Consider the following 144,179-nt stretch of genomic DNA (forward strand, 5'->3'; position numbering starts at 1 on the left):
ACACTGATTTGTCTAAGAGCTATAACACGGTCTATCCAAGACCTGAGAGCTGTGACTCACCGAGGGGACTTTAAATGTCCGTCACTCCAAATCTTTGTTGTGACGAGACAAAGAATCGAGGAACATACACTCGCGTGACAGTTAGTGTCACACTTTTTTCTCCTTTCTTCCTATGTTGAATGCAGACATGATGCCTGGAGCTGCAGCAGCCATCCTGTAACCATAAGAAAGAGGCCAAGAGAAGTGAGGAGATACCAGTCGAAACCCTGATGCTGTCAAACAACAGAACCCAAGTCAGCAGCTGCCTACCCAGAGCCCTGTGAGGTCAGGAAAATAAGCACCTATGTATTCAAGTCATTCTTTACTCAATTGTTCTGCTACATTCTTACATAATATGAGAAGAAATTAAGAAATTATAGAAGAAAAATTCCCTGTGAAGAAAAACTTGTTTTCAAACTGAAAGGGCTCACTGAGTATCATATTTAAAACCAATACCCTTATACACCTGATATAAATTTGTCAATTTATACCTGAATTCTACAGAAAAAGAGAAAAAACTACAGTCTTACAGCAGAGAGAGCAGCTTCCTTAAAAGAGAAACATCAAACAAACATTAGAGTTTTCATTTTTAGCTCTTGAATCTGGACACCAGAGGAGCAATGTCAACAGATAATCGACAGGAAATAATAAATCAGTTTTAAATATAGGGTGTTTTCCCCAGTCTCGAGTTCCCTGGGTAATTATTAGCCACCACTTGGGAATTTCAAATAGAAAACAGATAAAAACTGGCTTGAAGAGTTCAAAGAACAGACATCTTTACATCTATGTGCCATTTCCTCCTCCAGGATATCTTCCCGACCCAGGGATCAAACCTGTGTCTCTTACATCTCCTGCACGGGCAGGTGGATTCTTTACCTCTGTGCCACCTAGGAAGCCCCCTTTGTATCTATATCCACATTTAAAGAGAAAATGCTTTTCTTCATGCTTCAAACACTGTAAACAGATAAATGGCAAAAATTAAAATCTGGGCAACATTCAAAATCATAAGGTTAATAAAACTTGCCTCTTGTTGTGAAGATTAGTTGCATGCACGTATCCACTCAGTGGGGAAGGAGGTGGTGGTAAGTGGGGGAAGGTAGGGGAAAGACAGACATTTGAAAAAGCAATAACAACACAATGTGGTAAGTGTCAACATTGGGAAGGAGCAGTTGCTTAGATCTGTGTGTTCAGGGAGGCTTCCAGGAGGCAGCAATGTTAAAAAGAAGCCTGCCAGATTAAGTGGACATTGCCCCAGTGAAAGGATGTGTAAGAGGGTCTCAGAACAAGGGGAGAGTGGTTCCCAAACTTGACTGCAAACTGGAACCACCTAGGGATCTCTAAAGAGTACTGATGCCTGGCTCCCACCCCCATGCCCTCCATGCCATGCTGTCTCTCAGTCGTGTCTGACTCTTTGCGACCCCATGGACTGTAGCCCACCAGGCTCCTCTGTCCATGGGGATTCTCCAGGCAAGAATACTGGAGTATTTATTCTGGGTTGCCAGGCCCTCCTCCAGGGGATCTTCCCAACCCAGGAATCGAACCCAGGTCTCCCGCATTGCGGGCAGATTCTTTACTGTCTGAACCACCAGGGAAACCCAGGAATGCTGGAGTGGGTAGCCCAGCCCTTCTCCAGGGGATCCTCCTGACCCAGGAATTGAACTGGGGTCTCCTGCATTGTAGGCAGATTCTTTACCAGCTGAGCTACCAGGGAGGCACCCATGCCCTCCACCTCCTGCCTTAACTCATCTGAGCTGTAATGTGGCAGCAAGCATTTTCAAAGCTCCCCAGGTGGTTCTAATGAGCAGCAAAGTTTGGGAACCATGGGCCTACACCAAGCTTGAGGCCAGAGCCTGTGGCTCTCTGTAGGTGGAACTAGGAATTGGAGGCAGAGAACAAACAGTGGGAATGGAGAGAAGTGGATGGGTTAAGATTTAGGATGTAGAGTGGACAGGAGTGAGTGATACTGAGTGGGGAGCAAGTGTAGAAGCTGCTGTCTCTGATGCCCAGGTTTCAGGCTTGGGTGACTGGGGGCATGTGGTCCATTTTCTGAGATGCAGAACACAGCAGGAGAAAGGGGGTGCACGCAAGAAGATCTGATCAGAGGTGATGCATGCTTATTACAAAGAGGTTTGGCTTAAAAAAATCTTAACCCTGGCCGTGGTTATCATCATCATCTTCCTCATCATCTGAGTCTGAGAGGCTGCTTGAAGCCCTTGTGCTCACAAGGATTAAAGTAATGATGTCGCCCTCTGGTGTCACTATCTGTATTACAGGCACTCAGGCGTCAGTTGACACACATGCAGGAGATGGACCCAGGACCTGGGCCCAGGGAGGAACAGGGGCTGGAGGTGAGCGATCAGAGATGATCTTTTTTACTGCTCAGGCTACAATCTCCCAGGGAGCCCCATGCTTGGCCCAACTTGAATAAGGTCTCCTTGGGATAAGCCACTGTCCTTGCAAAGTGCTCACCTCATGGAAGGAGCCTTGAGCAGGGACTACTGAATGGGGAGTTTGCTGGTGGGAGCTGCAGGCACGGCTCTGTCAGTACTGGCTGTTCGACCTGCAGTGAGCACCTTACCTGGGCATCAGTGTCCTTACCATGACGAGGTGCTCCTGGAGGACTAACAGTGTATCTGTATTGATGATCACAACAGCGGACAAGACTGACCTTCTCTGCCTCAAAGGAAGAGACAAGTGGCAGTTCTCACGTTCTCCAGAAAGGCTGCCACATGCCAGTGAGGAGTAGAGGGCAAGTCTCCAGACAGGCTTCTGGAAGGAGGTAGCATTCCATCCGGGCCCTAAAGTGTCTGTGGCCAGACACCCCACCCTTGGGACATTCAGGAGAAACTTATCTCAGAGAAGGCCTGTGGTCGGAGAAGAAAGGGTATGGGCTCTAGAGTCAGACAGATCAGGCTTGACTGATGGTTCCCCCAGCTGCATGACCTTGGGCAAGTTCTTTAACCTTTCGGAGCATATAATCTCATGTATGAGACTGGGATATAATGAAATGACAACTGCAAACTCTTATTTAGCCCTGTGCACCAGGTACATTTTGCATGTATTAACTAATTTAATCCTCACAACAATCCTACGAGATAACTAGCCCCATTTGACAAACAAGGAGGAGGAGGAACAAAGAGGTTATTTCACTGGTTCAGTCCCCAGGCACATGGGCACATGGTGGGTGGACAGTTACTTCTGTGACCACAGAGATGATAGTCAATGGATTTTATTGGAACAGGTAAGCTTGTTGGCAGAGCTCAGCCTCCTGGGAAGGTCCGTGTCGAGGAAAGAATTTCAAGAGGCAGAAAGTGACATTCTCCAGCAAGCATTAAGCACAGTGCATGAAGCTCTTATTTGTGACCACATCATGATACCCTATGGTTCCTGGGACTTCCCAAATGGAAGGACCATTTGGCTAAAGAAAGGCATGGGCTCTTAGAACTGGCTTCTTCCTACCAGCCTCAGTGGGCCCCACAGTACCAAAACACAGCTGGGTCTTAAAAATGAAAAACATTTCCTCTCCCAACTGCCCATGTAGCTAAGGGTGGTCATGTGACCTTGTTCCGGTCACATGATATAAGGGACATCTGCTGGGAGGGTGCTGAAAAAAGATTTCCCTCCCTAACAAAGGAGAAATGCCTGGAAGGGGAATTCTTTTCCTTCCTGCTCCCTTCCTGGAATGGGAATGCTGTCATGTAAGAAACTGCTACTTGGAGCTGTTGGAGCCATCTAACAGCCAAGAGGCAAAGGTCAAGGAAAAAAAAATTCCTAAAGAACTTTGAAACTGTCACACTGTTTAGCATGGAATCACTGACCTCCTGACTTCTGGTTATGTGCGAAAATAAGCCCCCATTTGTTTAAGTCATTATTGCTTATAGCAAAAAGTTTTCTACCATTACACCCAAGCTGTTTCAATATATTCATTTGTTTGCCCAATCATTCATTTTATTTAACCAACAAATAGCATCTAGCGTACACAGTGTGTCAATCATAATGGAGGGAAAGGAAGATATGACCATAATGAAGACAGATAGGATTCCTGGCCTCATGAATTTCTTAGCATGGGTCAGGGTATTAACAAGAAGGAAAGCACAGGCATGCTACTGGAGTATAGAACAAAGATAGTCAACCTGTGGAATCATCAAGGAAATTCTTAAAGGACAGTGTATCATGAAGGGGTCAGTGCTGTAATAGAGCCTAACATGCAATGCCTTAAATAAGAGAGAAGTTTGTTTTGCTTTGTTTTTCTTTTTCATGCAACAACCCTGGGTTTTGCCAGCCATAAGACAGGGCTGCCCTCTCTGGATTCAAACTGTCAGCTCCTGTTGTTACCATTTCCCACCCAGTAGGAAGAGGGGAGTGGAAATGGAAAGCAGCCAACTCCTTCTCTAAAGATGAGACCTTCAGAATGGCCATCATCAAAAAGTCTACAAATAACAAATACTGGAGAGAGTATGGAGAAAAGGGAACCCTCCTAAACTGCTGGTGAGAATGTAAATGAGTGCAGTCACTATGGAAAATAGTACAGAGATTCTATTTAGAAAACTAAAAATTGAACTACCATATTATCCAGCAATCCTAGTCCTGGGCATATATCCAGACAAAACTATAATTCAAAAAGATACATGCATTCCTATGTTCATAGCAGCACTATTCACAATAGCCAAGACATAAAAACAGCCTAACTGTCCATTAACAGATGAATGGATAAAGACGTTGTACAATATACAATGGAATACTACTCAGCCATAAAAAAGAATGAAATAATGCCACTTGCAGCAATACGGATGGACCTAGAGAGGCTCATACTAAGTGAAGTAAGGAAGACAGACAAATATCATATGACATCGCTTATCAGTGGAACCTAAAATACGGCACAGATGAACCTATATGTGAAACCGAAATAGAATCAGGGACGTAGAGAAAAGACCAGTGGTTGCCAAGGCAGAGACGGGTGGGAGAGGGCTGGACTGGGAGTTTGGGACTAGCAGATGCAAACTAGTATGTATAGAATGGGTAAATGACAGAAGTCTAATTGTACAGCACTGGGAATTAAATTTAATATCCTGTGATAAACCACAACATGAAAATATGAAGAATGTTCATATATGCATAATGAGTCACTTTGCTGTACAGCAGTAATTAGCACAACATTGTAACTCAACTATATCTCAATAAAAAATAAATTAGAAGAAAAAAGATGAGGACTTACCTGGTGGTGCTATGGATGGGAATCTGCCTGCTAGTGCAGGGGGCACAGGTTCAATCACTGGTCCGGGAAGATTCCACATGCCATGGAGTAACCAAGCCCGTGGGCCACAACCGCTGAGCCACTGACCCCGTGGACCACAACTGCTGAGCCTGTGGGCCACAACCGCTGAGCCACTGACCCCGTGGACCACAACTGCTGAGCCTGTGGGCCACAACTGCTGAGCCACTGACCCCGTGGACCACAACCGCTAAGCCCGTGGGCCACAACTGTTGAAGCCCACCCTCCTAGAGCCTGGGCTCAGCAACAAGAGAAGCCACGGCAGTGAGAATCCCACACACCGAAACTAGAGCAGCCTCCACTCGCCATAACTAGAGAAAGCCTGTATGCAGCAATGAAGGCCCAGGACAACCAAAACTTAATTAGTTAATTAATTAAAACTTTAAAAAAGCAAGCTGTTTAAAAAAAAAAAGCAGATGAGACTTTGAAGTTGTCTGTATATACATGTAAATCACTTCTGTCACATCCTATTGGTCAGGTCTTAATCACGTGACCACCTCTGGCTTGGAAGGGAGGCTTGGAAATACAGTCCATTAGCTGGGAAGCCAGGTGACAATAGGTAACAACAGGGGAGGTTTTATTGCTAAAAGAAGCAAGGGGAAAGTGGTCCTGAGAAAGAATTAGCAGTAAAGGAATGAGGCTATTTTCCTCAACCCAGAGTGCCAGGGTCCAGCCCTGGTGGATCCAGGGTGATTCGAAGGTGGGGACGGAGTCAGCGTCTTTGGAAAAATACATATTTAATCACAGATATAGAGAGGTTAGAAATGGATAGTGTAGTGCCGCGGCCAGCACAAGCAAGAGTCGCACCTGCACAGGGAGAGAACGGAGCGTCCCCGCTAAGAAAAATAAGAGAGAGACAAAAGATGGGGTTGAGAGGATCAGACCAAAATGGCTGATGCTTTCCTTTATTGTGCTGCAGTATATATAGGATAAAGTACGTGACTTCTGACATTCACAAGATTGTTCTTAATCTCCAAATACAATCACAAGACCCTTACCGTTGTGTACATCACAAATAGATAATCTATCTTCTATCAGTAAGCTAATCTATCTTCTATGAAATGTTGCAAGAACCAAACGTCCTGGAGCCTTAAGGGTAATAAATTCTTCAGGGGGGCGGGACAGGGAGCTTAGGAACATGTCCTAGGGCTCTGCATAACGCCGAGCAGCTCCCAAGACTTAACCCTTCACGGGCAGTCCCCCGCAGTGTAGTAGGAAGATTAGTGGAGAAAAAGAGGCTGAATAACTTGGATTACGTGGAATAGCATCCATGCTCCAGATGGGAATTCAGCCAGAAAAACGGGAGCAAGAAAGAAGCAACATGGGGGAATCAGTCTTTCTGGAAACTGATCCGATTTCTTTATTTTTCAGGTTTGTTTATATACCTTTTTGTTATACATAGGGATGAATACAGAGTCACGTGGGGGTCAGCAGACCTGACCCTTGTCACAATCAGGTGCTTCATATAAAATTATACAAAGGTCTTATGAGTTTCATCATCTTTTAGCCATGAGGTCTGCTGACATTTTATGGCTCTTTCTGATATCAGTCAGTTAACCAGAAAACTTATTTTTCCAGGGGTGATTTTTTCTTAAATCAGGCGCCACCCTCCAAATAAAGTTGCATTCCTATAGGGTGAGGGTGTAGTGAGTTACAATCAAGAAAGGAATTTACTTAACCTAAGGTTTAACATGATTAATCTTAAAGGTTAATACTTATTTTTCCTATATGCTAGTTATATTCATTATAAGGGCAGGAATATGAAGTTTTAGCAGCAAATATTGGCTCAACAAATGTAAACCCTACACCAATGTTCCCCTTAAGATCTATTTTGTTTTAAGATAGTGATAAAGTTACATTTTTGCATAGCAAGGACACAGTGATTTATAGTGATTTATAACAAAGTACAGTGATCTATAACCAAAGAGAAGATTCATTAACTCAAAAAGTCTAGTATTGCTAACATCAAAAAACTACTATATTTCCTTTTCTATATTCCAAATACATTGATTAATATATTCCCAGGTGCCTAAGGATATGGAGGCCTGATGGCAATTATTGACTCATCAATGAAAAAAGCCCTATGCTAATACTCGAAACTCTCTGTGCTGTTTATGGCTGAGGGGCTGTCGCACAAGCTAGTCTGTCAGCAGAGAGGTTTGACCTGAGACATCCTTGTCACACCCAGGGCAGGGAATTAGCAGTAATTATTGGCAGGACAAATGAAAAAACCCTTCACCAATATAATTCCTAATCATCCTACTAATACTATACTAATGATCTTCTAACTTCTCAAAAGAGTCTGTTTTTAGAAAGTTTTAAAACATCCCGTGCCTCTCACTGTTGGGAGGCTGTAAACAATCACATGTGGCCAGACGAGCCTGATCAGGCAGGCTAGAGAACCTTCAGAGTTCGTAAGTTGAAACACTCTTGTCACGCCCAGGAATTTTTATTAACTGGAGCTGCAAGTTAACTCCTTCTCTGAGAGAAATGGTTATGGGGGAGAGCTCCCCGTAAAGTACTCTGGTTTTGGGGTAGATGCTCGGGAACAGGGGGTTTCCTGAGGCTTGATCACGCCTTTGCGTATGCCAAGCTTCCTTCCTCATGACTTTGCCATGGGCGGAGTTCCTCACGCTGGCCCTCAACACCAGAGAGCAATGGGGATTCATTGAGGGTTTCAAGCAGGAAGTGCGTGGTCAGATAGTGTTTTAAGAGGTCACTGTGGCGGAGGATGGAGTGGAGAGGGACAGATAGTACAGGGGTGGTAAGCTCTCTCTGCTCCTCCGGGATCTGGCTCTCCATCTCGGCTGGAAGCTTCTTGAAGGTAGAGACATGATGCTTTCTCCTAACTCTGGGATGACTGCAGGGAGTCTCTCCACTCCCAGTCCAGTTGAGAGGCCCCCTGCAGGGCCCAGGACTCAGACCTTTCAGCAGAATCCCTGACTCTCTGTCACCCCCCTTTCCTCATTCATTCCCCCCTTCCTCACGACAGCACAATTGCCAGTACCAGGGCAGACACCAAGTCCCCTCTGTCTGCAACACCCAGGCTGCCTCTGGGATGACCCCAGTCACCTAACTAGCAATCCCCTCCTAGGCAAGCCTCACCCACTTCCTCCTAGGCCTGCCATAGATGGGCAGATTTTGCAGAAGCCTGACGTTGGGAAATGAACCCGTTTGGTGTTAAGAGCTTCTGAGCTCTGTGTACACCAGCACCGCAGCAGATGTAAACACTCATGGCCTCTCTTCTCTGGCTAGATAAACTTCAGGCTTTTAGGGGGAGGCACCACCCCATCACACTCACAGTGTTTAAAAAAGGTGTCAGCTGCAGCGCGTGCTCTTGGCAGACTGCAACTCTCCCTCTCCCAGCTGAAGTCCCAGATTCTGGGCCACTGATGCTCAGGCCAGGGGGGTGGGGGGCCCAGAGTTCATCTTCTAAAGGGGCCACATCTTGGGACCCTCTTGTGGACAAGGTGGGGCAAACTATGAGGAATAAATCCTAAGATGCTGTGGAAACACTCAGCATCCTCCAAAAGCTCTGCCTGACCTACACAGACATGTTTTTTTAGTTTAAGTTTTAGATTCTGTGAAAATAAGAATGCTACTCCCATCACCCCTGACCGAGTGATGTTCTAAACTTTATTCATTATTTGTTATTCATGTATTCATCTGAGATTTATTGAGCACCTACTGTGTGCCAGTGTGCCAGGTTTTACACTGCCCTGCCCACTCAAAGTTCCCTAAAATCCCATCACTGCCACTCCCATTAGTTTAAGGTTTTCACATCTATCTATCTGTCAAGCATCTGTCTCTTTATTAGATATGTTCTACCTATTATAGATAGATGCTTCCATGGTGGCTCAGACGGTAAAGAATCTGCCTGCAATGTGGGAGATTCGGGTTTGATCCCTGAGCTGGGAAAATCCCCTGAAGAAGGAATGGGAACTCACTCCAGTATTCTTACCTGGAAAATTCCATGGACAGAGGAGCCTGGCAGGCTACAGTCCACGGGGTCACAGAGTCAGACACAACTGAACCACTAAGCTGCAGCATTATGGATAGATAGATAAATAGATGATATATGCAATATATACAATTTACCATCCCTCACCCCTGAGTCATTTTAAATCTGGTTCATCATTTTCATTCAGTCCACATTTAGAGGGTACCTGCGATATGCTCGCTGCTCTCCTGGACAAAAGACATAAACTAGACACAGCCCAGGCCCTGAGGAGCTCCCCACCTGTGTGACAAGGAGGTGACCAAGAAGTGGCTTCATGAGAGCAGAGGCAGGCAAGGCAGTGCAGACTGAGCAGGACGGGGGAAGCCATCAGGAAGCGGCCCCCTTCACAGGCCAGAGGACCCGAGGCCAGCCTACTCCTCTCGGGGGCTCGCCCTCGCTTCTCCAAATGAGGAACTAGATCAGGACTCCTGTGTCTTTGAATTTCATGGACCAATAAAATACCAAAACACCTAACTGAGGGGACCATACAGCTCATCAGCATGGTATTCCACTGAGTAAGAAACGTAAAAGGAAACGAAAAACCAGGGAGGCAACTACCATCTGCCATCACCATTATTTCCTGAAAAAAAGGATATTTCAACCCCCAAAGCAAGAAGGGCATAGTTTCAGAATGAAGGCTGATTTTTCAAATGGGATTCATTCACCCAAATGAACAGCTCACTGTGCTGTCCTTGTCCTCGTCTTGCCCAGCCCAGGTGAACTTCGTGGTGACCAGATGACCTGCAGCCACGTGTGACCCGCTGAAGCCGTGACCAGGTGGTCCAAGCTCAGCCAGAGACATGGTCGGGCGATTGCCAAAGGCATCTCTGGGACACTGTTGAGGGGCACCTGGGCCACAGCACTTCCTGGAACCCCTTTCTTTCTCCCATCCCTTACACCTGCAGCAGTTCCCACCTTCTGTTCCAAACTCCCTGAAGTACAATTCCTCTCCCATTCTAGTCTTCAGGACTCCAGCTTCAAAACCACAATAGCACAAACCATGAGGGTAACTCTAATGGGTCCTTCTAGCTCAGAGTGATCTGACCTGGGGCTGTCCAAGGCCACTGTCTCACCATCACTGCTCAGCCACCCCCTTTGCCCACACCTGCTTCTCTCCCCTCCCTTCCCCAGGGGTTGATCCCATGTGCTCCTTAATAAACATCCTGCACTCTAAAGTCAGAACCAGAGTAGCCTCCCGGGGTACCCAACCTGTGCCACTGCTCAGCCCATCCAAACAGAACTGATGGGCAGCAATCTCCTCCACTTCCTGATGGAGGAAACTTCCCATACAAGTCCTCGAGGACCAAACTGGAATCTGGACGTATGCAGAGGAGCTAAAGGAATTCAGAATGTTTTCCTGTCTTGAGAAAGACCGGCTTTCACGACCATTGTTTAGTGATGGACTCCGCAGGCCAGCTCTGCGTGCCCCTCTGTCCAGGGTGGCCCCCACCCTCTCCTTCTACGAGGCCACCAGTACATAGTTGGAAAGCTACAAGAGCACATGATTTAAGGGGGAAATAAAACTCTTAGATTTAACAGCTCCAAAACATAATCCTCACGTAAACACTGGAGGTGGTGGGATGCTGGCGGGGAGGAGAAACGGGTACTGTTTGGGGCTTCTCTGATGGGTGACACGCGTCGGTGTCCTATCCTTGCACTCTGCGTGTACCTGAAACTCAACAAATTCTGACAGCCTGGAGGAGGAGGCAGAACCACCAACAGAGTAGGCTGCCCCAGCTTACATCCTTATTTCTACACATTCTGCCTCCAAAATCCTGGTCAGGGAAGCATAAGACAAACAAGCCCCGAACTGGAGTGTCTGCAGCTCTCCTGCCAAAAGACATCAGAGGCAGAGGTCGTTCAGCAAAAGGCAGTTGTCCAAACAGAGGATGGTGGCCCAATCCAGACAGGGAACAGGCCTCCCTCTGCCCCATGGCCTGGCCGGGGTGGGAGCCCTTGTGTCCTAAGCTGACTCTGGGAGGGCAGGAGGCCCAGGGTCCTACAGTATACACACCCACGGGAAGAGCAGGGGTCCCCGGAAGCTGGCTGGAGTCCAAGGAGACAGCACGCACTTGCACAGCAGGGCTGCCCATGCTGGTGACTGAGAACCCTCCAAGCGTTAAGGAGGGACATGCCCTGCCCTCCTGAGGCTGCCGGGTCTTGATGGTCTACACCCCCACGGGTGTGCACAGGTGCACGGATGTGCATGCGCTTACACATGCCAGTCACATACACATACAGTCACTCAGACAGCAGCTTCAGGCAGTGCCCGACACATCACACAGTCAGCGCGCAAGAGTGGAGTCTGCGGGCCGCCCCTCGGGGTTTTCTGGAGCTCACAGGAGAGGCGGTGAGCCCTGTCCTTGTCCTAAGACAGTGGTTCTCAAAGTGAGGTCCCTGGGCCAGCAGCATTAACATCACCCGAGAACGTGCTGGACGTGCTTTGCGTTCCGTCTTGGTCACAGAGCCCTGAGCAGGCCCGGGGGCCTCCCACAGGGCTGGGACTCCTTGTCACACCTTTTACGTGTCAGCTCCTGTGCTAAGCAGACTTAGTATACACTATCTCATTTAAAACTCACCAATACACTGTGAGATGCACACTGTATCGCTCCTATTTTTTTCAGATGGGGAAGCTGAAGTTCGGAAAGGTTTAGGAGTCCTTGCCTGGAGTCCCTGAGGCTCCCAAGCCCGTGCCCCTAGTCACATTCTAGACGAAGCTCCAGCCCCGCTGAATGTAAACACCCTACTGAGGACTGTGCCCTCCATGCCAGGCCCCACCCCTGACACCCCCTCAACTTTCCCTGGGTCTCTCCCTGCCTCAGCAGCCAGTCCTAAATCTTTCCTCAAGAGATGAAGCCTGGCCATCCATGCGGGAGGTGGGGCAAAGGGCGGAGGCAAAGCCCCAGCTCGTGAGAAGACAGCACCTCTGCCAAGGCCCTCGCCGCCCTGCACCGCACGGCCCCGCCCGGATAGTAGCGGGACAGCCTCCCCGCCTGCACCCCAGCGCCTGGAGAGACAGCCTGCTGCACAACTGACCTGCGGGATCCAAACAGCTGCTTTGCGCACATCTGATCCCTAATGTCTCCTGAACCACATTAGGAGGGACCTGGGTTCGAGTTTATCACCAACTTACTACATGACCTGGGCTGGTCCCCACTTGGAATCTGTTTTTCCATTTCTGCAGTGAAGACGCAGGCTGATGATTTAGAAGGATGCCTCTTACTCTGAGACCACATCTTGGATTCTAGATATCCACGTGACGTTGGAGAAGGCTGGCCAGGACATGGGAATCTGAAGTGCCTAGGGCTCTGGACCCGGCTGTCTGCTCAGCCTAACTCATCTCTGTTTGAGACTTGGGAGTGACCCCCCAGCTCCCTGGGTGCGCCTGGCTCCGCACCCACTCCTCCTGCTCCCCACACTCAGAGAGGATTTGTGTGTTCCCACAGGGAACGAGGGCCTGGAGGGAGCTGAGGAGCCTTACCCCTTGTCCCAGACTCAGAGGCGGCCATGGGGGCCTGTGTCGTGATGACCGATATAAACATCTCGTCTGGCCTTGACAGCAATGCCACGGGCATCACAGCCTTCTCCATGCCCGGCTGGCAGCTGGCACTGTGGACCGCAGCCTACCTGGCCCTGGTGCTGGTGGCTGTGATGGGTAATGCCACAGTCATCTGGATCATTCTTGCCCATCAGAGGATGCGCACAGTCACCAACTACTTCATCGTCAACCTGGCCCTGGCCGACCTCTGCATGGCTGCCTTCAACGCTGCCTTCAACTTCGTCTACGCCAGCCACAACATCTGGTACTTTGGCCGTGCCTTCTGCTACTTCCAGAACCTCTTCCCCATCACAGCCATGTTCGTCAGTATCTACTCCATGACTGCCATTGCTGCTGACAGGCAAGAAGGGGCAGCGGGGTAGTGGGGCAGCTGGGGGGGGCCGGTTCGCTGTGTTGGCTTCAGACAGGGCTGATACCACGCCCACAGTCACACAGCAAGTTAAGTGTAGAACCCAGGGCATTAATTGCCTCCTAACCTGTTCATGATCCTAAACTATGCATCTGGAATAGTTTCACAGAGGACTGTGGAACTGAGACGAGAAAGGATAAGGTTAGACATGAGAAAGAACTTTGCCCTAGATGGCTGTTCAAGGCTTTAGGGGAAGAACAGTGTCTTAGGGACCTTCTGGAGTGTTCTTCTCTGGGGTTGATTTTTGTTTTGGTTTCTTTCTTTTACAAGGAAATTGCTTATTTTGTTTCCTATTCCTAGATAGATTATGTGAGGGGAAAATTAAACACTGCATGCAGTTACCACATAATTACGATGGGGCCAATTACCTCCCAGGTGCTGTAATCTCCGGGGCTGCAGAGCAAGGCTCTGGAGGGGTTGGAGGGCAGGAGGTTGGCAGGTCTGAGTCACCTAAGACTTTCTCATTCACTCAGTAAGTATCTGAGGCACTGTCTCAGACACTGGGGAATATACAGCAGTGGGAAAAGCATGGCCTCATGGAACTTCCGCCTTAAAGCTCAGGTTGGGGGCTGGGTAATATGGGCTGTAGAGGGCAGGGTGGAAGCCAGGAGTCCAGACAGGCAGGAGGCGGTTGACTAGTAACTCAGGGGAGGGAAGATGGTGGCTCAGGTCAGGATGGTAATAATGGAGACTCGTCCATCCATTTCTTCATTCATTCTTACGTTCAGTGCCCACTATGTACAGATACTGCTCTGCACATTCAGGTAAAAACAGATAAAGATGCCTGCCCTGGTGAAAATTTAAATAGAAACACAAGACTAAATAAAGTTTGCATTGTATTTTGAGGTCATGAGGGCTATGGGAAAATATTAGAAAGGGGATAGGGGATTCGAGGCGCTAGGGTTTGTGTTTTGGGGTGGGGCAGGTAGTATATCAGGATGTCAGTATGTCAGGATCAGCGAAAGGGTGGGATTTGAGCTTTGTCTTATCGTCCTGGCCATGTCTGAAGGTTCAGATTAATCCCAGAAAGGAAGGCTCGGGGGGGTCATCTAGGACCAAGGTCATTTCTGCATATGTAGAGCACTTTCTCCACTGCAGACAGCTGGTGGGCAACTGTTTGGGCTTTGTGCAGAAGACCTTCGGGTTCAGAAGAGAGGCTGGGCTGCTGAGGAACTCGGCAGGGCAGAGCTGCAGGACAACGCCCCAGATGGACTTCTGGTGTGGCCACACTGCCCTCTTGTGGCCTTCTGAGAGCATGTCCACGCTCAGAAGAAGGTGATGAGGTGGACAGAGGTTTAGGGCACTAGTGTGCCATGTGTCGACAAGACCGTCACCAGCCCGGCAGCTCTCTGCAGGTCACCAGCGGGGTGCGGGGAATAGGCTGGAGAGTGTGGGCCTGGACTGGGAAGAGGCGGTGCAGGCTGGTCTGATGGGAGTGCACCCACGACTCACACCGCCCTCTGCTCACAGGTACATGGCCATCGTCCACCCCTTCCAGCCCCGGCTCTCAGCTCCTGGCACCAGAGCAGTCATTGCTGGCATCTGGCTGGTGGCCCTGGCCCTCGCCTTCCCCCAGTGCTTCTACTCCACCATCACCATGGATGAGGGCGCCACCAAGTGCGTGGTGGCCTGGCCTGAAGACAGCGGCGGCAAGATGCTCCTTCTGTAAGGCCTGGGGGTGAGGGAACAGGGTGTGTGTGCGTGCACCTGTGTGTGCGTGCATGCACATTCATGGTGTACACATGTGCAGTGTGTAAGTGTGAGTGCACAGGTATCTGTGAGTGGACGGGGGATAATGTGAGCACTGCTGCTGCTAAGTCGCTTCAGTCGTGTCCAACTCTGTGTGATCCCTTAGATGGCAGCCCACCAGGCTCCCCCATCCCTGGGATTCTCCAGGCAAGAACACTGGAGCGGGTTGCCATTTCCTTCTCCAGTGCATGAAAGTGAAAAGTGAAAGTGAAGTCGCTCAGTCGTGTCCAACTCTTGGCAACCCCATAGACTGTAGGTAGGCTCCTCAGTCCATGGGATTTTCCAGGCAAGCGTACTGGAGTGGGTGCCATTGCCTTCTCCAATGTGAGCACAGTATCAACTCAAAGTGACACTTAGCACTCAGTAAACGTCAGGTCTGGTCTAAGCACTTTACATACATGAACTCATTTAATTCTCATAACAGTATGAGTATGTATTATTATTATTTCCATTTCTCAGATGAGGAAACCAAAGCACTAAAAAAATTAAGGGCCTAGGACCACACAGCTATTAAGTGGTAGATCAAGGATTTAAATCCAGGCAGTCCTGCTTCAGAGCCCAATCTCCTCAACACTCTTGCTTAAATAAGGGGCATATCAGGGTAACTGAGGCAGAAAGAAAGAGCAGATGATGGAGCCTGGGATGTTTTCAGGAGGAGCCTGGAGACAGCCTAAGTTGAGGCAGGCACCATGGGCTAGGGGATGGGGGCAGAAAGCAGAACTCAGACTTGGTGCAGCTGCTGTGTGACCCTGGATAAGTCCTTTCCTTTTCTGGGCCTCAGTTTGCCTAGTTCTCACGTGGCTCTGTCATCCCCAAGCACCTTGGAAATTCAAAATAGAGGATAAAGAATCGGTTGAGGTTCTGGCGACAGTATTCGGGTTGGATCCTGCTCTGTCCCCTGCTGGCTCAAGGATCCTTTGAGTCACTTAACCTCTCTGAGCCTTTGGCTCTTTCTCTCTCAGAGATTCGCAAGAGACCCTTGCTCAGGGGTTGTTGTGAGGCACGTAGTACCGAGCCTGCAGCAGAACCTGTGCCCAGGATGTGGTCGTTTAAACGGGAACAAACGAAAATAAACCCGTCAGACTTAGTCCAAGAAAAGCCTGGCTACCGCAAGCATAAGTCTGTACACGCTCTGAGCCCAGAGCCGCCAGATCACGGCGACAATTGAGGCCCCTCCCCGCCCCCGTGACAGCCCTTTCCCAGCGCCGGCCCCTACCTCTCCTCCAGTCCCGAGCACTGGCCAGAAGGCGCCATTCCTCTGAGAAGCCTGTTCCTGGGGACTGCTGTGCTTCGAGGGCAGGCCCTGCCATGGGTCTTTGGCCTCACCCTGTACCCCCACGTTCTCAGGATCCAATGCTCCGTGGGCGGTGTCCATGTAGGGACGCGCCCCTCTTCCTGGCTCCGGGAAGGGATGGGAGCAGAACATTTCGAGACTGGCCACTGGGGGGCGATGTTTCTCCACCTTAACATGGAGCTTTTCTCCTGGAGGCTCGGAGTAGTAACTCAGGGTACCAACCAGTACCAGGGTACCCCAGTTTTCTGGGGTCGGTGATTTGCGACCCTGATTCAGACGAAGGCAGAAAGCAAGAGGGCAGAGATGGGCTAGGAGGGTATCCTTTGGTGATACTTCGAATTCTGAGAGGATTTGGGCCAAAGCTTGGTTTCTTGTGTGTGAGAATTTATTATTCATTCTTGGGTTAGAGAGCTTCTGAGGTTTAGACTGGGGGCTCCATCCTTACAGGCTCACATTCTGTGTGTGTGAATCTGATAAAATGACAGATCCCCTCTCCAGGGAAATGCACATACACTTGCAAAATCAAAATGCCAAGAAAAAGGCAGTCTCAGCTGTGGGAGAAGCCATTCCTGATAATGGCAGGCCCTAGAAGATGGTCCCCAAAGCTCCTTGGCTCTTCCTTCTGGTGGGAACTTAGCCCAGAGTGAATCCCCATCCTGCACCAACCCAAGAAAGAATGAGGCAACAAAGGGGCATCACTCATACTCGGGAAGCATGCTGGAGATTATCTCCATGTTTTACAAATGGGGAAACTGAGACTGAAGGAGAGATCTGATCGCCCAAGGTCATGCTTTAAATTAGAGGTTGGACAAGAACCCAGGTCTTCTGACTCCACAGGGCTGATTCTCAGTGAAAGGGAAATCATTTAGGTGTTAAGTCTGTAGAGCTGTTTCACATGACACAGACTTCCTGTGCCTCTCTGAGCCTCAGTTCCTCGATCTGGACACTGAGGCAGATGGCTCAGCTGATCCTCAAGGTCTATCTGTGACCTCACAGTCAAAGGTGACAGGGGCCTGGCACTCACTGCTCCTCGTCTCCTTACCTGCTCCACAGTAGGATAGATGGGGATCAGGGTGTCTAGGAGGTGCCAGACATTTTGTAATTAGAAAGTTGAATTCTAAACTCAGGTTTTAGGGAAGGTATTCAGGGAAGAATCCATCTGCTCTCCTCTCTCCAGGTGGCAGCCCCTCTTGAAAGGGGCCCAGAAAGGCTGGCACACGTGGAGGAGAGAAGTGGCTTGGGAACACCTCAGTTTTCCTAGAAGAAGGTCACATGGGGCCAGGGGTCTTGGGTCCATCCACCAAATGCTCCTGCCTGGGTCTTGTTGGAGCGTGACTGCAGCACCACTCAGAAACCAGAAGGGGCAGCATGCATGTCCTTTACCCCAAAGGAAATAAAAGGGCCTCAGCACAGCCCTGGGTGTCCGCCATGGGGACTGGATGAGCACCATCAGTGGTGTTCCAGGCCACTTGCTCACAGCAGAAAGTGTGTCTGCTGATGTGAGCCGTGTTCCCAACAATGCTCACAGTCAGGAAGAGGTGATCCGACAGCTTGAACAGTGTGGCCCATCTTCACTGCCCCATTCCCTGGTAGGGATGCTGGTGCAGGATAGAAACACATCAACTCCCGGAAATCTATTTAGACAGACAGATGCAGATATAGATGATATACATAATGTATCTAATACATGTGTATATACACACATATAATGCATGATTCTGGAAGAAAGCATTCCAAATCGTTAATAGTGGTAGGGGTGGGATATGTAATTTTACTTCCTCTTTTGTGCTTAATGGGGCTTCCCTGATAGCTCAGCTGGTGAAGAATCTGCCTGCAATGCAGGAGACCCCAGTTCGATTCCTGAGTTGGGAAGATCCCCTGGAGACGGGAAAGGCTACCCACTCCAGTATTCTGGCCTAGAGAATTCCATGGACTATACAGTCCGTGCGGTCGCAAAGAGTCAGACACGACTGAGCCACTTTCACTTGTGCTTAATGTCATTATAAATTTTAAACAAATTTATTGGTTAACTCTTTCATTCCTATTTATTTCCTCGTTTGATAACTTCTCTGCCACTTGGAAGGACTCAGAGCTTACACTGGTGTCCATTTTGCGGCAGGGGAAGCCCTCACTGGGCACATATGCTAGTCGGTTTGCCTTAAAAAAAAAAAAAATTAAACCAAGGTCTTGGGAGGCGGCCCCCGGGGTGGCCTGTCAGGAAAACTCAGGGGCACTGCAAGGTCCTGGGGACTGAGCTCTGGCAGTCGCCAAGTGCCCAGGCCCTTGACTCTCCCTCCAGGTACCATCTCGTAGTGATCGCCCTCATTTACTTCCTGCCTCTCGTGGTGATGTTCGTCGCCTACAGTGTCATCGGACTCACGCTCTGGAGACGCTCTGTCCCTGGGCACCAGGCTCATGGTGCCAACTTGCGCCACCTGCAGGCCAAGAAGAAGGTGAACTCCGGGGGCGGAGGGGGCGGGGTCAGGGCGGGGCCGGAAGTTTGGCCACGCCTCGGCATCGGCCATTCCGGGCCCACCGGCGAAAGGGCGCCGCGGAGGGTAGACTCTGCCTGTACCTTGCGTTTGTCCCAAGTTTCTGGCCAGAGCCTTCATTCCTGCTTCCCCAGGCCGGCCGACTTGCCTTTGGTCTTTGGGTTGTGACAGACACAGATTGCAGCGAGTGGGGGTCTTGCGGACCCATAGCTGGCAGGGTCTCTCCAAAGGATGGGGTTAGGAGCGAGAGCTCATCCACTCTCCAGGGAAGGGAACTGCTTTGCTCAAAGAAGGATCCAGGATGCCTTTTAGAGAAGGAGGCATTGAACTGGGCTTTGAGGAGTGAGGACTAAGAAGGAAAGACAGCAGTGTGAGCCTAGAGACCAGCCTGAGCAAAAGCCCTCAGGTAGAGGGCCCAGGAGTGCCTGGGTAGCAGGTGTTCTGGGGGACCTGATTATTGAGGGCTTCTCAGGCTGGCATGAGGGGTGCCCCACCCTCACCCTCAGGAAGACTGGTGGGTCTTGGGGCATCCGGGCTGCGGAGTGACCGGAGTGTCTCCTGGCCCAGTTCGTGAAGACCATGGTGCTGGTGGTGGTGACGTTTGCCATCTGCTGGCTGCCCTACCACCTCTACTTCATCCTGGGCACCTTCCAGGAGGACATCTACTGCCGCAAGTTCATCCAGCAGGTCTACCTGGCGCTCTTCTGGCTGGCCATGAGCTCCACCATGTACAATCCCATCATCTACTGCTGCCTCAACCACAGGTGAGCCCCCCCCCCAGCCCCTCTCCTCAGCCTGGCTCCATCCGGACCCCCCTGCACAGCGCCACCCACCCCCATGGGATTGCCATCCTCACAGGGATCCCCCAGCATAATCCTCGCTGGAGCCCCACCCCCTCCCCAAAGCTCTGCCCGATGCCCAGGCCACAGCTTTCAGGTCCGCCTGCTCCTGCTCTTTCTTCCGGGGGCTGCACCTGGGACAAGGAGAAGAGAGAAGGGAGGGACAGAGAGATGGAGGGAGGGGCAGAGAGGCAGAAGGACAGCCAGAGAGGGAGGAAGGAAGGAGCCAGGTAAAGGAGGGAGGGACTTGGCTACTTCCCTAGTGGTCCGGTGGTTAAGACTTTGCCTGCCAATGCAGGGGTTGTGGGTTTGATCCCTGGTTGGGGAGCTAAGATCACACGTGCCTATCAGCCAAAAAAAACCCACAAAATATAAAGCAATATTGTAAGAAATTCAATAAAGACAAAAGAAACAACAACAAGAAGGAGGGAGGTACTGATGTTTTTAAGAGCTTTCTACATTGAGGAGGCACTGAGGACTGTCTGTAGGCGAGAACAGTGCCAGCCACAGCAAATGAAGCACTCAGCCTGAGGGCTGGGGCCGCGGCTGGAGGGGAAATGGGTTGCTCCCTGGAAGATCACAGGAGGGGCTTTCAGGGGCGCTAGGAAATGACCTTGGCAGAGACTGCCAGGGAGGAAGGAGCCCAGTTCTCACTCCCTGCTGCTCTCGTACGTCTAGAGAAGTGGAGTCTCACTGAGGGACTGGCATGTGCTCTGGAGCACGTGCACAGGTGGGAGATGCTGGGCCAGGCGGGAGCCCCAGTGCCCAGGAGTCCTTCTTGTAGAGCAGGCCACTCAGCCTCAGGATGGTGGGGCCAGGTGAGAGTCGGTGAGAGGTGAACTCTGAGTCCTGGCCTTAACAAGGCAGTGATGTGGGTGACATTGACCTTGGGCCTCTTTTATCACCTCTCTGCACAGATATCCAGACCATTCATAAGGCCAATAGGGCCTTTGTTGCTCAGACATCCTACCCACCTGGGATAGGCCAGAAGGAAGTGAGAGACTGACTTTTATCTTTTGAATGTTTAATAGGCATCAGAACCCTCCATTGTCTCCTGACAGGCAAGTATACCCCATGGACTGTAGCCTACCAGGCTCCTCTGTCCATGGAATTCTCCAGGCAGGAATACTGGAGTGGGTTGCCATTCCCTTCTCCAGGCAGATTCATTGCAGGCAGATTCTTTACCATCTGAGCCACCAGGGCTACCCATGTAATGGGATGGAGGTGTTATCCCCATTTTACAGATAAAGAAACTGAGTCTCAGAAAGGAAAACTCTCCTAAATTCATACAACAAGACTTCCATGTGTTTCCAAGGTCTGTAATCTCATCCCCACATCACACATTTTTCTCCCATGCAGTTGTAGAAGTGAGAACTGAGAGACAGGGACTGTCACAGCAGGGAGGGCCCCCAGCCTTCTGTCTATGCACTGGTACCCAGTGACACAGTCCATGGGAGTCAACACCCCAGGGCTCTATGAGTTCCTGAAACAACCTCTGATCGTTCAGGATTTGAAGACACCAGCTCTGCAGTAGGACTGTTCCTCCTGGTGCAGTCTTCTTTTCTCTAGAAAATAATCTCCAGTGGCTTTGTGTGCCAGCTCTGTTCCAGGCCCTTTGGGATATGCTGGTGAACAAAAACAGTGATCCCTTTCCTCAGGGAGCTGACCTTCTAGGGGGAGCAGGTGGAGATAGACAATAAGCAAAGCTAATGAGTCAGTGAGTCACAGTGTGTATTAGGTGATAAATCCTATAGAAAAAAAGAAGAACTGGGTAAGGGAGGACAGGAAGTAATGGGGGAAGTAATGGGCATAATGGTTGCAATTTTACAGGATGGTCAGTGTAGGCCTTACTGAGGAGCCTTTTGAGCAGATTTGAGGACTGAGTGGGCCCTGGTAGCTGTCTGGATAAGAGTTCCAGGCAGAGGGAACACCCAAGGTAAGGGGGAGAAGCCAGGAGAGGATTAGGCAGTTGCAGTAATCCCACCAAGCAAGAGATGGTGGGTTTAGAAGTGGTCAGAATCTGGAGATTGCTAAGGTACAGTCAACAGAATTTGATGGAGAGGAAGTCAAGGATGACTCCAGGTTCTCGGGTGGTCAGTTATCAGGAGCTGAGATGAGGATGACTGTCAGGAGTATGGGGGGAAGAGGATAGGGAGCTCAGGTTGGGATATGCTGAGTGTAGGTATAAGGGACAGTGGCCATGAAGCTCCCATAATAAAGGCGTTCATTGGGCTGCACCGTGGACTCTCTAGAGCTACAGGGGGAGGAACCAACGTCAGGTCCGCGCTTCTGCAACACAGAAGCTTGCGTCTCCTGGGAACAGACCACCCAGTTGTCTGCCTCTCTCTGCACCACACAGGGCCTCATCTATTTCTGCTCCTAACAGGACAGTGTCTACCTTCTGCTGGCTCTGTCTCACTTCTCCACTCACTCTCTCCTTCCTCTGATCTCTCATTTACGTGGGGACCCTCTGTGCTGCCATGGGAAAGCTCACTTATTCTTTAAGCAAATGTCCCCAGACTTAGTAGTTCCATGTGCATGTTTCCTTTCAAAGCAGTCCCCTTGGAGAGCATCCTTATTCCAGCCAACATTGCCAAAGCCCCAATTTCTTAAGATTCCTCTTTGCATACGCCTTTAGAAGCCAGTTAACAAATCAAACAAGAAAATCTGTTGTGTTATAATTGTACTTGGTTTGTTTTTGTTTGTTTGTAATAACACATGGTCTTGTCCAGCTTAATCACCCACTTCAAACTTGGACTTGGCTCCAGATTACTTCTGGCTGTTTCCAAAACCCCAACCCACTAAAGAACGTGTCTCTGAGCTCTTTTTTTTTTTTTAATTCTTTATTTTATTTTTGGCTGCCCTGGGTTTTTTTTGCTGTGCGCCGGCTTTTCTCTAGGTGTGATGTGCAGGTATCTCATTTCAGTGGCTTCTCTTGTTGTGGAGCACAGGCTCTAGGGCGCTCGGGATTCAGTAGTTGTGGTCACGGGCTTAGCTTCACAGGCTTAGCTGCACGGGCATGTGAGGTCTTAGTTCCTGGACCAGGGATCGAATCCTCGTCCCCTGCATTGGCAGGAGGATTCTCAACCACTGGACCACCAGGGAAGTCCTCCAGAGACCCTGAGCTCTTATGAGTGAATTTCCGAAGCAACTTTCCTCTGGAGGGAAGATCGGCTCCGGGAGGTGGGGCAGCCACAGGGCAGTTCCCATAAGTTGGCCTCACTCCATTTCTCAAGATGACCCTCCACCCCTCAGGTTTCGCTCTGGATTCCGGCTTGCTTTCCGTTGCTGTCCCTGGGTCACGCCAACCGAGGAGGACAAGATGGAGCTGACCCACACTCCATCCCTCTCCACGAGGGTCAACAGGTGTCACACTAAAGAGATTTTTTTCATGTCTGGGGTTCTGGCCCCCTCTGAGGCGGTCAACGGGCAGGCTGGAAGCCCCCAGGCTGGAGTGTCTACTGAACCCTGAAGCCTAGTGCCTGGCTGCAGGGAGAGGCTCCGCACCCTTGAGAAGTAGCCAGTCGAAAGGACCACATCTGAAAATTTGGCCCATGCCTGACCCTTCAGTACATCCATGGGAAGACGAGACGGGGCCAGGAACTCTGCAGTGGGTACTGCCTCTCCCAGCTAGCCCTTCAGACAGTGCTTCAGGGATCCAATAATTCAAAGACAGGGTGAGCTAACACTTATCTAATCCAGGAGTTGAAAGGTCAAATGCCTTCCTGGGGCATACAACATAATGAGTAAATTGAACCCAGTATAAAAGAAAAATTGTAGATATATTGATACAAGATAACTGGCTTCCAGTGTTGGGGCAATAGGGAATGGTGGGGACTGTGGCAAACTGGAGGGCATAGGAATCCAAAGGGGACAGTAGCTGATCAGCTCTGGGCAGATGCTGCCATGTGACTGATCCTCTGCATCTTTCAAGAGAAGCCAGAAATCCAAATCTGTGAAACTTAACTTCCAGAATTGTTAAATTTGGCTCACATTTTTATACATGTTGTATGAACCAAACAAAACACACCCGTGGGCAGTACTCAACCAGGACACTGATTTATTATCAGGATAAAGGCACAAGGAAAGAAGCTTCTTAATTTTGCAAAGCCCCTAACCTGTGAGCCAATCCAGGGCTTCTCTGCTTTAGCATCTAAGAACCCAGTTCCACCCCAGGGGAGTTGGTGGTTAAGGGTCAAAGGGAGCCTCAGCTGGGTGCTCTCAAGACAATGACCTTCACATTGCCTTCCTCTTTCAGCTGCAAAGCTACTTTGCAGGGAGGCTGAGGATGATGGGAGGGATGCCTATACATCAGCAAGCCCAATACATGTTAAGTGCTTCATAAACAGTGTGTGTGCTCAGTCACTATGTCATGTCCAACTCTTTGTGACCCCATGGACTGTAGCCCACCAGGCTCCTGTCCATGGGATTCTCCAGGCAAGAATACTGGAGTGGGTTGCCGTGTCTTCCTCCAGGGGATCTTCCCGACCCAGGGATCAAACCTGTGTCTCCTGCATTGACAGGCAGATTCTTTACCACTGAGTCACCTGGGAAGCCCTCATAAACAGCACCCGTGACTTTCATTACTACCATGGCAGCCGTCTGACATGAATGCCTCTGCAAGTCAGCAACACAGCCGTCACCCTTACTTCTGCTCAAGAGGCTGGCAGGCAGAGAACACCAGCCGTCCCATCCCCTAGAAAGCTCCAGGCCCAGCCGGGTCCACACCTCACTCTGCCTGCTGACTCACCCTTCCTGCCTCGGGCCCTTCCAGAAGAAGCACATAATGCTGGAAACACACACCTAGAGTTTAACGTTACCTGTGTTCTCCATAAAATCACTGTGCCGTAGGCGCTGGCAGTGCCAATAAAGGGACCCTGGTCTCACCAAACCAAGTGAACATGCAGTCGGTCCTGGGGGAGACCATGCAGAGGTGTGCCCATGGCCGGGGAGACTCACGTGGCACTGCAGTCCCAGGGCACCAGAATGTGGGCTAATGTGGGGTCTGCTGACCAGCCTGGGGGGAGGAATCCAAAATGGCAGCCACAGAGTGGAACAGCACCCTCCAGGCTGAGGTGGGGCAGGGATGGAAGGGCTGGACAAGGGCCAGTTTCCCATAGAAGGGGTTAGTTTTCAAAGGGGGTGTGTGTGAGGGGGGCCGCGGGGGGAGAGCACCACAACCCTGCTACCCAGGGCTGCTACAAGGCTTCACCTACTCGGGGCAGGGCGTCTCTTCATCTGTTCGCCTGGAGTTGGCAGACAGGATGATGAAGGCAGGACCTGCTCGGGAACAGTGGGAGCAGCGGGGGCCAGTGTTGCCCCGTCCTCTCGGGAAACCCAAACAGCCCCTGCAAGCCAAGCTTCTACTTTGTTCCAGCTACAGGTGAGGAAGGCAGGCTATTGGAAGACAGAAGCCTTTACCTTCTGAAAGAGGTCGAGGTGGGGGTGCAGGAATCCCTCCCCAAGGCAGGCCCCTGGGGCTGCAGCAGGGAGCCTGGAGGGCAGGTGCCAGAAGACACGGGCAGAGCACAGAAGTCCTTGAGCCAAAAGAAGGCTGCAGGTTGAAGAACACAGCCTTCAGTTCAAACTCTGCCCCCGACCCAGAAGGCCACAAAACTCCCCAGGGTTTGGTTTTTGCCACATCCCCCAATATCCTCCCCACTCCCCAGTCATTAAGCATCACTCGGGTCTTTGAATTGGTACAAAGTTTACTAGGTCATACAACATGGCTCACAAAAGCGATGGGTAATTCCAATGAGTGTACTGTTTCTTGATTGGTTCCTTTTACCCGAATGGAGACAAGACACTTTCCCGCAGGACTGCCCACCTCCCCTCCCCAAGACAGACAGAAAGCAAGACTGTCACAATGTGGCTATGACCAGTTCCACGGACACATAATTCAGTGGCATTGCCATGCCCAGATGGGACACCAGACAGCAGTGGGTGCGGCACCGGGAGGAAGCGGCGGCCACTGCACCCATGGGAGGAGAAGTCCCGGCAGTGTCTGCTGGTGATAATACATTGCACGTGGGGGATGGGGCCCCAGGGACGGGCAGCAGAGGCCCTTAAGGCCTGTCAGATGGTGTGACTTTTCATCTTGGGCCAATAAATAACGGTTGGACGAATGCATAAATTAGAAATGGACGCCACTAAACTTCACACGTGGGGAACATACGACCGGGTTGAAATCAAATCATGCAGAGTGGTAGGCAGGTGAGGAGGGACCTGGAGGGCAGGGAGATTATCAACAGCACACACTCTATTTTGTACCCTACGTTACGCGCCGTTAGTGGGCTTCTGGTTTCCTCCCTGCGGTGGTGCAGGCGGGTTCTGGTGCCGGCGTCTCCCAGCACAGCTCGCTGGGCAAAATAAGGGGTCGCTGCTTGAAGAGAGAAGTGCTGGAAGGGCAGCAGGCTGGGGGTCAGGGCTCTTAGCTGCTCATTTCTTGCCGGAGCCGAACGCCCACTGCTGTGATGAGGGCGGCTCCCTTGCCGCTGCCGTCTTCAGATAAGAGAAAGGACACGTTACACTTTGGTGACAGTTCCTTCACGGTTTGGTGCATGATTCTAGAGAAGCTGAAAAGGACGAAAGATAGAGATGGGTTGGTAGGGGAACAGGAGAGATGCGGGACCCGCCTGAAGATGCTGAGGCAGCCAAAGGGAAGGAGGGAAGTGAGAGGGGTGGGGCTGCTCTGAAGCAGCGGAGACTTATTGAGAATGGCTGGGAGGAAAGCAGGTTTCCTGCCAACCTAATTACAATTTGCAGCAGGGTGGCACGACGGAGAATCCAAAATGAGCTCCTCTGGACAGCTTCTGAGGGCAATGGCATGAGTAACACACCCAGACAGCTCCCGTCCTCAGAGCCTGAGGATCTGAGAGGACCGAAATCCAAGAAGGGGGTGTCGAGACCTGGGCGTGGACCACTGAGGCGCGCCAGGCCGGGTCAGCTGTTCAGCTCAGCAGGCTTCATGGAAACAAACATCACCCATCCCTAGCTTGCAGCCCTCTGAGACCCCAGCCCATCAGCACCGGAAGCTGAGAGGGAGCCTTCCTTTTCACCCCCAAGTGAAGCATAATCTCTAAATGAGAAGCGACTCTGGGTTCTTGCATTTTGTACTGCAAATGAGATAGGGCCAGGCTGAGAATGCTCAGGGCAGCGGGGCTCCTAGAGGTAATACTGCTTGCCCTCTGCTGAGTATCTCCTAGGTGTCCCACACTTGATATATGTAATGTCCAGTCTGCCAATGGTTATTATCCCGCAAAGAGGAGACTTGACAGAGATGAAGCAATTAAGCACAGCTTCTAAAGGGTGCTGTCAGGATTAAATCCAAGCCTGCCCACGCTGGGCTCCAAAGACTAGCTCTAAACACAGTGACAAGGAGTACAGCGACAACCGTGAAGAAACAGCTGGGGATGGAGCCAGACAGCCTGTTCCATCCCAAGCCACGGCCGTGTCGGGTATGCCTGCTTTAAAGTAGGGTGACATTATGGCTGGTTTACTTGGGAACGGTCCCAGTGTAATTATTAGTAGCCCTCTCTCGACTGGCCAAAGTACCTCTGTTTCGACAATAATACGGTCACTCCATAAGTAAGAGGCCAGCTTTGAGACATAAGGCGGGTCAAAGAGCAGATGGGCCCACCCCTTCTCCTCCAGCATGGGATGTGGGACACCGGGCCTAAAGGAGGTTGATCCTGCCCGCCTCCGTGCTCCAAGCCCAGGGCCACGATTGCTCCTGCCTTCCAAGGCTTTTGTCGCATGTAGCAGATGAACAAGACAGTGGGGCCTCTCTCCTTCACTGCCTCTCCCGGCTTCTAAAAATCAGCTTCTCCACCGGCTGATGGGTAAGCCCGCGCCCACCCTGCTTCACAACGGTGAAGAAACAGCTGGGGATGGAGCCAGCTACATGCGAAGCCACTTCTCCGCCCTGCGCCCCCTTCCTTGTGCCAAACGAGCCCCGCCCCGACCGCACAGCCTGCAGGCCGGCTGTGTTCCTGGTGAGGAATTTTACTGGGGGGCGGGAAATCACATCCTGATGTCCCGGAACCAAGAGGGGCCTCGCCCACGCGCCCACCCCCAATGGAAGCCCCACTCACTGCGGATGAAGCTTGTAGAGCGTGCCGTCCACGCCCACAGTCACGTTGAGGCGGTCCAGCCCCCTGTTTTCGCGGATCTTATCCACCACAGCAGCCATGCCTGCGCCACACAGCTGCGCCGCCCTCTTGGACACCACCCCACACACGGTCTTCACGAGGATACTGTCGTCACATGTGCTGTTCAGACCCAGCTGCTGGAGGATGGCCCGGACCTGCAGTAGCGCTAATCGGTCGCTGTGGGGGCGAAAGTCAGGAGGCCAGATGAAAGGGAACCCGCTGGAGAGCAGCAGGGGCCATCCCCAAATCACCAAGCTTATCCGTGAAAAGGGTCATGGGGTTTTCTCTTCCCTTCAAAATAATATATATTTTTAAAATGACTCTCCAAGTATTACAAGTTAAGTTGTAGAAAAACTGGCAACTCTAGAAAAATTAAAATTGGAAAATTAAAACTCTACAACCCCAACACTGGGGAAAATACTATTAAGGTTTAAATATATTTCCTTCCCATCTATTTTTCTTGAATATCATTAAACTGCGTTTGTTCTGTATGTAAATAGGCTTGTCATTTATTTATGTTTAAATTTTCATTTTTACTGGAGTATAGTTGATTAATTGGCTTCCCTTGTGGCTCAGCTGGTGAAGAATCCACCTGCAATGCAGGAAACCTGGGTTCAATCCCTGGATTGGGAAGAACCCCTGGTGAAGGGAAAGGCTACCCACTCCAGCATTCTGGCCTGGAGAATTCCATGGACTGGACAGTCCATGGGGTCTCAAAGGGTCAGACATGACTGGGTCGCTTTCACTTTCACATAGTTGATTAATAATATTGTGGACTTGCCCTTTATATATGGTTTTCTTTCTTGCTTTTTTCTTACTTCATATATCTGAGGGAGTTCCTACCTCCTTATCCAAGACCGGGACTGAAAAAGGCTGCCATAGTATTCCATTCTGGGAATGACCATAATTTATTTAGAGAAATTTAACTTGAAATTTTTTGCTACTATAAAGTAACACTCTGATGACATTTCTGTTTATAAGTCTTTGTGTGCAACTCAGATTTTTCCTTTAGGATACATTTCTGGGTCGAAGGGCTTTTGACCCAGAAGGCAAGTGCCTTTCTGAAAGTTGGCTCTTGGTCTCCTGGGATATTTGTCTCCTCATGAAATTGAAAGAGTTGACCATGAAACAAGGACGATGACAACAACAGTGACAAGAGAGGTGAGCCTTCTTTGAGGACCCACTATGTGACAGGTGTTTACATACATCACTTCATTCCTCTTCCTAACAGCCAACTGATCCACTTTTGACTGTTCCCATTTTAAAGATGTGGCAGTTGAGGCAGAGCTCACAGCCAGTGACGTAGAGCAGGTCTCAGGGCCAGAACTACCGAAGCTCTCGCCCACCGTGCCATGGTCGGTATCTTGTCATATAGAATGCAGATGTTTTCTTTGGTTTCCTGTTTTGTCTTTTAAGCTTGAGGATTGATATTGTTTTTAACTTACAGAAACCATGCAGCTAAAATTTGCAATTTTCTCTTTATTATTTCTCCCTTTGATATGACACTTGAAAAGACCTTCCCCAGCACTTCACACCCATCAGGATGGCTCTTATTAAAAGAAATAAAAACAGAAAACATTGTTGACGAGACTATAAAGTTGGAGCCCTTGTATATACTGTTGGTGGGATGTAAAATGGTACAGCCACTGTGGAAGAGTATAGCAGCTCCTCCAAGTAAATAAATAAAATAACTATGTGATCCATCAATTCCACTTCTGAGTATACACCCAAAAGAATCGAAAGCTGGGATGTGATCATGTGTTTGCACACTCATGTTCATAGCAGCATTATGCACAACAGCCAAAAAGTGGAAGCAACCCAAGCGTCCATGGATGGATGAATGGATAAGCACAATGCGGTGTATACAATACAAGGAATTATTCATATTTGGCCTTAAAAAAGGAAATTCTGACACATGCTACAACTTGGACGAACCTTAAAGATACTATGCTAAGTGCAGTAAGCCAGATGTGAAAGGACAGATGCTGTATGATTCCACTTACATGAAGCCACTAGAGTCAAAGTCATAGACAGAAGGCAGAGCAGTGGTTGCCAGGGGCTGGGGGGAGGGGGATATGAGAGTTAGTATTTAATGGGTACGAATTTCAGTTTGGGAAGATGAAAAAGTTCCGGAGATGGATGGTGCAGATGGTCAGACAACAAAGTGAAGGTATTTAATGCCGCTGAACTGTCCACTTCCAAAATGGTCACAATGATAAAGTTAACACTATGTGTATCTACCACAATAAAAAGGGCTTCCCCTGTGGCTCGGCTGGTAAAGAATCTGCCAGTAATGCAGGAGACCTGGGTTTGATCCCTGGGTTGGGAAGATCCCCTGGAGAAGGGAACAGCTACCCACTCCAGTATTCTGGCCTGGAGAATGCCATGGACGGACGGAAGTTGTAAAGAAGTCCATGGGGTCACAAAGAGTCAGACTCGACCGAGCGACTTTGACTTCACCGTGATAAAAATGTATTAACAAGAAATATTCACTGATACTTTCTTCTCCTTTTCTGGCTGCTATTTTCCACACTTGGCTCATGGGTAAACTGAGAATGAAGAGAGAAGTGGGAAACTTGGTTCCCTATGATGGCCCCTCCCTCTCCTGAGGCTGTGAAATGCCACCACTCTGGGTGCCTCCAAGGTCGGGGCCTCGGGGCTGCTGTCTACAGCAGCAAGCACTTTACTGCGTGGGTTCTGGTGGGCAAGGAGTTTCCCCTGCAGGTTATAGACCCAGGCTTGGGGGACAGTGAGGAGCAGGCCCTGGCCCAGTGCCGCTGTCATGACCATGCTAAAATGCAGGAGGCTTCTGCACAAGCGCTTCGCTGAGCACTTTCCTACTTTCTCCCACAGTTCACTGTGCAAGATGGCAATGCTGGAGATGAAATGTTCACTCCAGGTGAGAAAAACAGGAGGAAGACAGAAGCGGCTTGCTGGGACACTGTGGGTGGTGAGCCCTGCATCCCAAGCTGCCTTTCAGAGGAGAAGAGGGTGAGGTCAGACCAATGGCACTTGGCTCTTTTGGAGTCAGTGCTCCTTCAATTCAAATATCTGCAATGCACCTTTCCTATCTTGAAATGTAACCTACTTACACACAGCACGATTTCAAGCAAATCAATATAATGCCCTAACATACAGAATGAATAAAAGGGAATGATTTACAGTAAAATTATGGAACTTCAACATGCAACTGCTCAGGGTATACTACTCCAGAAAAGAAGAAAACCCTCACAAACGGCCAAGATGTCCCCTAGATTGCCTACCACCCCTATCACGGCCCCCTGGCCAGGTCCACCTGTGACTTGAAGGCCCTGCCCGCTCACCTCTCGATCTGAGAGAGATACTTGGTCTGAAAGAGGCCCCGGGTCTTCAGCGGCTCAGAGATCTGCCCCCGGAAGAGGAAGCCCCTCTTGGCGAAGTCGATCAAGATGTTGCGGACAATCTCCCCCAGGTACATACCGCTGATCATCTTCTCATACCTGGAACGAGAGGAGGGAGGCTGGGCATCTCTCGGAAGCCTCTGGCCTCGCAGTAACCATGGGCGCCTTCCTGTGCCTCACGGGCATCACCACCCCGCGCACCCAGCCCTGTGCTCCCTGGCAGAGGCGAAGCGCAAGACCAGAAGGACTGAGGAATCCCCAACCCTCCCAGGATACCTACCACCAGCACTGCTTCATTGCTGGATCATCCTCTTCCTCACCCGACTCCCTGCCTCTGCCTGGTGAAATCCCACTCAAGCTCCTAGCTCTCAGTTCAACCATCACCGCTCCAAGGGGTCTATCCTCCCCACAGTTCCCCTGCCTGTCTCAGCTTCCAGGCACCCTCCCTTCTTCCCAACACACGCGGGTCCTCCGCCTCTCGGCATCCCTGCAGTGAAAGCCTCGAGGGGACAGAGTGTGAGTACCTTGCTCAGTTTTGTGTCCCAGGGCCTAGCACAACACAGTGCTGCTCTCTGAAGCGCTCAATAGCTAACTGGAGAGCTCGCAAGCGGCTTAAAGGGATAGGACAACACGGAGAGTGTTTCCACTCGATTTTTGAAAGGTTTTGCCACAACCCAGGGTGCTGGTCAAGCACCCACAGAGTGACAAAGCCACACGGGCTGGAGGACCCAGGCAGCCACCACACCCCTGGGGGCCACTTGTTTTGGGGGCTTTTAATTCCTGCCCTCTCCATGCTCAAGGGCCTCAAGAAATGACAAGGGATTTAACTGCTTCCGTGCACACACCCCATATCTCAGGGTCCCTAAGCTGGGAAGACTCCCCTGGAATCTGTATACTCCAGAAGATCTGGGGTGCTCCACAGGGGGAAAAAAAAAAAAACACAAACAAGAAATAGCACAATTATCCTCAATTCTCACCTAGTCTTTCTCATTCCACAAGGAGACATCTCCTTGGTGCGGAACAGTTTGGTGCTGATATGGCTCTATCCCCTTCCAACCCCTACAGATCTCCCTTTTAACAAAGAGGGTCTTCCTGTAGAGCGTTTGGTGGGCACAGTAGGTAAGACAGAAATAACGCTCTTCTTCACTATATCCATTTTATGGTAATACTGGTTTTTCCTCCCTTATTAAACTCAAGAATACAAGCTGATTTAAAGAAAAACATGCAGCCTAGGTGGTATTTGGAAAAGACGTAAATCTTGAGGTTAGCTGGAGAATCACTTATGTTTGAGAGGTACTACCCCAGCTCTTCGTTCTGCTTCTGGGGACATGACTTAGACCACCCCATCTTGGCTGTGGCAGAGGATGGCCTGATCCCTGGGAGCCTGAGACAAGAGATCATTTGTCTCTTTGCTGGGAAGGGGGAACACTGCCACCTTGGGGAGGGTCCCTGAAACCCAGGCTGCAAAGCTCCAAATAGCCACTAGGTGTTGCAAGAGGTCTGCTGTGGGAAGGCTAAAGGGCGGCAGGCCTCAGCCTCACCCCTGACCTGGAGGCCCCCACTCCCATCCCCACCCCCACTGGCAACATCCTAACTTCCCTTGCCCATTAACAACTGCAAGTCAAGGGTGTTCTGCTTCCACTAAACAAGTGAGCAGCCTGCTGACCAAGAGGTTTCTATTAGTCTATGGGGAGGAATCATAGAGCAACAGCAAGACCAGAATGTTCCAGAATAAACATGGTCAGTGAGTGGACTGGTGTGACCACTGCCACCCTGTACCCAGAGGAGGCACCTGGACAGAACATCAACCTGGGCCATCCTGTGCCACCTGCAGCTGCCACCCCTAAGTTCTCTGTTCTTGGGCCAAAAGAAAAGGTCAGGAGTTAACCTGAGGGACCACAGTCTCCAGGCTCTGCAAAGCCCCCTCCCACTAGAAACTTCCTTCACTGTAACAGGCAGGGGACTTCCCCGGCAGTCCAGTGGTTAGGACTCCATGCTTTCACTGCAGGGGGCCCAGGTTCAATCCCTAGTCAGAGAACTAAGCTCCCACACGCTACATGACTCAGCCAAAAAATAGACAAACACAGGCAGAAACACAGCCACGTACCCTGCACCCCCGCCCCCCACCCGCCCACCACTGTCCTGCCTCCTCTACCAGGTGGAATTACCTTTGCTTCCCAGAGTTTAGAGAAAACTCATCCACCAGTTTGTCATAGATTGTTCTGATATCATCCAGACACCCGTTGTCCCCAAAGGCCCCCCACTCCATGTTGATACACATTTGTCCCTGGTTTCCTTCTAGCGTCTCGACGTTTTTCATTTCCTCCATGTAGCAGGCATTGCTGCCAGTCCCTGAAATACATAAAGTGGGGAATGAATGGCCATGTCTCCATGCTTGGTGGGGAGGGGGATTGCAACTAGGCCTGGTGCTCCACCGGGGCACGCTTCTGAGATGAACATTTACTTTCCCAATGTCTTCCAGAAAAATCTCAAAATATCATGGGAAAGTTAGAGTGAAAACTGCCCAGAGCATTTGATTAACTCACTTTATACCAAGGCACCAATACTAAGAGCCTCAAACGTTCACCTGTCCAAGCAGGGCTGCTGCTGCTGCTGCTGCTGCTAAGTCGCTTCAGTCGTGTCCTACTCTGTCCAACCCCATAGACGGCACCCCACCAGGCTCCTCCGTCCAGGGGATTTTCCAGCAAGAGTACTGGAGTGGGTTGCCATTTCCTTCTCCACCAAGTAGGGCTATGCTTACTTTAATACAAGACGGTGTTAGAGCAAAGGGATGCATCTTAAAAGTGGTGGAGGTTTATGCAGCATTCAGATTGAAAGGGTATTTCTCCAATTCTCTTCCCCCACCTCCCCAACACACTGGCCACAGATACAAACATACACACACACACTATATATAAAAATTGGGCTTCCCAGGGGGTAAAGAGCCTGCCTGCCAAAGCAGGAGATCAGTCAGGAAGATCCCCTGGAGGAGGGCATGGCAATCCACTCCAATATTCTTGCCTGGAGAATTCCCTGGGCAGAGAAGCCTGGCAGGCAACAGTCCATGAGGTCGCAAAGAGTAGGACACAACTGAAGCGACTTAGCACACATGCATATATTACTATTAATACATGGAGGTGTTGTCTACTATCCAGCCACATATATCCATATATCTTATCACACTTGGTCATGGACTCTGCCTGAATAAACTCTCCTGTGTGTTCTACAATGAGGCCTCTGGTTAGTTCACCAAAGGACAGCGTCCTGAGCATGTCCAGGGTGCATTTCTAAAGCAATGGTTCCTCACCATTTTGGTATCACAGATCTCTTTGAAATTCTGATGATTCTCCTGAGAAAGGAACTTCCCTGGTGGTCCAGGGGCTAAGATTCTGTGCTCCCAATGCAGGGGGCCGGGGTCTGGGAACTGGTAGCACCAGTGGTAAAGAACCCTCCTGTCACTGCAGGAAACGTAAAAGATAGGGGTTTGATCTCTGGGTCAGGAAGATCTCCTGGAGGAGGAAATGGCAACCCATTCCAGTATTCTTGCCTGGAGAATCCCATGGACAGAGGAGCTTGGCAAAGAGTTGGACACAACTGAATCAACTTAGCACACACACACTCCTGAGAAAAGGGACATCTCCCCAGGTGTACCCATACACTGTATACACATAGTCTCACAAATGGATTCCAGGGGTTCAGGAGCCTCTGATTTCCATCCCTGATGTCCCAGGACAGGGCTACTCAGAGTGTGGTCCCTTAAGGACTAGGGTTAGAACCCAAACTGTTTGCTGTTCTCATCCAGGAGGATTTAGGTCCAGATGCTGGGAGGAAGTGTTCTAAAACTTTCATAACAGTTTTAATTGCCAGATATCAAACTTGTGGTTGTTGGCTTTGTCTCAGTGAATGGATGGGAAATTTAAAAACCAACCAACCAAGGAGTCCCTCACATAGATATTTTTCTATATACCTGAATCCCCTGAGGAGGTGTTAAGATGGATTTCCTGATTCAGGAGGTGAAGGGTGAGTCCCAAGACCCTGCATTTCTAATACGCTCTCAGATGATGCTGATGTTGCTGGTCCATGGACCACAACAAGATTCACAAGGCCCTAGAGCACCATGGATGGTGCTCTGCATCCTGGGTGGGATGCAGAGGTAGATGGATTTTCAACATCATTAAGGGACACAAAGACACCCCTACCAACTAGACAAGTGGGCTCAGGTTGTTTTATGCCCTTTAAAGAAACTTCAGTAGAATTTGCAGATGCTTCTGACTGTATAACTATAAGCAGATAGAGTAGGGGGTCCCTGGAGAAAGACAAACAGGCATGATTTTCTTAACATTAATGAAGCCATGTTGGCCTAATGCATTTTGTGATCTAAGTTTGGCCACAATTCTTGCTCTGCAACAGATCTCAGTAATAATGATCTTAAGGGACAAAAGAACAGACTATTATCAGGGAAGAGAAGTAATAATAGCAAAAAAAATAAATCAGTTGTAAAGATTCCTAGTTCTGTTTCATGTTAAAGATTAGCCTGAAGCACTTTCCTGAGCTGTTTTGCAGACTTTAAACCCCCTGCAGGCACTCAACTGCCAGATCATCATGTATGGATGTGAGAGTTGGATCATAAAGAAGGCTGAGCGCCAAAGAATTAGTGCTTTTGAACTGTGGTGTTGCAGAAGACTTTTGAGAGTCCCTGGGACTGCAGGAAGATCAAACCAGTCAATCCTAAAGGAAATCAGTCCTGGGTATTCATTGGAGCGACTGATGCTGAAGCTGAAGCTCCAGTACTTTGGCCACCTGATGCAAAGAACTGACTCATTAGAAAAGATCCTGATGCTGGGAAAGATTGAAGGCAGGAGGAGAAGGGGACGACAAAGGATGAGATGGCTGGATGGCATCCCTGACTCAATAGATATGGGTTTGAGCAATCTCCAAGAGAGATAATGAAGGGCAGGGAAACCTGGTGTGTTGCAGTCCAAGGGGTCGCAAAGAGTTGGACACAACTGAGCAACTGAACTGACTGAAGGGATGGTGATGTTGACCTTTCTCACCCTTGTGACTTAAATCAAATGAAGCCTGGACTCTGTCAACCTTTGCCCCAACTCTATACTGAATTCTCCTCTGCCCAAGCCCAAGGTATTTCATGAATATGCAAGTACCCTTAGCTTAAGACTTCCCCAATTCTTCTGTTGTAGGGGACACTGCTTTGGGAAAGATCCCCAGTGTTCTCCTTCTGATCTTTGGTTTGGCTGTGTCTTTTGGCTTAATGCCCACCAAGAAGCCAACCCAGTTTGGGATTAACATGACTGGATTACTTTTGCTTTCTCAGTTCCCTTTCAACCAGAGGGTAAAATTGAGAGAAGAGGCCCAGAAATGGAAGGGGTACAAAGAAAACCAAAATATGCAAACCGTACTTCTTGCTGGGGGAGTTCTGCACAGAGATCAATTGATGGCAAAGAGTGGTTTGAAGGCAGCAGAACCCCTCCTACACCTCCCCCACACCGCTGCCCCTACATCTGTGGGTCTGACTCAGGTCGGAAGCAGAGAAAGTGCTGAGTCACTTTAGCTTTGCATTTCACACCTAAGGCCATTCATAAGCAGAAAGGGGAAGGGACCAGGAGGAGAAAGCAAGCTTTGCAAAAGAAAGAAAGAAACAAAGCGCCCAAAGTCAGGCCTCAACCAATCTTCCCCTGGAGCTGCTCCTCTTCTTTGAAATCTCCACTGAAGCCAAAAGTGGATTAATAAAAGAAAAGGTCTTCCTGGCACCAGGAAGGCAGCCTGCTGGGGCCTTCTCCCAGTTGCCCAGGTCTGCACAGCAAGGTGCTAACCCTCTCTGCCCAGGGATGTCTGCAGCTGTTGACTAAGAAACCGGGCCTTTTCTCAGCATTCCTGAGACTAGGAGCAGGATCAGTTAAACAAATGGTTTTCTTGCAACCTAAATCAAGATGCTTCTGGAATTCTGTGCTCTCAAGGCCCAGACTCTTACTTGGATTATAAAGGAACAACCTGAAAAGCCAAAAGATAATCTTTCTGCCTATAACCAAGCAGGACTCTGTGGGGCCTTCCCTGGACAGACCCTTCTCCCACACTGTCTGCTTTAGCTCCTCTCTGAAGTGCCTAGATAATACGTCCGAAGAATATTCCCTGAGTTGTGTTACAGATGCCAAAACCCCCACCAAATGGAAGATACTAGCTACTTGCTGACCTTGGGCACACAGCCCACAGGCCTGCTGGAGCCTAAGGATTGATAATGTTAACCCCTGTGACACCACCCTGCTGCCTCACCTCAACCAGTCAGAGAACTGTGCACGAGCTGATCACATTCTGGGACTCCCTCCCTCACGTGGCCTTCTTAAGGACCCCATGAACTTTAGCCCACCAGGCTCCTTTGTCCATGGGATTCTCCAGGCAAGGATCCTGGAGTGGGTTGCCATGTCCTCCTTCAGAGGATCTTCCCAACCCAGGGATCAAACCCCAGTCTCCTGAAATGCAGGTGGGTTCTTTACCGTCTGAGCCACCAGGTAAGCCCATTAAAACGGCTTCGCTGAAACCAACTGGGGAGTTCAGACTTTTTGAGCACTGACTGTCCTGGATTCCTTGTATGGTGCCTTACAATAAATGCTGTACTTTTATCCTATGCTAATAAACAACCTCTTTTTCTATCAAAAAAAAAGTGGTTTTTCCTTCACCATATCCCAGTGTTGATGGATTGGCTTTACTGGGTGAGCAGACCCAGGTTTTGGCTCAGTAACATGCCTCCCTCTTCAGCAGCTGGCGGGCCACTGCTGCTGAAGGCCAAATGGCATCCAGACTGCCCTCTGGCCCTTCTCTGCAGTCAGGAAAAGGGTAGGCTCTGCTTCCTTCCCAGCCACAGACCTGGCCCTGCAACACCTGCCCAAGTCCCTCATGCAAGCCCTCTGAGTTGCCCTGCTGAGCAGGTCAGCTCCAGGCCCTCCCACCCTGTCCACTGGGGCCATGAGAGCCACCAGGAGCCTCATTCCTAGAGAGTTCAGTTTCTGACAGTCTGCTCATGGTCAGTGCACAGCCTCATGGGGTGAATTTTAGGAGGGGAAACCTCTGGAGAGCCCTGCAGCCTCAGTCCACAATGCAACTCTGGAGGTGTAAGGAGACAGGGCCGACAGATGTACGATGTCTCCCACCGAGCACCGAGACGCTGACTCAGGGCTCCACAAAACAGGAAAACCCAGCCTTCCCTGCCGCGGAAAAAGACCTTCCAGGACACCCACCTACAATGAGTCCAACCTCGCAGCTGGGCTCCTCATAAGCACAGGTCATCATGGTGCCCACCGTGTCATTGACCACAGCCACCACGTCCAGGTCAAATTCCTTTGGAAAGAAAAAGACAAGTTTAGCTTTACGGGAAGGACACGCACTGCCCGGCTTGAGGTCTGCAGGTTCACTCTGCTGCATGCCAGTCAGAAAGCCGCTGGTGCGTCATCTGAAACTGTTTCCTTAACAGCCTGTGAGAGGTAACGAGATGCTCCTTCACTAAGCATCTGCTATTAAAGGTGCATCTGAAGCCTGAACTCAGAAGAAAGAATGCATTCTACCCACTTCCGAGATGGCACTGAGCACTAGAGAGGCAGCCCAGAGGGCGCTGTGGGATGGGGAAAAGCCGAGGAATCATGGCCACGCAGCTCTTTGTCTTGGCAGGTAAAAATGATAGCCTTCAGAGGGCGTGATGGAAATACCAAATCCATGTCTCAGAATCTGTCCAGACAAGCAAGTACACAAAGGCACATACAAGCGTACTTTCTCCGTAACTCAGGGGAGCCAGGAGAAACAACTGGAATGCAGATCAAAGGGGACTATGGAAGGCCTGACGCAGACAAACCCTGGAATCCTGTGCAGCCAAGAAAGCGAGTGAGGTTGGCCTCTATGTAGTAACATGAAAGACTCCTGGTTTCCTATTAAATGAAAAAAAAAAAAAAAAAAAAAAAACCCAAGTAGCTGTAATATAGTATATATGGAATGACTCCCATTTTTTAAATGTGTGTATATTTGTATACACATGGAAAGTACATTGGAAGAACACTAAAAGTTTGTGAAATGGGCAAAATGAGTCATCAGATTTCTTTTCAATGAAATATTAACTGTTGTTTAGCATATTCTTCAAGGAACAACTGGCTCCTCTTCATGCCTATTCATTTCAGCTTGTCTAACTGCCTGTGTATTTATCTGCTCTTCTGAACCAGAGAGACTTGAATGGACTTTTTTCTTTAACTTCTTACTGATTCCCTCTTTAACTAAGGAGCTAATTTTTCATTTTACATTTTGTCAATGTCCTCCAGCCAAAGACCATACCCACAGAAACGCACCCACAGTAGATAAAGCTGGGCTTCCTGGCTGGTTGGCTGCAACACAGGCAAACACATCCCATGGGGTGACTCAGAATGTGTTAGAAAGCACAAGTATAGGATTTGAGCCTGTGCTGGTGGTTTTAGGGAGGGTGCCAAGAAGTGGGGTTTGGCTCTGGACTGGGTGCTGTCAGGAGGCAGGGCCATCTCCGAGTGTGTGCCAAGTTCTGCTGTGATGACGGAGTGCTTCTTTCTCACCTGATTCCATCACTGTCGCAGGGGGGCTGTGACGGCAGCTGTGCCCCACAACAGTGCCAGGCTGTGCCCCACAGTCAGGAGCTGATTTTCCCTTTTTCAAGCTAGAGGAGAGCCATGATTTTACATTCCTTAAACTATCCCTTAATAACACAAAACTGTTCTGACATTTTATTGCCATTGGGTGGGGGGAATGTCAGTACCCTTGTCGCATACTTCTGTATCGACTGAATTCTGTACAACAAACAAGTACAACCTTTTTTTTTTGGTGGCACAGAGTGACTGGTGGGATCTTAGTTCTGCAACCAGGTATCAAACCTGTGCCCCCTGCAGTGGAACTGTGGAGTCCTAACCACTTGGTCACCAGAGAATTCCCAATCAAGTACAATTTTTATAATCTGAAGAAAGGAGTAGTTCAGTGGTTAAGACTGGCAGTCCAGTGGTTAAGACTCTGAGCTTAGTGCTCGCTTCGGCAGCACATATACTAAAAAAGACTCTGAGCTTACAATGCAAGGGCTGAGGGTTTGATTCCTGCTTGGGGAAATAAGATTCCAACATGCTATGTGGTGCAGCCAAAAAATCAAAACATAACCTGAAAAAAAGTAGTAAGGATTTTTAAAAATAGTTACCTCTCTCCTTTTTATCGCCTCCCTCAGTAAGGTTGCTACGTCGTGCCCCACGCAGTCGGTTGCCTTAAAACCTTTGGTCCAGGTGATTAAGATACCCTGCAACAAGAAGGGCCCCGCAGAGTCTCGTGTCATTAATCCTTCCAGGCAGAACACAAAATGCCACTCCCTCCTTCCAGAGTAAACACCTGCTAAGACAGTACAGTGAGATGACGCTGGAACGTCGGAGGCACAACAAGTAGAATATGAAGAGTCCTCCCAGGCCTGCCCCCTTCTCACAGTTCTCACAGTGGTCTGGTTTATAAGCGCCACTTCACAAATGGAGACTCTAAAGGAGATCAGCCCTGGGATTTCTTTGGAAGGAATGATGTTAAAGCTGAAACTCTAGTACTCTGGCCACCTCACGCGAAGAGTTGACTCATTGGAAAAGACTCTGATGCTGGGAGGGATTGGGGGCAGGAGGAGAAGGGGACGACAGAGGATGAGATGGCTGGATGGCATCATGGACTCGATGGACATGAGTCTGGGTGAACTCCGGGAGTTGGTGATGGACAGGGAGGCCTGGCGTGCTGAGATTCATGGGGTCGCAAAGAGTCGGACATGACTGAGTGACTGAACTGAACTGGGCATAGAAAGTTAATGGTGCTGCCCGTGGTGTCACCAACTAGTTCCCCTGAAGAAGAGTTTGCCAAAAACAGAAGTGGAGAAATGCAAACTTTTAGTAACTCTGTTACTACCTAAAGTCAACTTTAGGCTTGATTGGACTGTAGTTTATATGCTTGCTAGCTGTGTACTCACTATGATGATGGTACAAGTGAACTGCTTTTAAAAACCACCAGACCTTTAAAAAACCACCCTTAAAAACTGCCAGAAACAAGTTTACATGGATCCACCTGTTGAGATCTCAAAGCCTTTAAGAGGGAAAAAGCCCTGAGTCAGCACTGTGACTGGATTAACTGGCTTCAGAGGCAGGTGGCCCTACCCAGCGTCTCAACTGCTGCCAGTCATACGCTGCACACCCTGGCCTAAGACCTATGTCATGTGATGCCAGCACCACGGCTTCCTCCCTGGCCATACCCCTACCTGGGAAAACACGGGCACCCGCAACAACAGGACAGGGCCTGCCTGCACGACTCTGAACAGTCAGCTCCTTCCACATGGACTGTCCCCCTGCCCTACCAGGACCCCTAAGCGTGGCGCTGGAGCTGCTGGTCTAAGGGCTGGGATGCTCCACTAGACTGGGGGCTCCCTGAGGATAGGAACTGCCTGCCTAGTGTTCTCAGTCCTCAGCAGGTGCTCAAGCCCTGACCTTGAACCCTGTGTCATTCCATCTACTGAATAAACATTTATTAAGCATCTTTTCTGCTAACACACTGGGCTAGGGCCTGTGGGGAACACAGATCCTTGGCTCAAGGGTCAAATGACGTTGAAGAAAAGAATGACACAGAAGAGCACTAAAAACTGGGTAAAAAGTGCTACAACCAGGCAACATGAGAACAGGGAACACTAAGGAGGGTGAGATTCTTTTTGCCAGGAGGCCCAGAAGGCTTCCCAGAAGAGGTACATGCTTTAAATGATAAAAGAAGAATAGAGCCTGAAGATGTTTTGGAGGGTGTGGCGTAAGAGCTGGGTCAGCCCTCTGTGACAGCTAAATTGTCCAGAATCGCGGGGTGACACACAGTCTGGAGGAGGCTTCAAGGGCTGACCCACACTGGCCAACAGCCGGTCAGTGCTGCCCGATGTCTGAGGCCTGGAAAGAAAGAGACTCACCGCATCTAAGCTCGTCTGCTTGCAGGGAAACGAAAATGTGAAGCCCAGAGGCATTTTAGGGCCCTTAATGCCCATGTAGTCCAGGAAGTCAGAGATGCAGGAAACGATGTGGTCAAACAGCTTTAGAAGAAAAGAAGGGATTACTCATGCACCTCTGGGTTCACACCCTCAGTGCGCGCGTGCACACAGACACACAGACACACACACACACACAATGACACAGGCAGAGCAAGCTGCCCTCCCTCGGATCTTCAGAGGGGCCTGAGCATCCTCAGCCCAGGCGGGCTGAATGTACCTGACACTTTTGGGCTGCACGGACCCAGCTGCACTGCAGCACGTATCACATGGAGGCTCTGGGGCCCAGCAATGCCACTGGCCACGTATGTGACGCACACGTGCCTTGGCGAGGGAAAAGCAACACTATCTTACCTCCTCCCCAGTGCCCTGCATGATTTCAATGGGAATGGCGTAGATCTTATTGTGCATTTCTACCGATCTCTTTTTCCCACTACGGATTTTCACCAGCAGGACGCGGAAATTCGTTCCTCCAAGATCCAGGGCCAAGAAGTCACCATTCTCTGTTGTAGTCAAGAACATCAAGAAGGTCAAGAAGAGTGAATTTCACCTCCTGGCAGCCAGTAAGTCCAAGACTTCAAACTTTCAAGGGAGGAAACCCCATATTAAACAGAGGGGAGAAACTGTTAAGTCTTTTCTCAGCATACAGCCCAGGCTCAGAGAGGTGGGCACAAACTCATGACTACCACTGTCTCCAAGTCACACCAGAAGACAAAAGGCCCCATGGATGAACCAACAGGACCAGCAAGGTCACAGTACAGGTTGGATGCTGAGCTCCAATGTGCCTGGATGTAAAACTCCCCAGGCCTCTGCGGGCCTCTCACACTCTCCACCTAGGAAGGAGGCGCTGGGTGTGTCCTTCTGCCTTACTGTGTTTAGCAAAGGACCTACAAGCAATCTCAGTGCTTCAGAATCCGCCCAGCTCTGTTCTTTAAACAATACTTTCTAATTCGGAGTCAGGGCTGTGGTTTTAAAGACAGCACCTGCCTGGGAGTCCAGACCAGGCGAGGTCAGCTGCCTCGAGTCTCACATGCAGCAAGCAAGTTGGTGGTAAAAATGGAAGAGAGGGACTTCACTGGTGGTCCAGTGGCTAACACTTCACTTTCTAACGCAGGGGATGTGAGTTCAATTCCTGGTTGGGGAGCTAAGATTCTACATCCCTCATGGTCAAAACCACAAAACAGAAAACAGAAGCAACACTGTAACAAATTCAATAGGCACTTTAGAAATGGTCTATATAAAAATAGAAAAGATATCTTTGAGAGGTTTGAGTGAGTTTCTAACTCTTGCCAAAATCATGTCCCCCATCCCAGTGTCAATGCATCCCCTGGAGAAGACAACCTCCCGGCAGCCCCGCAGTGACTCAGCCGCTGGGATGAGAAGCGGGAGGCGCGTGTGAGCCCCCAGCTCAGGTCCTCACCAGTCCCATCAGGAATGCTCCGGACGAAGGAGGGCAGCATCTTGACCACAGCCTTGTCATGCGTCTGCTTGCCCAGCCCCAATTCCATCTCAGCCCGCATCCTCTTTTTCACCTCCAGCAGCATTTCCTTGGTAAGACTGAAGTGGGCCAGGGTTTCTTCTATCTGCCGGTGCTGCTCAGCCAGGCGGTAGGCCACAGCAGTCACCATGGCGGCCCCCTTGCCACTGCCGCTCTCGGAGAGGAGGAAACGCACATCGCAGTCGGGTACCAAGCGCCGCAGAGTCTTGTGGAAACGCCGAGAATACCTGGGGCGCGGGGCGCACAGTATACAGACTGAGCCAGACTGTCGGGACCTCTAGGATCCCATTCTTTTTCCACATTTTAATTCCATCTTCTACACTCACTTTCCTCGTTACTCAAGTCATACAACACATCCACTGTAGACAAGTTAGCAAACGCAGACAGGTCAAAAAGGAAAACTGAAATTACCCATAATCACGCACAAAAAGAGAGGGCTCTCATTATTATACAAATATCGAGGGCCTTCTCTGGTGGTCTAATGGTTAAGACCCCATGTTTCCAGTGCAGGGGGCACAGGTTTGATCCCTGATCAGGGTACTAGGATCCCACATACCAGGCAGCCAAAAAAAAAAAAAAATTGTATCGAGTACAGAAAATTCAGGGTTCAAAAATCTGTTGTCCACCATGACAAGGAGATAATACAGTACACTGGTTAAGAAAGAGCCCAGTGTTTAAGTCAGACCAGAAGGGACTTCCTTGGAGGTCCAGTGGTTAAGACTTTGGCTTCCAATGCAAGGGGTACAGGTTAGATCCCTGGTCAGGGAGCTAAGATTCCACATGCCTCAGGGCTAAAAAACCAAACAAAACAGAAGCAGTGTTGGAACAACTTCAATAAAGACTTTAAAAATGGTCCACATAAAAAAATCTTTAAAAAAAAGTCCCCACTTCCACACCAGGGGACCTGGGCCTGTTACTTAATCCTGGAGTCAATGCAGATGACAGCGTCTGGCTGACAATGATGAGGAAGGAACTCAACTGAGTTCATCAAATGCTTCAATGAATAACTGGCGCTAAGCAGGGGCTCAATAAAGAACTGCTCTTGTTTTTCATTTTCACTTGGCCCTTTCCCTCAGTGCCCAAGAGCTGAGATATTTTTTAGTGGTTAGAAGAGGACTTTAGGACAGGACTCAGTAAGACACAGAATTTTCTCCAGGTTTGTGGTCTGTTGTAAGTATGGAAGGCTGGGAAACTGGGAATTTAGAACCCCAAAATGATAAGAATGGTCAATTCCAGGGGATGGGATCAAAAATGGCTTCTCTCTGGCATTTTTTGAATTATTTGAAGTTTCTATACCAAAAGTATGTTACTTTGTATTTTAATCTGTATTTAATCAGTTATTTTTTTTAATATGATGTTGTAAATGAAGAGTTCAAGAGATGGCTGGTGGTGATGGCTGCACAACAGTATGAATGAACTTAAATTTACTGACCTATACACTAAAAAAATGGTTGAGATGGTAAATTTTATATTATGTATATTTTATCACAACTAGAAAATTATTTTAATGTGATGTAAATGCCTAAGCTTTCTTGTCCAAAAATTAGCCAAGAAATTTTTTTTTAATGGCTAACTGCATTATCAAGAATTTTACAAATACTCTTGTGAACCTGGCAGATAACAACAGCTAACTAGCTCAAACCCTATCCCCTCAATAACACTGAATTATCTCAGTTTAAGTCAATCTTCATTTAACTGTTTCAAGACCTGGTATGAAGGCACAGTATCTGCAAAGCCACTTCAGTCACAGGCACATTATATATACAATGGGAGAAATATCTGAGGTCATGTATTTAAAAAAAAAAAAACATCTTATAGGCAGTCATTTTTAAAACTCAATACAGGGACTTCCCTGGCAGTCCAGGGGTTAAGATTTCACCTTCCAAGGCAGGGGTGTGGGTTCAATCCCTGAATGGGGGGCTAAGATCCTACATGCTTTGTGGCCAAAAAAACAGAAGCAACATTGTAATAAATTCAATGAAGACTTTTAAAATGAACCACATCAAAAAAATCTTTAAAAAATTAATTAAAATAAACAAATAAAACTCAGTACATAAAGACTTAGAATTCACCTTTAGCTTTTTAAAAAAATACAAACCATGTTCTTGTGGCCAAAGGCGGCTTCTGACACTAAGGAGTCCAACAGACAAGAAGGCAGCATCTAAGTGAGGACTACTGACAACCTAATCTCTCATTGGCTTGCAGATGCAAAGTGTTGACAAGCTGCCTGTTTTTAAAAATTACTATCTGAGTGTTTGGGGAGCTTTAGAAACTCACAGGAGCTTCTAACACAGGGATGTGGGCAGCACATGTATGACCCAAACTACAGTGACGATGATGGTCCCTGATTAAATGCAGACAAGTAAGAGAATTGACGATACAGACACATTCCACCCAGTGCTCCTGGCAGCTAGAGAAGTCTCTAACAAGACTTATGAAATGAGGAGAGATGCCAGAGCAGTGCAGAAGCAACACCAGCGGGAATCAGCTGAGAGCCAGATATTTCTCCAAGTGGGCAACTCTGACCCTTCTGTCCAACTAGATATTGTCTTATCTGCCACAAACTTTCACTGGGTACAAAAGTCTGACCTCTGGAGACGGTCCTTAGCCAGGGCAGGTACTGAGTGCCAATTAGAGCAAAGGGGACTCACTGTGGGTGCGTCTTGTAAAGGGACCCGTCGACACCAACCGTGGTCCGCAGCCTGGGCGTGCCCTTGTTATCTCGGAGGCGGCTCAAGATGGCGCCCAGGGTCGCCGCCACCAGGTTGGCAGAGCGAAATGAGACAATGGTGCACACGTGCTGAACCGAAACACAGTCGTCATCAGACGGCTCCACTCCCAGGCGGGTCAGGATTTCTTTGGCATTGTGGAGGCCTTCCTTATTCCTGTGAAGTCAGAGGCCAAAAGTCGTTAGTTAAGGACCACAGCCGGCAGTGCACTGCTGTAAGCAGTGGGTGAACTGACCATTCATCATGCACGTACGGCAACAGAGAAATGCCCGAGACGGGGTCTCCTCGGCAAGGAGTCAGAAAGCAGCAGAAGGAAAAACTGTGATGGTTAAGTTATGCCAGGCACATGGAGAAGAGAGGCCAGCCCACATGGGCTCTGAACAGGTGGAGAAATAGCTGCTTCCATCCCAGGCCTCAGTGCTTCAGAGATGTGAGGGAATCTCCTGGTCTGGGTCTGTAGTATGCCCCTGGATTCTTACACATTCTTCCACGATCTTTTCAGTGAGAGTTTCATTTCCTGCATTTTTGTTATTTAGTTGCTAAGTCATGTCCAGCTCTTCTGCTACCCCATGGACTGTGGCCTGCCAGGCTTCTCTGCCCGTGGGATTGCCCAGGCAAGAATACTGGAGTGGGTTGCCATTTCCTTCTCCAAGGGGATCTTCATCACCCAGGGATTGAACCCACATCTCCTGCTTGGCAGGTGGATTCTTTACCACTGAGCCACCTGGGAAGTGCATAATTTGCTGCATATATGCTTTGTATAGCTTTTGTTGGATTTAAAGTATATGCTGGAGGGTATAGCTTTAATACTATTGTAGATGTTGTCTTAAATAAAAAATACATATACACACGTATTTTAAATGTACCGTATTAAAATGTTAACAATGGGAAACATTGGCTAAGAGATATATACTATCTTTGAAGTTTTTCTGCAATTCTAAAAATAGTCTAACAGATTTTAAAATATGTACATATTTTAATTACTGTCAGTACATAGAAATATAATTAACTTTTGTATCTTATCTCTAGACATCATTCCTAACCTCTTCTGTTATTCTAATCACTTGTCTAGATATGTTGGTATTCCATACAAATATATCTGCAATTAATGACAGTTTTACTTTTCTTTTGGATTCTTATGCCTTTAATTTCTTTTCTTTTTTTCTTTCATTAAAAAATATTGGAGCTAAGGCTCCAGGACAATGCTGAATAGAAACAGGTGATACTAACACAGGAGGCTTAACTCGGTGCTCTATGACAACCCAGAGGGGTAGGAAGGGGTGGGGGAGAGGTTCAAGAGGGAGGGGACATAGGCATACTTATGGCTGATTCATGTTGCTGTACAGCAGAAACCCATACAACATTCTAAAGCAATTATCCTCCAATGAAACAACAACAAAAAAAGAATCAGGTGATACTATCTTGGTCCTGAATTTAAAGAGAATGCTTCCAATATATCTTCACTGGTAAGAGGTTTTTAATAGATTTTTTCTTTTTTTTTTTTTTTTGAGATAGGCTTTATTACAACATAGATGCCTTCTTGAGCTAGTTCAAGTGGGTTTTGTTTCTTGGTAACCAAAGAGCCAACACCATAAACAGGCCCAGAGGAAGGCAGGCATTTCCTGACTTTGTCAGTGATTCTGAGATAAGCCACACATTTCCTGCTCCCTCCCCTCCCAACAGCTGAGCAGGGACCTGAGAAGGGAGACTGTTGGAAACTCAGTAGTGTGGTTCCCTAATGACTGTAGTGCTGCAGGTCCTGAAGGAGAGGTCCTAGGACAAAGGTCAGGACTCGAAAAGAGCAGGTTCAGATAAACCCCTTTCCATTTACATCAGCATCTTCTCCCTGGAGCCAGAGCAATGATGCCACTGGCTCTGAATTTCGAGGACCACAGCATGGGCAGTAGGATGACTGCCTCATGCAGAGATGAAAGGGCATTTCTAGCATCAAGCTAACCCTGTCTTTAAGCAGGTGGCCTCACGTGGCTACGTGGAGTCTCCTGAACCAGGAATAGAACCTGGTGGCAAAGGGAACCAGCCACAGGACAGGTGCCCTTCAGACATTCGGCTACATCAAGCTGCCTGGCATCAAGCCACCCAAGGCCTGCAAATAACAGGCCTTGGGTGGACTTGAGACAGAGAAGACTGGGTTTCTTATGTTGAGGTCAAAAGATAGAAGCCAGGTTGCTGGCTGGACTCTGTCCTTCTATGTCTATCTGTCCTATCTCATCTATTAACCAATGCTTCTCAAACTTGTGCCAAGGAACATGTGTGGCTGTGAACAAGTGAAAGAATGGGGAGGCTGGGGGGTGGGAGACAGAGAGGGGCATGGGGTAGGAAGAGTGGGGAGGGTGCTTCAGGCACAAAAGGATTTGGGGAAATGACCAGTTAACCAAAGTGAACTAGGCTTTCTTTTATATGCTAATGAACACTTCAGTTCAGTTCAGTTCGGTCACTCAGTCGTGTCCGACTCTGCGACCCCATGAATCACGCAGCACGCCAGGGCTCCCTGTCCATCACCAAATTCCGGAGTTCACTCAAACTCATGTCCATCAAGTCAGTGGTGCCATCCAGCTATCTCATCCTCTGTCGTCCCCTTCTCCTCCTGCCCTCAATCCCTCCCAGCATCAGGGTCTTTTCCAATGAGTCAACTCTTCGCATGAGGTGGCCAAAGTACTGGAGTTTCAGCTTTAGCATCAGTCCTTATAAAGAACGCCCAGGACTGATTTCCTTTAGAATGGACTGGTTGGATCTCCTTGCAGTCCAAGGGACTCGCAAGAGTCTTCGCCAACACCATAGTTCAAAAGCATCAATTCTTTGGCACTCAGCTTTCTGCACAGTCCAACTCTCACAGCCATACATGACCACTGGAAAAACCATAGCCTTGACTAGACAGACCTTTGTTGGCAAAGTAATAGCTCTGCTTTTTAATAAGCTATCTAGGTTGGTCATAACTTTCCTTCCAAGGAGTAAGTGTCTTTTACTTTCATGGCTGCAGTCACCATCTGCAGTGATTTTGGAGCCCCCCAAAATAAAGTCTGACACTGTTTTCCACTATTTCCCCATCTATTTGCCATGAAGTGATGGGACCAGATGCCATGATCTTCATTTTCTGAAGGTTGAGCTTTAAGCCAACTTTTTCACTCTCCTCTTTCACTTTCATCAAGAGGCTTTTTAGTTCCTCTTCACTTTCTGCCATAAGGGTGGTGTCATCTGCATATCTGAGGTGATTGATATTTCTCCTGGCAATCTTGATTCCAGCTTGTGCTTCCTCCAGCTCAGCGTTTCTCATGGTGTACTCTGCATATAAGTTAAATAAGCAGGGTGACAATATACAGCCTTGACGTACTCCTTTTCCTATTTGGAAACAGTCTGTTGTTACACATCCAGTTCTAACTGTTGCTTCCTGACCTGCATACAGGTTTCTTAAGAGGCAGGTCAGGTGGTCTGGTATTCCCATCCCTTTCAGAATTTTCCACAGTTTATTGTGATCCACACAGTCAAAGGCTTTGGCATAGACAATAAAGCAGAAATAGATGTTTTTCTGGAACTCTCTTGCTTTTTCCATGATCCAGCGGGTGATGGCAATTTGGTCTCTGGTTCCTCTGCCTTTTCTAAAACCAGCTTGAACATCTGGAATTTCACGGTTCATGTCTTGCTGAAGCCTGGCTTGGAGAATTTTGAGTATTACTTTACCAGCGTGTGAGATGAGTGCAATTGTGCGGTAGTTTGAGCATTCTTTGGCATTGCCTTTCTTTGGGACTGGGATGAAAACTGACCTTTTCCAGTCCTGTGGCCACTGCTGAGTTTTCCACATTTGCTGGCATATTGAGTGCAGCACTTTTACAGCATCATCTTTCAGGATTTGAAATAGCTCCACTGGAATTCCATCACCTCCACTAGCTTTGTTGGTAGTGATGCTTCCTAAGGCCCACTTGACTTCACATTCCAGGATGTCTGGCTCTAGGTGAGTGATCACACCATCGTGATTACTTAGACTTCTCTAAATATCTCCCAGTCCTAGTGGCCACAAAACCCTTTCTTCGGGGGAACACCTAATGATCTTGAGGTCAATAGGGTTCCCTGGAACACTGTCTGGAGAAGACCCTGATATCCCAAGGAGGGATTAACCCAAGCCTGAGCTCAATCAGTTCCTGTTCACCTCCAGGATCAGCTGTATGTGGGGCTGGGGGAGAGTGAAGGAGAAGGGGATCTTTGGTAATCACACCATTCAAGGAGCATTTGCCCCTAACTAAACGAATTTTTAATGTGCAGCCACCAGGTGCCCGCAGGGAGAGCAGCCCGGGGTGGGTCAGCCAAGTAAGAGGGGAGACCGGCCCAGAAAGCCCTAACACTCCTCAGGAGAAGCCCAGCAAACCAGGACTCAAGCAGGTAACAAGAGACCCATCGTTCTTCTCTGCCCCATGCCCCCCGGAAAGCCGTGAGGGGAGGCACCTACTTTTCGATGGCCGACACGTCACTGGTGTTAAACTTCCCTCTGGTGAGCAGCTCAGGGGTGATCCGCCCTTCAAATAAGAGGCCCTCCTTGGCCATCTTGACCAGGATCAGTCGGACCAGCTCGCCCAGGTACATGCCACTGACCATCTTCTCAAACCTGCAGGAGAAAAGCACCAGGCACTTGTCAGTGCCTCCTACGTGCTCACCACTGTGGCATCTCGTGAGTGGTGGGAGAGATGTGAAAGGAGAGGAAAACACGCCTCAATTCTCACAAGTGCACAGTCTCACTGGCAGGCAAGACCAGTGTGTGTGAGTAAAGGCACATTTGTGTGAGTAAACAATGAACAGACAGTGGGGGAACAGGGTCATCCAGACCCCACACCCATTCCCAGGGAGGAAACAGGAGGAGAGCGCCAAGGGCAGGGGCAGTCAGGGAAGGCTGCCTGGAGGTGGAGGGAGCATCAGGACTTAGACGGAAGGTAATGAGGAGGGACCTAGACAGGAATGAGTAGGATATGATCATTTTGTGCAAAACCTTACACCTTACTTTTTATTTTTATTATTTTTGGGCCATGCCACCTGGCTTACAGGATCTTAGCTTGCCTGGATCTTAGCTCTTCGACCAGGGATCGAACCTATGCCCTAGCAGTGTAAGCACTGAGTCCTAACCACTGGACTGCCAGGGAATTCCAATTACTGTACTTTTCAAAGGGCTTTCATCTTTATCCCTCTATCAGGAAGCTCTCCAATTCCTGTGGCAAGGTGGTCAGGAAGTATTCTCTCCATTTCCCAGCTCAGAAAGTGTAGACGTCTTGAGGGGAGATGACAAGGCTAAAATGCAGCCATTCCCCATGGGACCTCCGTCACTGGTCACCTTCCTGGCACCCATGTTCTCCTTCTCCAGCGGAGAGACAAAGAAAAAAGGTCTCCAGGAAAGTGCTTTGTGCAACTCACTCCTTCCCCACTGACCTGCCCTTACACTCCAGGAGAGGGCTCCCCGAGTAGCTTAAAACCAACCAGCTCCTCCTACCGCTCCGGCCACATTCAGCCACAGGCCAATCACAGTGGCTCGGCCCTCCTGCCTCCCCTGGGAAGTGTGGTGGGCGGTATGAGTGCTGTGACTGCAGCAGCCATTTTGAGCCCAACACTGCAGGGGAGAGGGAGCCAGGAACTAGGGCTCGAAACCATATCTGAGCCAGAGCCAGGTCCTGAGTCCTGGCTGATGAGAGGCCAGGAGGAAGCCCAGAGCAAGACAGATCAGAGGCAGGTCCACATCCAGGCAGCTGGCCTCTCCTCTGAGCGTGCCCAGCTGGCACACCCAGGGCTGGCTATGACACAGCAAAACAGTCTGCTCCATTCAGAGTCGGCGCGGGAGCCAGGGATGCTGCCGGGACCTGAGCACGTGGCCCCCCAACCCGCCCCCAAATCAAGGAGTGGAGAAACACTAGGTCCCATTGTTCAGACAGGACCAGACAGGACTGCCCTGGCCCCGGGTGCGTTGAGGATCCCTGGCAGGAGGGCACCCTGCTGAGTCCTAGCTGCCCCACCCAGCTCCTGGCCCAGGCACCTGTGGGAACAGCTTTAGTGCCACCCAAACTGGAATCTCAGAGCAGACAGGAGCCAGACTGCCTGAATTGAACTCCAGCCCTCCCACTTTATTATGCTACTTACCTCTTTGGGCCTCAGTTTCTTTACCTGCATAATGGGGAGCACACAGGGCCCACCTCTAAGGTTGCTGTATGAAAGATAGAGGTGGATATAGGTAAAATGCTCCAGTGCCTGACTAATACTGAGCCATGGCCCTTGCTATGTCTCCTGCCTAATTAAGCACTTTATGTGTATTAACTTATTTCATCCTTATTATAAAGCCTATGAGATAGACATCATCATTATCCCCATTCCACAGATGAGAAAACTGAGGCACAGAAAGGTTATATAACTTGCCCACAGTCATAGGGCTGATGAGTGGCAAATTATTTTCAATCCAGTTAAATCCAGCCTCAGATTCCATGCTCTAAGCACTGTGCTCTTCTGTCTCTCTCATGGACAGTATCATTAAAAGTTACCTGTATTACTGTCATCCTGGCAGCCATCAGCCCCAGCCCAACCCAGCCTCTGCTCGTCTACCTCCAGCTCACTCCTCTAGGCAGCCTGCCCCTGCTATTGGGCAAATTTGACAGCAAGAAGGTTCTTCCCCCTTAAGGTGGACTACAGTCAGCCTTGTGCACCTTCCTACCATTGCTTCTTCTTCTTTTTATTTTTGGGTGAGCCAGGCCTTCATTGCTATGCCCAGGCTTTCTCTAGTTGTGGGGAACAGGGGCTACTCTCTAGTTGCAGAGCATGGGCTCTAATGCTATCGGGGTTTAGCAGTTGTGGGGTATAGGCTTCGTTGCCCCACAGAGTGTGGGATCTTCCCAAAACAGGGATCAAACCATGCCTCCTGCATTGGCAGGTGGATTTGTAAACCACCAGACCAGCAGGGAAGTCCCACCCATTGCTTCTTCTTCTGCCTTCTGGAGACACTCAGAATGACCTGCTCCCTTTTCTATATGATGGTCTCTTAGACACACAGACACTGCCATCCTCCTTTTCAGATAAAGGAAGCCTGAGGCCAAGAATCTGTCCTTTCCCAGTCCCTAGAGACCCCGCTGGAGCAGCAGAACAAGGAAACAGCCCTTCTCACAAGCCTCCAGCGAAAGCCAGCAAGCCGTGATCTGCTGCTCAGCAGTCAGATACCTACGACCACAGGCCAGTGGGTGGCACCATGGTGTTGTGGCCCACAGGGCCTGGGGGAGCCTGGGAAAGGTGGGCAGGGGATTGGATGCTGACAAGGAATGCCCTTGGCAGCCAGAGTCTGCTCCGATGGGCAGCCCAGGGTCAGAGAAGGAAGGTGAGGTCTGTGGGCACCTAAAGAGGGTTAGAACTGCTGAGAGAGTCTATGGAGCAGGCAGAGCAACAGTAACGAAAGTGTTCGGGGGATGACTTGAAAAGAGGTGCAATTACTCCACCACCATCCAGGCCAAAGACTTCTCCAGGCCAGACCTTCCTGCTGTCACAATCACGGCTGCTGCTGCTGCTTTGGGGGGCGGTGTCTCCTTCACTATGAAAGATGTGAGAGGGAATCACAGGGGAATGGGATTCAGAATTCCTAACAAAGCAGAAAATAAAAGAAAACAGAAGAGCAAAAGGCCTAAGAAGACAAGAAGAGGAGAAGGAAAATTAGAAATGAAAGAAGCTGGGGCTTCATCTACAGTAGGAGACAGGTGTGGAACCAGGACAGAGGGCAGCAGGGAGGAAGGAAGGCCATGGCTGACCTCTTTTAGAGGGATAAACCTTCTAACCTGGGGGCTGGGGGAGGGGTCCTGAAGCAGCTGTCAGCAACGAAGGCAGGAGCCACAGAGCCGCGGTGCTGATACCCTTCCTGTTAGCTGTATACGGTCAGTACTCAGTAAATGTAAACTTCAATCCAAACAAATGAGTGGATGCACAGTGGTCTAGAGCCCACCTGGGCACAGAGCCTTTAGACAGAGCTAGCTAGATACACCTCTGTTTTCAGCCCTGGTTAAAAACTAGAATCACTTGCAGGCTCTTGAAGACAGGGCTCAGCCTAGGCCAAGTAGGACTGGGAGGGAAGGTGGGTAGGGTGGGAAAATACCTAGGCAATAATATGTTTTTTAAAGGTCTCTACGTAATTCTTCGTTTTTTCTGGCCATGCCATGCAGCTTGTGGGATCTTAGTTCCCTGAACAGGGATTGAACCTAGACCCTTGGCAGTGAAAGCGCAGAGTCCTAACCACTGGACCACCAGGGAATTCCCCTTTTAAAAAAGAAAAAAATGTTTTAATGTAATTCTAGTGAAAAACATTCCTCTAGGGGACTTCCTGGGGAATTCTTCTAGGGAATTAAGATCCTCCATGCTGTGTAGCACAGCCAAAAAAAAGAAAAACATTCCTTTAGACCATTCATGATAATGTTTGCTCATAAATGATGAAATGCCTCTTAAGACATTCTGGAAGTTCACTATGAAAAACAAGTACTTTCCAGCAGGACAGAAAACCACAAACTTAAGCCAAATGAAACCTCAAATTAAACCAGCTTTGCCCTGTCCCAGGGTCCTTGTGCCTTAATTTCCCCATCAGTCAAATGGAGCAAACACCTTTCCCTGGTACAAGGAAAACAAAACAGCTTTGAAGAACCTGCATTGCACAGAAGACACAGGGAAGACCCCCAAAATCAGGCAGATGCCTAGGAGACCAGCTACATTAACTTTGGCAAAAAACCCTCTGACCAATAGCCTATTTCTAGAAATATATGATACAACTCAAAATCTGTCATCTCTTCGGAACTTGCTTACCAAGACCTGCCCTATGGTTCAGTCCGCAGGGAAGATGGAGATGGACCTTATCCCACCTGTCTCACTCTTTTATCCACGCACGTATTTCCCACCCATTTCCCAGCCACACTTCTTATCCACTACTCATCCTCCAACCCCCATCCATCCATCCATCCATCCACTTATCTTTGCGTGTCCATCTTCTATCCATCCACTATTCCAAATATGTTTATTGAAAGTCAACTGTGAGGCCAGTTCACATTTCAGCCTGAGGATACAGTTCAACTCTTTAGAGAAATTCAGAACTACATCAAAATGGATGACAGAGAGTCCAGGTTTCCACCTAAGCCACGTAGGATCCCTACATTAAGGCTAAGGAAATAGCCAAGGCCCTGGGCCTTATCTGCTCAGTTATCACAGGTAACTGCCCAACCTGCTCTGCTGAGAGGGGTGACTTCAGACTCAGTGATTGACAGTAACTACAGGTACATCATTTCTTATCTGAAACCCCTGGGGTCACATATGCTCGGGAACGTGGACATTTGAGGATTTCAGAGAGGCAGTACGGTACACATGCCACATAGTACAGCATAGCCCCAGGGGTGCCTGAGGCAGGGCTATAATCAAGCATGGATCTCCAGTGACATGTATAAACACGCGAGTAAATAGCTTCAAGGCAGCTGGGGTCAGGTTTTAGAATTGGGGTTTAGGTCAATGGATTGAGGGGAAAAAACCTTTGGTTGTCAGAGCTGGGGCTCCTTATTACCCAGCTGGTGTTTCAGCATGCAGAGCAGATGTTCAATGCTGGGCCTAAGAACTCAGGATTCTCCCAGTGAGAGACCTCATTTATTCACCACCACCAGTCCCAGTGGAGGGAGGTTGGCCATTTATGCAATTCCATTAACTCAGGTGGAAAGCCTATTAGCCAGCCTGGGGGGCTGAGATCTTCTGGGTGACAGATTTCAAAATGACAAACTCCCTGACAGTGTCTCTCTGGCAAAGGATAAGGGCAATTAAGCTCACAGGGTCAATGAACATCTCCCAGCGTGCTGATAGCACCCAACTCCAGAATAAGGCTGCTGGGAGGTCAGTCAAAGAGGGCAGCATGCAAGCATCACAGAGAAATATGAATATGCACTTCAGGAAACAAGGAGCTCACAGGAAGCAATGCCCACACCAGCCTAAATAATATCACTCACACTTCTGTGGCCAGAGCTCTCCAAGGCCAAGACCAACTTGCCAGAGAAGTCTGATGCAACGTTCTCTATCAGCTGTGACCCATCTGGCTTATACATGACATGGAAGAAGGTCTCCCCACAGTCTGCACGACTCACATGGCTCCCGACCACTCCCCTGCATGACAGGTATTTGCAGCTGTGACTTCCCTCACCAACTGGACCTTAAGTTCCGGAAGGGAAGGTGCTACTCTGTATGCCTGGAGCCCAGCACTGAGCTGGCACATCTCAGGTGCTCCAGAAGTGTGTGCAGAATGAATGGGCACTTGCTCACTCTCCCTGCTCACCAGCCACCCCACATGCTGAGTGGCCTCTCCCACCCTCAGCAGCAAACCCTACTGAGGACATCATACGGAAATGTTTTTAAACCTTAGCTTCAGGCTAATGCTTCTGTGCTTTTAATTTTTAAAACGTTTACAAGAACACAATCACAGTGTAATTAAACAGAAATTTGGGGGTGGAGTCGGGGGGGTAAACTGGGAGATTGAGATGGATGTATACATGTTATTACTATCTATAAAACAGATAACTAATAAGAACCTAGTGTATAGCACAGGGAACTTTACTCAATACACTGACCTATATGGGAATAGAATCTAAAAAAGAATGGATAAATGTATCAGTATAAGCGATTTGCTTTGTTGTATAGCAGAAATCAACACATTGTAAATCAATTATACTTCAATAAAAATGAATAAGGAGAAAATAATTTAAAATACACTTTCAGTGCTGCACATGCCACAGCTGTGTGTGTCTCAAAAATGTGAGCTAATATACACTTGATGGGTGATTCTTTTTGATCACCTGGCTTCCTGCCCCTCTCATCAACCACCCTAAATCTCCCCTTAAGTGTCCTGTAGGTCCTCTATATGACTATTAAGAAAAGGTGGGACTCACAGCTGCTTCCCAGGGTTGAGCGACCCCCGGTCTATCTCCCGGTCGAACTCAGTGCGGATGTCCTCCAGGGCCCCGTCGTCCCCGAAGGCCCCCCACTCGGTGTTGATGCACATCCTCCCCTCGTCGCCCTCCACCAGGTCGATGTGCCTCAGCTCCTCCATGTAGCACGCATTGGTGCCAGTACCTTGGAGAGAGAGACGAGATCAGAAGCTGTGACCACACCACGTCACGAGAGAGACGGCAGCACCTGCTGGAAACACCGGCTTCAGGAAGGGACAAGGACAGGGTGGGCGTTACCAATGATGAGGCCGACTTCACACAGCTGGTCGTCGTAGCCACAGGTCATCATGGTCCCCACCGTGTCGTTCACCACAGCCACAATGTTGGCATCATAGTCCTGGAGGGAGAGAAGAGGGGTCACTGCCCACTCACATGTGGAGCAGCGATCACCTGCCTTTAAGATGGCCTGGCTGGAGGGCTCCCACTTCATAGCCTCCGCTGCTTTCATCACTGCGGGCACTCAAATTCACCGGACTCAAGCCCAGTGATCACAGTATGGAGACAAAAAGGCGCCCTTCGTTATCTGGCTTACAATTCTTTTCAGTGTGGAGTTCACTTACAGAGCCACAGCCCTGTATAAACCATCCCAATGCATCCATGTGCCTTCTGCATTTGCTGCAACCCTGGCACGCTGCACTCAATCACGCCAGCTCCCTGCACAGCTGCCCTCATGTCAAAAGGAGGCTAACCCCTCCCCAAGAGCTCGGCTCTTTGGTAGCACCTCGGACAGCTCTGCTTTGAACCAGCCCCAACCTTCCAGAGTGTGAGCTCTCACTGCTCACCTGCCTCGGTCTTCAAAGACCCGCACCCACCACACCACCGCCACAGGCCATGCACTACTGTCCCCCGAAAGAACCTTAGTCACACAGCCTTCTCCCCACACTCCCCACCTCTAGGTGGTCAAGGCAAGTGGCTAGTGAGAAGTTACCCCACGCTTTTTGATGGCTTTGTCAAGCAGCTTCACCACATCAGTTCCCTCCACGCCGCTTGCTTTAAATCTCTTTGTCCAGGTGATCAGGATGGCCTGTACAGGAGAGCACAGAGGGGTCAGAAGAGGGCTAGGAGGCCTCCGCAACCTCCAGGTCCCTGGAGAGTCTGCTCAAGGACAGTGACTAAGCCGAGGCCCAGGGAGGGGAGACACATCACATCAGGTAACAGACCCAGACTCTTATCTCCTGCTTATCTATCCACACAATGGAGTTCTCTGGCGGCTGCCACAGGGAAAAAAACCCTGCAGCTCACACTCAAACATTGTCAGTGGCTGGCTAGTGGGTGGTGTCACACAGCATGCAGATCTAACTGGTGTCAACTGTACAGCCTGACTTCATTTACAAAGAGAAATGCTGTTATTACCTGATCACCCTTCTGTATTTTCAAACCAGACCTTGGTTTCCATGGCCCATGGCCCATGGCCCCAAGGAACTTTCATCAGAGCCAAATTTCGAAGAGAAACAAAATGCTAAGATAATTCTTGGCTACTGTGCTTCTAAGAGCCAAGTCCTGAGCTTAAAGGATAACACTAACTGATTCATGCCTCTTCCACAAGTTTGGAATGTAAATCCCATTTGTAAGCGATGACTCTACAGTATAATCCATTTCTGTGTGTATATTTCTAGAGAAACACTAAGGACATATATCCAGTGGTTATTCACTTGAGACTATACAAGCATAGGAATTTTACGTTTTGCTTTACACCTTTATATTATTTCAATAGTTTTACATATTGCTTCTGTATCTTTTTCTTTAAATCAAGGATCCAAGAAAAGAATATTGTTCTATGTGACTATTCTCCAAGTGCAGGAAGTCATTATAAATGCGGCTTGGTTGGGAAGAGCTGCTGTTTAGGCCCCGTTGTCTCCAGGGTGACACAGGGATGGGAAATGTCTACACTGGGCTGCCCTGCACTCCGAAAGCCGGGTAGCCTCCATGCAGGATGCATCAGGAAGGGCAGGCAGCAGCCTGCAGCTGACCGGGCATTCCAAAAGCCCCCAGACACTGTTATCACCCCTTTGACGCTCAAGCCCCCCAAAGCCTTGGAAAACACGGTGCTGTGGAAAGAACATGGATTGGAAATCAGGACATCAATCCTATCCCCACCACTTCTGTCCATTTCCTCGTGGGCAGTCTTCCCAGCTCCTCTTATGGTGACTCTGTTCATCTGTCAAAAAAGGCAGCTGGTCTAGACACTCTTGAAGGTCCCAGGCAGCCTTGAGAGTGGGCTCAGGCCTCCAGATGGGTAATTAGATCCTGGGATCCACTGGCTTCCTAGCAGGCAGCATGCCCGGCTGAGCAAGCCCTCCCCAGAGAAGGGTCAAGGCTGGCAGGTGGGGGCCACACTTTTGGCTCTTTCTCTGCCAGGCACCATCTGCTCTGCTCTGCTCTGTGGGGCTCTTGTGCCCCCGAGGATGTTCCCTATCCACTTCTGCAATGCCTTCTTTCTTGGAAGACAGCACCTCTACCAGGCAGGCCATATCTGTGTGCAGCTTTCTCCCAGGGCCTAGCCCAACCCACAAGGATGGCACTCGGTCCACGGCCACTGATGAACAAGCAAACAGCCAGCAGCTGCTTCATTCCCGGCCCATCTCCTGCCTCTTCCGGCGGGAACAGGGAAGTCTTACCCTGTCTTCTGCCTGGGGAGCGTGGCTGTCAAGCCTCAGCTCTCAAAAGCCAAGGGAAAATAGTACTGACAACGGTCCTCATGAAAGGCCACTAACCCTACTTTCTTTTCTTTCACTTGCTTGAGTCTAAGAAATGCTTTTCTCTACCAAATGGCCACAAACACCATGATTTGTAATGAAAAATACACATATAACTAAAGCAACTGAAAAATAAACATGATTATCATGACCTTACATTCATTCTACAAATGCTTCTTAAAGAAAAAAAATCCAAGACACACAGACCATCCAGAGAAAGGAAAAGGGTTCCTTAGCATTTCCTCTCTGGGGTGTATGGGAAACCTGATAATCCCAGAACGTCTTACCTCGTCTATTCTGGATTGCCGACAAGGGAAAGAAAATGTGAATCCCACAGGTAATTTCTTGTCCTTGATTTTTTTTTTCTCCATGAAGTCTCCCAGGCACTCAGCGACGTGATCAAAAAGCTGGAGGAAGCACAAGAGAGCAGTTGGGAAGGAGAAAGAGGACTTAGCATTTCAGGAAAAATGTGAAGGATTCTCCGCCCAACACGGAAAGGAGCCTGGCTACCCTAGCTGCCCATCCCCAAGGCACCTGGTCGCCAGGTGGGGCTTTCCCTGGAGGTTCAGTGGTTAAGACTCCCCATGCTTCCACTGCAGGGGATGTGGGTTCGATCCCTTGTTAAGGAACTAAGATCATGTATGATGCGCAGCACAGTAAAAAAAAAAAAAAGAAAGAAAAGAGAAGCCAAGAAGTGCATGACTGGCAAAGAAGAGTCCCTTGAAAATAGCCTGCCTTGTGGGCCAGCACGGCTTAGGAAGCCTTTTTAAGCCTTCACGTGGCCTCTCGTGTATCACCTGGGTACTAAGATGTATCATCTGGGTATTTAGGAAATGTGAAAATAAGAGAAAGACAGTTCATCCTCCACAACACACAGGCCCTGGACCGCCAGCAGCCACCCAGACAGCGTGGCCATCTGGCCCCTTCTCTCTAACTCCATCTCTCTCTCCCTCCCTCTGTCAGTTCCAGAAGCTCTGTGAGGCAATTCCCCAGCCTCCAGGCCACTTGAGTGATCTCACAATCTTCGAGTTATCCACTTTTTACTTTAACTCACGTTCCATATGCATGCAAAAAAAAGTGCTCGCGTCCTAAGTGTAGGGTTCACTGGATTCTCACAGGTGCGCCCAGACACCCTCCCGTGCAGTCACTGCTGCCACCCAAACTCACAAGGCCAATCGCAAGGCACTCGGCCTTCCAACGCCCTCTGCATGGCTGTCTACTATGTATAAAAGGAACAGCAGCGTGCACTCCGTGGCGTCTGCCTTCTTCTCCTCTACACTATGTGTGTGGGCCATCCACGTAGTTGTGTGAGAACCAGTGCTGGTTCTCATTGCTGCATAGTATTCTATGGTGTGAATATACTATGATTTATTTAGTGAATTGCCATTTAAGTTCTACGACATGCTGTAGAACTTGCTGGCTCTACAACAAGTTGCCAGAATATGCATATGTCTCTTAGAATCCACTAGAAAGAAGTCAGAACACTGTTTCCCTAGCCTCTGTGTGAATGCTGTCAATGACGGCAAGCTTATCACCTCCTAGGCAACTTCTTGGATTTATCCAATATCTCCCTCTTTCTCTAAAGTATATCCAGAACTGAATATAATATTTCACATGTGCTCTGATTAAAAAAAAAAAAAAAAAAACTTAGTTGAACTAAGAACCTCCCTTTCTCTTAGCTCTCTACCTCCATTAATATAACCAAACCATATATATGCTCTTTTGGCAACCATGCCACAGTCTAGGTAACCCCTCTTTTTTTTTCACGTGGCTGTCATCTAACACTAGGCCTCCCATGTACATGGGATTGACACAGCTAACGGAGCTTCTTGAAGCCTAGAGAATGCAGCGTTTGCAGGGCCGAACCGCACAGTCACAGGAAGCAAACTCAGCCAAGGCAAGGCCAACTGCCTGAAGGCTTTCTCTGCAGGGTCCTTCCCCTCCCCATATTAAACTTATAGTTCTATTCAAACTTATAGTTTGATTTTAACAAATGTGTCGAGGAGAGAGCCCCACGGGAAAGAGTGGAGTCCATGCGGGTAGATCCCTCCCAAACGCCTGAGGAGGGGGCAGGTCCCCTCCCCTCTCCTTCTCTTCCCTCCTCATCTAAAGGGATTTGGGGGGAGACCTATACAGGGGAGGGGGCTGGTCCCCAGGCTGTGGGGGTGGTGCCTGGGATACAGGGCTATGGAGGAACAAGAACCCAGGCCAGGGAGGAGTCGGGGAATGGCACAAGGACCATTTGCCAGAATACACGGCCTTCTGATTCCAGATTGAATTTACAGATAAAACACAACTAGGCCACAAGCAGCACCCACTTCCTCTCCCCACTAGGGCTGTAGTTTGAAGGGAGAAGAGACAGTTTCACCAAAACCACGGTCTACTCACTCCGGGCCACTCTGTTGGAGCTCCCTGACAGATTGAGGGGACAGAGGAAACCAAATTAAAACGTCGGATAAATTGTGTAGGAGGAATCCAGGGAAGGGCCCAGCCAGAGCTGGGCCAGGCATCACGGCTGCCCCCACAGCCACTCTGTAGAGTCTCCTTGAGAGGAGGCCAGAAGTCAATATTCCCATCCCCATCTTTCCCCAGACATCCCTGACCCAGCTCTGCAGTTTGATCTTCCTGCCAAAGGAAAGGAAAACTTGTCAGTTCTGACTTGGGAGCCTCTGTCCCTGAGTCACTATTACTGAGGCCACGGTGACAGCGGCAACTCTGGCCAAGGAGACACATGACCACCTCCCCTGGGAGAACCCAGCTAAGCTTCCTGCGACCTACATTTCTGAGCGACGTAAACCCATTACAAAGCCCGACAGCTCGCCCCACGTCATCTGCCGGAAGAAGCTCCCTCAGGGGAGCAGGCTGGGCGGAAGGCAGGCAGGCTGTGGGCAGGAAGAGGCAGGGAAGTGAGTTACACAGGGCTGTGGCGCTGGAAGCAGTCTCTGGATTGAAGTCACACACCCACCCCTTTGCACTCTGCTAAAAAGGAAATGCCATTTGTGGAATGCCCCAAAGAAGCGGTGACAAGCCTGCTCAGAATAGACAGGAAGCTTCCCCCAGGCTAACTCGTGTCTAACCAACCAGAAAGGGAAGTTACCCAGCCTCTCTGCACTCAAAATTTTAGTGATTAAAAAACATTTTTTTTCTTTCCTGACAACATGCACATTTATTTAATTTAAATAAATTTAAGTCATTTATTTAGTATTCAAAACTCCCCAAGCTAAATAAGTGATGTCTTAAGAAGATCGCAATTATGTTTCTGAAATTATTAACGCTTAAAACTGTGCTGAAACTTTCAAGATACTTTGTGTTTCTGTGTGTGTTATGTGTGTGCGTGTGTGTAGAGCAAGAGAGAAAAAAGGGTAAAACAAATAGTTAATTGGGAAATCTGGATAAAGGATATAAAAAGCTCTTTGTGCCTATCTTAAAGTTTTTCTGAAAGTTTAAAATTATTTAGAGTAAAAGGTTTTAAAATCTATCAAAAATTCCTGCCTATGTTTGAACATGAGATCACAGCCCCAAGAATTCAGCACAGTTCACAGGCTGTGAGTTTGGGCTGCTTCATGGGCAAAATGGGGCCCTTTGTGGACTAGGGTATTCTATAGGTCAACAAGAGATATCAGAAAAATGGGCCACCAATATTTATTGCTAACCTCACACCAAACTTCTAGACGAGAGGTTGCCGCTTCATCCCTATTTTTCAACTGCCAAACCTCTCCTCCCTCAATCACTTGAACCTTCCTCCTTGCCCACACATTTCTACACTATCAAAAAATTTTAGTAAAAATACTAATTAATTTATTAATTAATTAAAAACAAAGACCCAGTCTAAGAGTGTCCCACAATGCTAAAACTGTCACATCTGGAGCCAGACTGCCCAGGTTCAAATCCCAGCTTTTTCACTTATGTGCTGTGTGACCCAAGGGGCTGATCACTTAACAGCTGAACCTCAATTTTCTCATCTGTGAAACAGGAATAATATCTACCCACAGAGCTGTAATGATTAAATGAGTTAATCTGTATGAGGGGCTTGTGTCAGTGACATACATAACAAGTTCTATGCAAGTATTTGCTCTAATAATATAACATTATCATTATCCTCATCAACATCAACATCTTTTCTTTGCAAACTGCTTGAAAGGGGCAGCTGCAGAAACAGCTGGAAACAAAGTAGTTTTGGAGCTGGGAAGAAGGGGACAGAGGATGGGATAGACAAGGTCCTGGGGGCAGCAATTAGAAGAGTCATTAGCTTCGGAACTCTGAAACAATTAATATTCATGATGTGTGAGAAAGCATGATACACAACTGTATGATCTTAATTACATAAAAATGGATGCTTAGTTGTGTAAATACACAAATGAAACCTAGAAGGACACACCAAACGGTCAACTGCTCATGATTTTGGATGACTGTGTCTTCTGCTTCTTGTGTTTTTTGGTTTCCTAGTATGCACATGTTAACTTTTAAGAAATAAATGTTTTTCTAAAAATCTTTAAAAAAAAAAAGTCACGGCAGAAGTGATGCAGCAAGCGTGCACCTGAAGGAGGGCATCCCCTCAATTTACAAACCCTGCTCCTAAAAAGCCAAGCCAAGACTCACAGGAATGTCCACGGCATGGGGGGCAAGTCCCAAAGGCGAAGGCAGGAGGCAGAGGTGGCTCCTCCCAAGGGCCATGGGGAAGAGTGACTAATCAGTGTTTGTTGGCAAATAGAAGGAGCAAGATGCCAACTGGAGGCTGCTGGCCACCTGCAGAAAGGAGCAATGTGGCGAGCACTGGGCAGGGTGAGGAGACCCACTCGCTGGCAGCCTTCATGCACACACCTTCATGCACACACTGAATGAATGAGCCAATCTCTGCAGCCCTGTTATGGAGGGACAGCAGAGAGACCTCTGGGCAGGGGCATCCGATGAGCGATGCACCCGTTTCAGTGGCTGATAAAAAAGTGGCCTAAGGACAGTGTCCCCATCAATGCTCACAGTCTGAAAAGCTCTGAACACAACCCCTGCCCCTCCTCAGCAGCAGGTGAAAGACCAGGATTAGCCCTTTTCTCTGGTAGAAGGAAAAGGTGGAGTTTGCATTAGGTCCCAGCCACGGGAATTTAGGAACAAAGAGGAGTCAAGAGAAGGAGCTGGGCTTCATCCCAAAGTCCAGCCCAGAGCCATTAGGTTTTCTGCAGAACTTAGTCACGAACCTTGCTGTGAACACACCCTCCCTAAAACAAATATTTGGCAAGCTCTGAATAATACATATCCTGACAACAGCCATGACTTAGGAGGCGAGCTCTAAACGGGAGGGGAGGGGTCAGAACATCTGCAGGAGAGGGGGAGGAGCAGAACAGGACCAGAAATGACTACAAGCCTGCCAAGGGCTGCCCACAACCTGATCACAGGGTCCTCAGTGAGCCTGCAGCCTACCACCCACCACAACCAGATGGGGAAGCAGGAGGGTGGTCAGGCCCTTCTGAGCATGCGCATGGCCTCGGCCAGCAAACGAAGGCAGCAGCCCTTCCATTGGCAGGAGTTACAAGTGTGAGAGGAAGGGATGGTGACTTTCCAGGCAAGGCCCTGCCGTCGCTGCTTTCCATGCCAAGGTCTCGTAGGAGACTATTCAGCTGGGAAGCCAGGAGCCCTTTAGAATAGTCCTGGGGCTCTGAACTCAGATTCCTGCTGTCCCACAAGGTGACAGCCACAACTGACGAGGCCGAGGCCATGGGGGATCTGGGTGAGGAGGACAGTGACTTGGAAGAAGGGCTTTCACCCAAGGGCTCTGCGCTCCCTCTTCTGGGGAACCACCCCAGGATCCTTAGGGAATGAATGCATTTACCCGCTGGGCCTCCTCTTTACACCCCTCACCTGAAAGGCCCAGCAGCTGAAAGGACCAATAGCCCCCTCCCATCCTCCAGCTCATTCACACAGTGAGGATTCCACCCAGGAGTCCTTCTCTATGTATGCCTATGATGGACTCGCCCAGGGGCTCGGCCCACCGCTGCTCTGGGGCTGGTTCCTGGGGGTACCCTGCAGCCTGATGCTTAGGCCACAGGGGCTAGTCAGAAGGGAAGTAGAGACCCACCTGGCTTCCACTGCCATGCATGATGTTCTCCGGGGTGTCATAAACCTCAGACTCCATATGAACAGCCTGGTTCTGCTCATGATTCACCTGCACCCGCAGAATTCGAAAGGAAGACCCACCAAGATCCAGGGCGATGAAATCTCCTTTTTCTGTTAGGGAGACAATAACATCACATCAGATTCAAGTGCCTGGGAAGGCTGCACGCTTCACCCACTTCTCAGCAGGGTCTGGCCCCACTTCACTGTGCTTTCGGCCACAAAACAGGAGGCATGAAGACCCCATCACACTACAGCCCCACCTGGAAGAGTGGGCAAGAGAAGCCCTCTCCCAGCCGGGCGTCCCTAGGCAGACAGCTTCACACAGTCCCGCTCAGGCCCAACTGCAGAACGAAAGTATGGACTTCATTAAAGCACCAACCATCGTTCTCCAAGTCTTTACCCTTTCTCACGAATGGCTATACTATCCATAAGGTAAAAATAAAAACAGCATTTCAACTCAGAGCAAACCCTGCATCTGAGGTCTATTCCATGCCTTAAGTTCCTTCCCCATCAGCTGAGACACCAATTCCAGCTAGTCCATACCTCCACTGATTCCCCAGGGGATTTTTTTTTTTTAATTGTAGTAAAATATACATAACATAAAATTTTCCACTGCAACCATTTCTCAGTGTACAGCCCACTGACATTAAAAATGTTCACAATGCTACACAACTACCACCACCATCCTCAGAAATTTCCATCATCCCAAACAGAACCTCTATAACCAGTAAGCAGTAATTCCTCATTTCCCCTGCCCTCAGCCCCAGGCAAACACTATTCTTTTTATTTCTATGAATTTGCCTATTCTAGATATTTCTCATAAACAAAATCATACAGTATCTGTCCTTTAGTGTCTGGCTTATTTCGCATTGTATCAAGTCTCCAGGGTTGATCCATGTTATAGCCTATATCAGTAGTTCACTCTGTTTTCAGCCTGGGTGATATTTCCTTGTATGTGTATCCATTCATCAGATACTGGACACGCCTGTTGTTTCTGCCCAGGGGATGTTTTTAACAGAAGTCCCTCCTGGTCACACAAGAGTAAACTGGCTTGAACCAGTTTTATTCCTCACGACCAATGTGAGCAGTGATTGGGGTGGACCTCAGTGGGTTAGAGAAAGACAACAGGCCTGTGTGTCAAGACCACCACAGAGCACCAGTGGAGGTGGCTGTGATGAGAAACCAAACCACTAAGCCTCCACCCAGCATCCTCTATCCCAGGTCCCCTCCAAAATCAATGAAAATCTGTTCATTTTACTTCTGATGCTACATTATCACTGTCTCACCATCACCTTACTTTCTTGATGATGACTTTTGAAGCATAAGAGTTTATAATTTTGATAAAGTACGACTTATCTTTTTTCTTCTGTGGCTAATGCTTTTGGGGTCATATCTAAAAATCCATTGCCAAATTCAAGGTCACAAAGATTCGTACCTATGTTTCCTTCTAAGAGTTTTACAGTTTTAGTTCTTACATTGAAGTATTTGGTCCATTTTGAGTTAATCTGTGTATATGGTCTTAAGTACAGGTTCAGCTTCCTTCTTTGGCACATGGACGGTTGTTGCTTAGTTGCTGAGTCGTGTTTTTTGTGATCCAATGGACTATAACCCCCCAAGTTCCTCTGTCCATGGATTTCCCAGGCAAGAATACTGGAGTGGGTTGCCATTTCCTTCTCCAGAGGATCCTCCCGACCCAGGGATGGAACCCATGTCTCCTATGTCTCCTGCACTGACAGGCAGATTCTTTACCAGGCAGGCACTGTCAAATAGCAACACCATTTGCTAAACAGACTATTCTTTCCCTCACTGAAAAGTCTTGACACCCTTGTAAAAAATCAAGTGACCATAAATATGGATTTATTTCTGAACTCCCAATTCCTTTTTTCCCCCCGTTTTGAGATGTAATTGACATAGTGAACACTCAATTCTGATTCATTGATCTGTACATCTATCCTAACAGCAGTACCACACTGACCTGACTGCTTCCGAATATTTGAAACTGGGAAGTGAAAGTCCTCCAACCCTATTCTTTTGCAACATTGTTTTCACTATTTTGAGCCCCTTGAATTTTTTATTTTTTTTAAGTAATGGATTGTTTGGGTTTTTTTAACTTCTTTTTTATAAACTGACACCCTCTTTGTATTTGATTCCAACAAACTTTAGGTTCTGACACACTGCTCTATTTCTGGAACTTAGAATGGTTGTTTGGCATATAATATGAACACAACCAATATTAATAGTTGAATTAATGAGGGTGGCAAAGGAATCGAGGAATAAACCAAAGACATTTACAACTGAATTTCTGTTCTTATCCTCTCAAGCTCTTTGAGGGAAAAACTACAACTTAGGATTCTTTACATCTGCCCTTGGTACCCAGGGTAGTTCAATAAGTGCTTGGTAGCTGCTTGATCACAAGGGTTGGTGGCCCATTCATTCATTCAAGGAAGTTTGGCTTCTTGTTCATTACATAGGAAGCAGTTATACCACTGATCGGTTGTTTGTTTTCTTAGCAATAGCTTCATGGGAAATAATTAAAATATCACATTTGATTTTATTTTTATTATTTGGCCGTGCCACATGGCTCAAGGGGGCGTGGGCATCAAACCCATGCCCCCTGCAATAAAAGAGTGAAGTCCTAACTGCACCACTGGGCTACCAAGGAAGTCTGCACCTATCACATTCTAAAGTGTACAGTTTGGTGAGTTTTAGTATATTTACATCACCACTATCTAATTACAGAAATGTTTCATCATCCACAAAAGAAACTCTATACCCATTAGCAGTCACTCCCCATTTCCTCCCAAACCGCCTCATCCACTAACAGCCACTAATTCACTGTCTTCTCAAGAGATTTCCCTATTCTGGACATTTCATTACAATGGACACATACAATACGTGGTCCCCTGTGGCTGACTTCTTTCATGTACCATAATGCTTTCAAGGTTCACCTGCACTGAAGCATATACCAGTACCTCATTCCTTTCTGTGACAGGTTACATTCCACAGTATGGATATACCACATGACGCTGCTGTTTTAAAACTGCTTCTGTGATCACAACAAACTGTGGAAAATTCTTAAAGAGACTGGAATATCAGATCACCCTACCTGCCTCCTGAGAAACCTGTATGCAAGTCAAGAAGCAACAGTTAGGACCAGGCATGGAACAATGGACTGGTTCAAAATTGGGAAAGGAGTATGTCAAGGTTACTTGTCACCCTGCTTATTTAACTTGAATGCAGAGTACATCAAGCAAAATGCCAGGCTGGAGGAATCACAAGCTGGAAACAAGATTGCCAGGAGAAATGTCAATAATCTCAGATATGCACATGATACCACCCTACATGGTACAAAGCAAAGAAGAACTAAAAAGCCTCTTGATGAAGGTGAAAGAGCAGAGTGAAAAAGTTGGCTTAAAACCCAAAGTTCAAAAAACTAAGATCACAGCATCCAGCCCCAACACTTCATGGCAAATAGATACAGAAAAAATGGAAACCATGACAGACTTTATTTTCTTGGGCTTCAAAATCACTGCAGATGGTGACTGCACCCATGAAATTAAGAGACTAGCTCCTTGAAAGAAAAGCTATGACAAACCTAGACAGTATATTAAAAAGCAGAGACATCGCTTTGCCAACAAAGGTCTGTATAGTTCAAGCTATGGTTTTTACAGTAGTCATGTACAAGATGTGAGAGCTGGACCATAAAGAAGGCTGAGCACTGAAGAATTTTTGCTTTCGAACTGTGGTGCTGGAGAAGACTCTTTGATCCCTTGGACATCAAGGAGATCAAGCCAGTCAGTCCTAGAGGAAATCAACCCTGAATGTTCAGGAAGGACTGATGCTGAAGCGCCAACATTTTGGCCACTTGATGTGAAGAGCCAACCCACTGGAAAAGACCCTGGTGCTGGGAAAGACTGAGCGCAGGAGGAGAAGGGGGCGACAGAGGACGAGATGCTTGGATGGCATCAGAGACTCAATGACATGAGTTTAAGCAATCTCTGGGAGATGGTGAAGGACAGGGAAGTCTGGCATGCTGCAGTCCATCAGTCAGAGTTGGACACAACTAAGCAACTGAGCAACAATGGTCCAAAGGAAAGAGGCCAAGTGGGAATGCTAGGAAGAAGGTGTCTCAGCTTTGTGAGAAATTCTGACCCTGATGTCATAGGTCATTCAAATTAGTTTTGGGTTTTCCCTGAGTTCTCATCAGAATCCTAATCCCTTACACTACTACTGGGTAAAAAAAATAAATGTGATATGAGAGGGTTCCTTCTCAGGAGAATGAATTACTAGAACATCAGAAACACTTAACTTTACTATCATTCATTGAGCCTTTCTGTTCTCCAATTGCTAAGTACTTCTTCTGGCTCAGTTTACTCTAACCCCTCTCCACTCTATGAAGTAGGTACTATTATGATCCCCGTTCTGCAGATGAGCAAGTAAAGTCTAGGAGGGATTAGGGAACTTGCCCAAGCACACAGCCAGTAATTGACAGAGCCAGAATTTGAATCCAAAGCCCAAATTCATAGCCATTGGATACAACTGCCTCTTGGACAGACCTCAGGAACAAGGATCCCCAGAGAGGGCATTAGAGTGAGATCAGCACTTCAGGAATGGCTACATCTCTCTATAAACCACTTGTGTACAGGGAAACAACACACGCAAAAGCGGACACTGTGCTAGGATGAAAATATGGGAGCTTTTCCTTCCTAACATTTTTATTTAATTAATTCATTTACTGTTCAGTCAGTAAAGAATTTGCCTGTAGTGCAGGAGACCCAGGTTCGATCCCTGAGTTGGGAAGATCCCCTGGAGAAGGAAATGGCAACCCACTCCAGTATCCTTGCTTGGAAAATCTCATGGATAGAGGAACCTGGTGGATTGCAGTCCATGGGGTCGCAAAGAGTCGGGCACGACTGAGTGACTAACACACACACACTGTTTTAATTTTTTTAAAAAAGCCAGTTATTTATTTCATGTTTTGCACTGGCTTTCATCATAACTTTAAAAACTAGCTTGAGAAATCTTGATAAATCAGTCAGATCAAAAGTCTCATCTTCAGTTGAATCAAGGGCCTACGTAAAAGCAGGCTCTTGTGCTCAAGTTCCACGTGACGGTGGGGGATCTCTTGCTTATTGGTGTCATTGTCAACACACAACAGGAAGGAATCAGGTTTCAGGCAGCACCCCTGAAGCCCCAGCTCTCAAGTTTTCAAGCAGGATAGTTTAAATGATCTCATCTGCCTCTAGGTCAGGGAAGAACCTGGCCTTAGGGTGCATGGGGCCGGCCCACACTTCTGCAGCTCTGTAAGACCCCTGCCCCGTCCCAGCCTCCCACCAGTCTGTCCACCCCATTTCTCCTTTTTTTTTTTTTTTCAACAAACACAGGTCAATAGGGTTTCAGGGAGTTAGGGGCAGAGAAGGAGAAAAGTTAGCCTTGAGATGATTTGTGAAGGGGCCTTTCCCTGAAGGCATTTTACAAGAGGTCACTGTTAAGCCCAGTGCAGCCCCTAATCCTTTCCTGAGCAGTGACCCTGATTCCAGGGTGTGTTTGTGCTTGCTAAAAGAAATGGCAGTTGGCATCTCTTCTGTAAATCACATTTGCAGCTCAGGAAATATGGGACAAATATTAACTCGCCTCCTCAATCTATGGATAAGGTAGCTCCAACCAAACCTGCTGAATGACTTGCTCATGGTCACACCTGTGGCAAGGCCAGGGCCCTTCCCTTTCCTTAGTCACTCATATACTTGCAAATACTGGGATGCTCATTCATACCTACACACACACACACACACACATATACACATAAAATTTTATCTTCCTCATCTGGGTGATGAGCAATTTGAAGGCAAGGGCAATTTAGCATGCTTACTTCCTTCTCCCCAGTACTGAGACCCACATACAGTAGGCAAATCAGAAAGTGTTTGCAGGTAGCTCAGTTAGAACACCTGGGTTAAATGCATGGTCTGTTCAGCCCTATCCTCTGCCAGGCAAAGGACACTAAGGACTGATTTCTGGCAAGGTGTCCAGAAAGCATTGTTTGCCGTCTGGTGTCTCTTTAGATAACCACCCTTCCCGTTTTGTCATCTGAATTGGGGGTGGGGTTGACCGCCTGTTCCATGTGACCCAAGAGCATCCAGAATCCCCAGCTTTGGCCAATGTGATTGGTTCAGGGTGGGCACGTGACCCACATCAGCCAATCACCACCTTCTCCAAGACCACCCCGGGACCTCAAGTTTGGAGATGAGGTGTCAGCTACAGCTGCTGGGGCTATCTCTGCCCCCATAAGGGAGAGGCAGCCTACGAATGAAGCCTTGGTTAAGAGACAGATGAGGCCTTGGTTACAGGAGCCAACTTACAACTACATTTTCCATTATGTGAACCTAGAATTCCCTTTCTTGCTTATACAACTTTGAGTTAGATTTCTTTCAGTTATAAGCAGAGGCTGCTGGGTTCAATATTCTTTACTAGGCAATGGGTGCTCCAAATACCAACTTGCCCTCCATAAAGGATGTATCCTCCCCTTTATCTCAGTTGGTCCCCCCATTCAGAGCTGTGGTGTTCAATCACCCAGCTGCAGAGGAACCAGAGCTGTAGTCTGTGGGCTCATCTACATTATGAAGGGTATCGGGGTGGGGGTAAGACAGCCTGCCTTTGCTTCCCCCCTTTTTTTGTCTCCTCCCTCCCATAACATCACAGGGATGCTGGTGAATTCTGAAAAGCTCTGACATTTTCCTCCAGGGCGAGACCTCTACCTTTAGGTTTGATGGGTAGGGGCCTTTGGCCACGTCGGATGGGAAGGGCCTTCCAAAGTTGGGAAATTCTTCCAAAGAATTCTTTGTTGTTGTTTAGTTGCTAAGCTGTGCCTGCTTCTTTTGTGACCCCATGGACTGTAGCCCACCAGGCTCCTTTGTCCATGGGATTTCCCAGGCAAGAATCCTGGAATGGGTTGCCATTTCCTTCTCCAGGGGATCTTCCTGACCCAGGGATCGAACCCACGTCTCCTGCATTGGCAGGCAGATTCTTTACCACTGAGCCACCAGGGACGCTCATTAAGAATTCTTAGAAAGTCATTTATTAAGTTATAATGATGACCAGCAGAACAATGACTCTCTGTAACTCTCATGGTGGTTTGCAGTTTCCAAAGCACTTTGATCCTTCTGACAGCCTTGTGAGGCAGGCACAGCAGGACTACCACACCCATTTTACAGATGAGGAAATGGAGGCTTATAGCAGTTAAGTGACTTCTCCAAGATCACACAGATAATAAGCAGCAGAGCCGGAGATTAATCCAGTGGTCTGAAACTCTATTTTCCCCTTCAGTTTCAAGTTCAGTCTCCTTGCAGCAGCTGACTTCCTTTCTTACTTCCTCTTCAAATCTTTGGCTTCAACCTTCCTGCCTGCAGCTGCGGAGACTTCATCCTACATTTCCCATTTCCACTGAAGCCAAGAAGAAGTGCTCTTCTATAGAAGGCTCATTAAACAAAGCATCTGAAGGGCTCCTGGCAACTCTCCACTTTCTAATGACAGCCATTATTACCAGCAAATAATGGAAAACAAACACTGAAACAGATGTCTCTCTTGAGTCCAGACCTGTGCTGGAATACAGGGCAAACAAAACTCAGCGTTCATGAAATGCCTCCTATTGCCTGCTCCATGAGTTAATCCTGTACACGAGACACAAAGCCTCCTGTCTGCAATCCTGCTAGCCAATGAGAGTTTACACCTTCATCAGAAACCCAACTGGAATGCTAGGCATTTCGGAGATTTCATCAAATGAGAGAATTTCTGAGATAATCCAACCATCTTCCCACATAAGGACAGAGAAAGGTAAGTAAACAGCCCAAATGCAGTGAGAAAAGGAAACGTTTTCCTTCCTTTGGCTGGAAAGCAGTGCATCTTCAGCCCCACCAATTTAACTGTGAGTGTGCTAGTTGCTCCAGTCACGCCTGACTCTGCGACCCTAGGGACGGTAGCCCGCCAGACTCCTCTGTCCATGGGAGTCTCCAGGCAAGAATACTGGAGTAGGCTGCCGTGCCCTCCCGACAGGGGATCTTGCTGACCCCAGGATCTTATATCTCCTGCACTGGCAGGTGTGTTCTTTACCACCAGCGCCATCTGGGAAGTCCAGGAAGAAGTGTGTTAGTCGTCCAGTCGTGTGTGATTCTGCGACCCCATGGACTGTAGCCTTCCAGGCTCCTCTATCCATGGGATTTCCCAGGCAAGAATACTGGAGTGGGTTACCATTCCCTTCTCCAGGGGTTCTTCCTGCCCCAGGGATCAAACCCGGGTCTCCCATATTGCAGGCAGATTCTTTACCACCTGAGCCACCAGGGGAAGCCCAGGACCACACCTCAAATCAAACATTCTAAACTTATCCTCTGGGTGAAGAGCACACTAAGGAACCACAGGCAGAAACAAGGAAATCTTCAACTCAATTTACCCTCAAGAAGCTTACAATCTGATTGATATTTACAATATCCTGAGTGATAAATGGCAAGATGAGAAAAAAAGGGGACGTTTCCCAAGTGAGAATCAAAGTTGGGCAGGCCTTCTGACAGAAGCTGGATACAGAAGGGCAGCTATCCCCAGAAACTGGGCACCTTTGAACAGGGTTTCTGTTTAGCCAAGTCACCAGCATAAAAAGGCTTCAGTATCTTCCTCCTTTATGTATTATTCATATCTTTCCCATTGCAAAAAGGATATGCAGCAGCTAAAAGCCACTTTAGGGTTTTGCATCTTTTTTTAACCTAATGTATAGATTACTTGAGAACAATTAATGAAAAAGCACTGCCCATTAAAATCGTCAAAAGGGGGGAAATTAACAAAAATGGGCTGATAACATTTTCAAAAAAAATCAATACAGTTTCAAAAGCCAACAGTGTTCAGTAATCCAGTCATCAGGGTCAAGGTCAGCAGGAAAGGAAAGGTTTGCTTCTCCCTCTGACTTGGAAGTCACATCACCACTTGACGGGCAGGGGCAGCTCTCCACTGCAGTGACTCCAATATATCCTTTGGTGGTTTGGGATTACCACTAATTCTGTCACTGACTAATTACACAGGTGAAGCAGTAATTAACATCTCAAAAAGAGACTAGCACCATGGTTTACTATGAAGGAGACCCACATTCTGGCTCCTCCAAGGGACCTCGTGGTTGGAGGCACTTCCATCAAAAAGTGGCAGGGACTGGACTGGTGCCCAAGGCCTTGGCATCAATATCAGTGTCTATATGGGGCTGGAGGGACCATTCCAGGAGGAGTGTGGGCCCCTGGACACCTGACTTGAGCCCACCCATGAATATTAGGAACAATCAGAGAGAGAAGAGCTACACAGTATTTTATGGTTGCACAGTATCCCCACCAAAAGGCACAGAAGTCCTAACCCTGGGTACCTGTAAATGTGGCCTTATTTGGGAAAGGGTCTTTTTAGATGATGTAATCGGATGAAGAGGCGGTCATGAGTGTGGGTTCTAGTCTGACTGGCATCCTTATTAGAGGGAAATGCCACATGACGACAGAGGCTGAGGGTGGAGAGATGCAGGTGCGGGTCAGGGAACGTCAGGGGCTGCCAGCCACCTGCAGAAGCCAGCAAGGGGCAAGGGAAGACTTAACCCAGCGTCTCGGAAGGAGCACGGCCCCACCTTGATTTTGGACTTCAAGCTTCCAGAACTGTGAGACAATCACTCTCATTTAAAGCCACGCGGTTCATGGGACTTCATTACAGCAGCCTTGGAAACTAACACAGAGCGGAAGAAACAGTCCCCAGGGAGGGCCGAGGGAGGCAGAGCTGGGGAAGGGCTAGCCCTGCAGGCCAGGGGAGCCAGGGCCTCAGGGTGGGTCCTGGGGGCTCAGGGCTTTGGCGTCTCCCCTTCCTCCTCCTCCTGCTCTCAGCACGGCTCTGTGCTCCCGAGGGGCCCTGAACGTTCGGGCCCACTCTCTTCTCTTCACACTGGACACGAGAGAGGCTCAGGAGGAGGCATGGGGTCCAGCCTGCTGGCTCCAGTTCCACAAACTCTAGGACAGCATTTCCCAACACGGGCGTAATCACCACCTACATCATCACATTTAAGACACGACTGATTGTGGACACATCGTTATTTTATGTAATGCGAAGAGAGAAAAAAATGCTGCTCACAGTAATTTAAGAGGCAACTACTGCACAGTGCACTGCTGATTGCAGAGGACTCGACAACAAAGACGAAAATAGGGTCTCGGAATAGATGAAATGTAGTAGTAAATACTGGGGGAAAGAGCAAACAGGTTTGGGGAAAAGGCAGGTAGCCGGGTTTAACAGGTTTCTCTCCTGCAGGACTGCTCAGGGCCTTTAGCACCCTGGTATCTGCTTCCAATCTCTTCTTTTGTTTTCTTTTTGATTTTCCATGCCACGTAACATATGGGATCTTAGTTCCGACCAGGGATCAAATCCACGCCCCCTGCGCTGGAAGCACAGGGTCCTAACCTCGGGACTACCAAGTCCCTGCTCTGGATCTCTAAGAGAGATCTTTGGAAATATTGTTTTTCCCAAATAAGAATGCATGTGGAGCCCTGTTTTCAAATGGCTAGATTACTACTGTATCTGGATCACACTTTGAGTCCCTCAGCCCTAAAAATGTGAAGGTATGAGGCAGGGCACCCCCTGCTGACACACGGGCCACAGAAGGGAAGCTGGCTTGCAGGCAGCTTTCAGGAGGAAAGGGAAGGAACCTCTCATGGGACATGCCAGCACGGGGCCAGTCACACAAGATCAGGGGTCCCCCAAGCATCAGGCATCCTTCTGAGTTATCTAAGCAAAGCCAGAGCGGGGGCCCTGGGGGGCCGCGCCTCTATCTTATCTCCCTTCCCCCCTTCTCTCAGCGGACAGCACGCAGAGCCACATGCAGAATTCAACTAACCTGGTAAAGACACAAATGCTTCTGGACACGGGTGCCATTTGGGGTTGGGAAAAGTAGGAGCAAAGTACAAAGCCAGAGATATGAGAAAAATACCCAGGGGACACTGTGGTCTGGTCACTCTGATGGCCAGAGTCTCCTCGGTAGTCATAAAAGAGCCTAAACTGGTGGTGAGCAAGACCTCAAGGAAAACAAAAGGATAAAAGTGGAGTTGATTTTAAAAGTCAGGAAACAGAAACATGAGAGATACAAGTACCACTGTGTGTGCGTGAAGTAAACCCCACCTGTGGCCATAAGGCACACAAGAGCACCCGCCCTTCCATGGTGTCCCAGTCTCGTTCAGGACTTTAAAGGCTGGCTGCTGGCACAAAAGGACCTTCCCACTGCGCCCAGTCACTCCAACACGCAGTGCACCTGCCCGTCTTTCATAAACATCAGCTGAAACAGCTGCAGTTTTCCTGATGGCCATTTTGAAGGCTGCATATCAGATGCCTCAAATCACAGCTTTCAATGAGTCTCCAGAGCAGGGAAGAAATAGCAGGAGAGCCTAAGGGCCATACTCTCGGAGTGTGTACTCACAACCCCAAGAGAAATTTAACTTTCATAATCTCTCTCCCTCCCTTGCACATGGCAGGTGAACCCCAGCCTAGAGGACAGAACCCAGCTCAAGGCGGGATTCCTGGGCATGTGCTAAGCTGGGGTAGGCACAACACCCACCAGTGGGTCAGCCAGACAGAACGACTTCCACTGAGCAGGCCAAGGCCAGGCTATGCGCGCTCAGCTTCCACTCTGCCAAGCGGAGGGACTGAGGCCACTCCCCTAGGGCAGGGAAACAACAATCCTCAGGAAGCCCCCAAATGCCCACTGTGGGACATGAGCCACACGATGCAGACCAAGAGGGTAATTTCCCTTTTCCAATCCTACTCCCCTCACCATTTCTCTGCTTGAGGGGCTACAGTGACTTAGCATCTATGAAATTTGTTCAAATGGGGACCTGAATCTCCCCTCTGGGCCTGAGATCCACCTGGCCACTAGGGTTGCTGCTTATCTGGGATCGTACAGGGAGGCCCTGGTGCCCTGATGGAGAGATTCTCCTAACATGAACTCTTGGCTTGTTCTGGAACCTTTCCTGTCCTGGAGATGTAAGAATAATTCACACAGCATCGGAAAGATCCATGAACGCTATGATCTCTTTCCACAAGTCACTAGACAGTCAGGACAATCAGGGGAGGTCAGCCTGGTCCAAACATGGTCCCCTATCACACGACAGAATCCCAACAAACATAAACTGGATGGATGGATGGAATGATGGATGGAATGATGGATGAATGGATGGATAGGTGAATGGACGGAATGGTGAATGGATGGATAACTGGATGAGTAAGCAAATGAATAAATGAACAAATGAATGAAAGTTGGAAGGATGGTTTCACAGAGCATTCAGCCCTGACAGCCCAATCTCTGGGTGTGAGACTCACCTGAGCCATCGGGAATAGACCTTACAAATGTTGGCAACATCTTGACTGTGGCTGTCGGATTAAAATCCCGGGAGAGGCCATTCTTCATCTCCTTTTTGAAACGATTCATGATATCTAACAGAGTTTCATCAGAGAGCCGCATGGCATAGAGATACTTGTCAATCTAGAGGAAGGATGAGAAGAAAAGAAAGTGAGGCCAAGGCTGAGGAAAGTCGTTTCAGCTCCAGTCTGGTTGGAGGAGGACAGGGACGGCAGGGTGAGGTACCCATCTGCTGCTGCTACTGCTAAGTCGCTTCAGTCATGTCCAACTCTGTGCGACTCCATAGATGGCAGCCAACCAGGCTCCTCTGTCCCTGGGATTCTCCAGGCAAGAACACTAGAGTGAGAGGTACCCATCTAAGACCATACAGATCCATGGGCCCTGGAGCACCCATGCTGATCCATCCTTGAGCTGCCATCAACCATGTTGCCCAGAGCAGGTTTGCAAATGCTCTGAGTCCTGGTCCCTCTCCTGTAAAATGAACGAGACACCTCCAAGGTCCCTACCAACCCTCAAATATTACATGGAAACTGTCCTTTGATCCCCAAGCACATGCCAGAGGCACATTAAGCCTCCGTGTGACTCCTTCCCTCTGGCTCATCCTCACATGGATGGCAGTGCCCCAGAACAAGGGCTCCAAAGCCATCACCTGGGGCTCAAATCCCAGCTCCATCACTTAACAGCTGTGTGAATTTCAGTTTCCTCAACTGAAAAACTGAGATGATAAACAGAACCTCCTTCGCGGAATGTTACAAGATCAAAGGAGACAGAGAAGCCCTTGAAACACAGAAAAGTGCTCAATAAACATCAGCAATTTCTTACTAGGGTCGTGAGGCAGTGGTGCTGGTGGGTTTCCTTGGGCATGACTTCTAGGTGAAAGGAAATGGCGAGTGAAGGGCCGGAGCCCTTCAGGACATGCCGCTTCAGACCCAGGGCACAGAGACCTTAACCTCACTATTCCGAAAAGGTCTGGAAGAGCCCAAGTTCCCATGCCTGTGTGCCAGAGCCCATGTGCCCACTCTTCCAGATCAGACCACCCCTGACTCCACCAGGACCGAACCAACCTGCCCCTCTTCCTGGGCTACCTGCTCTCCTCCAGGATCCCAGGCTCCCAACCTTAGGCCTCCTTGTCGTCATTTGTTTTTCTTTCTTCATAGTACCTTCCCAATGACTCTCCCTAAAAGTATTAACTGGGCCCCTACTACATGTCTGGCTCTGGGTTAGACACCTGTCCTCATGGAGTTCACTGGAAGTCTCTCTGTCTCCTGGCTCATTCTTTCTGCCACGTCCTGCTTTAGGAAGCCCTGATAACCAAGTGCCTGGATTCCTGACTCCTGACCCATTCACTGCAATGGTTTTCAGTCTTCAATTTCTCTCCCTTTCTAACCTATCTTCTATACCATGACCACATTTTGCCTTTTGCGGGGCGGGAGGCAGGGGGCTTGTCCAGGATATTTCACTTTCTTAAACTGGGACCCTGATCACTTCACTCCCCTGCTCAAAACCTTGCAATGCCTCCCATGTCCAAGGCCCCTACACTCTGCAGGTGCAGCTCTGGGCTCTCTGACCTCCAGCCAAACCTCTCCTACCATTCCTGGGAAGGGCCTGGGCTCTCCTGTCAAACCACCCTTCCTTCTCTTCCCACTCAAATCTCACCTCCCCTTCAAGGTTCAGTCAAATGTCACTTCCTCCAGCAGACGTCTGAGACCCTCAGGGTACAGATAATGACTCCCTCAGCACTTATCTCTCCACATGGTCCAGCCTGGCTCACTGCCTGCTACACCTGTCATGGGGACAGTGTCTGCTCCATTCACCTTGACCTCCCAGTGACTCACAGGAGCCTCACACATAGCAAGCTCCCGGTCGATGAAGAGGCTGATTTATGACTCAATGAGGCTGCTGAAAAGGCCTTTGATGCTGACTGGCTTCTGAGAATGGGATCTCATGCTTACATTTCAGGGTGGCTGGAAACACCCGACTCAAGGACACAGAGTAATTTCTGCATATCTTGCTCTCGGGCAGCCTTCTTGCTCTGGATTCTCGCCTCCTGCTGCTCCCAGCCCTGCCTGTCTCCAGTCTCACAGACAAGGCAGGAGTCCTCCAGTGTCCTCTGCGGCCTGTGCCCTGCCCCCACCCCCATCTCTTCCACCACACCCACCTTTTCCTTTCCCCTTCGTAATGAAGAGAAGGGCAATCAGAAACCGCTGAGAGCTGGAATAGAAATGGCCAGGACACAGCCCCAGGAGACATGCTCTGTTCTACCCCCAAGGCTGGCAGCGCCCATCGGCAGCTCTTGCTGCAAGTCACGGCGACCACGAGCTGGTCGGAAGAGGCAGTCGCTCATGCGTGAGCCACAGAAGCGCACGGCGGGCGGAAGCGGGGGCAGCTACTGAGTGCAAGAGCGCATCAGGGCACATGCGAGAGCAAAGGCCAAGGATGAGGCAGGTAGGGTGGTCTGTGTGATGATGGAGCGCACAGTGCAAGAATGGAGCAGCTGGAAAGGCTGTCAGGAGCAAAGGCGTGCGGGGCCTGATGAGACAGGTGGACAAATTCAGACTCTAAAGGTGACTCAACTGAGTATTCAACAGTGAGATGTGTCTCGGAAAGATCAAGCTGTGTGCTGGGGAGGGGACACGTGAGCAGGAGCAGAGAAGAGACAGTCACGGCGCTCCTCTGGCATCTGGACGTGTTTTCCCTACCACACTCCTCACCCTCCTTACGTTCATCTGTCTACTGACATGCCTGTCTCCTCTGATAACTCATGAGTTTCCCAGGGAAAGGAAACATGTCGAGTAGACCTTTGGAACTACCCGGTTGCCTGGAACAAAGGAGGAATTCAACAAAAGCTGGGTGCAAGAATACTTTATATCAGGGTTTATAGTATATCAAGTGCTTTTGTATCCAATATGTCATTTTATCTTCAAAATAACCCTCTCAGGGGGACATTCTTAATCCCCATTTTCCAGTTGTAAAAATTGAGGCTTCAAGAAGCTAAGTGGAACCTACCACCGCTCCCACCCCTTGGGGAAGGCCAGTCCCCTCTACTGTGCAGGCATCAAGGCCAAGCAAAACTGCTGAGACTTTCTAGCTGGTCAGGGAGAAACTTCTAGAAAGAGCAGGGCTCCACAGCCAGCCTGCCTCCTGACTCAAGGTGCAGCTCAGCACAGGGACAGTGATCCCAGAAGCCCGATGTTTTAGGACAGCCCATCAAAGCCAAATAGAGCCAAGAAGCTCATACAGGAAAGCAGGCTAGGGAAACAGATGCCAGACAACCTGGCCCTCAAGTGTTGAAGGAAGAAGGGCTTTCCCTCTCTGGTTCATGTTCATGAATCATCATATGGTACAACTCCTCTCAGCAGAGATGTGGAAATTGGGGCCAGAAAAAGGGTACAGCACAGGGCAGAGCTGGAACTGACTCTGAAGCCCCTAGGATCTCAGGTGGTACCTTCCTGGTCCTTAGAAGCTCAGGAGGGGCCTTTGAACCCGAGGCTGGACTGCAGTACCCCCCACCCTGCCCGGCCAGGCAGGCACCTGGTGCAGGGCTCAGCAGACTCACATCATATGGACTGTGGCCCTTTTAGCAGCCCAGGAAGCACTGGAGCCACGTCAAGAGACACTTGCAGGATGCTCCGTGGGAACCAGAGTGCCCAGAACCTCACCAAACAAGGGGCCTCTTTCCTTTTGTTCATCAGATGAGCCCTGCCTGGCAGCTGGCTGGGCTGCCCTCTGTCCCACCTGGGAAAGAAGCTGGGAATGGGCAGTGGGTGGAGGGAGGTAGAAAGGAAGGGGGTTCTCCTGTTTGCTCCAGAGCTCTGCAAGAACCCCAGGGCAAGAGCTGTTTTTCTTATAGAAGGTGGGCCCAGAAGCCCAGGAGGGGAAAATGAGAGAGGCAGGGCTGGAGAAGGGCAACTTCTGGCTTTGGGAGATTTGGCCAAAGTTGTGGTCCTCAGTTTTTCTATTTCTGCCCCCTCTCCAAACAGCTTCAGATCTTTTCCTCCCCACTCTCTCTCCCTACCTCTCATATTTCCACAGTCTTTCCTCTTCCCTTAGGATACCGCCTCCAAACTCTGCTGCTCTGGCCAAACGCTGGTGTCCAACGCATCCCACACATGCCTTAAACTCCTAGCCCTACATTTTGGTGACAGGAAGGCACAGCACCTCTTCTGGTGGCTTCAAGCTGCAAGCCATCTATCATAGGATGTCTATCACAGACACAGACAGAGGCTCCCAGGAGTCTGTGATAGGAATTCCTTGGGCTCTGGAGAGCTCACGTTCACACTTGGTGTCTGACATGAGCACGAAGGACTCGGTCAGACTGGGAAGGAGATGGGGGCAGGGGTGCCAAGGTCCCAGACACCACACGCTGCGCTGGATCCTGCAGACTCAGCTCAGAGGCAGGGGGGGACATCAGAGGAGAACACAGCCTCACCAAGCACCGCAGAGCCACTCAGCCAGCAGAAGTACCCAGTGGCCCCACACTGGTCTAAACTCAAAAGTATCTGTGCCCAAAGCCACCTCCTGCTCCCAAACATGCATTAAAAAAAAAAAAAAAAAAATTCAAGACTGGACATGCCCAAGTGAATAGGCCAATTGTGGCAGGAGGCACCGTAACTACTGGTGATTCGGGCACTCTGACCCCTCATGGCAAGGGGCACAGCCATGGAAAATTTTTCACTCCCTCTCTCAGCAGAGCAACAGATGTGCCTGAAGTGGCTCAGCACCGGCCTGTGAAGTGAACGTCCCAAGTGAGGTGTTTTACTCACAGAGGAAACTGGGGAACAGGCAGTGAAGGGTTAAGAAGGACTCTTGCTTAAGGGCAGAGCAGAGATTTCAACATCAGATGCACTTCTCTTTCTCAAGGGGACTGACTCAGGAAAGAATGGGTCCAGGGTGATAAATATTATTTTAATGAGCGCTCATGTTTGCAGAGGACTCTGCCATTTACACACATGACTTTCACATATTATCCCATCTGGATGTCATAGAAAGGGAAGAAACAAGCTTGTGGATGTCAGGTGCCTGGCATGAAGTGGGGGCTCAGTGTGTTAGTTCCCTTTCTCCCAGCACAATACGGCAGTGAAGCAGGCAGGAAAGATATCATTATCTTCATTTTATAGCTGAGGAAATGGAGACCCATGACTCACACAGAGTCACATGGTTTATAAGTGGCAGCTGGACCTAGACTCCAGGCCTTCCAACCCCTCTTTGGGGGCTCCTCCTTATGGATTTCTATTCTTTCTCACATGTGGGAAGCACCCAGGGCTGTGGATGAAGAGAACTGAGTTCCATACCTGCCATTTATTAGCTGTGTGACTTTGGACAAGTTACTTAATCTCTCTGATTCTTGTTTTCCTCTTTCAAATGGGAATAATAATATTTTTGCTTCCCAGGTGGCATGGTGGTAAAGAATCCGCCTGCCAAGGCAGGAGACATAAGAGACACAGGTTCGATCCCTGGGTCTGGAAGATCCCCTGCATTAGGAAATGGCAACCCACTCTGGTATTTTTGCCTGGAAAATTCCATGGACAGAGGAACATGGCAGGCTACAGTCCTTGGGATTGCAGAGTCAGACGCGGCTAAGCACGCATGCAATACTTTCACCTCAGAAAGCTACTGGGAGAATTTTAATAATGTGTCAAAAACTCTTCCCATCCTTCCACTGAAATGACCAAAAGGGAATCCATCTCTCTCACTCACCTGTCTAGCTCATAATCACATGCCCCTAATTCCTTTTACCTAAATATCTAGAGAAATGCATTGATTACCAGATATTACTAACCTATCTTGTGAAAAAGAAAACGAAAGGCAGGTGATCATTTGCCTGAAATCATAGCAAATGAAAGATTCTCACAAAAGTCCTCTGAAACTTTTGGGTTGTTTTATTCTTTTCTTTTAAACTAACAGTAAGTTACATATATTTACTACTAAAGAACACAAACAAGGCATAAAAGTACTAATAAAAAGTCTGAGTTCTTCCCTCAATCTCCCCAGAGAAGTCCTTGCTAATACAGCTTTATGTTCTAGGGCAGCTTTCCTACTTAAGCATCCATGGGTACAGAGCTTGGTTTTTTTATATTTTGTTACAAAAATGGAATCATATTATAAACAGTTTCTCCCTTGAAACCTTAACTTCATTCCTGTTTCTCCTGGGAACTTTCTCTAAGACACACTAACAGCCAACTTAGATTTTAGGAAACTGCCTGGCTCGAGGATATGGCACGGACTGAGCAGTGTAGACACCTAGGTCGGACTCCAGCGTTGCCATTTTGCAGGCACCTCAGTCTTTCCATCTGTAATGTGGCTGTGTTCACCTGACTTTGACCTATGAAGGCCTTCTACTTTGCACGGCGCTTTCATGTGCTGATCCTTAAGCTATCCTGTCCAGAGAAGCAGGGCAGGTGCCATCACATCCAATGCCCTTAGGAAAAATCAGAGTCTAGAGAGGTTATTCAACTGGCCACTGTGACCACCTGATGACTCAGACCGTAAAGAATCTGCCTGTAATGCAGGAGACCTGGGTTCGATCCCTGGGTCGGGAAGATCCCCTGGAGAAGGGAATGGCTACCCACTCAGTATTCTTGCCTGGAGAATTCCACGGACAGAGGAGCCTGGAGGGCTACAGTCCATGGGATCACAAAGAATCGGATATGACTGAGCGACGAACACTTTCGAGGTGATCACTGGTCAGCGACAAAGCTGGAGCGGACACCAAGTTCCTGGTTCTGTGCTCCTTCCTCGGTACCCTTCTTGCTCAGCCCGGGGCGAACCCAGCCCCAGGGTCAGAGAGCAGGGAGGTGTGGGAAAACGGTGGCATTAATGCCACCACTCCATCCACTACAGAAGCAGTATACAGGCTCCCTTGCCTGACAAAAGCACACCCTGCAGCCTGGTTATTCTGGAGGCCTCATTCACCCCCCAGCAGCCACCAGCGATCTGAATTGCTCATTTCATTTTCCCTTTCACACCATCCTGGGAAGGATGCTCAAAGGCCATAGCAAACGCCAAGGTCCTGGCCTAACAGCACCCTCCGCCATGGTGGATACCATGCCAAGCCCCCCTCTGGCAGGTCCAACCCCCTTCCTGCCTGCCCAGCCCCACCTCACCAATGAGGGTGGTGGCCCAGGAAACCTACCTTTCTATCCTACTTCTGGCAGCTAGTCCCTGAGCAGGCAGGGCACTGGCCACAAAGAGAGACATTTTGGACGCCCTGAGTTCCCTACCAGAATCACCCGTCCCGGGCACCCTCCTGCCTTCTGCCCCACTGATGGTCCTCCCTGACAGATCCGCTTCCACTTGACTGGCTTGGCCCGTCAGTGCCGCTCAACACCCCGCTCCTTTCTCCACGCGCACTCCTCCAAAGGGCCAGGTGATCCGCCCGCCCAGCACCAGCTGCCGCTCTTCTCAGCATCCCCTTGGCCCTTGTGCTCAGTGTGGAGGAAGCAACCTGCCTGGGGACAGCGGCAGTGAGTCTTCCCCGGGGCACCGCAGCAACATGTGCACGGTGTGTGCCTCCCGCCAGACCGGGAGTGCCAGGGGTGCAGGGGCCACACTTCCAGGCCACTGGTGTCCCCACCCCCTCAGGTGGCTTCTCAGCTGGGCTGAATGGCTGCTCTCCTGGGTGAACAGAAGCCTCCAGTGACACCTAGCCCAGGAGGCCACCTCAGAAGGGTTTGCTAGCTCGGATAAAGCAGGAGTCCCCTTCCCTGAATGACACAGGCCTTCTCCAGCCCCAGCCCCTTACTTCAGCCTCATGGTGACTTGTGTGGAGCCAACAGCCCCTCTGTGAGGGAGAGACTGCTCCAGGCGCTCTCCGATCCCCCCACCCCTCACAACATCTGCACCCTGGGGTCCAGGGGGGACACAAAAGCTCTACAGATGATCGGGGGTCTCCACTATTCAAGGTGACCAGAGGCTGCTGAATACCTGAGAGAGGAAACATGTTTGGGAAAATAAATTCCATTTTAGAGGCTTCTGAGACAGAGCTGTGTGTGCAAACATCCCCAAGCCATCAGGGCCCCTTTGGCAGGTTCAAACACTGTCCTCAGAGGCTCCCTTTCTCAGGCCCTTTCCAAGGTTCAGATACAGCTCTTGGTCCTTTGTGCTTCTGAATGGTTAGTTCCATTTCAGTGGGCATGGACTGAGCATTTATTAAGCACCATGTACTATTCATACAACACTTCTATTTAATCACAACAAATCAGGAGGAAAATGGGATCCCCATTCTTGATGAGGAAACTGAAGTTCTGGGAACCGAGATAACAGTAAGTGGCACTGGAGCCCCTGCTGAACACTTGAACCTGCCCTGATCTAAGCAGCACACTTGCAGGGTGGGCGTTGTCAGCCCCGTTTTACATGGGAGGAACCTGGGGTCAAGCAGCCAAGGGAAAGGCCCGGACATGCAGCATCTGGGATATCTAGGGCAGCTCTGGGTTCAGACCCCAACCCAGTGCTCCCCAGACTCCTCTTGCTAGGATGACCGCCAAAGGTCATGCCCGAAGTCCTCCTGGTGACCTTGGCTCCTGCTATGAGGCACTTTCTGCTCGTGAGAGACCAAGCCCTTGCCCAGGATGAGAACACAGCTGTCATACTGAACTACCTAAAAATAAAGGAGGTACCCAGTCCCTGAAGGTGAACAGAACAGCCCTGGAATGTGGCAGGACAAGAACAACAGGCTTCATTCTGGGCCTCGTGGTCAATGGCTTGGGCTAGAGCCAGGCTCCAGACTCACAGTTTCCAATGTCTCAGGTGCCTCCAGGCAACGGAAGAGAAGATCCGAAGTATAGACAGCTTTGCTTTCACCATGAGACATCCAGACCCCAGAGTCATGGTTCCAAAGTACTGCAGTGGTGGGGGCAGAACAGTCTGGAAAGCAAAGGATCTCAGGCCTCCTCCAGCTGCACGGATTCCTCCTATAACCCTGGGCCCATCACTTCCATCTGTGTTTTTCCTATCAGTAAAAGAGCATCATTGAAAACTACCCTCTTGTCACATACAGTGGGCACTGGAGCTCCATGACACCATGGATTCCTCAGAATACAAGATTTCAGAATCCTATGGAGGCCAAGCAGAATGGGACCCAGGATTCCTGCCCAGCTCGGGGGTCTGGCCACCTGCCCTCTGTTATCCAGGAAGCTGCGCTCTGGATGAACAATGATAACATCTGGCATTTATGTAATTCAGGACACTTTCCAAGTGTTTCCATACCCATTCTCTGATTTAATGAATGGGCAGTGAGACACAAATCACCTCATCTGACAGAGAAGGGAACTGAGACCCAAAGGGCTTGATGCCTAACAATACTGCTTCAGCCACAGGGATCCTTAAGAGGGAAAGGATTCCATCCTCCTGGTTTTACAGATGAGGAAATCGAGGCCCAAGGACCCCAGGAACCTACTGCTTTAAATGCAGAGTGCCTCTGTCCAAACCTCTGAGCCATAAAACTCACTTCTAGCAGAGTGCTTCCAGCAGGAATATAATGCAAGGCACATATGTAATTTAAAATTTTCTAATACCTACATTTTTTGAAAAGGTGACATTAATTCTAATAACAATTTATTTAACCCAATATATCCAAACTATTATTCCCACATGTAATTAATATCTTTTAAATCATCGATGAGCTGTATTATATATCCTCTTTGTCATACAAAGTCTACAAAACCCTGTATTTTATGTTCAACAGCACATCTCAAACCAGACTTGCCACATTTTAAGTGCTCAACAGCCACACATGTGGAGAAGGCAATGGCAACCCACTCTAGTGTTCTTGCCTGGAAAATCCCATGGGCGGAGAAGCCTGGTGGGCTGACGTCTAGGGGTCGCACAGAGTCGGACACGACTGAGCAACTTAGCAGCAGCAGCCACACATGGCTAGTGGCTCTTGTTCTGGACAGCAAGGCTCTAGCACTCCAGCCACATCCCCATCATGGGAGCCTTGAGTGACAATTTCTGCTGGGAGGCCACTGCCATGCACTGCTGTGGAAGCCTCAAGCCCTGGACCACAGTCCTGGATCTGCATGCGCAGTGACAGCCACCCACTGGTGTAGGCAGACCTGTGCCCCTTCCCAGCTCTTCTGTTCTCTGGCTAACAAAGATCATGTCAATTCCACTTCCTGAGGCTTCCCTGCCCGGACATGTAAGAGGTAGGAAGAAATGCCTACATTCAAGCTTGCCAGAAGGACTCCACTAAATCAAGCATGTAAAAGTATTTTGAAAATGAAACAGAACTTTGCAAATGTGAGGCAGTGTCTTTGCTACAGTGATGGCCTGGCGTCTCCTACTTGATTCATCGCACCCACCCAGGCAGGGTCCTGGAAGGCACTGGGGGACATCAGAGAAATGAGGTCAGCTTGAATAACAAGGCTGCAGGCGAATCCCACGCATCAGTCAATCAAGGAAAGCAGCTGCTTACAGAAGGGCCAGGCAGATGTTGGGAGAGAAAGCTAGATTGATAATGCCTTACAGGGAGCATAGGGAGGTCTTGCAAGGTGAGCGCTGGCCTCCCCAAATGTCCTCTTTTAAATGCAAACAGGATGGAGGGAGGGGGACAAATGGACAAAGGGTACAGAGAGAAATTTGAAAACCAGAGACCATCCCTAACATTCACTGTAAAAGACTTTATTGGGCCAATTTCCTTCCTAGGTGGAAGGAGCTGGTCAACACTGAGCAGCATGGGGGTGGAGGGGTGGGGCGTGGAGAGGTAGGGGGCGGAGGGTGGGGCGTGGGTGGTAGGGGGCGGAGGGTGGGGATGGACAGGCACAAACCAGGGTGCTGGTGCTGGGGAGGGTGGGGAGGAAGGGGAGACGGGAGGCAGGGGGATTTTGAGGATTCTGTGCCCAGCTCTGCCTTGTCCCCAGCTCTTTCCTCCTTTGAATCTGTTTCCCTCAACAGCAAAACGAGAGTTGGGTGTGTTACAGTAGAAAGAAGACGGGTTTCTGAGTTAGGGGACCTGACGGTGTTTTTGTCTCTATCACTCACGAGCCATGTGGTCAGCAAGTCCCTCCACCACATGGGGCCTCAGTTTCCTCATTTCCTTCCTCAGGGGGACAGAAGCAGGATCTCTTCCAGCAATTCCACTTCTACACACATACCCAAGAGAAATGAAAGTATGTCCACACAGGGAAAACTGCTCACAGCCGCATTATCACAACAGCCTCAAGGTGGAAACAACACAAACATCCTGAACTAACAAATGTGTAAACAAAACGTGGGAGATAAGCACACGTGAACACTATTCAGCAATAAAAAGAACTGGAGTACATGTACTTAGGAGTACATACATATGAATGAACCATGAAAACATGCTAAGCGAAAGAAACCACACACAAAGGTCACATTATTATACAATTCTGTTCATATGAAATGTTCAGAAGAAGTAAATTCATTTAAAAAAGAAATAGATTAGTAGATACCAAGGTGTAGGGAGCAATGGGGAGTGACTGCTTAACGGATACAGAGTTTCTCCTGGGGTTGATGAAAATGTTCTGCAATGAGACGGTGGTGACAGTTACCCAAGCTCTGAATGTATTAGACACCACAGACGTGCACTCTTTACAACGTTAAGTTTTGTGGTATGTGAATTATATCTCAGTGTTCAAAAAAAGCAGGGGCTCTGCCAGCAGACTGAATGGGTCTGCATGCTGACTCTTCTGTTTATACCTGAGGCTCAGGGTTCTCATCCAAAAGCAGTGATCATAAGAGATCCCCACTAACAGGGGAGCTGGGGGTATGTAATGCCTTCGGTGCAGCAGACAGGACAGGCATCACACGTTGGCTTCGGTTAGTATTGTCACTACTGACGGTTAAATAAGAACCATTTTAGGAAAGACAGGCCCCTAGTAGGCATTCAGTGCAACCTTCCCTCCAAGGTCCCCTCAACGCCTCAGCGCCTGCAAGCCGGTAACTGAGAGTGGAATTGGATGAACATGATCCGACATTTTCTGCCTCTCACAGGGCTCACAAGATCTGTTGCAAAGGGCTGGGCTGCAGACTCCACATTTCAGTTTCCCTGCCGCGGGGGACACAGCCACCCTCTCCTTTTAGGGAAGATAGTCTGAGAGAGGCTGCCGGCTTTGAGCGTTCTCTAACAGAGAAATGTTTACGGGGCTGATAAGCCAGCCCTGCCCACCCAGATCCACCCAGGAAGAGAGAGGACGCACGGGCAAAAGCACGCTTGTGTGTTTCAACTCCCAGGAAAGTTTACAGGATTCACGCTAGAGCACAGGGGACACAGAGAGCCCTCACAAGCTTGTCTCTGTACCCCCCACCCCCACCCCCTCCGCATGCACTGTGGAAACAGCCAAGGAGGCGGGCACTGCTCACAGTGAGTTTTCAGCCTCAGTCAGTAACACTCTGGCAGCAAGGGCTCCCTTCGTAAGGCAAACTAGGAAATGGCTATTTTTAAACCAAGCTCAAATGCTGTCACGTGCGTGGAAGTGTCTGGGAAGAAACAGTCTGTTTAAAAATTGTCTATTAAAAATTGTAAAGGTTTTACTGCACCAAGGGTTGGCTGTGGAACCACAGGAACCTGTACAAAACTTTTTTTTGTTTTGTTTTTTCTATTTTTTTAAACTTTTTATTTTTATAGGAGTATAGCCAATTAACAATGTTGTGATAGTTTCAGGTGCTCAGCTATACATATACATGTTCTCCCACAAACTCCCCTCCCATCCAGGCTGCCACATAACATTGAGCAGAGCTCCTTGTGCTACACATAGTAGGTCCTTGTTGGTTGGCCATTTTAAATATAGCAGTGTGTACATGTCCAACCCAAAGTCCCTAGCTATCCCTTCCCCACTTCCTCCCCCTGGCAACCATAAGTTCAGAACCTGTACAAAACTTCTAACTGGAAGCCTGATCACGAAGGCAATCTAGCAAACGTCAACAATGGGAAGATACACACACTCTTCTGCCAAGTAATTTCAGCCCTAGAAACACAGCCTAGAGCAACTTCTTTGTGGACAGAAGATCCCTATGGCACTGCAATTTAAATAATCAGAAATTCAAAAGCACACCAAAAGAACTGATAAATTAGTTTAGTGTGTTCACACAATGTAACAGCATTCCACAGTTTAAATTGATGAAAGAGAGGTACACAGATCAACATGGAAGAGTCTTAAATATACAACGTTGAGCTTTTAAAGAAAGCCAGTTGCAGAAGGATACAAACAGAATAACACCATTTACAAAAGGTTCAAGCCATATAAAGTAACAGCACACACTGCTTCATAGATACATGATATGCAGCAAAAAAATATTAAACATGCAGGAAATGATAAACACCAAATTCAGGACAGAGGTCACCTCTGGGAGGAGAAATGAATGGGACAGAAGACGGGCATAGAAACGGTTTCAGTTGTGTCTGTGATAAAATTGCAACTGTGTCTGTTACTTTTCAAGCTATGCAGTGGATACACAAGTGTTTGTTATATTAGCTTCAATATTTTTTATGCACCTCGAATATTTCACAATAAAAAATTAACTCTTATGTACTGATTTGGTGGGGGGAGAGAAATAAAATACAGATTCCAAGTTAAATCACTAAAAACAATAGCCCTCTGGAACCCATTCCAGGTTTTCTAAGACCTTGAGAAAGTTACTTATCTCCTCTGGGCCTCCAGCCAGTCCCTGTTTCTAAAAGGGGAATAAAATCTCTGCCTTCTGTCCATACACTCAAGGCAGCAGAATGCGCAGGGAAGGAGCAGTGAGGGGGATGGATAACACTTCCTGCCATGACAACCTCACTGAGGTTTCTGAAAGATCAGATGAAAGCACACACATACCCCTGTGGCTGTCAGTATGTCCTTGTGTATTGTTAGATATAGACAGACATATATACCTACACATCCAATTGGTATCTGATAGGAAATGGCAACCCACTCCAGTACTCTTGCCTGGAAAATCCCATGGACAGAGGAGCCTGGTGGGCTGCAATCCATGGGGTCGCTAAGAGTCGGACACGACTGAGCGACTTCACTCTCACTTTTCACTTTCATGCACTGGAGAAGGAAATGGCAACCCACTCCAGTGCTCTTGCCTGGAGAATCCCAGAGACGGGGGAGCCTGGTGGGCTTCCGTCTATGGGGTCGCACAGAGTCGGACACGACTGAAGCGACTTAGCAGCAGCAGCAGCGGCAGGACTTCTCAGGTGGTGCTAGTGGTAAAGAACCCGCCAGTCAATGCAGGAGACGTTGAGAGACAGGTTTGATCCCTGGGTTGGGAAGATCTCCTAGAGGAGGGCATGGCAACACACTCTAGTATTCTTGACTGGAGAATCCCACGGACAGAGGAGCCTGGAGGGCTATGGTTCACAGCGTCACAAAGAGTCGGACACAAATGAAGCGACTTAGCACCCACGCACATGGCACCCAGAAGGTGTTTTAAAAAGAGAACCATTTAAAAAAAGAGAAGGCAAACTACATTTTGGTAACTATCCATTTGACTCACCCTTACAAAGTTTCTAAGTATAACATTCCCATTTGTACATTTAGAGTCTAGCTTTCCCCCTGTCCCGCCCCCTACAGCCCATGTGTAGTCTTAGTTCCCTGACCAGGGATCAAACCAGGGCCCTTGGCAGTGAAAGTATGCAGTACTAATCAAAGGACTGCCAGGGAGTTCCCTAGCGCCTGACTTTAAGCAACTCCTAGGCTAGTGACTTCCCACGTAAAGATCTGACTATGGCCCCAAGAGCTCTCATAGCATTCTATGCTTTGCACTTATCATAAGACAGCAGATAATTATTTATACTCTATGAGAAAACAGGGACTACTTTGTCCAGGTTTATAGTCATCACTCCAGCCTAGTATAGTATAGTACTCTGCACATAATAAAGGACTCAAACATTTTCTGAAGAAATGACTGCTCTCCCATGATCCGATTTGATTCTAAATGTCCTCAAATCAATTAAGCAGGTGCCAGCGGTCTAGCCAGGACTACTTCCTGGGTGCAGAGGTGTATGCTGGCCTCTCCAGCATCTCCCCTAGGACCTCCTCAGGCATGTTCAGAGATGACTCCAGTGGCTAATTCTACCAGGCAGGAACCCCTGATTGCAGGCACACAGTCCTTCTAGGAGAAAGCTGCCCATGCTTTCTCCAGAAAACAGGAGTGTGGGAGGACTGCATGGCATGGCCAGATGTGAAAGTCCCTCATACCCACCCACACTCCCAGTTTATTCCCTCAAGACAATCCCAAACTGTGAAACCAAAGGAAGTGTTGGGGATTTTCTGGGTAGAGAACTCCAAGGAACTTCCAAAGGGTAGAGGGGACAGGGGCTGTGTAACGAAGTTTCCCCAGGGAGTGAGGCTCTTCCTGAGTATTTGCATAACACCAGATCAAAAGGTGCCTGTGATGGTTTCCTATCATTTCTGTCTCACTCCCCCCACCCCACCCCCAATCAATAAGGAAACAGGCATTTTTTAAATGCTTGCTTTTGCCACTGGGACACAGGGGGCCCAGGGAACTAGAACTCGGTAGCCCTGTAACCGCTAAGCATACTCTCCTCTGTCTTCACGAACCAAGTACTCGAGGACTTTGGACAAATCACACTTGTTGCTCACCTGCTTATAGAGATTCCGTCAGATCATGGGGATCCCTCCTAGGGAAAATCCACTGGCATTTGTTCACCATTCTGACATCCCTGGAGGAAAGAAGTCTAGTCTTTCTTTAGAGGCCAGGTTCTAACCTTGCAGGGCCCATCTTCCTTTTCTGAAGGAATACAGCACTATGTAGTCCTTCACCTTTCTTCAGGCTCTTAATGGCTAACCCAAGTGGAGGAAGCAGGCGAGAGGAGAGGCATGTTAAAAGCTGCTTGGAGGTCAAAAGACACAGGCTCTAGCTGCAGAATTAACAGGTGGCTAGAATTCTGATGAATGGAATGCACACGAGCATCCTTTTCCTCCCAAAAGCAATAGAAGAGTAAAAGGGATATCTGTGTTTTGTACTCTCGTACTTCAGTCTAATGCCAGGGCACCCTTTCCACTGCACCCCATCATCTAACACTATGCATACGCAGTCTGGAAAACGGCGATCCATGCTGGGAAGCCAGATGCTTGGCGCATTTCAACACAGGATGTATTTATGAGGTTGAATTACTGATGTCCCATAAGCAATGGGGAGAGAAAAGATACCCTTTCATGATCACTTTTGTATCCCAAGCAATCCCATATACCTTTGCTGGCACCATCCCCATCTTCCCCTTCCCCACCCCCAAGACAGAGGGCAAGGAGATGGATGAAGATTAGTGGGGGCTGCCAGAGCTATCTCCAGTGCTCCAGAGGCCACCTAGGGCTGGAGGGCTGAATCATCATGGCTTGTCTTCACTGGGTCCTCATTGGGTTGCAAGTAGGGCCCAGTTCCGCAGGAAGAACAGGGCTTGGAGTCCTGCCAGTGGAGGGCTTACCCTGGATCCCTATGGTAAGTGGTCTCTAATAATCCGGAGTCTCAGGAGAACAGACGCAGTCTCTCAGGATCTGCACAAGTAGCGGCTGGGAAAACTGACTAGGCTATCAGAACAAGTGCCCACTCTGTGTTCAGGAGGCCCAGGAAGCTTCCTGAGGATCACACACACAATGGAAGAGCCACACAGCCCATCATGAAGGTCCCTCTGGCAGGAATCCACATCCTCTCCCCATAGAAAGCAGCCTGAGAACTCCTCCGTGAGATGCAAGAATGCCAGCTTATTTTTAAGACTCTCCTTGACCAATAATATTATTTGGTGGAAGCTTTGGCCTCAAGACCCTCCTCCAGCAAGGTTCTGAGGCCAGAGGAAGGCAGAGAAGGAATTTCAGAATGCCAGTCTCAGAGGAGGAGGGATTTGAGGATCAAGTGATTCAGAAATCACACAGTTAGATGCGTACAGGAGCCTGATGGATAGACTGTGAGTCAGGCCACCACAAGGAGTGGAGGGCTCTGGCTACACTAGAAACTGCCCACATGATAAAATGGGTCCCACCAAGGCAGTCCAAACCTCAACTCAACTTGGCCCCTGGCAGCCACAGATGATGGTGGGTGTGGATGCTGGAGGCTTACAAGGTTATCTGGGTCCCCACCTTGGTGATCGGCCGTCTTGAGCTACAGAGGGCACCACGTGCAGGGAGAGGACAGTGAACCCATCTATGTCTTCAACTCCCCACTGTGAAATGGGAAGAACATCAATGATACACAACACCACTGCAGACAACTGGTGAAATGTACACGTTGGCGTGCACAGCTCCCAGAGCTCAGTGGCCAGGAAGCTGCAGGGTGCTCCTCGGAGTGGAGTCCCATGGTTTCACAGCTCCAGTCACTGCCACTTGTAGCCATGAGGGACCCTGGCTGGTTCCCAGGCCTGTCTCCTAACTACTCAACTCTGGTCCCTACTGAGCGCAGGATCCAAGATCCAAGCAGCATCCTCCATCGTTTCTGTCTCAGCACCTCCCCCTAAGCTGACTTCAAGGAGGAGCCTCGGCCAAGTTCCTAGTGGAGAGAGGCAGAAACGTGGGTCACACCCTGGCTTTCCCCCTAACTCCTCGGGTGACCTTGATGAGGTGACCTCACTACCCTGAGCAGGCCTGTTTCCTCTTGTGCCAGAGGCGGGGGCTGTCCCGGGTGATTAGGAAGAGAAGAGCATTGAACTTCCGGTGGCTACAGCTCTATGGCTCCTGCCTCTCACCTGTAGGTAGCGCTCCCTTGTTGGAACTCCAAAGTCAGGTTGACTTTGCTCTCCAGCCCACTTTATCCCAGCAATGTCACTCACTTTGGGTGTGGGTCAGGAGCATCTGCCAGGCTCGGCAATGATAAAATGGGCGTCTTTCCCTACAGTTTAGGCTGTTTCTTAAAAACTTGGTGCCAAAGCTGGTAGAAGGGAGAGATACACCTTTCACACCTGCCAGCTGACAGTTTGTTATGTTAGAAGTCAGGGAAGGGAGATGTGTCCTTGTGCAAGAACACACACGCCACAAGCATACAAGTCAAGACCTCCATCCGACTCAAAAGAGCAGTCTCTTATTTGAGCTCCCTTGGGCTGGTGGGAAATTACAGCTTAAGAGAGCGGTCACGTAGAGGGATTAAAAAAAAAATTCCATTCAGACGTACCGCTCCAGACCTGAGGTCTATGAGCAAAGTTTCCGGTGGCCTCCGCGCCCCTCCCTGTTTCAGGAAACCATGCGGGTCGTTCGGTCCTCAGATTAAGGGAGCAGCCGCAATAGCTGGGAGAGCTTGGGGTGACAGTTTTCCCGGACCCCTGACGCCCTCCACCAGGAACCCCAAATATGGGATGCCTGGCCTCCAGCCAGCACCCCCGCCTGCCGCGCACTCACCTCCCCAGCATCTCTGTGATCACTCCGCCCACGGCGCTAGGACCGTACCAAACAGGCCCTACGGACCAGCCCACCAGTCCCCACATGGCCACCTCCCCGCATGGCCCGGGGGCCCATTTGACTTCCACAGCCCGTTTCAAGGACACTGCAGCAGGGAGCCCAGTCTCGAGGGTCTTTCCTCAACACATACACAGACGGCCCCAGGAAGAATCGAAAGGCGAAGACTTCCCCACCGCCCGACAATCCAACCAATGCTGGCCTGAGGGAGGCTGGGCGCGGGAGGATGGAGGCGGCTGCGGCGGCGAGCGGATGCCGGAATGCAAGGCTGCGGGCAGAGCGCCGGGCGGCGGCAGCGGCCCCGGCTCACCTTTTTGACTTGGTCATCCTTCAGTTCGGTGAAGTAATAAGCTAGGAGCTGCGCGGCGATCATGCTGGCGGTCGGGGGCTCGGGGCGACAGGCGGGCGGCCGGCGTCTGTCCTCCGCAGCCCGGGCGATCAGTGGTCCTCTGGCGGCTGCTCCGCGGCTCCTCCTCCTCCTCCCGCGGCTCCTCCCCCACCACCCGGAGCGCGGCGCCGGCTCACGCGCTCCCCGTCTGCGCGCTCCCGTCCGCGCGAGGGTGACAGTCGCCAGCCGGCCCACCTCCTCGGCGCCCATTGGCTGCCGCGCGCCTCGGCTGCGCCGGGCGGCGGCGGGCGGGCCAGGACCTGGGGGGCGCGGTGGCCGCTCCTCCCAGCGTCTGAAAGAGGGCGGGCGACGCTGCGAAATCCCCCACGGCCAGGCATCTCCCGGCACGTCCCCCACGTAGGGAGCCGGCGCAGGGGCGGGAGGCTTTGTCGCGCGCGCACCGCCACGCGTGGCGGCGCCCTGCTTGGGCGGGGCGCAGGCGGGGAGGCGGCATCGCCCGGCCCGGCTGGCTGGGGAACTGGGCAGGCGGGGGGCGGGGACGCAGTCCCCCTTCTCGGAAATTAGGGTTAGCCCCTGTTAGTTCCAAGGAAGGGGAGACGCCCTAAGGGGACTCGAAGAAGTGGCCTTGAAAAGCGAGCGGGGCCTGTGGCGGCGAATGCGAGAGGCTTGGGAGGCTTGGCTGTCCTCGCCCTGGGGCCCCACGCCTGCCAGCTCTCGCGGGCCCAAGGGGTCCTCACCGACGGGGCATCACCCCACTCCACCCTGGCCCGCCCGTGCTGCAGCTCCTCCAGGCCTGATCCTCCGGCTGGAGGATTTGTATTGCTAAACCAAGAGCGACGCCCCACAGCGTCCGTCCCTGAGTCACCGGTTCTTTGAGCCGTCTTCCCCAAGGGCGCACGCCGCACGCCGCTGGGCGGGACTTGAGCTGCGGGCACTGGCCCCAACCCCTGGGCTCCCAAGCGCCCAGGCCCAGGCTCAGTGGAGTTTGGGGGACAGTTTAGGCGCCCCTCTTAGATGCCGCCTTTTTCACATCCTGGAGGAAGTTAGCTGGGTTGGGAGGAATCCCCGGAAAACTATTCAGTTCTAAAATACGGAAGGGAGGTGCGGAATCAGAGGTGTTTATGCTGCTGCTAGTACTGATGGCAGCCATAGGATTCTTAGATTAATTGCTTCTGTGTGCCAGACACCACCAGGCGCTTTACTGCCTTACGAGAGGACGTGAACTGAACTCCAAATACAAAGAAGTGGTTACTGATTCATCGGGTAAGCAAGTGGGGGCTCACTGAGGCCATGTGTCCTACTTATACAACCAGAAAGCTGTCGATCTAGGATTAGACTTTGAGTCTGTGTGTTTTCAAACCAGTGCTCACCCCTGGGTTTTATGTCCTCCCAGTGGTAGGTAGCCGCTCTGCCTAAACAGGCCATGGTACTGGAACCAAGGCAGCAGAGATGGCCAGTGTCCAGCCCCATAACCTCTACCTGAGCCCTGGATCCTCGGAACCCCTGGCCAGGCCTAAGAAAGGTACAGTGGAGTCAGGAGGGGATGGTTTAGGACCAGAACACTTCTCAGAGGCATGATTTTTGCCATCATCAATTGAAGAGGATCTCAGTTTTAGCCCTGGAGCCTAGAGCTGTCAGTCCAGAGCATAGCCCTCACCCCCTTGCTTTATGGCTGAGGCATCCAAAGTCACCTCTCTGAGCCTGCTTTCTCATCTTATAACGTGGAGATACTAATGGCACCTACCTCCCTTGGTTGCTGTGAAATAGTACAAATAAAACACTTGCTTATAATATGCAAATAATAAATGGTGGGTATTATAAGATTGACTTGGAAGCTGATGAGGTTTACACTTTGAGGCTTCTTGCTCACATTTCCCTGAGTCTAGGCCCTGAGATGGAGAAGGTAATGGCAACCCACTCCAGTACTCTTGCCTGGAAAATCCCATGGGCGGAGGAGCCTGGTAGGCTGCAGTCCATGGGGTCGCTAAGAGTCAGACACGACTGAGCGACTTCACTTTCACTTTTCACTTTCATGCATTGGAGAAGGAAATGGCAACCCATTCCAGTGTTCTTGCCTGGAGAATCCCAGGGACGGGGGAGCCTGGTGGGCTGCCGTCTCTGGGGTTGCACAGAGTCGGACACGACTGAGGTGACTTAGCAGCAGCAGCAGGCCCTGAGAGGACCCATCAACTTTATTTTGTAATTTTGAGTTATTTTCCAAAGAGGCTCCCCCCAAATTGTTTAAGCTACAAGCCTCACAAAACTTGGCTCTGCCTCCTAGACATGTGCTCAGTTGCTCAGTCCTTTTTGGCTCTTTGCAACTCTTTGGACTGTAATCCTCTGTACATGGTATTCTCCAGGCTAGAATACTGGAGTAGATTGCCATTTCCTCCTCTAGGGGATCTTCCTGACCCAGGGATCAAACCCGCATCTCCTGTGTATCCTGCATTGCAGGCAGATTCTCTACCTGCTGAGCCATCAGGAAAGCCTCACCCCCTGGGTAGTATCCTTATAAGCCAGGAACAGAGAGGTCTCTTGGCAGCCATCAAACATTTCATCACCTGCAATTCCATAAAGCAAAATTGGGAGGATGAGAACAATTTGGTTGTTCTCAAGTGCCATTCAAGTCTTGCAAATGTAATTCTGCCAGACTCACAAGGACCAAGAATTGTGCTTTGTTAATTGCTCTGTCTCACACTCAGCCCAGGGCCTGGCACTCAAAGATGGAATGAGTCCAGGGCAGTGATCAGGAGTACACATACCCTTTTACCCAGGCCCAGCCAGCATCATCATCAAGCCCTCACTACAACTGAGATGTTTATCTGAGCCAAAGCAAGAGAAAACTAACCCTTCCACTGACCAGGCTACCCTGAGATGTTCTGTTTGCAGGCAGGGAGGCTGCCAGTACTTTCTCTTCACTGCCTTTGAGAGAGAATCTGCTTCTTAAGAGGACTCACTCCTCCCCATCCCCAGAATGCGGCCAGGTCCCAAGGCCTATCGAGGTTTCCTGAGAAATATCTCTAGGCCTGCCTCACTGCTTTTTCCCAACCCTCAGTCCTCATCAGCCCATGCCAGAAATATTACAAGTCTTCTAGCTGCCCTTCCTGGCTCCTGGCTTCCTGCCATCCAAGTCATTCTGAGGTCTGAGCCACATTATTCCTGCGAAAAAGCAGCCTAATCACATCATAACCATGCCCTAAATCCCTTGATGGCCCCCCTCCTTCCTGATGGAGCCAATTCAAACATCTCTGCCTGGTGTCTGAGGCCTTACGTAATCTGACTCCACTCTTCCCCACTTATCTTTTCTCCACCCCAAGGAGGCCACTTCCCCCTGTCCTTGGCCCACACCAGGTCCATCCTGTTTGAGCCCCTGCACTATTTCCTTGCTTGCTCAGCCTTCTCCACTCACCTCCACCTGACCAGCGTCCCTCTCACCGGAAACCCAGCTCTCCCACCCTCCCCATAAAGCCTTCCCTGACCATGGCTACTCACTGAAGTTTCCCAGGCCTCAGCACTTCCACAGGACAAACTCGGACTGTGCCTAGAGTCCATCTAGGTCTAGACCAAGGCTCTTCTTTACAGAGTAAGAACGTGAGGAGCAGTAGGTGGACCATCTTGCCCAGCGTCAGGTTGTGGTAGAGTTTGGAGCTGGGACACAAACCCAGTCTTGATGCCCAGCCAGTGTCCTGTGCATCCTTTCCCACCACCTCACTGTAAGCCTGGCCCGCAGATAAGTAACGCTGAGTCATGACTGTCCGCCTGATATTGTTGGCTGTCTTCTGGGGGTGGGTGGCCTTATCTGTCCCAATCAGACAGCTTCCTGAGGCCGGGGCCCATGCTGCACGGCTGCGTCCCATACTAGGCTCAGAATTTCCCCCTTATGTCATGCCATTTATCACCCCTTGTACTTCTTTATTATTCTGCCTCTTTTTTGGTTGCTGTCACAGATCTCTTGGACGCCAGCAAAAGGAAGAGCAGCAAAGATCTGGACCATAGGAAACCTAGTTCCACAGGTCTCCCCTCTAGATGCCCCCCTCCTCCTGGATGTCTGCTGGGTTTCTCTGTTCAAGTTGGGGTGGGGGTAGAGGATCAGACTGCTGGACTATCAAGCCATGAAACACCCTTGCTGGTAAGAAAGTGAGGGCTGCAGCAAAGTCAGAATGAAACCATTCACATCAGCCCCATGGACACTAGGAACTTTACTCCAGAAATTCTCTGCAGAGGAACAAAGCTGTACCCCAGCATCTGGCAGCACACTTGTAACAGCAATGCTTGGATAATGTTGACAGTTTACAGAGTAGTTTCTCATTTATTGCCTCATTTCTCCTGATAACAGGCTGGTGAGGTTAGAAGGGCAAATATCATTATCCCCCCTTAATCAATGAGGGTTATGGGGTTTATAGAACTTGTTTAAGGTCCCAAAGAGAAAGAGAAAGCGAAGAAAGAAAACCCACACTAGGGCAGCATCTTGGAATACTGACAGTGGGGGCCCTGTCATGCATGCAGAACACATTCTGAAAAGCATCACCAGGAGGGGAGACTGACCCAGTGTTTCTGTTAGTTAGATCTGTGGTGTTCAACCTGGGTACATAAAAGAATCACCTGGACGGAATTCCCTGGTGGTGAAAGCGGTTAGGACTCAACCCTTTCACTACTGTGGGCCCTGGTTCGATCCCTGGTTGGGGAACGTTAAGATCCCTCAAGCCAGGCAGTGCAGCAAAAAATAATAATAATCACCTGGAGAGCTTTTATAAATGCTAATATCCCGGCTCTAATCCCAGAGATGATGGCTGAATTGATCTGGGGTGCAGTCCAAACAGCCTTTTAAAGGTTCCCTAGGTGAATGCCAGAGACTGTCAGGAATGAGAATGACTGATTTAGACCCTAACTTTCTAAGGGGACATCTGGAGGAAATGTCTGAAATGAATTGACTGGTAATACTTTTAGCAGGCTCCCTCAGACACTGCTGGCCGTGGTTCCTCCAGGGTCCTAGTGATCCTGTCAATCTGGAGAACACTGGGATGAAAGTTCATTGTGACTTTCTCATCAGCTTTGCACAGTTCTGCTTCTTGTGTGAGAAGGGTAAGGAGTGGCTGGGGTCGTAAAATCACCTCAGCCTGCCTCCCTTCCTCCTTCATTTGCCTAAAGTGCTGCCTTCCAACAACCTCAAAACAGAAGTTACAAATTGGCAACTGCCAGGCTGAAACATTGTATTGGACCCACCTCATGTTTTAGGTGCTTCCCTGGTGGCTCAGAGGCAAAGAGTCCGCCTGCCAATGCAGGAGACACAGGTTCAATCCCTGGGTCAACGAGATTCCCTGGAGAAGGATATGGCAACCCATTCCGGTATTCTTGCTTGGGAAATCCTATGGACAGAGGAGCCTGGTGGGCTGCAGTCCAAGGGGTGCAAAGAGTTGGACATGACTAAGCACACGTGCACAATGTTTTATATGTATGGGCCAACCCTTGAAAATTAGGAGATGTCACCTTATTTTTAAAAATTTTTTAGGCACAATGTTTTATATGTATGGGCCAACCCTTGAAAATTAGGAGATGTCACCTTATTTTTAAAAATTTTTTAGGCTGTACTGCCTGGCTTGAGGGATCGTAATTCTCCCACTGGGGATTGAACCCACATGCCCTATGTTGAAAGCATGGTCTGCCCACCCACTGGACCAGCAGAGAAGTCCCAGATGTCACTTTAAAATCCAGATTTCTGGCATCTAAAGTCTAGCCTCACAGAGCCCATGTTATTACTGGCAACAATCAGCTGGCACTGACCACTACTGCCCCCTTCAGACAAGGCTGAGGTACTGCAGCTTGCCCCAGACCCCACCTGTCCACCTGCTTCACTGGTACACACAGTTGACTGGCCCCAGTTGGCATTTCAACTTTCAGCTGATAACTGGAATTTACAGACCCAAGGCCTCAGGTATCAGAGCCGGGACTGAGATGAAGTAAGAAAGGCCTTGCACCCTGCATGTGTGCATGCATGCTCAGCCGCTCTGTCATCTCCAACTCTTTACTCTTGGCGCCTCTTTTGCTTCACCCAAGTCCCAGCCCTCTCAGGTGTCATCCAGGTCCCTGCATGCCTGCTTTCTGTTCACCTCTGACTTGTTTACCTGGTTCTGAAAGGGCCTGAAACCACCACCCCCGGTCCAAGACACCTTGTTCCGCTTCTGTCCCCAAAAGGCTTCTATTCTCCTTTAAGGATGATTCCCTCAGGGATGCCAAGGGAAGCCCAATCCAGTCTTGTCAATCCCTGAACACCCCATCCTCCTCCCATTACCTCTGAACCTGACGAGCCTCCTGTGCTTAAAGAATAATGGCCTGGAGGAAGAAGGGTTAACCAGACTGCTGAGGCCTGCCTGGCCTCAGGCCTGCTCCTTATCTGAGGCCAGCTCCTTCCCCAAAGGACACCCATATCATGTTGGAACAGAGCAATCTTAAATCACCCTGCTGGCTACACCGAGTTTCCTGGGCTATTTCTCCCCAGTGCCCCCACACAAACCACCCTCATGGGTCCAGAAAAATTTCTCAATCCTGCCTCTTGGAATTAGCTCCAAAATATAGAGGAAAATGCTCACATAGGAGAGTCCATGTCAACACCTAGGCAGGGTCCCCAGCCTGTGGGACTACACAGGCCAGCAAATTAAACACAAACAAAACCTAGGCACTGGCTTTTTGTTTTGCTGATTTTTTTTTTCATTGTAATTTCCATCTCCTCTCACCATAATATCCTAAAGGAAAATATATTTTAGCCCAGAGAAGTAAAAATAAGGGCTGCTTTTTAAATCAAATACTTTGGTTTTATAATAATGTTTACTGCTGTTTAGATGGTAAAGAATCCACCTGCAATGTGGGAGACCTGGGTTCAAACCCTGGGTCAGGAAGATCTCTGCAGAAGGGAATGGCAACCCACCCCAGTATTATTGCCTGGAAAATCCCATGGGCAGAGGAGCCGGTGGGCTACAGCCCCTGGGGTCACAAAGGGTCGGACACAACTGAGCGACTAACACGCACACAGTTGCTAAGTCATGTCTGACTCTTCACAACCTGTGGACTGTGGCCCAGCAGGCTCCTCTGTACATGGGATTCTCCCAGGCAAGAATACTAGAATGGGTTGCCATTTCCTTCTCCAGGGGATCTTCCCAACCCAGGAATCCAACCTGTATCTCCTGCTTGGCAGGCAGATTCTTTACCACTAAACCACCTGGGAAGCCCCCTTTATAATAATAGTGTTTAGGCAGGATTTACCACATACCAGGTATTGTTCTAAAATCGTTACATATGTTAACATGCTTGATCCACAGAACAATCCAATGAGGTAAAAACCAATTTTATCCCCATCTTATAGGTGCAAACACCAAGTCACAGGGAGATTAAGTGACTTCTCCAAGATTACAGGGCTACTGATGGAAGAGCTGGGATCCAAGCCCAGGCAGTCTGACTCAAGACCACCCTGCTGCTCTAAGAAGGTGAAATATTCATTTCACCATATTGTCCTTATTTCTCTTATTTCACCCAAGCCCAGTGATGGCTCAGTCACAGCTGGGTCCAAGCACTTGAGTCGGGGAGCCTGTCTCCCCTAGTGTACTGAGCCATTTTTGGTTAGATGTATAAAACATAGCACGTGGAGCCTGGCTCTGCAGAACCATCCTATAAAGGGCATTTTCAGACCAAGTGCTGAGGTCGATCCAGTGACAGAGGGGCCTGTAGTGGGGGTAGGAAAGCAGCGGCCCCTTCCAGTGCGTTGGGGGTGGGGCATCTACTTTGGTCAAAGGAGCTGAGTGTTCCCTGCTCTCTGAGTCTCCTGTGGGTGCATCCCAGCCTGCCCTACCCAAAGAATCACCCTTGTTTGTCAAGAGCTGCAGTCCCCACCTCTCCTGAGCTCCAAGTTCATATTTCCAGCTGCCTGTAAATATCCAGTCCTAGCTCCCACAGGCACCTGAAACTCAATTTGTCTCCCATCACAGTCATTTCTTCTTAAATTTATTTTCTTCTTGGTTCCTCTCCTTGTCATTTATTCACTCAACAAATACTTGTGAAGCAATTAAGGTGCCCTGCCCTTCCTAGCTCACTAGAAATGTATAGGTGAGCAAGACAGAGTCTCTGCCTACCTTCTGTGGGGAGAGACAGTAAACAAATCGCAAATTAGAGGTACCTTATGTCAGGTGGTAGGAGGGAAAATAAAGCAAAGTGTTGGCCACACAACTACCTCCTACAATTTCTATTTCCCCTTGTCCTTGAGTCCCCCAAAACTGAGTTCCCCTGCCAAGTTTATGATTAACCTCTCTGTGCAAAAGTTTATTCCCTTTCCTCTCCCATCCCTGTTCCCCTCAGGCTTGAGGAATATCCAAGAAAAGAGGGTCTGAAATTGAGCGGGACCCTGTAGGGTCTTCCCAGGCAGAAATCCTTCCATGCTCCCCGCTCCCCATCTGCCTTCTTGTTTGGCCTTCCCTGAGCCCCCCAAAGTATTTCAGTTCAGTTCAGTTCAGTCGCTCAGTTGTGTCTGACTCTGCGACCCAATGGACTGCAGCACACCAGGCCTCCCTGTCCGTCACCAACTCCTGGAGTTAATGATTAGAATAATGGTCCCGGGCCTCCTGAAGTGACCAAGATAACATCTGAAGTGTGTGTGTATCTTTGAGTAGTTCTGCAGAAAGACCCCCACTCAGAGGAGGGTGGTAACTTGCTGACCCCCAGCATGTAGACCCCAGAGTGATTGGAACTAAAAGACTGATGAATAGGACTCCTGAAAACATCTATTAATTCACCACCAACCAATCAGAAGAATGTCTGCTAACCTGTTACACACCCTGTGACCCTTACCCCTAATGCTCCCTTTAAAAAAGCCCTTGCCTGGGAAAAAAAAAAAAACCCTTGCCTGAAAGTCTGTAGTGCATGAGCTGCCCCTGGGTGCCCCACAGTAAATATTGTACAGACCGTACTTTGGCAACTTGTTCACTACCACCCACCCGGTATCTGTAGATTGATTTTGCTACACATCAGGTGGTAGGACCCAAGTTCCATCAGTAACAAAAAGAAAGTGAGAGCATCTCATGGAAGCTTCCCAGGGCCATTCCTGCGCAGCTTCCCCTCTGCCATCCCGCCTCCTTTCCTCCTGCTGGCTGAACTACAGACAGACTGGCTGGAGATCCAGGAACTGTCTTGGATTAAGAGATAACCTTGAGAATGGCAGCCATACAAAACAAAGCAACAAAATAAAATAGAGCTTGTTTCCCTCTCACCCAGGGACCCCATATCAGCCCTACACTGACAGCCTCCAGATTTCCAGAGCTTGAGAGAGAAAAACTAAATTATAATAGAAAACCGTAGAGAATCTGAGTATCATTTTAGATAGGATGGATAAGGGAAGCCTCTCTGAGTATGTGACATTTGAGCAGAGACCAGAATAAAAGGAGGGAGTATGCCATGCCTGCGCTTTCTCTTCTCTCTTGGGAAAAGAATGTTCCAGACAGAACCAACTCCCTGCCACCCAAGCTGGAAACCTGAACACCACCCTTGAGCTCTGTCCCCTCCCAAATGCCCCACATTTAATCTGTCACCAAACCCCATCAAGTCTACTTATACTTGGGTCTTGAGAACAAACACAACACAAATCAAACCTACGGACTCTCTTGAATCCATCTTCTCCTGATTCATTCTGCTGGAGCAGGACTGGAGCGGGTTGAATGGCACCCGCCTCCCTCCAAGGCATGGCCTGATCCCCACAACCTGTGAATGTGACCTTATGTGGAAGAAAGGTCTTTGCATGTGTAATTAAATTAAAGATCTCAAGATTATCCTGGATTACTGAAGGGCCCTAAATCCCATGGCTGTCCTCATTGAGAGGCAGAAGACAAGACATACAAAGGAGAAAGGAAAGTGCCATATGAGGGCAGAGGCAGATGCCACGTGAAACCCAGCCAAAGGGTGCTGAGAGCCCCCCGCAGTGGAAGAAGTTCTCTAGAGCCCGTGGTAGGAACCTGGCCCTGCTGACACCTTGATTTCGGTCTTCTGGCCCCCCAGAAGGGTGAGACAAGATATTCCTGTTTGTTTAAGCCACCAAGATTGTGGCAATTTGTTCTTGTGGCTCTAGGAAATGAATACATTTCTTTTAGCACAGTATCTACTCTCTCTTGGCTCCAGGCTACAGAGCTTATCTGTTTAGAAATCCCTATAGTAAAAAAGTTTTGATCATGTATCTCAATGTAGTAAAAACATTTTACAACTATTAGTGCATACTACTATATGTATGCATATCCATACTAATAAGTATGTTGTAAAACACGCCTAAATATCTATGCTAGACACGAAAATGGATGAGACAGATGAGAGTTTGAACGATACAGCTACTTTAGAACTGTTTGGTTGCTTCTGAGAAAGTCTCATAGACACCGACCTCATGACCCAGCAATAGATTTCCTGGGTATTTACCCCAGAGAAATTAGGGTATATGTCCCTACATAGATTTGTATACAAAAATTCATAACATGTTATCGGTAATAGCCAAAACTAGAAGCCACTCAAATGTCAATGAGCAAGAGAGGGGATAAACAAATTGTAGTATATCCATACATACTTTATACTTCTCAGGTATAAAAACAAATGCTTCTTTAGGGGTAACAATATTATTGAGATATAATTGACTACCGTATATGCACATTTAAAGTATAAAATTCAATGATTTTTAGTACAGTTACAGAGTTGTGAGATCCTCACCACAGTCAATTTTAGAACATTTTCATCATCCCCTAAAGAAACCCCATAGCCATTACCTGTCCCTTCCCATCAAAAGGCCACACTCCCCAGCCCCGAGCAACCTCTGATCTGCTTCTGTCTCTACAGATTTGCCTATTCTGGACATTTTGTATAAATGGACTCATACAATCTTTGGTGACTGGCTTCTTTTATTTACCATAATTTACTCATCATTCTTAAATTTTTTGGAGTATAGTTGCTTTACAATGCTGCGTTAGTTTCTGCTGTACCGCAAAGTGAATCAGCTCTATCTATACATATATCCCCTCTTGTTTGGATTTCCTTCCCGTTTAGGTCCCCACAGAGCGGTGAGTAGAGTTCTCTGTGCTATATGGCGGGTTCTCATTCGTTACCTATTTTATACACAGCGGTGTGTATAGCCCCTTTCTCCCACTTCATCCCAACCCCCTTCCAACCCTGGTATCCATGTGCCCATTCTCTATGTCTGTGTCTCTATTTCTGTTTTGAAAATAGGTTCTTCTGTACTAGCATGTTTTTAAGGTTCGAAGGAAGTGGCAACCCACTCCAGTGTTCTTGCCTGGAGAATCCCAGGGACGGGGGAGCCTGGTGGGCTGCCGTCTATGGGGTCACACAGAGTTGGATACGACTGAAGCGACTTAGCAGCAGCAGCAGCATGTTGTAGTACATACCTGAACTTCAGTCTTTTAAATATCTGAATAATATTCTGTTGTGCAGCTGTATCACAGTTTGTTTATTCACTCATCATTAATAGACAGCTGGTTGTCTCCACTCCAGGGATTCTTTTGGTATTGTATTAGTTACCTAGGGCTGCCATAACAAAATATCACTGACTGGATGTTAAGCTTAAACAACTGAAATTCACCCTCTCACAATTTAGCTTTCCAAATTTTAGAATTTTCCAAGACCACAGTGTTAGTAGGTTTGGTTTCTTCCGGGGCCTTTCTCGTTGCCTTGCAGATGGCTGCTTCCTGATATGGTCTTCTCTCTCGTGCACAGACCCCTGATGTCTCTTTGTGTATCCAGACTTCATCGTCGTAGAAATACCAGTCAGGGTGGATGAGAGTCCACCCCAAAGAGCTCATTTTAGCTTACTGAAGACCCTATCTCCAAATATGATTATATTCTGAGGTACTGGGGGCTAAGACTTCAACACATAAATATTGTGGAGACATAATTCAGTCTTGCCTGGAGAATCCCAGGGATGGGGGAGCCTGGTGGGCTGCCGTCTATGGGGTCGCACAGAGTCGGACACGACTGAAGAGGCTTAGCAGCAAGCAGCAGCGGCGTTCAGTCCACAGTGAAAGTGAAGTCGCTCAGTCGTGTCCGACTCTTTGCGACCCCAGGGACTGTAGCCCACCAGACTCCTCCATCCCTGGGATTTTCCAGGCAAGATACTGGAGTGGGTTGCCATTTCCTTCTCCAGGAGACCTTCCCAACCCAGGGATTGAACCCGGGTCTCCCTCATTGTAGGCAGACTCTTTACCATCTGAGCCACTAGGGAAGTCGCAATTCAGTCCATAACAGGTATCAAATTAAGAAAGCACCACCAGACCAAGGTCACCAAGATTCATACCTATGTTTTCTTGTAAGAGTTTTATAATTTTAGCTATTGCATTTAGGTCTTTTGAATTAAGTTTTGCATATGGCTTGCTGGACATGAGTTTGAGCAGGCTCCGGGAGTTGGTGATGGACAGGGAAGCCTGGTGTGCTGCAGTCCATGGGGTTACAAAGAGTCAGACACTAATGAGAGACTAAACTGAACTGAACTGCTTATGGAATGAGGTAGGGATTCAACCTCATGCTTTCACATGTGGCTATCCAACAGTCCCAGCACCATTTGTTGAAGAGACTGTTCTTAACCCCCATTGAATTGTTTTGATATCCCTGTCAAAAATCAAATGATTGTAAGGTGTTGGGGTTTATTCCTGGACTTTTCATTCTATTCCATTGATTTATATGTCCATCCTTATACCAGTACCACACTGTCTTTATAAGCTTTGAAAATAGGAAATATGAGTCCATCAACTTTCTTCTTCTTATGAAAGATGTTTTGGCTATTCTGAGTCCCTTCCATTCCATATGAATTTTAGGATTCACTTGTCAATTTCTGCAGAGAAGCCAGCTGGGATTTTGATAGGGTTTGTGTTGAATCTATACATCAATTTGAGGAGTATTGCTATCTGAACAGTATTAAGGCTTTTGATATACATGAACATGGCATGTCTTTCCATTTATTTAGATCTTCTTTAGTTTCTTTCAACATGTTTTGTAGTTTTCATAGTATAAGTCTTACACTTTTTTTAAGTTCACTCCCAAGTGTTTTGCTCTTTTTGGTGCTATTATAAATGAAATCATTTTCTTAATTTCATTTTGGATTTTCTTTATAAATGTATAGAAATCCACTGATTTTTGTGTATGGATTTTCTATCCTTGCTGGATGTGTTCATTAATTCTAACAGTTTTGGTGTGTGTGTGTGTGTGTGTGTGTGTGTGTGTGTGTGTATCTTAGGATCTTCTATATACAAAATCATGTAGGAATGAATATATGCAGCAATATAAAAACATTAAAGCCAGATACCAAAGAACACATATGTATGATTATATTTACATGAGGTTCAAGAACAAGAAACCCAACCTATGGTGCTAGAAATCAAAACAAAGATAAATTCAGGACAGGGGATGGGGAAGCAGTGACTGGAAAGGGGCATGAGGAGATTTTGGGGAGTGATGGAAATGTTCTATATTTTGAACTTCATGATGGTTATATAGGTGCATATGAGTGTGAGTAATAGCCCCTCAGTCACGTCCAGCTCTTTGTGAGGACCCCATGGACTGCAGCCCGCCAGACTCCTGTGTCCATGGGATTTCCCAGGCAAGAATACTGGAGTGGGTTGTCATTCCTTTCTCCAGGGGATCTTCCCTCCCTGGGGATCAAACCCAGGTCTCCTGCATTGCAGGCAGATTCTTTACCAGCTGAGCCACCTGGGAGCCCATACAGGTGCATGAGTGAGTGAGTGAAAGTGGCTCAGTCGTCTCAGACTCTTCGAGACCCCATGGACTATACACTCCATGAAATTCTCCAGACCAGAATACTGGAGTGGGTAGCCTTTCCCTTCTCCAAGGGATCTTCCCAACCCAGGGATCAAACCGGGGTCTCCTGCATTGCAGGCGAATTCTTCTCCAACTGAGCTGTGAGGGAAGCACATACAGGTGCATACATGTGTTCAAACATATTGATCTAACACTTAGGATTTATGCATTTGACTGCTAGTCAATTATACTTTAATAAAAGTAAAGAGATAAAGATGAAATAAACCGTTTTAAAAGGCTATAGCCTAATGTATCACTAGCTAATTATTTCAAGGCCTTCTATGTAAAAGAGACTAGCTCATCATTAATGATATACGAAGTAGAGACAGAATTCAAATAGCCTTGCTCACTTTAATTTTTTTGACTGGTTACTTATTATATTTGATCAGACCTTTTGTTTCTTTTAACCCCAAGGTGTGATTGATGAGTAGCTTGTATTAGAGACAGGAAAGCAATCAGCATTCTTATTTCTCACTGTTCATTAGCTTTAATCCAGTTTCTATGTAGAAATCTTTCTCAGCCACTGGCGTGTTTTGTAAGGGTCAGTCTAGTTAAAGCCAGATAACGTCATGCATAAAACGTCAACTAGTTTAAGTTTGGGATTATATAGAAATAAAACATTACCCAGAAAACTGAAAAACAAAACATATGAAAAAAACAAAAATAAAGAACAAAAAGTCTTCAACCAAGCAGTTTGAAGATATAAAGCCTCGTAATATGCTTAAAATGGTTCAGGAAACAAAGCAACGGGCTGTTAACAACCACTTCTCATGGTGAAAGACCCTAGGTGCAAGATGATACTATTAACCATCTGAAAGTCTAACCAAGCAAGGTTACCATCAAGAAATTGGTTACAATGGAACTTTGTAATATTTTCTCCCTACTCTGAGTGGATTATCTTGCACACACACCTCTGGGGATCTCTCTAGACATATCCCCACATCCCCACGTCTGAGTTTCCTGGATGCCCAAGGCTCATGCTCCTTGACACTGCCAGATAGAATACAGTGTAATCACATGATGCTTTAGCCTAAAGATCTTTTGGACCCAGTCATTGCTGCTGCTGCTGCTGCTGCGTCGCTTCAGTCGGTCTGACTCTGTGCGACCCCATAGACGGCAGCCCACCAGGCTCCCCCGTCCCTGGGATTCTCCAGGCAAGAACACTGGAGTGGGTTGCCATTTCCCTCTCCAATGCAGGAAAGTGAAAAGTGAAAGTGAAGTCGCTCAGTCGTGTCTGACTCTTCACAACCCCATGGACTGCAGCCTACCAGGCTCCTCCATCCATGGGATTTTCCAGGCCAGAGGACTGGAGTGGGGTGCCATTGCCTTCTCACCCAGTCACTAGTTCCTTAACCAGACACCCAGTGCCTGCCCCACCCGACTTCATCAGCCTCCCCTAGTGTCTTCCACACTAGTATCACACCAGACAGCCTCTCCAGGCTCCTTTCCATCGGTTACAGGCTCTGCTCTCTCTGCTGGGCATGTATATCCTGCCCTTACAAATTCCTTCCTCAATCAAGACCCTCTGTAAATCTCACCTCTTCTATCCAACCTTCCTTTTCTTCCCAAGACACAACTGAGTCCTCTGTCATCTGGCTCTTACAGTCGCATGTCACCCTATGTTGTAACTTTTTTCTGTGGAGCTTCACTTCTCAACCATAAATCCTCAAACACTGGCGACTCATCTATTTTGGAAAGGAGAAAAATAGAGCTGTACAGTCAGTGAATAAAGGTCAGGGCAGAGGTGGCTATGAATGCCAACCCAGCCTTGAGCCTCACATAGGACCAGATAAGTGGACCCAGATGCAGGAGAAATCGAGAGTTATTCTGCTTTCCTTCCAGCAAATTGGCTCTTAAGGGCTCTAATTTATCAGCTTTGCATGAAGCAATACACCTCAGATCTACTCTGTTGCAATTTTTTTTTTTTTGGGCTGCACCAGCATGACTTGCAGCATCTCAGTTCCCCAACCAGGGATTGAACCCAGGCCATGACAGTGAAAGCCTAGAATCATAACTACTAGGCCACCAGGGAACTCCCTGTTGCAATTTTAAAGACACTGTAAAGTGCCAGCTTAGGGAATGAGGGGAGGTGTTCACCTCAAATGGCACAGAACATTCTGTTTTGGGAGCACATGGGTGATTCCAGTAGGGAAGATCTGAGACCTGTTCATCCTCTGGGGTGGAGGAGTGGGCATCAGTTTCCTGACAAGCCTGCTCCAGCACACTGAAAGAGACAAGAGAAGCATAAGACCCTTCCATTCCATCTCCCAGAGTCTCCCGCAGTCAGGATGCCACACAGCTCCAAGGCTGCAGAGTGCCTGTTTTGCTCTGATGCTTAGCATTTTGCTTCTAAGAAAGGGCTCAAATGTCGTATATTAACGCATATATGTGGAATCTATGAAAATGGTATAGATGGTCTTATTTGCAAAATGATGATAGAGACACAGATATAGAGAACAAATGTATGGACACCAAGAAGGGAAGGGGGTGGGTGGAATGAATTAGAAGATTGGGATTGACATATATACCCTATTGATGGGGCTTCCCTGGTGGCTCAGATGGTAAAGCGTCTGCCTGCAATGCGGGAGACCTGGGTTCGATTCCTGGGTTGGGAAGATCCCCTGGAGAAGGAAATGGCAATCCACTCCAGCACTCTTGCCTGGAAAATCCCATGGACGGAGAAGCCTGATAGGCTACAGTCCATGGGGTCGCAAATAGTCAGACAGGACTGAGTGACTTCACATCACTTCACTCCACTTCACTCTATTGATACTATGTATAAAATAGATAACAAATGAGAACCTACTGTATAGTTCAGGGAGCCCTAATTCAGTGCTTTGTGGTGACCTAAATGGGAAGGAAATCCAAAAAAAGAGTGGATATATTTATATGCATGGCTGATTAACACAACAGTGTAAAGCAGCTATACTCCAATAAAACAATAATATTCAAAAAAGGTTAAGAAGGGAGCCTAGGAACAAAGTCTTCTCCTAAAGCCTCTGCCCTGGGGGGTGGTCTGGGCCCTCACCCCAGAATCCACTGCAGGGCTTCTCAGTAAAACCATGTTCAGAGTTTCCAAAGGGAATTGCCATATGCTAAGTTTCTTCTACAGAAAACATTACAGAAGGAAATGGAAATAACATTGAGGTCTCTTACCTTACTTTCAGTAAGCGGGGGCCGGATTGAATTTTCAGTTTCTGTACCCTTAAAGACAGGACAAGATAAGGTGTTATAGAGGCATGCAATTTGCATTCACTGCAATTTGCATTCACAGCAATTTGGTGCTTATAATTAACCAACTATGCTCAGAAAGCGAGAGTAATTACACATAACCTTGAAATACCTAAGCATATCTTATAGCGGCAAATGAGCCTCTGAATGAAATGCAGCCAAGCTCAGAAATCTTCGATTCATGAATTTATTCACATCAGCCTTTATTAGGTATTTACAAATGTGCTAGGCACTGTGCTAGGAGGTGGCGATGCAAAGGTGAAAACCAGCAGTGGCTCTGCCCTCAGGGAGCCACAGTCCACGAGAGAGGACAGACGTGCTTAGCAATAATGAAAGCACCGCTGGCTAAGCTAACTGCTAGAGAGGTGGGTAGGGAAGTCGTGGGAACACAGGAATCTGTCTCTGCTGAACCACTGGCCCCACCGCATCCCCAAGACTGCAGGGTGAAATGCTTCCTGGATGAGTGTGGAGGAACTGTGGGCATTAAACAGTGACCATTTGCTGAGTTAGCACCCGCCCTTCCATAGCCCTCTAACAATTTCCCCTGCCAAACAGATGTGGGGAGCTGCTGCCAATCAAGTCCTTCATTGGAAGGACTGATGTTGAAGCTGAAACTCCAATACTTTGGCCACCTGATGCAAAGAGCTGACTCACTGGAAAAGACCCTGATGCTGGGAAAGATTGAGGGCAGGAGGAGAAGAGGACCGCAGAGGATGAGATGGTTGGATGGCATCACTGACTCAATGGACATGAGTTTCGGTAAACTCTGGGAGTTGATGATGGACAGGGAGGCCTGGCGTGCTGCAGTCCATGGGGTCGCAGAGTCGGACACGACTGAGCGACTGAACTGAACTGCCAAACAAGAGACAGGCTCATGTGAATTTCTTCCTCATGGCAGCTGAGGTGATAAGGAGGATATAAATAGTAAATTGTTAGCAAAAAAAACCAGCCAGAACAGTTCACCTCTCTGTATCTATGCTCTAGTGCTGTCTCCTCCCACAGTGACTCTGGGACTGGCTATGTGACAGTAGCAACAGGATGCAAGCAGTTGAAAAATGGCTTGTGCTGGGGCCTGCTCTCTCTTGCTGCTGTTGGGACTCTTGCAAACCCCACTCTCAGTGGGTGAGAGGGAACGGAATCCAGCGTGACAGAGCACAAGAGGAAATCCTCCTTTCGAGGAAGGAGACTGAGGTTTCTAGAAGGTTGCATGGCAGCCGGCAGACATGCAGCCAGTCCCTGTGAGAACCAGCAGGAAAATCAGAATCCCCCTGAAAGGCAACCCGTATCGGTCCCACTCTGTGCTGAATGAACCATATAATTTTTGGTCCTTTGTTAGATGAAGAGTAGGAATTCAGTATTCAAAGCACAACATTCCTAAGCTTGAAACAACTGGAAACAGAACTGTCTTGAGGAAGTCATGGTTTGAGTGGCATGCCTTGCCCTGAGCCTTAAGTTTGATGTGAAGGTAGAAAGAGTACAGGTTTTGGGTCAGAGAGACCTGAATTTATATCCTGGATCTGCCACTGACTAGCTGTGCAAAATTAGGCAAGTAATTTAACCTCTCCAAGCCTCAGTTTCTCCATCTCTAAAATGGGAATAATACCTGCTTGGTTGAGCCTTTGTGAAAATTAAAGGAATGTAAACTGAAGTGGCTGGCATGGGGTACTGCTCCTGAAATGGCAGCAGCTGCAGAAAAGATCATGGATTTACACAGAAGCACAGAGCAACAACATCAACTTACCCCAACTCACCTCCCGGGCTACTTGAGAGCTCAAAGCAGCCTCCAAATCGGCAGTTTTCAGCATGTGTCTGAGACCCCAGAGCCCATGTTCCTCTCTCTGGGCCCCCAAGTACCATGGAGGACCAATCCTAGACCCACAGATTGACCTCAAATTCCAAGTGCCAGTGGCCAAGCCTGCTGACTGCCACCTGGCGCCTCTGACACTCCGAAGTGACTGCTTCGTGCCCCCTCTCCAAGGCTGGCCTGGCCTGTTTTAAACACTCAGTGGCATTCTGCCTGGAGCTGGCAAAACCAAGCAGGGGCACAGCAAAGGGACAGTGGGGACCAGCAGAGGTGGCAATGACACCCCAGACAAACCTAGTTGGGAGGTCCTCCTCCTCCTCCTCTGAGCAGGAAAACTTGTCTCGTTCTCACTGTGGAGTAAAGGAAGTAAGGGAAGGAAAAGAAGCTGAAGACCAGGGACCCACAGAGTCTCTGACTGTAACCAGACAGGTGCCTCAGATTCCACAGAAGAGACAGGCTGAGCTTCTACTTGGGAGTTAGAAATGAGATTAAATCTAATTCTCTCAATGCCCTGCGAGGCAGGAAGGATGTGTCTGGGCTACACTTTGCAAAGTCCATCTCAGAGATGATGAAGGGCGCATTTTAAACCAGTCCGGCAGGACTGAGGGAAAGAGCCCCCAGCTCACCCCACTCCTGTGTGCCCAAGCCCCTCACCTGGAGGCTAAAGCAGCTCACAAGCTCGTACACCCTCCCCACTTTCAAACACTATTTGGGAATTAATTTGACACCCAGGAGTGCTGGGGCCACAGGAGTGTTTAAGATGTAAGATGCTGGTGTGAAGAGAGTTCTGTCCCCAAGACTTAAGCTCTGCAATTGTCCGACTGTCTGTTGGGCTTAAAATCCCGCAGTGCCTCTAGTTCCATAACTTTGAAAAGGAGCAAGTGTGTCCTTGCCCAGAGGGGCCATCTGCAGCACAAGTTAATTTAAAATGAGCCAGCCCACTCAGAACATTGTCTTGTAAACATCTTCCAGGATCTGTTTCAACATCCAGAGGAGCAGCAAAGCTGTCTGTAAGAGGCAAGAATGGGCTTCAGCTTTTACATGGCAACATAGAAAACAGCCCTGGAAGTCTTCTCTTAGATAGAAAAAGTCACAGTCTTGTTTACATCACACATCTGTGAATTTGCAGATGACTATCTAGGAAGCAATTAAACAGAGGGGTTACATGAATAATCCTCTGGGCTCGCCTTGGTCAGGCCATTTCTGGCTCAGGTGAAAATTAAACTGCACAGACAAAGGCTGGATCTGAGGGGCTCCTGACTTGTTCCATACCAAGTCCCTACAGGGCTCTTGGTCTGGGGCTTCCATTGTGAAATGGATCCTAATGTAACTCCTGCCAGAGAGACTGGGCTGAGCAGGAAGGGGTGCATGTGACCTTGTGCAGTCAGAGAAAAGCTAGAGGAGCTCTTACCCATCCTCGCTGGCAGGTCTGCCCCATGGTGGGGAGGACACTTGCTGTCTGGAGGTCCTTTCCTCTCTTCCACTCTCAGCAGCAGAGGCGGTGACACCTGGAGAAAAGCAAAGCCCAGAGGATGTAGCGTCAGGGGCTTGTCACCTCGTTCTTGTTCTCCCCAGCTGGGACTCTAAACAGGCAGATACGGAGGACTAGGGGCTGAGTGTAGGCCCGTGTCTCCAAACGTAAACTGTCATGAGGTTTCTGGCAGGTTATCATCCCAGAAGAAATTCCCAGGAACCTAGTCTGCAGGTGGTGCCTCATCCCAGCCTCAGCCTCCTCTCCTTAGAAAGAGGTCTGGTCTTGGGTGCTCCTTTGGGGAAGGAACCAAGTAGGAACGGAAATTAGCCAAGACAACTCCAATGTTTCAGAAGCGTGATCTTCATCACAGTAGCATTCTTCTCCCATGTCTAAAACGGGGTAGGGACTTCCCTGGTGGTCTGGTGGTTAAGACTTCACCGTCCAATGTAAGGGGTGCAGATTCAGTCCCTGGCTGGAGAGCTAAGATCCCACATGCCTAGTGGCCAAAAAAACCAAAATGTAGAACAGGAGCAGTGTTGTAACAAATTTAATAAAGACTTTAAAAATAGTCCATATTAAGAAAAAATCTTAAAAAAATAAACAAACAGGGTAGGGAGTATCTCTGGGCTTCCCTGGTTCCTCAGCTGGTAAAGAATCCGCCTGCAATGTGGGAGACCTGGGTTTGGGAAGATCTTCCGGAGAAAGGAGCGGTTACCCATTCCAGTGTTCTGGCCTGGAGAATTCCATGGATTGTACAGTCCATGGGGTCGCAAAGAGTCGGACATGACTGAGCGACTTTCACAGGGAGTATCTCTGTGTAAAAAAGTAATTTTCTAATTACAAAAGCAATGTACATTCATCACAACAAAAGTCAGAAAATACAGACAAGTAGTTTAAAATTTTAGATCAGCTTCATTCCTACAGAAACAAGCTCTATTAACATTGTGGCACCTGCCTCTTCCTTATATTTTTCTCCAGATAACTACATACCAATATGAATACAAAGATGGAATCATGCTATAATATATTTTTAAAATCTACTTTTTTTCCATGGAATACTATATTATGAAAATCTTTTCATGTCAATTAACCAAGATCTCAGTGGCTTCTTGCCTGCCAGTGCAGGAGATGTGGGTTCAATTCCTGGGTCAGGAAGATCCCCTGGAGAAGGAAATGGCAACCCATTCCAATATTCTTGCCTGGGAAATCCCATAGACAGAGGAGCTTGCTGGACTACAGTCCGTGGGGTCACAAAAGAGTAGGACATGACTGAGCAACTAAACAACAACCATAATCAAGATCTCATCATTTTTTGTTGGTTACACTGAGTAGAGATTTAGAATTTGTATACAGAAAGGCTAATTCAAGAATCCTTATTCAATAGCCTAAAGTCAAAATTCATAGCAATATTATTGTCTCTACTTATCATGAACAGCTTACAAATATAATGTGATTTGCCTAACAATTAGGGTGCTGCAGCAAATCCAAAGCCTCCCTACAATTTGAGGCCTTTTCAGTTCTCAGAGGGTAAGCCAAGAGTCCAAGCTCCTAAACACTGGCGTAAGCTGGGCATGCAGCCACTGAATCCCAACAGTTCAGGGTGTGTGAATTCTGCCAGAATTGGTCTTGGCAGGATTTCTGGGGCACCTCTGACACCCCAAAGCCTCCCTGGCCCAGCTCAGAGGCATAAACAAAACTTGTGGGGTTGCTTTGTTATTTGTTTACCTAAACAAAATTTCATTTAAAGTTCACGCTTAATTCCTTTATCCTGAGAATTTCTGGAAGAGAAAAGACACAAACTTGGCTATCAAATATCCTTCAGAGAATTTAGAAATATCAGTACTTTGACATTTACTTGATAACTGCCCCCCCAACTCTTCCATCAGAGGATAAGCTCCCATGATATGGGGACTTTGTGCATTCCCTGGTTCTAGGCACATAGTAGGTGTCGAACATAGCCTACAGGTTGGGCTACTTGGTTTGGAGCCCTATTCAGCCACATAATAGCCTTGACTCTGGAAAAGTTACTTGGCCTATCTGAGTCTCAGTTTCCTCAACTGTAAAATGGGGAGAATAATAATAGAGCCACATAGGAATGAGGTACATAAACTTGGAAGCTTGGTATCTAGTGTATATTCAAGATATGTTAGTTAGCCATCATCCCTGTTGATTGATAAGCAAATTTACAGACATTCAAAACAGCTGTGAAAGAAGAAAGAGCTTTTATTGAGAGCCAGAAAAGGCTTATAATTAGGGGACACAGCCTATTCAGAGATGGTTTAACAAAGTGAGTCCACAGGGAACACCAGACAGTTTGTTGGGGTGACTGAAGATGCTATCAGGACTTTTATTTACAACTTTTTAAATCTCATTCTGTAACTTTTTTAGGCTAGTCTTTATAATGTGTACACTATTTTAGTACTTTACTAAATGTATATAATTTTTTTAATTGAGATATAATTCACGTACCAAAAGATTCACATTTCAAAGTATGTGTATACTTTGGTGGTTTTAGTGTATGCATAAGGTTGTGCAAACATTACCACTATCTAATTCCAGAATATTTTCATCACCCTCAAAGAAACTCCGTAGGGAATTCCCTGGCTGTCCAGTAGTTAGGGCTCCATGATTTCACTGCTGAGGGCACAGGTTCCATGTCTGGTCAGGGAACTAAGATCCCAAGAGAAGAGTGGTGCAGCCAAAAAGAAAGAAAGAAAGAAAGAAACCTTGTGCCCATCAGCAGGTACTCCCCACTCACTCTCCCCACCCTAGTCTCTGGCAACCACTAAGCTACTTTCTTCTCTGTGGATTTGCCTATTTTGAACATTCCACATGTGTGAAATCATATGTGTATACAATCTCGAAATAATTAAAATACGTGCATTTGGGAATGTGCCTGCAAAAGTATGTTACCGATAGAGTGCATGATCAAAAAAGTTTGGAGACATCTGGCTGGGAGTGTAAAGCCAGCTTAGTTTTATCCCTGGTTCCTCTTAGTTTGCTCCACAGGCACTCAGTTCAGTTTAGTTGCTCAGTCGTGTCCGACTCTTTGCGACCCCATGAATCGCAGCATGCCAGGCCTCCCTGTCCATCACCATCTCCCGGAGTTCACTCAGACTCACGTCCATCGAGTCCGTGATGCCATCCAGTCATCTTATCCTGGGTCGTCCCCTTCTCCTCCTGCCCTCAATCCCTCCCAGCATCAGAGTCTTTTCCAGTGAGTCAACTCTTCGCACGAGTACTGGCCAAAGTACTGGAGCTTCAGCTTTAGCATCATTCCTTCCAAAGAAATCCCAGGGTTGATCTCCTTCAGAATGGACTGGTTGGATCTCCTTGCAGTCCAAGGGACTCTCAAGAGTCTTCTCCAACATCACAGTTCAAACGCATCAATTCTTCGGCGCTCAGCCTTCTTCACAGTCCAACTCTCACATCCATACATGACCACAGGAAAAACCATAGCCTTGACTAGACAGACCTTTGTTGGCAAAGTAATGTCTCTGCTTTCTAATGTACTATCTAGGTTGGTCATAACGTTTCTTCCAAGGAGTAAGCATCTTTTAATTTCATGGCTGCAGTCACCATCTGCAGTGATTTTGGAGCCCCCAAAAATAAAGTCTAACACTGTTTCTACTGTTTCCCCATCTATTTCGCATGAAGTGATGGGACCAGATGCCATGATCTTCGTTTTCTGAATGTTGAGCTTTAAGCCAACTTTTTCACTCTCCTCTTTCACTTTCATCAAGAGGCTTTTTAACTCCTCTTCACTTTCTGCCATAAGGGTGGTGTCATCTGCATATCTGAGGTGATTGATATTTCTCCTGGCAATCTTGATTCCAGCTTGTGTTTCTTCCAGTCCAGCGTTTCTCATGATGTACTCTGCATATAAGTTGAATAAGCAGGGTGACAATATACAGCCTTGACGTACTCCTTTTCCTATTTGGAACCAGTCTGTTGTTCCATGTCCAGTTCTAACTGTTGCTTCCTGACCTGCATACAGATTTCTCAAGAGGCAGGTCAGGTGGTCTGGTATTCCCATCTCTTTCAGAATTTTCCACAGTTTATTGTGATCCACACAGTCAAAGGCTTTGGCATAGTCAATAAAGCAGAAATAGATTTTTTCTGAAACTCTCTTGCTTTTTCCATGTACCAGTGGATGTTGGCAATTTGATCTCTGGTTCCTCTGCCTTTTCTAAAACCAGCTTGAACATCAGGGAGTTTACGGTTCACGTATTGCTGAAGTCTGGCTTGGTGAATTTTGGGCATTACTTTACTAGCATGTGAGATGAGTGCAATTGTGTGGTAGTAGGCACTAACAAAAGGTAATAGGCTCTATCAATCTAGTGCTAATGAAATTCCAATCATTGGCACAGTCCAAAGAAAATATGACCTATGGGCAACAAACATTTTGCTTTGTAATTTATGATTTAATTCAATTTTTATAAAAAGAATGCTAGATAGACTAACAAAATAGCAATGCAGCCTAGGACCTGGGCTCAATCCTTGCTCTGCTATGCACTGAACTTCTCTATGTTTCCTTGTCTATAAAGTGGAGGTTGTAATAGGTGAGAACGAATGACCCTTCTCTACTTTCTTTCTGGCTGCACCACACGCCTTGCAGAATCTCAGCTCTCTCATGGGTGTGCATGCTCAGTTGTGTCTGACTCTGCAGCCACATGAACTGTAGCCTGCCAGGTTCCTCTGTCCATGGAATCGCCCAGACAAGAATACTGTAGTGGGCTACCATTTCCTCCTCTAGGGGATCTTCCCAATGCAGGAATCAAACCCAAGTGTCCTGCATCTCCTGCATTGGCAGACAGATTATTTACCTGGGAAGCCCCAGAGCTCTCTCACCAGGGATTGAATTTGGGCCATGGCAGTGAATGCCTGAAATCCCAACCACTAAACCACCAGGGTACACCCCTATTTGCACTAGAACATGGCCTTAGTTAGTGCTCTAGCTCTGTTCCCCTACTTACCTGGTAAGGGTACTATGTCAAATTTATTTATAAGCAATATCTCCTAGGATAAAGATTATCCCTGACTGGTAGATTGCTCTTGGTTGGACGAACTATAAACACTAGATAGAATGCCATAGCTTTGGGCTTTCCTCAGAGAGGTGATTCTTGTCCTGTGCCCACAGGGACCCTGGAAGATGTCCCCATGGAATTGTTACAAGAGAATCTGTCTCCTGTGGGGAAGGGAGATTTTAAGCTACAAGGAATCCTGCTGCCTGATGAGATTTTGTCTCCTCCTATCTGTGAACTGCTACACAGACTCCTTCAGAAAAGAAGCTCTCGGACTTGTCCTGCAGGCAAGTTGTGGTTCTTGTCTTATAGTCTTGCATGCAGAATGGGACCGAGTGTGGCCTGTGGCAATCTTTGAATCTGGAGGTTTAGAAGTCTAGGAACTCTCCTGATGTGCATTGCAGATTAAGTAATGTGGAAAGCCTGGCATACGTAAGTCCTTAATAAGCGACAACTATTAGTACTAAATAAATATGGCCATTATTATTATTAATGTTATATTTACACTTGCCAACTCTGAGCGGGCAACAGATTATTCTAACCCAGAGAAGCCCACGTGTGGGTATCAAGCTGCCAGATATAGCCCCATTGTGAAGCATGAGAAAACACCTCTCTGTAATTCTCCAAGGTGAAATTATAAAGATGTCCATTCACTGAGTATTTATTTGTACTAGATGTTAGGAGCACTGTAGTGAAAAAGATTGACACAGTCCCTGCCCTTGAAGAGTTTATAACAATTAAAGAGCAATGATAGTGTTAGGTAGTTAGAATAGGAAAAAGGAGTCCAGAATGGCAGTGGCTAAAAAACAAAGAAGGGAAAAGCTGGTGAAAATAGATCAAAGGAAGGTCTGAGGACCGGATTGAGGACCTCAGGTAAAAGAAACAGCCCTCCTGGCTAGCCCAATTTGCATAGGGCAGGCTCAGGGGAAGGAGAACAAACTAAAATATAGGAGCCAAAAGTGGGCTTCTCTTCTCTTCACATCTTTTGGGTCAGCCGACCCTCACGCCTTGAGGATGTATTTTCCTTTGCTTGCCAAATAAAACTGAGCTGTAACACTGATCTGTCCGTCACTTCAAATTTTTGCTGCGGTGAAACAGAACCGAGAAAATTACCAACTTCCTGGACATCTATGGTGCCGTTTCTCGGATTTAACCTGGCTGAAACAAGCTCAGCTTGGTCCGTGCAAGGCAGAGGCCAAACACAGCAGAAGCCCAAATCAGCAAAAGCTCCTGTGGTGGAAGCTGAATGCAAAGAAACCTCAATGCAGTGGAAGTGACAAGAAGCCCAGCATGCTGGAAACCGGGACAACCAAAACAAATCAGCAGAAAGCTCATGCAGCTCAGTCCCAGACTCTAGAAGACCTCTGGTTGGGGTAGAAGTCCTCGTCCCTGTGGCTTGAAGGATATATGGCTAACAAAATCTTAATTCCTTTACAATCTCCTGTTGCTTGTCTCCTTGAACCCCCCTGCAAACAGGCGAGTGGCAGTGGGTGCAATTGAGGGACTCTGGAGAGGCTACTCCCCAGTGTGTCTCAAAGGCTCCACTATCCTCTGTGCTCTTGGAGCTGTTGCCCAAGCAGGTAGGGGTTCTTCTGATCTTAATCTTCTTTGTGCCAAGGATCAGGCCAATGAAAACTGTGAGCACAGGTCAGGTATTTAGTAGATTTTCCAGCAGGTTATGAAGGGGATTCCTAGGCACATTTCCCACTGCTTTTTCCTCCCATCCTTCATGTCCTCTCTCCTGAGACTTGAGCCTGGCCAAAACCCATGGTGCCTGGTTTTAAGACCTAATGAAGCTCAGGCTCTTGATGTCTCATTGCAAAAAAATTCAGTGAGAGACACAGCGATAGGTAAGAGGTGGGTTTGTTCAGATTTAGAGAGAAGTACAGTGCACAGGGTGTGGGCTGTCAAAGAGGGTGAATGTGGTGGCCATGGAATGTGGTATGGTTAGTTTTTCCAAGCTGGGTGATTTTGTATGCTAATGAGTGGGAGGACCGTCCCAACAATTGGGGAACCACCAACTCCTTGGTCTTTAGACAGTGCCTTGGAACTGTCCTGGCACCTCTGGGTGGGTCATTTAGCTTGCAGATTGAGGATCAAGGTTTAGTTGAATTTGACTTGTCATCTTGAACCCATTTGATTTTAATCAGTTTATGTTATGCCCTTGGGCCATGTCATTCTTGCAAAAGTTGTGCCCTGCCCTCTTCCCTCCTGTTACATGCTCTTTTCCTGAGTCCACAGAGTTGTCTGGGCTCACAATGTTGCCTCTACAATCTTCTGGATGGACAAACAGAAGATAGCTAGCCCTTGCAAGAGAAATACTGTGTCATATCCAATTGTTCTAGATATTCAGGCCTTCATCTTCCATGTTTCCTATAGCAAGTGCAACAACAGCATTTCTCAGTGAACCCGCTAGGGTGGGTGACAGGCACACAATGCCTGCTAGAAGTCCATCTGGTGGTGGCATCCCTTCAAGGGCAATTGGGCTTCAAGGGATAATGTTTGCCACTTGGGGAATTAGCCCTGCAGGCTGTTTGGGCCCAGACCCTTACAATCCTTCTCCTAAAGTTATAAACATACCCCCAGATCAAATCCCCACCCCACTTTTATGGAACATCTGGTTTGTTGCCTCTTATCAATTTGTTCTTAAGCCGCTTACTAACTCCTACAACCAGGACCCTCCCCCCTTGTAGGTAACATTGCTCCATCCCACTTATTATTAAAATCCTCTTAATGCCTCCAACAGGACCAGATAACCCACTCCTTTGTCACTACTTCTGTTATTACCTGGAGTGGGTCTATGACAATGAAATGTTTACCACTGAAAACACCCTAAACTGCTCTTATGAAAGACTAGGAGAGGAAATCAGTGGTTTACATTCCCTCAGAGCAATAAGAGGATAAGGCTTATGAGTGTTTCACCAGGTTCTGTCTCAGGGCACAGACTTGGATTGCTTTACATCATGGTATCTATTCCCATCCACAGTGGACAAACCAGCAATGAGTTAAGATTCAGTTCAGTTTCAGTTCAGTCGCTCAATCGTGTCCCCTTAATTCTACCCAGCACTAGTCACGCTGGAGACCTTGGGGATGCCCAACTCCAGTCTGGGGTCCCCAGGAAGTCAACCTGCTTCGAACTGCCTAGGAATCTGGTCCTTGGAAGGTTGCCATGACTCAACCTGCTTGGGGATCCGCCTGTCCAGGGGTCCCAGGAGGTTGACATGCCTCGACCTGCCCAGAGACCCAATTCTCAGGAGGCTGACCTGCCTCGACCTGCCCGGGGATTCGATCTCCAGCAGGCTGTCAGGCCTCAGCCTACCTGGGGACCTGCACCCTGACCTGGGGATGCCTGGCTCTCAGGTTGCAACAGTACTGGGTAGGATAATCTTTAGAAAGACTCACCCCTAATGAAGTCCACCCATAAAAATAGAAGGAAGCCTATTAATTTTTTTTCTTTTTTCTTTTCCTGCCTGTCATCACTGTCTTTCAGATGGGAAATAACCAATCCACTTCCCAACAGACGCCCTTGAGATGCATCCTCGATAACTGGAAGCTGTTCGATCCTCTAACCTCAAGGAGAAGTTGCTTAAAATTCTTCTGTGCCACTGTGTGGCCACAGTATCCTCTGTGGGACAAGGAGCACTGGCCTGAGGATAAGAGCTTAAATTACAATACCCTCCTGCAGCTAGTCTTATTCTGCAAAACACAAGAGAAATGGGCAGAGATCCCCATGTCCAAATTTTCTTCCAACTAAGAGATAAAAAGGAACTCTGTCTTAAGCATGGGGTTGTTGTCTGCCCTAAAAGTGAGCCTACCAGGCAAATGGTGTGAGGCGCAGACAACCAAGAGAAGGAAGTGCCTTGTGAAGGCTCACCTCCCACGGCTCCCGAGTTACCTGGCACTCCTTCCTTGTATCCAAACGTGCCCCCATATCCAGGAGCACCCCTTCCACGAAAGCCAACTTGAGTGTGTCCCTTAGTTGAAACTGGAGAATTCAGACAAACCAGGGTCATAAGCCCTTCTCATTCTTAGAACTAAGACAGATCAAACAAGACCTGGGAAGCTATACAGATGACCCAGGCATATATATAGATACATTCCAACACATTACCTTGGCCTTTGACTTGACATGGAAGCGTATCACGGTCATATTTAGTAAAACTTTATCTGACCCTGAGCATGCTAGGGTCTTAAACGAAGCCCGAAGGTATGCTATGGGGCTTCACATGTCAAGAGATAAATACCCAGTGGGGGAAACTGCAGTACCTCTCTAGATCCTAATTGATTAGAATGACCCTGAAAACATCTGGGAAAGGGATCATTCTGTAATCTGTGTAAAGACAGGACTAAAAGCAGCCCAGCAGAAAGTAATCAGCTATGCCTGGGGCTCAGCAATAACTCAGGAGCCCAGTTAGAACCCCATTGCCTTTCTGGAAAGGCTAAAGGAGACCCTTCCGAAGTTTACCAATCTGGACTGAGACTCTTATGACAGACAGGTGATTTTAAAGGACAAATTCTGTAATCTGTGTAAAGACAGGACTAAAAGCAGCCCAGCAGAAAGTAATCAGCTATGCCTGGGGCTCAGCAATAACTCAGGAGCCCAGTTAGAACCCCATTGCCTTTCTGGAAAGGCTAAAGGAGACCCTTCCGAAGTTTACCAATCTGGACTTAGACTCTTATGACAGACAGGTGATTTTAAAGGACAAATTCTGTAATCTGTGTAAAGACAGGACTAAAAGCAGCCCAGCAGAAAGTAATCAGCTATGCCTGGGGCTCAGCAATAACTCAGGAGCCCAGTTAGAACCCCATTGCCTTTCTGGAAAGGCTAAAGGAGACCCTTCCGAAGTTTACCAATCTGGACTGAGACTCTTATGACAGACAGGTGATTTTAAAGGACAAATTCCTGTCCCAGTGTTCATCAGACATCAGGATAAAGTTACAACAGCTACAGTAGCAGGACCCTGCTGCTTCTTTAGATGAGATCATTCAGACAGCCACCAATACCTTTTATAACAGAGAACAGGAGAGGGAGGCCAAGGCCCAGGAGAGGGAGAGAAGGAAAGGGACAAAGCATGCTGGACGCCCTCCAGGGGCCCTCAGGGCAAACCCTGAGTCCTTAAAGGACAAAGCACAAGGCAAATGCCTAATCTGTACACAGGCAGGACATTGGGCCTAAGTGTCCAAACTGTGACAAGTCTCCTAAAACATGTTACCAATGCCATCAGTCGGAACACTGGGTGGCACTCTGCCCTCAGGACCCAAGAGCCTCAAGGTCAAGTGCCAAGCCTTCCCTCACGATGGTTCAACAGGACTGAAGCAGCCCGCTCCAGCCAGCCTGCCTGTCACAGGTAACCATCGTGCGGCTGGAGCCAAGGGTGCAACTGGATGTGGCAGGTAGGTCCAAGAATTTCTTGGTTGACACAGGGTCTACCTACTCTGTCCTGACCTCCTACTCTGGAGCCTTCTCCTCCCAAAGCTGTACCATTTGGGGTGCTACAGGAAAAACAGTTACAAAAAGATTCACCCAAGCACTGCTTTGTTCCTGGGATGGACAAATATTTTCCCACCAGTTTCTGGTGTTGCCTGAGTGTCCTAGTCCCTTATTGGGAAGAGATCTTTCTCTGCTTCAAAATCTTGCAGCTATTGCAGTCCTGATAGAAGATGCTTTAAAACTCTCTCTTGCAGGCAAACTATTTTTATCAGCCACCAAGTGAAACAACTCCTGAATGGGAGAGGCCATATATGGATGTCTGATCAAAGAATCCACAGATATCAAGTAGTTCTGATAGCAAGTCCAGGCCTGACTATAACCCTTTGTGAGGTTCTTAACCCAGCCACCCTCTTGCCTATCCGTGAGGCCTCTCTCCCCTTTCATTCTTGCCTAGAAATCTTGGACCACTGAACAAAACCCCAAGAGGAATTGTCAGAAGATCCTCTGAAGATCCTTTGATCCTGAGGAAATCTGGTACACTGGTGGAAGCAGCTTTGTCTTGGATGGAAAAAGAAGAGATGGATATGCAGTAGTCTCCAATTTTGAGACCACAGAGGCTAAGCCTCTGCCACCAGGTACTTCAGCCCAATTAGCTGAGCTCATAGCCCTGACTTGAGCTTTAGAGCTGGGAAAAGGAAAAAGAATAGCCATTTACACTGACTTTAAATATACCTTTCTGGTGCTACATGCACATGCTGCTATTTGGAAAGAAAGAGGCCACTTGACCACCCAAGGGTTCCCAATCAAATATGATGATCAAATCCTTAGGCTCTTGGAGGCAGTCCATCTGCCCACTGAATTTTCAGTCTCCCATTGTAAAGGACACAAAAAAGGGAGCATGGAAGTGGCACAAGGGAACCAAGCAGCTGACCAGGCAGCTGGGAGAGCAGCATTACAGAACCATGGCCTAACAGGGGTTGCCACCTTAGTTCCAGAGACTAATTTGCCAGAAACTCCTTCATATACTGAAGGTGAGACTCTTAAAGCTAAGAGTGAGGGCTTTCAAGAAGATCATACAGGGTGGTTCCAAAAGAAGGGACTTCTTTTTCTGCCTGGGAACCTCCAATGGAGGTTGGTTTACTCCTTACATGCCACCACTCATTTAGGGGAAAAGGTCCTCCAAAGACTGCTAGAAAGGTCCTTCAGAAGAACAGGCCTCCAAACAACTATAAGGCAAGTTGTCTCCTCTTGTCCCACTTGCCAATTAAACAACCCCCAAGGAGCTCGAAGACCCCAGCTGGCCTAGTCCGTCCAATGATGTGGGGCCTACCCAGGAGAGGACTGGCAGATGGACTTCACCCAGATGCCAGTTTCTCAAGGGTATAAACCCCTACTAGTCATGATAGATACATTCACAGGATGGATTGAAGGCTTTCCCACCTGGACTGAGAAGGCTGAGGAGGTGGTAAAAAAAAAAACTGTTTCATGAAATCATTCTGAGATTTGGTCTGCCCAGGTCATTACAAAGTGACAATGGGACATCATTTACTTCTAAGGTCACCCAAGGGGTCTCAAAAGCATTGGGCATTACTCACTATCTCCATTGTGCCTGGAGGCCTCAGTCTTCAGGAAAAGTAGAGAGAGTCAACAAATTCTTAAAATCAGCGATAAAAAAGATAACCCAGGAGACCTCCCTGGGATGGAAGGAGGCTTACCAATAGCTCTCCTCCACACCGATATTGAAAGGAACAGGTTGGTCTTAGTTCTGATGAGATGCTATATGGGAGACCTTTTTGTTTATGTCAGTGACCTCTTCCTAGATCCAGAGGCTCAAACCCTCTGGTCTTTACCATGGCCATTAGGCAATTCCCACAAAATATACACTTGTGGGGTATCAACCAGGACCTGAAAAATTCTAAAGAGTCACCACTATATGCTCCAGGGACTCAAGTCCTAATTAAAGTCTGGAAAGATGGGTCCCCAAAGGCTCAAACTCCAGCCCACATGGAAGGGCCCCTACCCTTTAATACTTTCTATTCCTACAGCAGTTAAGGTACCAGGACAACTCCTGGATTCACTACTCACGAGTCAAACCATGGAAGAAAACAGAAGAGGATACTCAATATACCTGTGAACTCCTGGTAGCTCTCAGATACCTATTCAGGACTACAAATGAGTGCCATTCTAATGAACAACCCTAAAATTAAGTTTCTACGGGTAAGATTTCTCAGGGTAGCTCTTAAGAGCCAACACAGCTTGGCAGGGGTTGTACTCCAAAATAGACAGGAGATGCATCACCAATGCGATGGACATGAGTTTGAGTAGGCTCTGGGAGTTGGTGATGGACAGGGAAGCATGGCATGCTGCAGTCCATGGAGTCACAAAGAGTTGGACACGACTGAGCAACTGAACTGAGATCTCTTGATCCCTGAACAAGGAGGGACTTGAGACATCTTGAATGAGACGTGTTGTTTCTGGGTAAATACCTCCAACTAAGTTAAAGAAAGTCTCACAGTCCTCAAGAAAAACCTTCAGATTCCTACAAGATCTCAAAGAATGAGCTAGAGAATTCTCAGGGTGACTGCAATCTCTCTTTGGGAGATACTTCTCATGGCGAGAGGGAATTTGGAGTTGGCTAATACGAGTTCAGAAAAACATCTATTTCTGCTTTATTGACTATGCCAAAGCCTTTGACTGTGTGGATCACAATGAACTGTGGAAAATTCTGAGAGAGATGGGAATACCAGATCACCTGACATGCCTCTTGAGAAACCTATATGCAGGTCAGGAAGCAACAGTTAGAACTGGACATGGAACAAGAGACTGGTTCCAAATAGGAAAAGGAGTATGTTAAGGCTGTATATTGTCACCCTGCTTATTTAACTTATATGCAGAGTACATCATGAGAAATGCTGGGCTGGAGGAAGCACAAGCTGGAATCAAGATTGCTGGGAGAAATATCAATCACCTCAGATATGCAGATGACACCACCCTTATGGCAGAAAGTGAAGAGGAACTAAAAAGCCTCTTGATGAAAGTGAAAGAGGAGAGTGAAAAAGTTGGCTTAAAGCTCAACATTCAGAAAACGAAGATCATAGCATCCAGTCCCATCACTTCATGGCAAATAGATGGGGAAACAGTGGAAACAGTGTCAGACTTTATTTTGGGGGGCTCCAAAATCACTGCAGATGGTGACTGCAGCCATGAAATTAAAAGACGCTTACTCCTTGGAAGGAAAGTTATGACCAACCTAGATAGCATATTCAAAAGCAGAGACATTACTTTGCCAACTAAGGTCTGTCTAGTCAAGGCTATGGTTTGTCCTGTGGTCATGTATGGCTGTGAGAGTTGGACTGTGAAGAAAGCTGAGCACCAAAGAATTGTTGCTTTTGAACTGTGATGTTAGAGAAAACTCTTGAGTCCTTTGGACTAGAAGGAGATCCAATCAGTCCATCCTAAAGGAGATCAGTCCTGGGTGTTCATTGGAAGGACTGATGCTGAAGCTGAAACTCCAATACTTTGGCCACCTCATGCGAAGAGTTGACTCATTGGAAAAGACCCTGATGCTGGGAAGGATTGGGGGCAGGAGGAGAAGGGGACGACAGAGGTTGAGATGGTTGGATGGCATCATTGACTTGATGGACGTGAGTTTGGGTAAACTCCAGGAGTTGGTGATGGACAGGGTGGCCTGGCGTGGTGCAGTTCATGGGTTTGCAGAGTTGGACACGACTGAGTGACTGAACTGAACTGAACTGAACTGAATGCCTCTACTAATCCTTATTATCACCATACTGATGCTGCATGTGACTGTCCCATATATTATCAATTGTTTAACCCATTTTGTCTCTGCCCAGGTCAACAAGCTAAAACATGCAGTGCCAGTTCAACAGGATATATAAAACTACACCCAACCACAGAAAATATCACTCACCCTTAGATGGACACCGCTATAAGGACTCTGGGGCTTGAGACTAGCAAGAGGGGGAGGCCTAATGCCCCTCGCCATCCCAGCTCTGCAGGAAGTAGCCAGAGAGATCTCAATGTCCCAATTCCCAAAGAATTAGGCCTCCTATCTCTTGAGGGGAATGTTAGGTAGTTAGAATAGGAAAAAGGAGTCCAGAATGGTGATAGCTAAAGACAAAGAAGGGAAAAGCCCCCAAAAATAGAACAAAGGAAGGTCAGAGGACCAACCTCAGTGAAACAAACAGCCCTCCTGGCTAGCCCAATTTACATAGGGCAGGCTCAGGGGAAGGAAGAAAAAACATACAAAAAGAGGAGCCAAAATTGGGCTTCTCTTCTCTTCACATCTTTTGGGTTGGCCCACCCTAGCTTTGAGGATGTATTTTCCTTTGCATGCCAAGTAAAGTTGAGCTGTAACACCGATCTGTCTGTCGATTCAAATTTTTGCTGCGGTGAGACAGAACTGAAGAAATTACAAACACCCCCAACAGTAGTGCGCTGTGATGGGGAAGAACTATATTTTAGGAATCCAAGGAGACTTCTCAGAGTAAGAACACCAACCTCTGGCCCATGGCACAGAATCCTAGGTTGAATAAAAACTGGAGCCCTGGCATTCATCTTCTCCCTTTCATCACTGTACACATGGCAGCTTGTTGCAACTATGGATAGGTTTCTTTGTATCCATGCCCTTGGGTAGCTCCCATACACAAAGACCCAGGTTTCACCAATGACTTGCCTTGGGCAATTGGCCAATAGCAACTGTGCCACAGGAAAAGACTTGAAAAGTGCCTACACTTAGGGGCTTTCTCTTGTTGCTCTTGGGAGCCCTGCCACTGCTGTCATGGGAAGAAGCCCCTGCTGGCCTACTGGCTAATGAGGAGCTACCGTGGGGCAGAAATAGCCATCCCAGTTGAGCATCTGTGGCTGGCCAGCCCCCAGCCAACCAGGGAGTTGACAGAAATGCAGGAGTGAGTCTAACCAAGACCAGCCACATGTGCCTCAGATCTGCAGTACCACTGTGATAATGTGATTTACGATAAGAAATATACATTTGGTCGTTGTCTCTGTTCCTGGCACATAGTTCCTAAAACCCTTGTAATTTCCTAAGTGATAAAAATAATGAGAGACTCTTGTTACCATATTTGGTCTTTTGTCCTCAGATAGCTTCAATTCCAGGAACAACTCAAGTGATCAAGAGGAGTGCCTTATTATTCACAAGCCCCTTTGAAGTTTATGTTAATGAGGATGGGGCTAGTTGCCAGGGGGAAACAACCCTGCGATTTGAGGGTTGGAATTTCAGGCCCCTCTCCGTCCCACTGCCACACCACCCATGGGGAAGGGACAGGGGCTAGAAGATGAATCAATATCAGTGATTTAATCAGTCCTGTCTGTGTATTAAAGACTCCCTGCAAACCTAAAAGGATGGGGGTTCAGAGAGCTTCCAGGTTGATGAACACATGGAGGTTCTGTGAGGAAGGTGTACCTGGAGAGGGCATGGAAGCTGGATTCCCCTTCCCACATATCCTGCCCTATGTATCTTTTCCATTTCGTTGTTCCTGAGGAATACTCTTATAAATTTTTTTCTTTTGGCCATGCCACACAGCTTGAGGGATCTTAGTTTCCTGACCAGGGATTGAACCAGCACCCTCAGCAGTGAAAGCACGGAGTCCTAACCCCTGGACCACCAGGGTATTCCCAAGTTATATCCTTTTATAATAAGCTGGTCGTCTAATAAGTAAACCGTTTCCCTGAGTTCTGTGAGCTGCTCTAGCAACTTAAACTTGAAGAGAGGACTGTGGGAAATTCTGATCTACAGAGTCAATTGGTCAGAAGCACAGATGACAGCCTGGATTTGTGACTGGCGTTGAAGTGGGGGTGGAGAGGTAGCCTTGTAGAATTGAATCCTTAGCCCATGGAGTTGGTAGATGGTGTCAGAATTAAGTTGTAGGATGGTCTGTAATTCTGGTGTCATGGAATTGTTTGGTTTGGGAGAGAAACCCCTCCCACCTGGTGGCCAGAAGAGTTTGGAGTGAGCAGAAGATACACAAATGAAATGGATCTTCTTTTATAGCCACTCAGCTCAGCCCAGCCTACATTGCTGTAACACAGAATCTCAAGCTTATTGTTGTAGGCCACAAAGTTTTTTTTTTTTTAATTTCTTGGTCATGCCACATAACATGCAGGATCTTAGTTCCTGGACCAGGGATTGAACCTGTGCCCCCTTGGTGGAAGCATGGAGTCTTAACCACAGGACCTCCAGGGAAGTCCCTGGGGGTGTTTTTATAACATTGCAATAAATAACTGAGCCTTCCAGGAGCATCTATAATAGGAGAGTGCTGAGCCAGGAGTCAGAGAGCTGCCTCCCTCTAGCCTGGTTCCACCAGCTGCTACCTGAATGGTCTCGGGGAAGATGCTCAACCCCTCCAGGCCTCAGAGTGTCACCTGATCACAACTGCCCTCCTGTCTACTTCAGTAGGTCATTGTGAAGATCTCATCCAACTGCTTGTATCCCTCAAGGGAGCTATTAGCATGGCCTGAATGGCAGCTGGCTGTAAAGAAACTTTGCCTTCCAATAATTAATAATGCTATAAGAAGAAAGAGTTGCATTCGCACTTCTTATACATTTTTTCCTTTGATCCTGGTAACACCTTTTGCAAGGGGGAGAATATGACCGACACTCAGTTGTAAGAAGATGAGGACATTCAGAGAGGTGCTGTAACTTGTTCAAGGTCACACAGCAGGACACAGGGAAACAAGCACAGGGGAAGATCTCACAGACTCCCGAGACCTTGTCCCCCTCCACAAGCTGCCTGTCCTCCAGAGTCTCTGTCATGTCATCCACGCCTCCTCACGCCTCATCCTCCTGAAGGCTGGAGTGGAGTGAATCACACACTCCCCAGGTCCAGCCCCTCCCCAAGGAGAGTCTGCAGGAGCTAAGTTGCCCACTAGCATCCAAAGCAGTTCCTCAACACATTCTACATGCACTGTTTCTGATGCCCAGGCAGCTTCCCAAGTCTAGTTCAGACACTACCCTGGATCACCAGAGCAACCTACCAGACAATAAACGTCCATCTTTCCCATTGGTATTTGTTTCTTAAAGCCACCACGGGTCTGTCACATGACCGAGAAGATTATGCTCTCATCCTCTTCTTTGCTGGCTTCCTATCTGCTGTTACCCAGGAGATGGGAATGAGGGGAGAAAGCAACCTCGGGACTGGCCCAGGGCACTCAGTGTGAAGGTCACTCAAAGCAGTGTTTCTTTTTGTTAAGAAACTGCTTTGGCCCAGAGCTCATGTGGAAATTGGTGGCATTTCCACTGGCCCACTGTGGTTCTATCAGCACGCACACCCTCCTTCCTTCTAGGAGCTGGCATTACCCCATAAGCCCATTAGTCCTCTTTCTGGGACTCACACAGTCTCTCTTCAATTCCCTCCTCAGAATTTAGAGCATCTGTGTGAATTGAGAGTTGCCCTTCCCAAAAAACCTGGCACAGTCAACATCTTAACACAACTTCCAAACAGATGCTTCATTTCTTGAGTCATTTACCTGAATTTAAGTAATTAAATTTAAGTCACTTTAAGTCATTTACCTGAATTTAATAACAACAACAAATCCACAATTCATTTGCACATAACAGTGATCGGATTCCTTGTTGGTTTCCAGATATGCTTTCTTGGTATCATCTGAGACTTTATGAGAGAACATGAAATCTTCTAATCAATTGACTTCAAATCTTTCCCTTAAACAACTCACTTGGAGGTGATTGTAACTAGCAGTTATTGAGAGCATATTATTTCTCAGGCACTGCTACAAATAAGTCAAGACCCTAATTCACAAGAACATATCATAAGTAATATTATCCCATTTTACAGATGAAGAAACTGAGGCTCAAAGAGGTCAAGTAACTTCCCAAGGTCACACAGCAAGTAAGTAGCAGAGCTGAGATTGGAGATCAGATTGGCTCCAGCTCCTGCACTTTTCGCTTCTGTACTACATTCTCCCTCAACAGCAGAGCATCAGCTCAAACACTGACATTAATAAGAAGGGCAAATGTTACTCAGGGGAGAGAGACCCTTTACAGTTTATTAAGCTATGATGAATACCAGTACAGCTGTTACCTTAAAAAAAAAAAATCACACTGTTAGCCCAGTTATTTAAAACCAAAAGACTTAACTGAAGTGAGTTTGGGTCCAGTTGAAAAATCATTGTGTAGGGCTTCCCTGGTGGTTCAGGAATTAAGAATCTGCCTGCCAATGCAGGGGACATGGGTTCGACCCCTGGTCCAGGAAGATTCCACGGGCTGTGGAACAGCTAAGCCCTTGTGCCACAGCCACTGAAGCCCCCCCACACCTAGAGCCCATACTCTGCAACAAGAGAAGCCACTGCTGTGAGAAGCCGGTGCACTGCAGCAAAGAGTGGCCCCTACCTGCGGCAGTTAGAGAAAAGCCTGTGCAAGCAATGAAGACCCAGTCAGTGCAGTCAGAAATAAATACATATATCGCTGTGTAAACTTAGGAAAGTATTTGCCCCTCTCTGGGCTTCTTCAGTCAAGTAAGTAAGTGTTAGTCTCTCAGTTGTGTCCGACTCTTTGCAACCCCATGGATTGTAGCCTGCCAGCCTCCTCTGTCCATGGAATTCTCCTGGCAAGAATACTGGAGTGGGTTGCCGTTCTCTTCTCCAGGGGATCTTTCTGACCCAGGGAACGAACCTGCAGCTCCTGCCTTGCTGGCAAATTCTTTACTGTCTGAGCCACCATGGAAGCCCTTAGTCGAGTATGTGGGTTTGAACTCCAGGATCTACCCTTTGAGATCATAGTATCTCTTTACTCATCCTGTTTTACACAGGACAGGAAGCTGTCTAATGCAAAGGTCAGGGAGGGCGTGGCTCCGGGTAGAGTCAGACCACCAGGTTTTGGCCGCCCACTCACTTGCCTTGGGATGACTTGAGACACCTCTGCTGGCTCTTCACTTGGTCTCACTTTCATTTTTCCAAAAGGACAACATATGCTGCCTTGCAACCCAACTGGAGATTCTTGGCACAAAGCAAGTGTGGGTGGGTGTTTGGCTCTTTTCTTCCTTGGGAACAATGCGCTGGGTAACAGTTCTTCGGTTGGTTGGTTGGAGTCCTGAGAACAGAAAGGAACAAAAGATTCATTTGTCACTGTATGAAGGCTCACCAAAGGACGGGAAGGAATAGAGGCTGCTCCAGCATCCTGAGGACGGAAGGACACAGGCCTTGTTTCCAACGAAGGGGATGCTACTATGGCCTTATGGGCAGGGGCTGGGGACCTTGGTGCCCTTGACATTCAGAGGTCAAGGTTATGGTTGTGCTTTATGGTTATAAAGGTCTTTGTCCCACTGGGATCTCACAGAAGCTTTGGGTGGTGAGGACAGGAATGGTGATCGTGGTGAAGAGGATGGTGAGGACGGTAATGGCAGTGGAAACCCATGTGCATTGAGCCCTCACTGTGCCAGGTACTATGCTAAAGATTTCCTGTGTATGACTCCAGAGGCTTCCCAACAGCCTCAGGAAGTAGAAACCTTTTCCTTATGCCTAGGGAAGCTGAAGCTTAGAGAAGCTGAGTCAGATGCTCATGGAAACACAGCAGGAAAAAGCAGAGCTGGCTTTTGAACGCAGATCTCTCCCTTCCTGGGGCTTGACTTCTGCATTTTATGGGTGCAGCAGCGGAGGCTTAGAGCTAGCAAGTAGCTCAGAATTAGTAGAACCAACTCAGGTTTTTAAATCTGGGAAGAAATAAAATGCTCAGGTTGGTGGAAAAAATAGAGAAGGTAAACCTCATCTGGGCTTTCCTGGTGGCTCAGCGGTAAAGAATCTGCCTGCGATGCAAGAGCCGCAGGAGATGCGGGTTCGATCCCTGGATTGGGAAGACTCCCTGGAGAAGGGAATGACTACCCACGCCAGTATTTTTGCCTGGAGAATCCCATGACCAGAAGAGCCTGGGAGGCTACATGTCCATCGGGTTGCAAAGACTCAGACGCTACTGAAGCGACTTAGCAGGAACACACACACAAACCTCATCTGTTGGCGCCAGACTGAGCTGAGGCAGACCTGAGCCAAAAGTCCTAGCTACTGTCCCAGGTCACCTCCTTCTTTCCTCCTTCCATCAATAGGCCCTTCTTTTCTGGACAAAACCCCCCGTTCTTCCACCTTCTTTCACAATCCTGAGTAATCTACTACTGTCCCTTCACCTCTTTCTTGCTTAAATCCTGCCCTCATGGAGCTTAGAGTCTCTGGAAGAGAGGTAAATTAATTAAGAAATCACATGAAGGAATTCCCTGGCTCCGGTGGTTAGAACTCTGCACTTTCACTGCTGAGGGCAAGGGTTCAATCCCTGGTTGAGGAACTAAGATCCCACATGCCACACCGTGGGGCCAAAACAAAAGAAAATCAAAAAAATTTTTAATGGCTTTCTTTGAATGGAGTATAGCCTTTCAAAATGGTACATCGCTATTTTGTACACCTGTAACATATAATACTGTACATCAATAATACTTCAGTAGTATAATTGTAAAGAATAAATAATAAAGCAACTTAGAAAAGAAGTCAGAAATTCCCTGGCAATCCAGTGATTAGAACTTGGCGCTTTCATGGCTGAGGTGTGGATTCAGTCCCTGGTCAGAGAACTAAAATCCCATAAACTGAGCAGCATGGCCAAAAATAAAAATAGAAGGTTTTTTAAAAGTCGCATATTACAAACTTTGGATCTGGGACACATTGGTCTGGGTCAGAGTTTTGTTTTTTTAAAAAAGAAAAAAAGATTTTTTTGTTGTGGACCGTTTCAAAATTCTTTATTGAATTTGATACAATATTGCTTCTGTTTAACATTTTTGTTTTCTTGCATATGGGATCCTAGCTCTCTGACCAGGTATTGAACTCGAATCCCCTGCATTGGAGGGTGAAGTCTTAACCACCAGACCACAAGGGAAGTCCTCAGAGTTTTCTCTGAGGCCTCTGAGCCAGTGAGAAGTGAATCTTGATGAAAGAATAGGAGAGAAGGATGAAGGAGGAGGGTGTGCCCTAAAACTGATTATTAATCTATCCCTCCAGATTTGGGTCTTACTGAGAGTGGACTGGCTTGGGCCTCTAGGGTTCTCAAATGGTTCTCAAATTCTTCTCCCTGGACCAGTGGTAGCAGCATTGTCTGGGAACTTGTTTAAAATGTGCATTCTCAGGCCCTGTTGCAGAACTATCGAACTGAAAACTTTGAGGATAGAGCCAACCATCTGTGTTCGACAAGACCTCATGGCATTCTGCAACTGATGAAGTGGAGAGCTATGTTCCAGATACCGACAGTCAAGTGGATTCACCCACTAAAAGTATGATAGGTTCTGGTTCTCTCCCACTTTCTCACGTGTTTCCTATGGAAGAGGAATTCACAGATAATCTTCTGCGAGTAGGCCTGATAGGGATCTGCAGCTGTAGAGAGAAATGGGACAAGTGATCTGATGGTGTTGAGAATGGGGGATAAAATATGAACATTTTAGCAAGTCTGAGGTCCATTGCCCCAGACATGAGACTCCAGGAGGTAAAATCAGATTCTTTGAAAACTGGAAAAACTTGGCATATCATATCCTATTCTTAACCCCATTCAAGACAAGATCTGGGTAGGTGATACCCCACCCTTTAAAGTAGCCTTTTCCACTGATGGCTAATCATGTCTGGGATGAAATCTGCCTCCTTTTCTTTTTTCTTTAAAAAAATAAACAAGATTTATTTTTATTTTTGGCTGTGTTGGATCTTTGTTGCTATCTGCAGGTTTTCTCTAGTTGTGGCAAGTGGGGGCTACTCTTCACTGTGATGCACAGGCTTCTCATTGTGGTGGCTTCTCTTATTGCGGAGCTTGGGCTCCAGGCCACACATGAGCTTCAGTAGTTGCAGCCCTCAAACCCTAGAGCTTGGGCTCAGAAGTTGCAGCGCACAGGCTTAGCTGCCTCACAGCATGTGAGAACTTCCTAGAGCAGGGATCAAACCCAAATCTGTCTCCTTTTGACTTCCTTTCATCAACCTTAGTTCTCCGGATTCTTGCAAAGAAGTCTTCTTTCCTATGACCTCCCAAGGATGATAATCTTGTTTATCTAAAGTTCTTAGTGAAGATACAATAATTGACCAACTGAAATATAAGAGAAGATCCCAGAGTTATAAATGCTTTTATTAAAGCAAGCATGAACACGATAGAGATAATTACAAGTACATGTGCCTTTCAGCTGGGCTGACTGACATGAAGGTGGCTTTGCAGACTGGCTCACATTCTGGAGAATGTTCAACAAAGGTTACAAGGATCTGACTCCTAACTCTGGCCCAAGCTTCCCATGACACCTAGCATGTGGTTTATTTCAAGTCCTGCATTCATGACTTGGCTGGCTAGGAAGAAGTTTTTGGACTGTATATGTCAACTATCAATGCTTTTGGGCATTAACTACACAACAGCCAGGATCTACTTAGTTTCTGGAATAAACATCCCTCAGAACATGTTTCTGGTGTCAATCTGAGGTTCTTGATCCCATTCTACCAATTGTATCTTCATTCACACATTCATTTAACCATTCTGCACGTCCAGTCCAGTCTAGCCCCCTCAATCAACTTGCAGTTGGGCACTACCCAATTTCTTCTCCAAGCTGAAAAACCTAAGAGAACTTTAGGCAAGTTCTGCTCCAAAGTTGATGCTAACAAAAGAGCTGGGGAAACAGAAACGTGACAGTGTGCGAAAGAGGAACTTAAATTCGCTTTTGAACCTGCATTCTCATGCTCTCCCAACTTCCTTCGCAACATGAGGAAGAGGGTAGAAAGATGATCAGCCCAGGGAGAGCCAGACAGAAACCTAGAATACAACACAGGGATCAGCCTCCCAGCTTGGCCATCCCACCAACACTCAGCACCTTCTAGGCCTGGGAAAGCTCTCCAAACACCACTATCTGAAGATGATGTCAGTCCTTGAGTGAGGATATAAAATAAATCTTCAACCAAAATAAAGCATCAAAAGAAACTTACTATGAAATGGGGCTCTGACAGTTCTTGCATAAAGATGGTCTTTGGAGAATCATATCGAGATAAAAGCTCCCTCCTCTGAGGCTGGAATCACAGCTTCTCCGTGCTCTTGATGATGCCGGACAAAACTGTGACTACATGCTCTCACACTGGCTTTTCACCAAACGCCATAGAGTCGGCTCATTTGCCCACCACCTCGTAATAACTGGAGCCAAATCTCTGTTTCATTTTTCCAAAAGAAAAAGACTACATCCCACCACAACAGTTCATTGAATTCAAGCCTCTACCCAGAGGAAGCTAAAGGCTTCGTAATCTCAAGGAAAAAATGCCAGCTATGTGCTCCCACAGGCTTCCAGTCCCCTGGAGGCGCAGGGCACCAGGGCTATCACAATAACCTCCCAGCCCATTCACAATTCAATTCTCCTTTGTACAAAACTCCAGACACTCTCCAACCATTTAGATCCAAGCTTCAGTCCCAGAACAGTCCACCCTGTGTTCCCCCAAAAGCATTCCCCGGCTTCACTAACAGACTCAGAAATCTAGATAGACTAGAATATGGGGCCCAGAGACGGACCACATTGCTCCAGCCTTCTCTGAGAGGACAGATGGATCTCCAGTTTCAGCCAGTACCTGCCGCCTTCTGTGCATCAGACACAAGAGGGAAAGGGCACGGGTGAGCGGTGGGGAGTGGGAGGGCAGAATAGACTCTGAGACACTGGAAGAGCTGGTAGAATGGTTCGGTCGAGTCGCACAGTCGTGTCCGGCTCTGCAACCCCGTGAACCGCAGCATGCCAGGCCCCCCTGTCCATCACCACTCCCGGAGTCCACTCAGACTCACGTCCATCGAGTCCGTGATGCCATCAGCCATCTCATCCTCTGTCGTCCCCTTCTCCTCCTGCCCCCAATCCTTCCCAGCATCAGGGTCTTTTCCAATGAGTCTACACTTCGCATGAGGTGGCCAAAGTACTGGAGTTTCAGCCTCAGCATCAGTCCTTCCAATGAACACCCAGGACTGGTCTCCTTTAGGATGGACAGGTTGGATCTCCTTGCAGTCCAAGGGACTCGTGAGAGTCTTCTCCAACACCACAGTTCAAAAGCAACAATTCTTCAGGGCTCAGCTTTCTTCACAGTCCAACTCTCACATCCATACATGACCACAGGAAAAACCATAGCCTTGACTAGATGGACCTTTGTTGGCAAAGTAATATCTCTGCTTTTTAATATGCTATCTAGGTTGGTCATAACTTTCCTTCCAAGGAGTAAGCGTTTTTTAATTTCATGGCTGCAGTCACCATCTGCAGAGATTTTGGAGCCCCCCCCAAAATAAAGTCTGACACTGTTTCCCCATCTATTTGCCATGAAGTGATGGGACCAGATGCCATGATCTTCATTTTCTGAATGTTGAGCTTTAAGCCAACGTTTTCACTCTCCTCTTTCACTTTCATCAAGAGGCTTTTTAGTTCCTCTTCACTTTCTGCCATAAGGGTGGTGTCATCTGCATATCTGAGGTGATTGATATTTCTCCCAGCAATCTTGATTCCAGCTTTTGCTTAAGCATTTCTCATGATGTACTCTGCATATAAGCTAAATAAGCAGAGTGACAATATACAGCCTTGACGCACTCCTCTTCCTATTTGGAACCAGTCTGTTGTTCCATGTCCAGTTCTAACTGTTGCTTCCTGACCTGCATACAGATTTCTCAAGAGGCAGGTCAGGTGGTCTGGTATTCCCATCTCTCTCAGAATTTTCCACAGTTTATTGTGATCCACACAGTCAAAGGCTTTAGCATAGACAATAAAGCAGAAATAGATGTTTTTCTGGAGCTCTCTTGCTTTTTCCATGATCCAGCGGGTGATGGCAATTTGGTCTCTGGTTCCTCTGCTTTTCCTAAAACCAGCTTGAACATCTGGAAGTTCACGGTTCACGTATTGCTGAAGCTTGGCTGGGAGAATTTTAAGCATTACTCTACTAGCGTGTGAGATGAGTGCAATTGTGCAGTAGTTTGAGCATTCTTTGGCATTGCCTTTCTTTGGGATTGGAATGAAAACTGACCTTTTCCAGCCCTGTGGCCACTGCTGAGTTTTCCAAATATGCTGGCATATTGAGTACAGCACTTTCACAGCATCATCTTTCAGGATTTGAAATAGCTCAACTGGAATTCCATCACCTCCACTAACTTTGTTCATAGTGATGCTTTCTAAGGCCCACTTGACTTCACATTCCAGGATGTCTGGCTCTAGGTGAGTGATCACAGCATCATGATTATCTGGGTCGTGAAGATCTTTTTTGTACAATTCTTCTGTGTATTCTCACCACCCCTTCTTAATATCTTCTGCTTCTGTTAGGTCCATACCATTTCTGTCCTTTATTGAGCCCATCTTGCATGAAATGTTCCCTTGGTATCTCTAATTTTCTTGAAGAGATCTCTAGTCTTTCCCATTCTGGTGTTTTCCTCTATTTCTTTGCATTGATCGCAGAGGAAGGCTTTCTTATCTCTCCTTGCTATCCTTTGGAACTCTGCATTCAAATGGGAATATCTTTCCTTTTCTCCTTTGCTTTTCACTTCTCTTCATTTCACAGCTATTTGTAAGGTCTCCCCAGACAGCCATTTTGCTTTTTTGCATTTCTTTTCCATGGGGATGATCTTAATCCCTGTCTCCTGTACAATGTCATGAACCTCCATCCATAGTTCATCAGGCACTCTGTCTATCAGATCTAGTCCCTTAAATCTATTTCTCACTTCCACTGTATAATCATAAGGGATTTGATTTAGGTCATACCTGAATGGTCTAGTGGTTTTCCCTACTTTCTTCAATTTAAGTCTGAATTTGGCAATAAGGAGTTCATGATCTGAGCCACAGTCAGCTCCCGGTCTTGTTTTTGCTGACTGTATAGAGCTTCTCCATCTTTGGCTGCAAAGAATATAATCAATCTGCTTTCAGTGTTGACCATTTGGTGATGTCCATGTGTAGAGTTGTTTCCTGTGTTGTTGGAAGAGGGTGTTTGCTATGACCAGTGCGTTCTCTTGGCAAAACTCTATTATCTTTGCCCTGCTTCATTCCGTATTC

General features: G+C 48.2%; 2 protein-coding genes across 2 annotated transcripts; one reads left to right on the forward strand and one right to left on the reverse strand.

Annotated features, from left to right (window-relative positions):
- Positions 12,360-23,999, forward strand: TACR2 (tachykinin receptor 2). Its single transcript, XM_005699135.3, has 5 exons — positions 12,360-13,210; positions 14,750-14,944; positions 18,622-18,775; positions 19,382-19,578; positions 22,909-23,999. The coding sequence occupies exons 1-5, from the start codon at positions 12,819-12,821 to the stop codon at positions 23,123-23,125; spliced, it is 1,155 nt and encodes a 384-aa protein (XP_005699192.1). The 5' UTR covers positions 12,360-12,818; the 3' UTR covers positions 23,126-23,999.
- On the reverse strand, positions 25,344-97,542 carry HK1 (hexokinase 1). The gene is made up of 18 exons (XM_018042326.1): positions 97,307-97,542; positions 78,607-78,769; positions 66,206-66,354; positions 60,423-60,542; positions 58,368-58,463; positions 57,677-57,776; positions 57,380-57,563; positions 50,917-51,072; positions 46,380-46,613; positions 43,651-43,955; positions 42,585-42,733; positions 42,156-42,275; positions 40,389-40,484; positions 38,434-38,533; positions 33,352-33,535; positions 31,127-31,282; positions 27,747-27,980; positions 25,344-26,228 (listed from the first exon to the last, which is right to left on the reverse strand). The coding sequence occupies exons 1-18, from the start codon at positions 97,367-97,369 to the stop codon at positions 26,084-26,086; spliced, it is 2,754 nt and encodes a 917-aa protein (XP_017897815.1). The 5' UTR covers positions 97,370-97,542; the 3' UTR covers positions 25,344-26,083.

This window comes from Capra hircus, chromosome 28 (assembly GCF_001704415.2).
Source record: "Capra hircus breed San Clemente chromosome 28, ASM170441v1, whole genome shotgun sequence".
NCBI classification, from domain to species: domain Eukaryota; kingdom Metazoa; phylum Chordata; class Mammalia; order Artiodactyla; family Bovidae; genus Capra; species Capra hircus.

Excerpts from the sequence above, each read along its gene's own strand:
- TACR2 (XM_005699135.3), top strand. The coding sequence starts at position 12,819 with ATGGGGGCCTGTGTCGTGATGACCGATATAAACATCTCGTCTGGCCTT. Across the intron at positions 13,211-14,749 it reads ACTGCCATTGCTGCTGACAG|GTACATGGCCATCGTCCACC; the intron begins GCAAGAAGGGGC and ends CTCTGCTCACAG. Across the intron at positions 18,776-19,381 it reads ACCTGCAGGCCAAGAAGAAG|TTCGTGAAGACCATGGTGCT; the intron begins GTGAACTCCGGG and ends CTCCTGGCCCAG.
- HK1 (XM_018042326.1), bottom strand. The coding sequence starts at position 97,369 with ATGATCGCCGCGCAGCTCCTAGCTTATTACTTCACCGAACTGAAGGAT. Across the intron at positions 43,956-46,379 it reads CTTTACAAGACGCACCCACA|GTATTCTCGGCGTTTCCACA; the intron begins GTGAGTCCCCTT and ends CCCGCGCCCCAG. Across the intron at positions 27,981-31,126 it reads TATCTCTCTCAGATCGAGAG|CGACCGATTAGCGCTACTGC; the intron begins GTGAGCGGGCAG and ends TCGCCCCCACAG.